General features: G+C 24.7%; 4 protein-coding genes across 4 annotated transcripts; 1 reads left to right on the forward strand and 3 right to left on the reverse strand.

Moving 5' to 3' along the window:
• Window positions 1-22459: 22459 nt before the first annotated feature.
• Window positions 22460-38354, forward strand: LOC145839412 (serine palmitoyltransferase 1-like). Its single transcript, XM_082946984.1, has 10 exons — window positions 22460-22555; window positions 24699-24901; window positions 25562-25728; window positions 28921-29053; window positions 32657-32786; window positions 33191-33388; window positions 33640-33832; window positions 35197-35251; window positions 36360-36477; window positions 36552-38354. Exons 1-10 carry the CDS (start codon window positions 22490-22492, stop codon window positions 36723-36725), a joined length of 1437 nt encoding a protein of 478 aa, XP_082803110.1. The 5' UTR covers window positions 22460-22489; the 3' UTR covers window positions 36726-38354.
• Window positions 38355-42815: 4461 nt separating this feature from the next.
• Window positions 42816-48913, reverse strand: LOC145839379 (uncharacterized). The gene is made up of 4 exons (XM_082946957.1): window positions 48707-48913; window positions 46620-46775; window positions 45423-45556; window positions 42816-43146 (listed from the first exon to the last, which is right to left on the reverse strand). Exons 1-4 carry the CDS (start codon window positions 48801-48803, stop codon window positions 43051-43053), a joined length of 483 nt encoding a protein of 160 aa, XP_082803083.1. The 5' UTR covers window positions 48804-48913; the 3' UTR covers window positions 42816-43050.
• A 7265-nt stretch (window positions 48914-56178) lies between these two features.
• On the reverse strand, window positions 56179-62036 carry LOC145837900 (isoamyl acetate-hydrolyzing esterase 1 homolog). Its single transcript, XM_082945386.1, has 4 exons — window positions 61415-62036; window positions 59259-59444; window positions 58178-58270; window positions 56179-57243 (listed from the first exon to the last, which is right to left on the reverse strand). The coding sequence occupies exons 1-4, from the start codon at window positions 61601-61603 to the stop codon at window positions 57034-57036; spliced, it is 678 nt and encodes a 225-aa protein (XP_082801512.1). The 5' UTR covers window positions 61604-62036; the 3' UTR covers window positions 56179-57033.
• Window positions 62037-69197: 7161 nt separating this feature from the next.
• LOC145837880 (sister chromatid cohesion protein PDS5 homolog B-like) lies at window positions 69198-107493 on the reverse strand. Its single transcript, XM_082945363.1, has 31 exons — window positions 107354-107493; window positions 106311-106520; window positions 101866-102059; window positions 101552-101759; window positions 101124-101264; window positions 100831-100968; window positions 100166-100411; window positions 98917-99086; window positions 97635-97748; window positions 97428-97509; window positions 96653-96844; window positions 95948-96066; window positions 94031-94151; window positions 91983-92143; window positions 91216-91330; window positions 89251-89403; window positions 88908-89018; window positions 88500-88640; window positions 88295-88414; window positions 84185-84292; window positions 83918-84011; window positions 81604-81718; window positions 79123-79255; window positions 78698-78829; window positions 78468-78595; window positions 74652-74823; window positions 74333-74373; window positions 73621-73698; window positions 73083-73211; window positions 72419-72515; window positions 69198-69588 (listed from the first exon to the last, which is right to left on the reverse strand). Exons 1-31 carry the CDS (start codon window positions 107450-107452, stop codon window positions 69562-69564), a joined length of 4089 nt encoding a protein of 1362 aa, XP_082801489.1. The 5' UTR covers window positions 107453-107493; the 3' UTR covers window positions 69198-69561.
• Between the last annotated feature and the right edge of the window lie 5602 nt (window positions 107494-113095).

A 113095-nucleotide genomic window follows, 5' to 3' on the forward strand; every position in this document is an offset into this window, starting at 1 on the left:
CTAGTTTGTGGAAGTTTGACCGACTGGTTGATTATCTCACATGAAAAGTGGTTTCATCAACAGCTTCAGTTAATGCATTAAAATTATTTATTTCAATGCTAAGATATATTACAAGCAAGTTAGTTGTAAAGTAAAAAACTTAATTTTAAACCTTGTAAACTATATGTTTCGTAGGAAGCTAACATGAAACAGTATATGACTTAGAATAACCTTTAGGAAACTAAACCTTAATTTTAACATTTTCTTTTTTCTTAATTTAAATTTAAAAAAAAAAGTTTTACAGTTAATTCTGTGAACAGAAAGTAATCGATTAAAAAATTCTTTTAATTAGGTTAAAATTTTGTTTTGTAATTTTTGTTTAGTCTTTTTGATGGCTTATTTAATACTTTTTAAATTTATTTTTTCTTTAGCTTTTAGCCTATAATAATTTACGAGAAGAAAATAGTGAAAAACTAAAAGCTAGTGTTGAACTATCAAAGTAAACAACACGTTCTAATTGCTAATATATCAAAAATTAAGATAAAACAAAAACAGTTGTATTAATAGTTCAAAATTCCTTAATATATAGATTTTTTAACAATAATAAATCAAGTTAGAAAATAAAATTGAGTTTAAGAATCTTTTAAATGAAAAATTTGAAGTCATTTCAAATAGAGACCTCAAATCTATACTCTTTTAAAACCAAAAAATAAATTGTTGAAATATAAACTTTAATGGTTATAAAGACTTTTTTATTTATACAGATTAAACAAGTTTAAACAAAAAAATGTCAAATAAGTTTCTTTCAAACAAATACTTTAATCACTATGCTTTAAAAACTTTTAGTGTAATGTAAAACAACAAATATAAACTAAAAAATTAATCAGGTCAAAGTAAAACTATTAACAGATTTAAAACATAAGCCATTTAATAAATACAGTAGACTTCCGCTTGAGTTCCCACTTTGAACAAAATCAAAAAGTTATTACCTTTTTTTTTTCACAAAATGATAAATTTAAATATGTTATATGCAATAACGTTATGCATAAAGATGAAATCAACTTAAACATAAACAAACATTCATTAAAAAAATAGATCTATATAAGCTAACATATATTATGTATTTTTTGTTTTATTAATACTTAGTTAGTAATAGACTTTATTTAAGTTAAGTTTTAGAAAATATAAATTTGCACTTATTTTGGGTAAAAAGTGGGAACTCAAGAGGAAGTCTACCGTAATTAATATTTATTAGGCATTATGCAAACCTGTTGTAAAATAAATAACTAAATAGTTATTATTATAAAAAGACTTCTTAAATACAATACAAACCAGGTTAAATAAGAAGTAATTTTAAAATGATCAAAAAAAAAAAAAACTTTCATAAAATAATGTCTGCTACTGAAGTCTAATATGATGTGAAGGATGAGGCTCATGACTGGTTGCAAGTTTTTCTAATCTGATTCTTAATCAGTAAAATAAAGCCTCCTTTACAAGTACCTAGATTAGATCTTTTGCTCAAGATGTTGATAACTGAACTAAAAGCTTTCTCAATACATAGCTAAAAGGAAAAACTATAAACATTAATCTAAATTCCTCTCAAATGATTGGATACTTTTGCCTTAGTTTTTGTTAAGTCCAAAAGCTTTCATATCGTTCTTTGGAAAAATTTACTTTAAGTTCAAGGTCAGTTTGTAAGTCTGAGAAGGTTTCCTGTAAGTCGTTTACTTCAAAAACATCTGCCTCAAAGGGATCCATATTTTTATCTATAAGATAGCTTTTTTGTGTCAAATCGAAATTTTACTACTTAATATGTTGAAATTGTAAAAAAAAAATCCAGAATTTTTAGGTTTTTTTTTGCCTAAAATGTCAAATTCGAGATTTTTCCAGGTTTCTAGGTAAATTGGCAACCCTGTATAGTTTTATTTCTTAGTCTAACTTAGTGACTTTTCAAAATACAATTGGAAATATCATGAGGTGATATAACTATCACTTCATGATATTTCCAATAAAAATAAAAGTATATAGGGTTGCCAGTTTACCTAGAAATTTAATAATATATAACATAGATTTTTACAAACCATTTATGACCCCAAATAACATATATTTCAGGTTATAAAATGGTGAGAGGGATTCCGATCGTCTATGATCTATGTAATTTTTAAATAAGAAAATATATGAATGAAAGTATGTATTTTACTTGAAAGTAGGAGTCATAAGTACTTGATTTTTTTTTCTATATTTTACATAAACAAAATAAACTATTTTTGTTTAAGTTTTACCTCAGGGTCAAATTTTTGTTAGCAAGCTAAAATTAGTAAAATAGCAATATAAAAAATAAAAGTTTCATGACAGCCCAAAATTTTTAAATTGCCCCCTTTTCGCCCCCTTACTAGTTATCGCCCACCCTTTCGCCCCCTTATTAGTTATTGCCACTTTGGGAAACCCTGGTCTAATCTTTATACAATAACAAAAAAACGTTACATCAGACTTAAAAAAAAAATTTGTAAAAGTATATTTTTTTGAAAATAAAAAAAAACTTTTTTTTTTTAACTTTTTACATAATTTTTTTTTTTTTTTAATTATTAAAATTAATAAGTAAGGTTTTTTCTTATAATATAAGGAACAGTTCCTGAAAATTTGATGAAGATTGCTTGAAAATGAAGGAGGAGATAGATTTTTAGTGATTTTTAAAATTCTGTGAAAATTGATCTCAAAAAGTTTGCGATTCTTACGTTTGTATCAGAAACTTTTTACAAAAATAAAATATGTCAAAAGTTAAATAACATTTTTTAATTCTATAAAAACTGGCTTGTAGTTTGTACTTTAAGCTTTCATATAAAACCAAAGTTTATTTTTGTAAAAAAAAGTGTTTTTATAATAAATCAAAATCAGAGTCTCAGTTTAACAAAAGCTTGTGGTCTTATAATCTAAGTGGTATGGTAAAAATTTTGTTACTTGAGCTTGTCCTACATCAGATGAAGTTGCTTAATTGATTTGATTTTATCACAATCGAACCTGCCAGTTGTCTTGCCACACTGTTGGCTGTCATTCAGTAATTGACTTTTCTGGTGACTGAAAAACTAAACTTATTGTTGAATAGAACTGTGTTTCCTCTTTTCAAAACATGCTTTGTTTCTTTCTGCTTTAAGTATTTCAGAAGTTGTGTAAATTTAAATGCAAAATATTTTTGTTAATTTTCTGTTCATAACTTACAAAAAATATTTCTTAATGTTACATCATAACTAAAGTTTGCAACAACAACTACATAAAAGCACCTAAAGTACTTATATAGATACACATTTATTTTTTTACCCTTTTTAACTGATATGGTATGTTTCCTATTTAAAATAACTCAAGTTTTCTAAAAACTTAAATTATTTAATTTTTTTATTGCATTTTTTTTTTGAAATAACAGGGGTGTTTTTAATGGGCAATTTTAGAGTAGATTGAAGGTAATTTGGCTCAAAAAACTTCGGATAAACCTTCCTTTTTTCTCATTCTAGAGTTGTAAAATAGAGAAGTTACAAAAAAATGTAAAAATTTTGGCTTGTAGGTACAAAACTTCTTTCAAAGGTTTTGTAAGCAAGATTTTGATGCCTACTTATGCCACTTTTGTTTGTATTTTTTGGAAAAAATACCCATTCTTAAAAACAAAAAAAAAATTATAAAATCTTGAGTTATAAACAACTTATCTTATTTTTGATGTACAATGTACTTGTAAAAAAAGTTTATACATTTACAAGTTGACACACACCCTTCAAAATCAACAAAGTACTTTCTTTCAATTAAGTATGTTTCTAACAACTCAAAAATTTTTCTTATAAATCACAATTAGGATTGCACCCCTGGAGTCAAAAAAAAAACAATCCTGATAGACCAACAACTGTCCTAAACTACCTTAAACTACCCTGAGATTTTTTTAAATCCTTGAAAAAATACTAGTCTATTCAATTTTAGTTTTGTTTACAGAAAACCAGTTATAACAACTTTTTCTATGAATTAAGGAGATATAAAACAAAATAATTCCACTAATATTTAAAAACAACTAAAGTTATTTAAATTAACTTAGTTAACAAGTTATTAAAACTATACTACATATTTTAACTTTTTAATCTCTTTATTGTTTCTGTTTAACATAAATTCAAATCATGAATTTGATTGATAAAAAAATTGAAGCAGAAGTAAAAGGTTTTTTTGTTATAGAAAATTTGTATGAAGAAACTGAAGAGAAGAAAGTCTTAAACTGGTGGAACTTGAATAAGACCAAATACCTACATCTTGTCAGTTTTGCAAGGAGATATCTTGCTGCACCATCACCTTTTGAGTATTCTGAAAGACTATTTTCTGAAGCTGGGAATTTGTACCAGCAAAAGCGTAATTGATTGCTTCAGACCAGCAAAAAGTTTTTATTTCTTGACCACCACTTGAAAAAACAAGAAAATTCTTTTGTAGTATAACAGAGACATCTTTTGCAGTAGTAGTTCTTTTATATTTTTATACAGCTGCTCAAGTTATTTTTCTTTTTTGTAATGGTAAAAGTATTATATTATGTGCAATTTAAAAACTTTTTATTACAATTGTAATACATTTTCTTTTTTAAGGCCTTTACTACAGTTGGTATTATATTTCAATTTGTTACAGCTCCATTTTATTTTCAATTGCACTTTATTTTATAAACATGAACACTTGCAAAAGTTTATGTTCTAATTTGTTTATGATCACAATAAAAACTAACTCTTAAGTTAAATGTGAAATGTTTTAACTTTTTTTTGTGATTTGTTTTCTGCTTAAAGCATTTATTAAAGTGGATAATTTATTTATTTTGCGTAAGAATAATAAAAATTAATTATTAATGTTGCATGCATGGATATAAAAATATTGAAACTAAGTTCTTGCGTATGTAGCTTGATTTTTTTCAGAAGATATTTGGTTTTTGTTTGCTTTTAAAATAAAATATTCTTAAACAAAAGTGTATTTATTTATGAACATGTTAAAAATATTGTTCAAACTTTTTTTTACTAAATAAGTAATAATAAAATACGTAATTTATATTTATAACCTTGTATTGTATTTAAATTACAAGCAGCTTAAATCTTTAGGATTGTAATTATTAAAATATTCGAATTTGGACTAAGATCGGGATTTAGCCAAACTCAAACTTGAAAATAAGGTTTGGACTTGGACCAGGCAGAAATGTGTATCAATGTAGCACGTAGTAAAAATGAAAATAGACCAATTTTAAATACTTTTTTTTTCTACTTGTACTTAAATATTTTTTTATAACTTTTTTTTATAGTGATCTACAAACATTTCTGCAGAATCCTAATTTGAAAATAAGACTCAAATTTAGATCCAGCCAAACTACTGAGTTTTTATATAAAAAGCTGTCTTGAGTCAGCCTGAGTTAAGAAAAAATTATAGCGTTTTAACATTTTCAAAAGTGTCAAACAATTTTAAGTTATTAAAATGTGTATGTCTATAAGTCTATATGCTTATGTGTGGAAACCTTGCATAATATTATAAATTGACTAACAAATTCCTAATTACATTAAATCAGATTCTGGCACATTTTCATTTAGATATTTTATTTTTACAACTAGAAACTGATGATATTATTTACTGTTTATTATGTAAAATCTTCAACAAACAATTTTTATTAACTAAATCAATAGTACAGCTGCATCTTAAAACCAAAAAATCTTTCTTATGACTGAAAATTAAAGTTGTTTCTATTTCTAAAGAAAATAAATATCACTACAATTGTATTAGAATAAAAAACAACAATTATTTTCAATTAAACAAACAATAACATTTAATTAACTATTGTGGGTGGGTGACACTTTTGAATATGATGACACTTTTGCAAAATGTTTATTTTGCACATAGGGTCACTTTTGTACAAGTTAACAATTTTGAACAGCAACTCTTTTACACGAGCTTTAAAGAGTTGCCTGCACACTCATGCAAAAGTGAGCCTGTGTTCAAAAGTGAGTTGTGCAAAAGTGAAACCTACCCACAATAGTTAATTCTATTTTTGTGTATGTTTACACTGGGAACACGGATAAACCTTAGCTTGAACAACATTTTTTTTCCATCTAAACTTCAAAAACTATTATTTCCAATTTTTTAAAAGTTAACTTAGAATTTTTTATAAATCTAAAAAACATTTTTTTTTAGGTAGAAATTTATTTGCTTTTAATCAAATTGGGAATTGAATTTTATAGTGAGGCCCCTTTAAAGTTTTTACATATATTGGCTTGTTTTTACCAAATAAAATTTTGCTGACAAAATTAAGATTTTTTTTTTATCACACTTGCTTTCTACCTAGTTCTTTTCCAATTTATTTTTTATTAATGAGATATGCATAAATGTGCTTCTTAGAAGAATACTTTTTTATTATTTTTTGATATTCAATGTTCAATTTTGAACAGATCCAAATACATTAGCAATATATGTATGGTTAATGAGATTAGCTTAAATATTTACGGCGTCAGTTTTTCTTAGTTGAATTTTGTTAATTTATAACAAAGTATGTGTCGTGAGTATTTGCCTTCTTTTATTATGTATCCGAAGAGCCTTACTGTCCCTCACGCCTGATATTTGCCAGCCTTGGAGTGAAGCTTTCAGTATAATCTAGCATTCACCATAAAGAAACGACTCCCAATACCAAAGAACCAGAGCCTAAACAATGTATCAGCGATGAGGAAACACAGCCGACTACAATCAGCCAACAACAGCAACCAAAAGAATTATACTCATACTTGTCAAAAATCTAATTTCACTAGTTGTAGCTGTTCGCAAAAGTATGTTGTATTTTGTTTGTTTTATTTCGTTCAAACATTTTTAGCTAAATATTCTCCTTAAAAATTTGAAGAAAAATTCATAACAAAATTGTTTTCTGGCAACTTTAGTCCAAAGTTACTTCCACTATTTGGCCGTTGTTACCGTGCAAAAAAATATCTTTCTGTTGTCCTCGACAAGGTATCCGTGGTATGCAACTCGATAACATAACCGAATGTTTCTTTGTGCAGCAGATCCAAAAACCAACTATTTTGAGCGTTTTTTTATCGTTAAATAAACCAAAGTTTCTCTAAAAAAGTCCAGTGCACTTTTGATTTGACTCCTACTTATATTAAATAGTAAAGTAGTCCATTTCATAGGATCCAGGCTAGATTTTTATTTTTGATAATTTTTTTTTACAACTAACAAAAACTATAGTTTTTTTGAAAAACTACTTTTTTTAAAACATTATTAATTGATTTTTTTACAAAAAATATTAGATACACCGTTTGTTTTTGATATAAAAATTTGTCTTAATCGTAAAAATGTTTTTTGATCTTTAAAACTATTATTATAAATTTTCAAACCCATTTGCTTTTTCAAAACAAAAGACCACGATATTGTATCATTTTTTTAAAGAAAATTATTTACAGCTAAAAAAAGTTCAAATTATTTTTTAAATTTTATAACAAAGTTATAAAACCTTAATTCATAATTTAAAAAATAGTTATAATTTAAGTAGTATCAAAAATAAATCTTTTTTTTTTTCAAGCTTAGATCTAACTGGAAAAAGTATCAAACTAATCATTCTATTTGTTACTAGGTTTCCGTGAAAAAAAATCCATTTTGTCAAAAATTAGTAAAAAAACAAACATTACTTATTACTTTTTACTTTTACTGTTTTATTCTTACAGTTCACTAATCTATTAATATTTGATAAGGCCAGAATTTTCCACTAAAACCTTGTAGCAAGTAATTTATTAAAAATATTATCATTATTATCATTTAAATAAGCTCCTTACTTATTAAATTGAACAACCTTTTATGGTCAAAACGAATAGTTATTTAGATTTTACATTCAAAACGAAGTTTCACTCAAACGAGATGTTCAGTTGTTAAGTTTTTTGATAAAGATTAAGGTAAACATGTAAGAAGATATTATGCATATCAAGAAGATCTTGTTTGAGTGAAACATCATTTGGATTAAAAAAAAATTTGTAATATTTTTCGTCATATACTCTAAGTTATATATTCTTGTCCTGGACAAGACGTTAAAAGGTATCCGTGGTGTATGACTCGATAACCAAAAAAACTTTGTGCACTAGGTCCTAGGACCAAATATTTTGAAAATTTCTTTTTATCGTTCAATAAACTAACCATAATTATAAGTTGAGAATTTTATTTCTGATCTTTAAAGTTAAATGTATACAATTGTAAGTATATATAAAAAATATATTTACGGGTCTTAAAAAGATATATATGTACTATAAGATACGTATACATGCACACATTTCTCCATAGAAAATTAAAACAAACAGAGATAGTAAGTACATTAGTGCACACTGCACAGTTTATATGAGGGCGATAAGCGGATGGACAAAAAATAATCAGGCAAACAAATGTTTCCTTCAGTGTTTTATATATTTTTTTATGCATCAGGGTTTCCAAAAGTAATTAATTTAACAAGTCTGTGGAGTGGACAACAAACAGTGAAAGGGCACATTAGGAAATGATTTTAAATTATACGGCAGCTTTTTATTTAATTTTAAGCTTACTAGTCCTTTTTGTTTCTAAAGGTAAAGTATAAAAACCGTGACTTTTTTATTTATTTAAAAATCATCAAAAATTTTTTATCAATTGATAAATTTTGTAACCTTTTTTTATTTAAATACTTAAACTAAACATTTCCTAATTGATTTTAATTTTTTTTCATAAAACTTGTATAAGCTAATTAAAACATTAAAAAAAGTATTTAATTATATTTTTCTCTATAACAAAAACTCAAAAAACATTTTTGTAGGTATTGTGTTCCTTCCTACTAAGTTTTTTTTTGTTTACTACTATTCTTTTTTCTTAAGAGATTATTAATATTTTAAGCTGTTATGTTAAACCAGTGCGTTCAGTATTAAAAATAGTTTAAACAAAGTCTAGTTTTCTGAGCTCAAAAAATTGTTTAACAAAAACAATAAAATAAGTTTTGTTTTTATTCTTCAACTTTTCAAACTTTATTTTTCTTCTTCTTCTTAATAGGGTTTTTAGTTTTTTGAATAATTTAAATTGCCTGTGTATCAAAGATATAATTTTTGCTTTGTTGATTATTAGTTTATTGAACGACAAAAATAGACGCTCAAAATGCTTGGTTCTAGGACCTGGTGCACGACAAGCCTTTCGGTTACCGAGTCGCACACCTCTTGGATACCTTTTAAGGTCATGCCCATTACATTGATCATTTAAATACATGTATGTTCAGGGCGATTTTTGTATTTCAACCTAAGTCAACAGTATAGTACGACTAGTATGTAGTGTACGACTCGATAACCGAAAGGTTCCTTTGTACACCAGGTCCTAAGGCTAAACATGTTTATCGCTTTTTTTATCGTTCAATAAACAATAAATAGTTAGCAAGTTTGAAAATCTGCTTTAATATATTGTACGACTGCAAACTGATCATGCAAATAGAAACCTAAAACAAGAACGGTTCTTAAACACCTGTATAATATAAGTCTTTGGGAACTAACTTTTATATAAAAATTAAGTGTTTAACTTATATTCATAGAAATTAAAAAAGATTTCTACAGTGTACGATTTAATTAAGCTTGCTAAAACGCAAGTTTAAGCCTAGTATTTTTGTAAAACATTCTAAATACGCAGAAATAGGTCACAAGCTTTTGTAAAGAAATAATTGGTATAATCGTCCTTAAAATAAAATCCAAAAAAACACCTGAATTATCAAATTAGTTTAAGCTATTTTAAACACAAATCTAAAACTAGTCATGTTGTAAAACAGTATTAAATTACGAAATTAGGTTTACGTTTTTTAAATAAAAAAAGATTAAGCCTACTAAAGTTGTCAAAAAACTTTAACACACGGATCTTGACACACATTTTTTATAATGAAATAAAAGGTAAGAACAACTTTAAGTCAGAATTTAAATAAAACTACTTTGTTATAAAACTGACAAAAAACTAACTTAAATGCGAGAAAGATTATATTCACAAAGCTTCCATTCTTGTATTTACATTCAAGTTACGTCAACTTTACAAAATATAAATCATAGAAAATTTACTACATTGTATAACTTGTTTGAGTTTTTAAAACTACCAGTATGTACATAAAGTTTTGTAAAACTATATTAAAACCAGTAAAAGGCAAAAATTTCATTTATATATAATCTAGTTTAAACATTTTGTTAATGCAAAAAACACCTTTAGCTAGAGTTGCCAGAAATCTAATAAAGAAGATTCGTTAGTATTGAATAAATGTGATAAATATTTGTTTGTTTTTACTTAAAATATCTTGCTAAATATTCGTATGGCTATTTTCTCAGAAAAATCTGACAACTTTTAGCTTTGTTTTATGAAATTTTACATATAAAACAATATAACAGAATTAAACTTATAAAACATATATCTATAGATATTTAAAAAAAGACCAATAATTAGAAAAAAATAAATTTATTTCTAATTAGTCTCTTACTTCTCCAAATCTTACAGTTAACAGTATAGCGCGAAAATGAAAACATGTGAAAAACAAACTAAAAGTTAAGAGCAAAACCAAAGTTTATCAACTAAAAATACTCAATCAAAACTCTTTATTTTAAGTTTGTGCTAGCTTAGCAGATAAAGCCACTTATTTATTTTTAAACTTTAAAAAAATAAACTTTTATACATAATTAAAGTATTTTTGTTTTCAAAATGTAAGTATTTGAACTGAAAAATAAATAAAATTCATTGTTATAGCAAAAAGAATAAAAAAGTATAGTAGAAAATTAACTCAAAATAGGACTTTTATAAAAATTGCAAAAAATCGTTTTCACAAACTTGTGCTTAGAATTAGTAAGCTGAAATTTCGCATCTATTTAAATTAGGTATTCGCGATTTTGAACACTTATTCGCAATAAACACGTTTTCGTAAAAACTTAATGGAGCTAACAATTCTTATTCAATTTAGACAAAAAACATATTAAACGATGCATCTTGCTTTATAGATTTGACCTTTTTTGTCTAGATTTAATAAAAACACCATAAAATAATCTTTTTTTAACTTAAAGTTTAAGTAATTTTCTATTTTGTTTCTTCTATATAAGAAAAACAAGCTTCTTAAAAGTTCAATGGCGCTTATAGTTATTATTTAATTTATAAAAAAAACATCTGAAACAATTCGTCTTGATTTGTATATATAAAATTTTATAGAATCTAGACTAACTAAAAACAAAAAAAAAAGTTTGACCTAAAGTTCCTAATAACTATTTTCTTATTTGTTCTATATAAAAAAATCAGTTTCATGATAGTTTAATGGAGCTTACAATTCTTATTCAATTTAGACAAAAATACCTCAAACGCTTTGTTTTGTAAATTAAAACAGAAAGACTGACTGTTCACGAGGTATCCCAAAAGTATTTAAACGAGTAATTTTTCTGTTATTTATAATAATCAAAAGTATATTTTTTTGACAAATTTTGTTAATTTTGAATTACATATATACATAAATATAAGCTTTATGATTATATTTATCCGTTTTTACAAAGAAAAACTCCATAAAGCAAATAAATGTGGGTATTAACAGCGGGTACATAAGTGAAGAGGTTATAACTAAAAATCGAAACAAAATATTTCATATCTACAAAGCAAGAAGAATTTTTTGAGATGTTTTTTGTCTAAATTGAATAAAAATTGTAAGCTGCATTAAAACTTTAAGAAACTTGTTAATTTTATATAGAATAAACAACTAAAAAATTTGAACTGTTAGATCAAAAAAAAATTTTTGATAATTTTGTTTAATCTAGACAAAAAATGTAATATCTATAAAGCAAAACTAATCGTTTGAGATGTTTTTTGCTAAATTAAATAAGAGTTGTAAGTTTCATTATGTTTCTACCAAAACGTGTTTATTGAAAATAAGTGTTCAAAATACTCAAGTATCTGATTTTGAATACCTGCAAAACTTCAGCTTCCCCTAAAAATTTAAATTAAAAAGTATTTTTGTTAATTTTGAAAAGATACATTTATCAAATAAATTTGTTTAAGTGTAAACAAATCAGTCTTTTATCAGAGGCATAAATGTAAATTTTTATTTATTTATTTACATATACATTTATTTTTCATATGTTAATTTATAAATTTTGAAAGTAAACTTCAACAAAATCATTTACAGTATGTACCCATTTTATTGAACTTACGCATGTTTCTCTGTGTTAAACTTATAACACTTTTGTACGAAGTTCTAAAAAATTTAAATATATCAACTATTTTACACTATAATTTTTAAAACAAATTGAATCTAAAATTTTAAGGCGTTTTGTATATTACAGTTTTAAATATTTTTACTTATTAAAAATAATTATTTAAAGTTATATTATATAAGAATTATTATTATACAATGTTCTATAGTACTATAGATGTACATTATTGATTAGTGTTTGTAAATTGATACTGTTTATAAATTATATGTTGATAATGTTAGTTATCAAGTTGTTTACCCATACCTACAGTTTATATATAAATATACGTTTATAAAAGTACAGTTTTTTCTCCTATTTGTTATTTATTCTTTTAATTATACGCGTATATTTTTTCAGAGCTTAATCGATAAAACTGTGTTATTAGTTAAGTACTAAAGAAGCATGCGTCAATTTAACGATTGAATACAGTGCAAATTGTTGTTATATATTAAACGAGTTAATTTTGTGTGAGTATATTTATTTTTTAAATTTTATGGTTAGTTTCGTCTTTTCCTATTTAACATGGCAAAATCAGTTTTCGATGTCATTATTTTATTCAAATATTTTTTTCAATAGATTTGTCCTTTTAATATTAGTTGGATTTTCAACTGTATTTTAAACCTTAAGTTTTAGCCTATGCACTTTTTTGAATTGGTTAATTTTATGGACTGTAAATCTCGTACATCATGAATTGACATAAAATTTTAATTACGAAATTATTTATTTTCGGCTTATAGTATCAATGGATTAAGTTAGAGCTAACAATAAAAATTACTTACATCATTTAAATTTATAGCACACTGTGTAATTTTAATGATATCAATCATTTAAAATTTACAGAACTTAAAAAAAATTGTTATATTAGTTTTTAAAAACTTGATAAGTAAACAGTATGTAAAATAAAGAATAATACCATTTTTTAACTCTTTGTTTTATATAAACTATATTATTGATTTATTATGAATGAAAATTACTTGTTTTCTAATTTTCCAAAACTGTTTATAAAATATAGTATAAGCACAAATATATATTGTTTATTGAACGATAAAAAAGCGCTCAAAAAGTTTGGTCTAAGGAACCTTTCAGTTATCAAGTCGTACACCACATGTTTATAAAATTTCTTAGACATAATTTATTTATGATCTAAATATTTAAATCTTTAGCAGTAAAACAATCAATCAATAAATAGTAAAATAAAGTTGAAAAAATTACTATAAAGACTAAATTGTAATTTTTTTTTTGCAAAATCAATGAAACATAAACTTTAAAGATTAAAACGAGAGTTTTTAAACTATAAAGTTTTAATAAAGTTTTTTAAATGTATATGTTAATTAAAATTCAATACCGATAAAATGCTGAAAGGTCATGATGGTAAAATATTTATTCAAAGTATTTATTAAAATGAATAATTAAGAGTAACTAATAATGATTAAAACTTGAATTGTCGGACTTTAAATTGTTAGAACTTGAAAAGTCGTGCCCCTCGCTAATATCTATCATTATAAAGTTTAGGAAAATATTATGTTTTTGTGTAGTTTAAATTCAATAAAATCAGTGTTGTAAGCCAGTGTTTTCACAATTTTTTTTTTACTGAGCAGAAGAGTTTATTGTTGCAAGATCGAAACCCAGTGGTAAACAAGAATAAAATATAAAATATAACAAGACAGTTTTAAACTAACTAAAAATTTACAAAGTCTAACTATTTAAATAGAACATAAGGACTAGTAAAACTTTTATTTGCTGTATTTTTTTTTAATGAGTAGCTTAGGTTGCATATGAAAATAAAGAATTATTTTTTGTTTAATAAATTTTGATTTTATCTTAGTTAATTGTGTGTATGTGAAAAAAACTACATATAAAATCAGATAAGCTAGTAATGTAAATGCATTTAAATGCAAAAAAAAATTACAAAAAATTTAAAGAAAAAGCTATAAGATAAAAAAGTTAAAAGAGTAGATATGGTATACATTGACACTACAAAATAGTTAACTTGTTTTAGTTTTATTTTTAGTTTCAAGTTATGCTTATAATTAAAAATATATATATTAGATAAATTTTAAAAGTTAAGCTATTTTAATAATAAAAATGGAATTTTTCTCTTAACTTACTATTCAATAATTAAACGTGTTAAAAATAGTTGACTTTAACGTGCTTTGTATTTAATTTAGATAAATTTATATCACAGCTGCAACAGTTTGTTTCGGACTTTTAAAAATAAAATGTGTATCTGCTCACTACTTCAGACAGTCTTGGCGTATTAGAAAAATAATTCAATTAAAGTAGTACATTAGACTGACTGTAGTTATACTAATTTTTAAAACGTTGTAAAAAACATTACTAGAAGCAAAAAAGTGTTATAGAAAAGTCTGACTTTAAACTTTACTGATAGCTTAAAACATATTTTCTGACAAGGTTATGACTTATGTGTAGACTAAATATTAGAAAAAGTCTTAATTAACAAATTATAACTATGTCTAAAAGTTTACAACAACTCTTAATTAATATTTTTGTGATTGTGAAAATGAACTAACTTCAGTTTTTAAAGAAAAAAAATTAAAAATGATTTAAGCCTTAATGAAATTTAGGTTACAAAATTCGTAAACAAACTTTTTCTATTTCAAATATTATTGTTAAATGTTAAGTTTGTAACAAAGGTTGGTATCTTAGCCTTTTGCAATTAGTTTATTATACACTGTTATTAAATCTATGATTTTAGGATTACCATTTGATAAAAAACTCTTTTCAATTTTAAATGAAGAACCTTACAAACACTTATTAACAATTATTAATTAATACTAACATTGTTTAAACTTATTTTAAAAACTGTATTTAGTTAAAACTTTTACTTTCTTGTTTTATATTGAAAAAAAAACAAAAACAAAAAACTTATTCTTTTAAATATGGCAAAATTTTTAAGATCGCTCTTACGATAGATAAAAAAGACTATATACTTTTTAAATAAAATAAAATTATCATATAAAATATTAATTTTATAAAAATTAAACGATAATTAGTATTGATCGCATAGTGTTTATAATTTAAAAGAATAACAAATCAAGTCCAATTTTTAAACATATTACAAAATTTTACCATTGCTTCTAAGAACTCCTACTTCCGTCTGACCGTCATGTCTTACCAAAAACTTGAACTGTCCATACTTTAATTGCATTGGAATTTCTTTGAAATCGTTCTTTTCGTAAACAAGTAATACTGAACCATTTTCAAGACCGTCTTCTTTATCTCGTAAACGAACCATTTTCTTAATTTTTCCGTACTTACTCATAAGTTCTATGACTTCTTGTTCCCTAACAGATGATGTCACCCACATCATAGAAACTTTTACTTCGTCGTTCCCATAATAGCTGGTTACATTTTCTATACAGCCGCCTCTGTTAGTTTTCAGTTTGTGTCTGAGTACAATTGCAAGATTAACGTTTTTACAGGTAAAGTCGACCCATCGACGCGGTCTGCTACAAATTCCAATTAAGTTATCAATCGGAAACTCAAGATGGTTTTTCAAAAACATTCTTACTTCTTTCCTTGTTTTTTGTTTTTGAAAACGAACTGAAACGTCGCAGCTTCTATCAGTTTTTTTTAACTTATTTTCAAGAAAACGTAACTGATCGTTATTACTATTTAAAGTATTGTTAACTTTGTCAAAACTAGTATCAAAACTATCCATGACTTTTTCTACTAACATTTTTGCAATATAAACTTACTTCAACTAACAAACTATTTAAAGAAAAAAGTTGTAGGGAAAACTTTTTGAAAATAATTAAGCTTTCAATTGCTCTAACGCACTAACTTTTTTTGTTCGATTGTTTATGTTTTCGACAAATTTTAATTTTCATATGTAGCACATATAAACATTTAACTTTTTAAGCTAATAAAAAATTCATGGTTTAGCTTATTATTGAGATAAAATGCTTAAGCTTTTCCACACTTTACTTCTTTAAATTAAATTACTTTAAAGTCTTTTACAACTTTAAAACTTTATCAACTCTTTTCATTAAAAATGTATGAATACTAACATTTAAGTGAAAGTAAAATCGTTTTAAAGCTAAATTTAAATAAGTTAACATTTTAACTAAGTTATTTTTACATAAATAATTTATGTTAAATCTAATTATTAAGTCTTTTTTACATTTAAAAAGCCTTCTATTCGAACTATAAAACGTTCCAGATGTACTGTTTTTTTTTACTAATAAAAATTTTAACACACCTATCAAAAGTTGTATTCAAGTTTTTAGACTTTATTTAAAAAATCTTTCAGAAAGTATTCATGTTGTTAAACAAAATTGTTAAATTCTTTTGAGACTTATTATGCAAACTAAGTTTCGGTCAAAGACTTCGCCAGTTTTTAAATAAAAAATCTAAAAAGATATGTAATAATAATATATAGTATTTAAACAAATAAATAAAAACAAAACAAATTAAATTTTAGTCCTAAGGTTGAATTTATGGTAAAATCTTAATTTTAGTTAAGTTTCGAAATCAATAAAATAAAAAATTAATAATAATAAGAACCTAAATGTAGGCTTCGTTTTTTTTCTTCTATGTAGTAAGTTTTCAAAGTAAACATTGCTTAAATAAAAATGTAGTTAATAGTAGTAAATGAGCTTTCAGTTAAGATCTAAGCAATGTTCATTTTGAAAACTCACTAGAAGAAAAAAAAGCCTACATATAGGTTCTTATTATTGTTTCATTTATTATTCTATTGACTTCAAAACTTAACTAAAATTTAAACTTTACCATAAATTTAACCTTTGAATTAAAATCTAGTTTGTTTTGTTTTTAAGTAAAAGTTTGTTTTTATCTAATTTTTTAAATACTATTTTCCATGACTATTACATATTTTTTTATATTTTTTATTTAAGCACTAACGAAATCTTTGACCGAAACTTAGTTTGCATAATAAAGTCTTGAAGAAAAAAAAAAATTATTTCTTCTCTAGTAGTTGAGATCTCTTTTTTTGTTTTCCAAAATCAAAACATATAATAACAAAGTTGTCATATGACAAAGCTTGAAATGTGTTGACTAGTTGTAGTAAAATTCAGACATTAAGATATATTTACGTGTAGATATTTAAAATTAGCACGCTAATGCTTTATACTTTTAAGTTTACTGACAACTACAAACTTTTGTATTTTCAATTACTTGACTGTATTCGAAGTACACATCCAGGGGCCGGCAGCCTTTTGAAAGTTGCGGGAAAATTTTTTTGAAAAAGTAGATCACCGGCCGCGTTGTTTAGAAAAAATTCTTCGCGGGGCGCAGTTTTTATAAACTACTGTAATAATCTATACAAAAATACTATTTTAAACCTAAAATTTTATTTAAAAATACCTGTAAAAAAGCACTTGTAATTGTTGAATTTTGTGATAGTATTGCTTAACTTAAAATATTATTTTGTAACAGAAGCAATTATATGCTTAAATTGTTTTTTTATACTGAAATCATAAGATTAGAAAACGAAACTAGTTAATTAATAAATACAACTTTGCAATGTTAAACAAACATTTACTTAAATTTATACAATTTATTTATAACATATTTATAAAATGGGCATTGAGAGGATGGCAATAAAGATAGTTTACAATTTTTAAACAAAGTTTTATTATATCTTTAGTATAGTATTTAATTACAACAAAATGATATTTAATAATAACATAAGTATTACACGGTTAGTTGTTTTTATTTTTATTGTATACAAAGTTTTACAATCTTAGTATCGTTATTGATTGATATACTGTAGTTAAAGTTATAATTACAGTTAAGCTAAAAATAAAATAAGCTACAGTTAAGAACTTATTAAAAGTGCGTAAGATATCAGGACGTATACAATCAAAAGTTAAAAAAAATCATGTTTAATGTATACAAGAGTAAATTAAAAAAAATAATTTAGTAATTTTTTTTTAAAGTTGCTTCTCAGTTTAACACTTTTTTTTTTATGATTTCTGTAAACTTAAAGTTTTAAAAACAATATCTGGATAAGTTTTTATTTATTTTAAGTAAAATAACATTATAAAACAGTTGTAGAGTTAGTTCTATGTTGTAATTTTCATAACTTTACAAAAGTTAATATTTAATTTTATTCATAAGTATTTACTGCACAAACATAATTGTTTCATCAAATTAATTCTTGCACAAGAAAACTTTGTAACAAGTTCAATGCTAAATATTACTAATAAAACAAATTAATGTTTAGTTCACATAAACTAGTAAACTAGAAACTTAAATAGAATAAATACCTTTTAATTTATAGTTTTAGCATTTATTAAAAAAAATTTTTTTTTGAGAATTGTTAAAAAATTAGAATTAAAATTAATTAGTAAAAAAAACTCTGGTTTGACGAAAAAAGAAATGCAATTAAGGCATTAGGCTAAACTGCACAAAGAAACTATTTACTATATAATTTATGGAAAGATAAAAAATACGCTCAAAAAGTTTGGTCTTAGGACCTGGTGCACGAAAAAATTTACATTTATCGAGTCATTAACCACGGATACCTTTAAATGTCTTGTCCAGGAGGACACTTATTGCTTAAACTATCATAAGTATTATTGTTAGGTTAAAGCTTAATTATAATTTATTTCAATATATATGTAAACAAATGCTCGATTAAGCACAATTTTTAAAACTTTAGACTAGTTGGTAAAATTTTTAAAGTTTGAAAACCAATGATGCCATAAAAAACACGAGCAGTAAATACTTAATACCAAAACTCTAAAAACGTTTAAATTGTACATGAACAGTTAACAAACTAAACTACAGTTAAGCGATATTTTATTGAATATTAGTATACCAGGTTATTTTAAAAAAAGTAATTAATAATTATATATACACTTGAAGTTTTATAACTAAGAATTTATTTTAAACTATAGATTAGATGAAAATTAAAAAAAAAACATTCATATTAAGTTTTGTACTAAACTTTAGATAATTTTAAAAATAGTAGCTTTTTTTTGTCTTTATCTATACAAACTGCGAATTGGTCAATGGTTTCCTACTTAAAAAGGGAAACCTAGGAGGTGCAAAATCATTCAAAAATAGTTTTTTTCTATACTTTTGATTAGATAATTTTATGTCTTTTTCTTTTATATAATTTTCTTAAAAAATCTGCTCGCTTTTGTAGTTTATTTTTATAGTATTTTTTTTTTCCAAAACTTTTATTTGACTTAATAGCAAAATATAACAGGTTTATTTGATTTTTTTAGTTAATTACTTTGAAAGAAAACCATAATCAATCGATTTTTTATTACGTTTATTCAAGTTTTTACAGGGGTCGCGCCGGAAGCAGCAAACCAGTCAAAATACGCCCTTGGTGCCCTGTCCTAGCTACTTAAATTTATTTAGATAAAGACAAGAGCTATTGTACAAAAAATTAATAAATTTAACAGATATCTAAGAATGTATAAGTAAGTATGTAAACTAAGAATGTATAAGATTCTGCACAGTGGGCTGAAAACGGGGATCAAGCTGCCATTGACATAAAACTGTCATAAAAAGCACTATAATACAATTTAAAGTTACACTTTAATTAGAATAATGTATGTTTTTATTTAAAAAATAGTTAAAGTTTTAATTTCTAATGAAACTTTAAAGAAAGAAACTTAAAAAAAGAGAATAATAATTGGCTACCTCAAGAGAGTTACATTTACTCCCATTTTAGTTTAAATATGAATGAATTTTCAATATCAAGCCGGGTGAAACTATACTCAAAATACAGTTTATTTTTAATTTAAGGCTGATTTTTGTATATCAAAGTTTGTATTATTAATACCATTACATTGTGCTAGTTTATCAAAAGAAAAAACCGTAAACATTATAAACAATAAAAACATTTATTCGTTGAAAAACAGTGCTAAAAACAAAATAGTTTAGCCCGGGTACAAAAAAAAACTTTAAATTTACTAGAAAAAATAAGTCAAACAGTAAGTTTTTAAAAAATTTTTGAAATTAAGTTTCTAAAATAAATAAAACACTTTATTCAGTAGCACAAAGCATATGTAACAACGTTTCCCATTCTGAACTACATGATGAAATTTTTTCATCTAGCTGCAAACAACTTCGCGCAGTATGTCCAACTTTTTTACAATAAGTGCAATTCAGTCTGTCTAAAGTGTTGTTAACATCGTAGTCACTCTTGTCCTATAATCGATTTAAACAGTCTGTTATTTTCATACTGAGAAGTTTTCCTTGAAAAGTTCATTCTGTACTGTCTTAGAAACTTTTTGTTAGCTTCCAATCCACTTTCGGTGTAATTTAGCAAACCTCTACCGTTGTTTTGGTCAATTAGTTCAGCACTATGTGCAAGAACAGTATGCGCAGTTGGTGTAAAGCGAATCCATTTAACCGACATGACCAGCATCATTGTTTTTTGAAATAAAACTAAGTAATTCTCATTAATCTAAGCTACATTAATCTTGCTGTTAGAACTTATGAGCATAAAATAATGGAAACATAAAAAATAATTTTGTCAATGATTTCTTTTAAACTAACATCAGAATTATGCTTCAACAGCAGAGTCCTATTATTGGTGTTTAGCAAAGTTTTGACTACGTTACCTGTTGTAGAAGTTCCACCATGGCCTGTGGGTTCCGGTTTTTCAAGAGCAACATTAATTTCTTCTTCTACACATTTCTGAATTTTTCTTTTTGACTCAATTAAGTTATTTACACCTTGACTTTTAGATATTCCTTCAAACTTCGATTCTGACCAATTAAAATGTCCAAACACAGCATGATAAAATATTTTATAGATCCATCCGAAAACTCTGAGGTAACTGTGAAGCGGATGTAAAGTCAAGTGCTCTTCATTTTTAATTGGTTGCTTAGTTACTTTCTGATTAACCTTATAGTCATTTGGTTTTCGATTTTCAAGCAAGTGCCAATTCTCTTCACATATTTGTTTTGTTTGTTTAAGAGAACGATCAACAGGAAATTCTGCTTTAACATAATCTAAAGTACTACATTGTTCCTTGCTATAATTACAAATGAACAGAAGGCACCTCCTAGACCAACTGTGTAGCTTACCATGCTCCATTGTCATTTCAGCATCATAAAATTGTCATTTCACCTTACTTGAAGCTTATATGATCTGTAAACAAAAGTAAGTGAATCTATACACATTAAGAACCTTCTAGAACATACAAAATGGTCTTTTTTGTCATATTGAAAAACCAGGGATAGGATATTATATCAATTTTTTAACAGAAATATCGCTTGTAAAAACCTAAAAAAATAGTTATATTCCTTATAATAGATTTGTCTGTAAATTTGTATATAGATTCCTTGTCATTTTTACTAAAGTATTAAAAAAAAAATTATGTTGGTTCTAAGGTGGCAAATTGAGAAAATTAACCCTAAAGAATACCCTAAATTGCCAGAGATCATCAATGAATTTTCTGCGAGAATAGAAAATTTTTTAAATGAGAAATAATATACTTTTACATTTAAATATTCAAAGAATTTTGACTTTTTTCAATTAACACTAAACCAAAGAAATGAAAAAAACTTAAAAAAAATTTTTTGTATAAAAGCTTTTAAGGTGTTTTTTAACAGTAAATGTAGACCTTAATTTTGACAAAAATTCAAGCATTTTTCGAGGTTTCAAAAAAGCAAACTTTGGCTACATTTAAGCTTACATAACTTTTAGTATACTTTAAGCAGAACAGAAACAAACCCAGTTTTTAAAAGACGAAACCCCGCTCTAAACAATTAAACAAAAATCTTGTTTTAACTGTTTAGTCGGGAAAATAGTCAATGGCCACTTGCCAGCGTACTGTGTACTGTTAGTTTTCAAATTATACTACTATTAGCTTATTTTAGATATAATATGTTAATTAGCCACTCCCACAAAAAACTGTTTCAGCCATAGGTGTCCTCGTTTATGTTGTTAGTTTAGTGATGCATAACTACAAATAAAAATTTAAAATTAAACAATAGAACATTATAAAACATTCCTGGTATTTTTGTACTTATAACTAGCTGAAGAAGTTCACTAGGCTCAAGTATTTGAAATTTTAAAGACACTACAACTCGTTTATTGCACACTAAAAATTTAGCTATGTGATTAAATTTAATTTATTATAAACAAAACTATTATTTTTTGTAAATAGCATTTTTAAAACAGTTCAATAGTTTAAAAAAAGTACTTGTAAAAACTTACTTTATCAGCCTAAAATTTACATTTTTAGTATAGGATTAAAGAAACTTATGTATTTTTTACAAGCAATTAGTCTAAATTAAATTTTCAGAAAAAATAAATTAAATTAAGTCTTTTAAATGTCTTGTACTGTTGATGAACAAAAACAATGGATTGTGGCAGAGGCTTTTCATGCTGCTTTTCAGGTTACTTTTGATTTTTTTGTTTAAATAAAGTACTTTTACAAATGTAAAAATAGGAAATTTATTATTTAAACTTGACATCTCATTTTGTTATAGAATTCAAGTTTTGAAATAGAACTAATAAGATAAAGAAGTCTTTTGTTTTTCTTACATTTTTTGTTTTGGTGAAAATAGATAATTAGTTTGATCACAAATTTAGACAATTTACTATGAATAAATACTCAAAAGTATTTTTACATAATTAAATTGAAGTTTTTTATAACCATAAGTTACAGGATGCCATGTCAGGGTCACTGTGTTTTTTTATAAATGTATTGGCCAGAGGGATGTCAATTTTTTTTTGCAAAATTTAAAATTGGTTTTTATATTAAAGCTAAAAGTATAAACTATGAGCCATTTTTTACAGAATATAAAATTTTTATGTAGTTTTTGATGTATAAATGTTTTTGTAAAAAGTTTGCAATACAAACCTATGGACCAAAACTTTTTTTATGTCAATTTTCTCAGTAGCTTAAAAATACACTAAAAATATATTTCCATTTTCAGTTTTGAGCTAAAGACCTCAAACTTTAAGAAATAATCCTAATACAGTTTTAAAGACTTTGAAAGTTAGGTTTAAAATAATAAAATGAAAATAAACTAACTGGCTTTTTTAAAATAAAATATTATTTTTTAAATTAAAAAAAATCCTGTATTGAATTGATTCATTAATTATTAATGGACTGACTGTAAAAATTTGAACAAGAATGGTAAAAAAATAAATGAGAAGATTTTTCTTTTAATAGTTTTTTTTTTTGACTTTTTGGTTTGCACTTTTTATTGAGAACCTTTTTAGGTCACTGACTTTGATAGCTACATCTCAAAAATTACTTTGAGTTTTTTTAAGTGGTTAAGTTTTTGATAGCTAAGATAAAACTTTACAATGTAAGTTCAACTTCTAAAAATCAAGGTGAATCAATGGCCTTAACTTAGACTTTTAAAACACCACAAGCCCTTGGTAGATTGAGACCAGAATTCATAGAAGGATAAACTGTTTGTAGATTAGTGATTGCTGGCTTCTTTCTTGCAGCTGGCTGAGAAGTATCAATAAAAACAGAACCTTTTTTATATAATTAGATAAAGTGGTGACAAGAGTTGATAAATAATGTAGTTAAGTTTTTTTAATAATCTTTTAATTGAACTCCATGGTAACTGTTCCATGCATCTTTACCAGTCTTGAATGTACCTTTTATATATGTTTTCCTCTAGTTTAAAGTGATTATCAGAAGTGCATGTTTCCTTCTTGTATTGTTTGTTAAAAAGTAAGAGATCAATTGTTCTTTTAGGTGACCCTTACTGTTTCCTAGTGACCACCATACAGTGACACCGGCTTACAGGTTTAAAAATGGGACATTCATCATCATATAGTTCATCAGAGATAACCTAGGTTAGATAATCTCAGCTTTAAATGATTTCTGTCTTTATGCCATCGTCTTTAACACCTGCAAGCATTACATATTTTATTGCTTCCTCTGTTTAGCTTAAAAATAAATTTGCTTACCACATTTGCATGCAACCACTGAGGAAGAAATTAAAGTTTCTGCTTTGCTTTGTACTCAAGTACTAAAAATTCTATATAAAGTTCATCATAGTCCTGGTATAAGTCATAAGCTTTGCTTTTTACGCTAATGGTAACTTTAATTACAGCAACCAACTTCATTATGTCAGCTACTTGATTTTCACATTTTATTAATAGTCAAGTATATTTGCAAGCATAAAATCATCTAGCACTCATTGCAGACATTAGAATTACTGAACTCTTGCAAATTTAGTGTGTATGTTTGACCCTAACTTAAACACCTCCTCAATCTTCTGATTTATTAAGTGATCAACATATAACTTTTCAAAGTACTTTAGTCTAAATTTATTAGTTAGTGTTTATAATTAACGTGTAAACAATATTGCTAGTGTGAAGTTAACTATTTTGATAATTGTTTGACAGTGTCAGATTTTTTCTCACTGAGACCGGTCACAAATGAATTAAGTAAATTAGTATATTATTATATTAGTGTTTTATTTAAAAAATATAATAAAAATAATGTTTGTTTTGTATTATACAGGTAGTGTATTTGTTCTTTTGTTTAACCTTCTGTTAAATTTTAAACAGGCACCTGGATACCATATAGCAATTGAAGTTATACTTTGCTTGTTTATAATTTATCTTGTGTTCTTTAAAAAGACTAAATCTGATTTTAAACCTTTGAGCAAGAAAGAAAAACAGCAACTATTAGATGAATGGCGTCCTGAACCACTAGTTCCACCATTTCAAGAAACTTTGAAAAATGCTGTAAAATATAGATCAGTTTCTGGGTTAGTGTTTTCTATCAACTAAATTAACACTGATATTAAAAATTGTGTACAAAGCTAGGAATTTCAAATTTTTTAAAATTAAAACATGTTTATAATTCAATATAAAATAGTTTGAAGTATATATTTAGTAAATTGATTCTAGATTGATGTTTTAATAATTAACATTTATAAAAGTTATAAATTCCTTAAAATAAGAGTTTTAAAAAATTCAAAATATTTTCGAATAAGTTGAATTAATAAACGATAATAAATAATAATGATTAATAAAAATTATATTAAATTTATTTAAAATGATGGTTTTATCTCAAAACTTTATTCTGTAATAAAAAAAAAATTACAAAGGTCATTGCAAATTGAAGCCAGATAAAAAATACCTTGTAGGTAAAAGATAAATTCTTAGTTAGAATAAATATTAAAAAGGTATTTTAAATACTTTTAGAAATTTAATTGATGAGTCTATGAGAAACATGTCTAATTTATAGGTTAAAAAATATGAACCATGTTAATTTAATATAATAAAAAAATGTTTGTATTTTTACAAAAAAAAAAAGAACTTTCTTACCATAATACAAAAACTATTTTACAATAATATTGCATACATTATAGTTACTTTGAAAACTACTTAATTTGATTAAATACTAAATACAACTTTACTTTCAGACCTGCTACTAAAACCATAACAATAGATGGCAATGAGTGTTTAAATTTTTCATCTACAAATTTTCTGAACCTACTTGGAGATAAGCGCATAAGCACAAAAGTAGAAGAATGCATAAGAAAGTATGGTGTTGGGTCTTGTGGACCAAGGGGATTTTATGGAACTATAGGTAGACAAGTTATTATTATAACAAGTATCCAAACAAGTAATAAGTTATAATACTATTTTATTTCATTGCTTGTAATAGATAATAGCATATCTTTCTTTTTTCTTTTTGTTAGTATTTGTACTTGGTTAAGCTGTTAGTTACTTGAAAATGTTTTTATACAAAACAAAAGTTCTACTTACTAGAATAGTGTAATACTATATATTAAAGACAGTTGAATCAAATTATATTACAAAATATTACTTGTTTAAATCTCTAAAAGTATCTTTCTTGTCTTTGAACACTTTATGACAATTGGTAAATAAAACATTTAGCACAAAAAGTGTTTAGCTATATTTATTATCTCAGTGTTTTTCAATGTTCACAGTAATAGACATATAACAAAAGTTTTTTATGAGTAAAATGATTTTAGGTATCTTATTTCCTTAGAACTTCTATACAAAAACGTATTTTTAAAATATTTTTATTAACAAGAGCGGGTCAGAAAAGCATGGCGTCACTTTAGCGCTGAGTGACACTTTAGTATGGAGTAAAACTTTATCACAAAGTGACATTTCAGCACGGAGTGACACTTTAGCATGAAAAGATACTTTATCACGGAATGACACCTTAGGACGGAGAGAAACTTAAGCACAGAGTGTCTGTTTAGCAGGGCATCACTTTAGCACAGAAGTTATTTTGCACGATTCTTTTTTTATGCTAATGTTGTATATAACAGAATGCATTTCATTATCTTTAAATTTATTTAAGTACTTTCAAGTAGGACTCGTCAGAAATTGTTTCCTACTGGATTGGAATGAATACAAATTGAAATAAAATTATACTGCAGTTTAAAGTTTTAAGATATAAAATGACGTAATAATCAAATGTTAAAAATTGAATAAGTGCTAATGCTAAACAAATTTGGTATACTAATAAAACTCGGTAGAATTAAAACAATCTAAATAAAGAAGCGATAAAAATTTTAAATTAAAAGTATGCTTAAAAATAAAGTTTAACAAGAAACTAATTACTTTAAAATTACTAATATAAGGATTTAAAAAGTCTAGTTTGGTAAACGAACTTTTTCTGCTTACATAAACTGGGCCTTAAAGATTGAATACATAAGGCTTCCAGAATATGCAATTGAAAAGAGTTCTCTGCTCTCACTAAGACTGAAAAATTGTCCTTTTTATAATTTTTAACACACTCAGGATTGTCCAACAAATGTTGCCCAATCGCCGAGAAGTATTTTTTAGTTGGTTTCTCAGAAATATGTTGCTTATATTGTACTATTATGTTTACTATTGTACGTTTGTACTATTATGTTTACAATATTAAATCAAATTCATGATCATGTAAACCAGGGTTTCCCAAACCTTTTTGCAAATGGCCCCCTTTATAGAAAATTAAAAAGCAATGGCCACCTTCAACAAGATTACTCATAAACTACGATAAAAAACACCAAAGACCTTTTTTTTTTTTTTTTTGCTCTTCATCTGCAACTCAAGAATATCTAGTGTAATTTTCATGTTATGGCCTCATGGCCCCCCTGTGGCTCCTTTACTGCTCATGGCCCCCCCTCTTCCCCCTTTGCTGCTCTTGGCCCCTGAGTATCTGTCACGGCCCCCTAGGGGGCCACTTGGCCCACTTTGGGAAACCCTGATGTAAACTAAGAGTAAACAAGCTTTAAATGTATTAATAGGTTATGCTTGAACTTAAATTTTGAGTTTGAATTGTACTACTAGTTATTTTATAACAAACTTCGACTTGTTACTAACAAGATAAAACAGTAAATTAAAAAAAAATTGTTAGCTAAATTTATTATAAGATTTTAGTAAAGATATTTTCATACTTTTACTTTTATATTTTCAACATAAAACTATTTTTTTAAGCCTAGCAATATATACAAGCTCTTGGTTTCTTGATTTTTTTAACAAGCTTAAATTAGTTTTAATAAGTTAAATATTTAAGCGTAATTTTTAAAAAAAATGTGTGGAATAAAAATATTAATTAAATAATTTACCTTTTTATTAAACCTCTCATAACTTGATAGACTTCTAAAAACCTAATTCTAACCTTATCAGCATAATTAAATTTCTAAATAAATTTTAGAAAATTTTTGCAACTTTTGTTATATGAATTTAAAGTATTTAAAGTTTAACAACATATACAAAAGTATTTAGTAGTTCAATTGAAATTAAATTTTCTAACTTTTTTGTTTCATAGTACTTGTTTTTGTTATTAAGTATAGTTTTTTTTTTTATAAAAGTAGAGCCTACAAAGGATCTTTTTTAAATTATTGCTACCTGCTAGCGATTTTTCTTAGTATAAATGGCAATTTATTTAAATAGGCTGCTGAGCTTTTCTTACATTTTCCTCATTACTTTAATATAATTTTTAATAAATATAGCTTTATATGTTTTGGTTTTAAGAAAACAAATTTTATTCTACTTTAATAAGATTTATTTAAGCACTGACGAGGTCTTTGACCGAAACTTAGTTTGTAAAATAAATTCTTAAAATAATAAATTCATAAATATAGCTTAGTAAGTATTATTTATTTTGATTTCAAACTTTAAAGTGCCTGAAAGGCGTACTCAACAGGATGCTGCTGTATAAAGTTCAATTTTAATCATTTTGTTTCAGCATTGTTCAAAATAATCTTGATTAATATTTAACTTTTTAATTGAAAAGTATAGATCGTGATTAAGTGAAGCTTCATGCAAAAGTTACACTCTGTGCTCAAGTATCACTCTGTGCTAAGGTGTCACTCTGTGCTAAAGTTTCATTCCGTGCTAAAGTTTCACTCCGTGCTAAAGTGTCACTCCGTGCTAAAATGACCTTTGCTTTTATGAAATCTACCCTTATTTAACAGGGTACTAACAACTAAATTTATATCCTAATAGTATTGTTTTTTACTATGAAAAAGTTTTTAATATATATTGTAGTTTTCATAGAACTGTTTCTTTACTGTGATCTGCTTTTAATGAGTTTGAGGATCACTGTTATTCTATAGAGCTACACACACAATTTCTGTTTAAAAAAAACTTTAGGTGTTGTGTTCAAGTTTATGTTATAAAAATTTTGTTTCATTAATAACTTTAATGAAATTTAGTCCATTTTATATAATTTAGTTCAGACCTTAAAGTAGTATGTAGCGTTTATTGAAAATATTTATTTGAAGACATTTTTAGATGTAAAATTTTAAAACAGATGTTCATCTGGAGCTTGAAAAACGACTTGCAGAAATGATGCAATGTGAAAAAGCCATTATTTATTCTTATGGTTTTGCAACTGTTGCAAGTGCTATTCCTGCTTATTCTAAACGTGGAGATATTTTGTTTGTGTAAGTACCTTTAACATAAAAAATATATAATTGAACATGCTTTAACCTTCAATAGATGAATTACAATATTACTTAGCTACTTTAACATAAACTTCTGCTAGCTTTCCAATTATAAGTTTGAAAAAATAGTTTGAGAAAACTTTTACAACGCCATTTTTTAAGTTTTTTTTTTGCTTGATCAATTAGTACATAATTTTAGATTTAAAACTACTTTGTTTGAAAAATATTTTATATCACTACTACTTAAATAATATAAATAGTTTAGAACTTATATTAATTAGTATTAATTAATTTGTAAAAAAATTAGTTAAAAATAATAGTTGGCTGTTTGTATTATACTGTTGAAAATGTTCTTAAATTTTGCTCAAAAAATACCTAATGAATTTTTATTTCAATATATTTAAAACCTTTGATAAAGGATATATTAAAGCTTTTTAAACAAAAACTTAAATGCAGAACTACTGTGGTTACATAACTAATCATTTTTCAACAACGTTGACAAAAAAATACAAGTCAGTTTGTGACAATATATACTTCTTTTTGATTATTGAAGTCATAGTTGTATTTGGTGAAGTTGAATAAACTAAAGTAAAAAAAAACTAAGTTATGGATTTCAACTTTGTGACATTTCAAATAGATTTTATTCAAGACATTATAGTTCTCTAATTTAAATTGGTGATGTTTTTACTCCTTTTAATTGCTAAAATTTTTCTTGTCAATGTTTATTACTTTTACAAACATTGTTAATTCTGTATTTAAGTAATTGGTGGTTAACAACTTGGTGAAGTTTTAGTTATATTTATTTTTAGACATGTTTGATTATGATTTTTAGAAAATGATGAAAATAATTGTATTGATTAATAAACTTAAATAAAAGAACTACAAACAAACAAAATAAATATAAAAATAAATAAAACTTAGATAGATATGCTGCATGATATCTGTTGAAATGAATCTAGTGATTTGAATTAATCAAAAACTTATTAAGGGCATAGGGGGGTTAACACCTTTTTTTTTGAAATTTGATCTTATTTTATATAGTTTTTACTAAGCTACAAGATGATTTTTACAGATTTCAAAAATTCAAAATAACTTTTGAGATATAGCCGGTCAAAGTTGGAGGCTACAATAGGTTCCTTAAGGGAGGCGCAAACTAAAACCGCAAAAATAGACTATTTCACTAAAAATCTGTCTTCTCCTACGTTTTTTGAGATAACTACTTCAAACTTTCAGGAAATGTTCCTTGATAAATTAAGAAAATTCTGTAGGAAAGAATTTTAAAAGAATTAAAAAATAAAAATTTTGTATTAAAAATAAACAAAAAAACTTTTTTTTTTGTTATAAAATTTTAATTTTTTAATTTTTTTAGTTTTGTTCCGACATAATTTTCTAAATATTGCAAGGAACACTTCCTGAAAACTTGAGGTAGTTATCTCAAAAAACGTAGGAAGAGATAGATTTTTAGTGATTTCTAGTTATTTGCTGTTTTAATTTGCGCCTCCCATAAGGATCCTATTGTTGCCTCCGACTTTGACCGGCTATATCTCAAAAGTTATTTTGAATTTTTAAAACCTGTAAAAAGCATCTTGTAGCTTAGTAAAAACTATATAAAATAAGATCAAATTTGAAAAAAAATGTTTACCCCCCCCCCCCCCCCCTATGCTCATAATTCGGTAAAAAAAATCAACGATATGTAGTAGACGTGGACAAATTTTCTAGTAGCCACATTTACCAGAAAAAGTTTTAGTGAGCAGCGTAAGTTTTATGATTTATTTTTTTTAGGTGATGTTTTTAAAAACTTTTTAGAAATTAATTTTTAAACAAATTTAAGTTTCAATTAAATAAGCAGTACTGTGTACTAAAAAGCAAGCTAAGAGCACATTTAAAACATTTGTTAAAAAAAACTCAACTTTATTTGATTTGAACAAGTTGTTCTCCATATTAAAAATACATCGCGGGCCGTATGTTGCTCACCCCTAATGTATAGTGCAAAAATTTAATTTTTTAGTTTGGCTTATTCAACAACTTTACTCTTGCATTTGAACTGTCGTTACTTTATTGATCTTAGTTTGATTTTTTTTTATACAAGTTGTTGCAAAGTTATATGTCTGAATTTAAATGTTTTGTAGTAAAAATATGGGTAGTTTTTTAATTTTTTGTCGGTAACTTAAAATTCACTTTTCATTATTTCATTTTAAATACTACTTTTTGTTTAGTGTTACAAGTTAAAACAGTTGTAATTTGGGTAGTCTAATTTTAACTTCTCAAATTCAAATTGTCTCAATTGGAATAGTCTTGTAACCAACAATTGTTATGCTTTGGTGGTTGTTTGCAAACTCTTAAATTCTAATTTTTATGTATATTTCTAAGTTTTTGCTTATATGTACGTATTTTAAATCAATTGTGCTGCGTGGATCAAAAATTTAGTTTCTTAAATTCATATCACTTTAAAGATCTTAGTACTTTTGTACTTGCTATTTTAATCTTAAACCTTCAAGATAAATTAGGATAAATACCAGTATCTCCTAATATTTTAACTTTTAGTTTTGAGAGATGTTAAGCTTAGTATTGAAGTGAAAGCTTATATTGGATAAATTCATTAAACGACATAAATAAATTTTTAGTAAATAAATTTATTATATTTTCTAAATATTTTTTAGTAATTACAAAGTTTGAAAAATGTTATAGCAAATAAATGTATTGTTTAAAATCTATAAATTTTCCAATGTGTTATTTAAGGTTTTGATCAGGGTTTTCTAAAAAAATAACATTCTTCGGGGCTATTCAGGTTGTCAGGGTTCAAAAAAGTAAATGGTTCGAAAAAATAGATACATCAAACTTTCAGAAAATGTTCCTTGCAATATTTAATAAGTTCTGTCGTAAGAAATTTTTTAAAAATTTGAAAAAAAAATTAACAAATAACTTTTTTTTTTGATTTTTGTCATAAAATTTCTATGTTTAATTTTTTCAAAAATTGCAAGGAATATTTCCTGAAAGTTTGAGGTATTTATCTCAAAAAACGTAGGAGAAGATAGATTTTTAGTGAAATAGTTTTTTTTTCACTGCTTTAGTTTGCGCCTTCCTTAATGAACCTATTGTTGCCTCCGACTTTGGCCTGCTTTATCTCAAAAGTTAGTTTGAACTTAAAAAATCCGTAAAAAGCGACTTGTAGCTTAGTTAAAACTCTATAAAATAAGATCAAATTGTAAAAAAAAGATTTACCCCCTATGTCCTTAGTAAAGAAAGCAATTTATTTTAAAGTTTCTGCTAGTTAGGCGACAATGAAAATAAGTTTGAGAAAACCTAGTATAGATTTTTTTTATAATAATACTATTCTTACAAATCTATTAGAAGTTTCTTTTGACAGTTAACGTAGTTAAGTATGAATGTTTTAATCTATCGATTTAACTTTGGATCAAATAAATATATTTAAACAATCAAATACATAGTCCTTCTTTATCGTATACATCAAAAGATTCTTTAATCTCATTTATCTTTCAATTTTTCCTTAATATATTTTTTTATTTTTAGTGTTTTGTGTTTTTGACATCAGTGATCTACGTATAAATTATTATACTATTATAATATGGTTATAATTTTTAGGGATGAAGCTGTAAACTTTTCTATACAAAAAGGCATTCAGGCATCTAGAAGTGAAGTACGATATTTTAGACATAATGATCTGAATGATTTAGAAGAGTTGTTGAAAGAACAAAATGAACTTGACAGAAGAGTAAGCTTTTTTATTTGTGCTAATTGTTTCTGCGTTTTCTAATTTTACTTTGTAAAAATGTTTAAAAATATTTTAAACCTTTTTCTAAACATGGTTATAACTTAGTTTGTAAAATGATTATATTTGCTGTTTCTTTCAAATAAATTATTATGGTTTGAAAAAGATTTAAACCAAAATTTTTTTTTACCATTGTGCACTAGTCACAAAAGCTTTAATTTCTATACTTTTATAGTCTTATTCTTTTTAGTAGTAATTTTTTTTTTTAGTTATAAGTGCTTTTGTCAGCATCAATTTGTCATAACTTTAAAAACAATACAATTATTGATATGACTAATGTTGTATTTTTAGGCTGATTAAAAGTGTGCTAAAAATTAATGAAGTTAAAAGCATAAACTAATTTTAAGGATGCAAAAAAGGCAGCAGTGACCCGAAAGTTCATGATAGTTGAAGGTATTTACGCAAATACTGGACAAATTTGCGACTTGCCACGTCTTGTAGAGTTAAAATATAAATATAAAGTTCGACTTTTTGTAGAAGAGTCGTTTTCATTCGGAGTTTTAGGAGATCATGGAAGAGGGGTTACAGAACACTTCAATGTTCCTGTTAGTGACTTAATTTTATAAATTGAAGTATAAATAATCTTTTTACACGAATTTTTTTAGATTTGTTTTTCACAGCCCTAAAGACCTTTATACTTTTCTATAACTTTTTAAAAGTCTCAAGAAAACTTTGTTTTATCTCTAAAGTTTCTTAAAAGTTGAAGTTTAATTTTGATAGTAAGTAATTCTGAAGTAGTATCTTTGTTTTAACTAGTAGATACAAATAAACATATAACCAACTCTAATATGTACAGATATCTAAAGTGGACATGATATGCGCTAATTTGGAAAACAGCGTGGCTTCAGTTGGCGGGTTTTCCTGCGGTTCTCAGTACGTGATAAATCACCAGGAGCTGAGTGGCCAGGGTTATGTTTTTAGTGCCTCCTTACCTCCTTTGGTTTCACAAGCAAGCATTGAAGCGTTGAACATCATGGAGGCTGAACCCGGTTAGAACTAGTAAATATTTTAATCGAAAATTGAATTTAATTAAACTTAAAGAGTTATGTATTTGAAATTAATTAAACTTAAAGATTTATGTGAGTTATTTCCTTTAGTAACTTATTTTATTGTTTTTGTTACTGTCGTATTTTTTATCAATAGGACTTTTATGTACATTCATTTTTCAAACTATAATTATTTTTTGAGGTATTGCTAAAATATACTTTAAACATACTTACTGATTTGGCTGACTTTAGCAATTGTTATCTTCTATTAGCAGAATTTTATTTTAAAATAATTAGTTTTTTCTTATTGTTATTATTATTCTTTTTAATTTTAACTTTATTTAAATTTTTATTGTTTTTGATTTCAAATTATTTTTTTTAAATATGACTTGGTTGCCATAAAAAATGGAATCCTGAAAGAAATATAAAATAACTGGTAAATCTAGGATTAAAAACAATTTTTACATGTCAAATAATGAAATTTTTATGAGATACAAAAATTTATCATATACATCAATTTTTTTTGGGTATCATTTATGGTTTCATTTAATATATATTATAAAACATTTTTAAGAAGCATTATGGTAATTTTTCAATATTTTTGATTTATATAGAACAGTTTTTTACCTTAAGTTTATCTTTTTACTAAAAGTAAACAAAAAAAAAAGTTTTTTAAAACCAAGAAGAAACTCAGAAAACTTGGGAAAAAAATTTAAAAAAAAACCTTTAGCAACCTTGGATTTAGACCCCTTAAAATTTTTTACAAGAATTTGAATTATCATGTAATAGTTTAAAATCGCTTATTTGATAAAGTTTTTAGTCTACAGTTGTTACATTAATAGCATCTATGTTTAGATTATCGAAATGAATTTTAAAGATTTTTTTAGGTATGAGTAGTAAATTTTATTCAATTTACAAACACTTTTTATATATACTTCTTTTTTTCCTTCACTTTTAAATGTTTAGTCTTAAAGTTATTGTTTTTAAAACAAGACTGGAAACCAACCAAAACTAAAATAAAAATTTTTAATTATAAGCTATTGTGCTGTTATGGATTGACTTATTTTTTCTAAATGTAAAAAAAGTTTATTTTAATTTAAGTTAATTCAAGGCTAACCTATAATGAAATACTATAATATTTTTAAGTTGATAAATTTTCTTAGAAACATAAAACATTTCTTTAATGTAATAAAAGACTAGTTTAGCCACAACTTAAATGGTAAAAAATATTTTAGCAACAAATTAACTTTACCAAAAATTGTTTCGCCCAGTGGGGCTCTTCAGTTATAAGTTAAGTTTTTCTACATGAGTTGAAAACTATTAGTTTTTAAATCCGACATAGAATAAAATAGCAATTTTTTTAACAGAAATTTTTGCTGAGCTGAGATCAAAAGCTGCAAAGTTTTATCATCTTATTTCAAGGTAAAGTTTATCTGAAGTTCTTACATTATAAATTTTAAGTTTATAATAGTTTATAAATAGTACAATTGTTTTGTTTACTTTCTAATATTTAAAAAATTTATGTATATTATTGTTAAAAAATGAATTACAAAACTTTACAACAAACAACTAACCTTAAAAGCTAAAATTCACCACGCAAAAAGTATTGGCTTCGAGTTTTAACTTTGGTAGTGTTCAAACTTTAATTTAGATATATATATACAGTTTAAACTGTTAGTAAATTTATATATATTTTTTAAACAATGAGTTGAACATTTAAGTTTATAAGCTAGTGTTCTCTTTTTATAACTATTTATTTTTAACGTACTATAAATCTGTGTAGTTTCACCTGGAGACAAGTCTTTAATTAGTAAACATTAATGTTTTTAAACTTTTTAATTATTTAATTTTTTAGTTTGAAAATCTTAAACTGAATATCTAAAAAATTAAAGAGTTTTTTTATCTCTAGCAATGTCTATTTATGTAAAATTCAAATTAAATCAAAATTCTATGAGAAATGTTCAAAGTTTGTGTTTCAAAGTTATAGCATGTAAGTAAATCAGTGTTTCTCAATTTTTTGTAAACAGAACTGGTAGATGCAATTCTTTCACAATAAATGAAAATAGTGAATCTCAATAGTATTTCTAATCAGTAACTTTAAAAGAACTTCTTTAAAAAGTCAATTGTTTACTGAGAAGAATATTGGTTGAGTTATTACCATGTAATTGGTATTACAAACTAAAACCTTAAACTCAATAAGTGAAATATTTAAGATTTGATCAAATGTGCATGATATTAATCATAGTTATTTAGTTTTGTTACAAGATGACAACATTTTCTAAGTAGTAGTTATAATTTCAATGTAGTTTTAATCTTTAGTATTACGATAAAAACTTAGAAATCTTTTATAGATACAAACTAAATTGTTATAATAACATTTAAATGAATAAAGCTATGTAAATGAAAATATAGTAAGAAATAAGTGTTTAAAATATGAAAGTATGTAAGGTATTTAGGTGTTAACCGCAAAAAGTTTATCTAAGTTTACTAGCTTTGCTATAAACAACTATGATATTTTTTTTAAAAACAGCATCGATGGTGTTGATGTTTCCGGTTATCCCGAATCTGCACTTTTTCATGTTCGACGTTCAAATTCCTTCGATGACTTTGATTGTGAGGAAAAAGTTCTAAATGATATCGTTTCGGAGGTTTTATTTTTATCTAGCATTAACAACTTAATAATTTTCTTTTTCTAATCAAAACATTTATTTTTATTATACAGTGTTGTAAAAATGGACTGTGTGTAGCTCTTGATCCAAGGTTGAAGAAAAATGAACTTCAATTAGATTGGCCTCCCAGTATTAGAATAACTGTTTCAGTGGCAATGACGGATGAAGATTTAAATATAGGTTTTAAAGTATTTAGGAATGCAATAAACGCCTATAGTAATCAGTAATATCTTTGTATCAAGAAATTTACTTTCAAATATTTCAACTTCGATAATTATCAGTTTTATGACAGTCATTAACATCAACTGTTATAACCTAATTTAATTCCTTATCATTCATGTTATTAATACGGTATTTTTTATAGATATTACGGCTCATTTATTATGTTCTAAAATTTTTGATTTAAAAGTAGGGTTTAATTACTTTTTTTTTTTGCTATTTTTATAATAAAAACTTAATTAGAAAGTTTAAAACTTTTTTTTTAGTTTTTAATATTTAAAAAAATCTTAAATTGTGCAGCGTTTTTTGTTTCAAATCAGTAGTGTTTAAATAATTACTTGAAAAAAAAACTTTTTTTTATTACACAAAAAGTTTTTTAGATTTTGCTTTAGCCTACATTATTTTTTAGCTATGCTGTTTTAAACATTTAGACTTTGTACATATATAAGGTCAGATTTATAGTTGTCACTAACAAGATCGCTACATTTTTCTTTAATCAAGTATTCCTGAAAAAAAACCATAGAATTTATGTTAGCATGAATACCTTTAATTTTCGTATATGATAAATCCTTGAAATTTCATAAAGATTAATTCTAGTTATAATACCCTTAATAACAATCTTTAATTATTTCAAATCCTTTTTAAATCAATGATTAAAAAAAACATTTAGCTAAAATTTATCCAAACAGTTGATTAAGTTTTTACTAAACTTTCTATTTATTTAGATTTTATTAGTATATTGCACATATATATACTTTTTTTCTATTAATTTGATTTAGTTTAAACATCTTAAGTCTGTAATGAACATACTCTAGGGCAGTTTTAGAAAAAATATTTTTTGTTTTCAAAGGGGATTGCTATTTAATACATGTATAATGCTGTTAGCACATATTCTAAATAAATTTTGTAACAAATAATAAAATAAGATGTAAATAGTGACATAATCTATGCTATGCACAAAAAGTGGTGCTCTTTACAGTTTTTAAATTTAAGTCTAAGAGATTATAGTTAATCTAGTTTTGATCCTGTATGCGATGACCAAAAATCTGAAGATCTTACTTGATAACCTCACTAAGTTTTTTGTTTTTATCAATTTTGTAACGTTATTATCTACTTTTCAACTTTGTCTTTTTTACGTAAGGGTACATAACTTTCAACTATTTTTTGTACTAAATGAAGTTAAGCATTTTTTAGAAGCATAGTATAAAGCTTTTAAAATTGAATAAAAAAATCTTTGTAAAGATATTTTAGTTATAATAACAGTCTTTCATTTTACTACACTGTAAAAAGCAAGGAGTTTTATAATTAAGATTAGTTTTATGAAAAAATATACTAAATTAGTGAATAAATATTTTTAAAGCCCTACTTGTTTAGGGTAATTTTTTTAATTTGCTCTTGGAAATCTGATTTTGTACAAACATATCTCACTAGTATTAACCTGTCTACAACATCTAGCGTATAACAAAAAAAAGATTAGTTTTATTTTTGGCATAGAGATAAACCTTATAAACTTAGAAATATTTTTAATGATATAGTCTTAGCAACTGTTAGTATGCGACAAGATACATACCAACAGATTTCAAATACTTTTTCATTTATCTGTTTATTTTGTGTAGTTTTACGCTATTTGTTATTGCAAAAACTTTTTATTGTTATTGCACATTAATGTACAATTAATAAATCAAAACTCATCTATTATAGTGTCTTACATTAATTTACTAATTGTATTGTCAATGTAAATAATATAAATACTACCAACAACTTAATTATTTATTGCAGGCAATTTTTAGCTAAAAATATTTAATAAGGAAACTTTTTTTTATAAGCGATTCTGATAGTCTTATCAAAGTATTTGATATTTACATATACTTTAAATTTTTTCACCATTAAAAGTATGTGCTATGGTTAGCTGATATTTACAGTAGTACTTAGAATATTTACGTTTAAACTTATTCTTTTAACAGCCCTTCCTAACATGTTTAGGTTATGTTTAAACATAAAACTTAGCTGTGATCAAATAGTCATTCCGCTTAAAAGTTGTTTGTAAATTATTTTAAGATGAGCAACATAAAAATAGTATATATCTAGTTGAATAAATGTTTTTGTAACTTTTATGTTGTTTAGAATTAAAAATGAAGTTTGTGGTTTATTTGGCAATTTATGTAGGCCATATTTGCTCGACCACTAATCCATAGTTAATATAAATATCATTTTTTATATTCTCATTTTTATCCCTCCAATTGGTTAGTTCTAAAATTTACTTTAGATAAAATTGTACTACAATTGCCAAATTTATTGCTTAGATGTTTTACACGTCTAGAGTTATCCTGGTGCATTGTTGACTATAAAAATTCGATGTATGATTTAATAGCTTCTTTGATGCATTCTTATAAACTGTAGTCTTCAACCTTTTTAAAAGCTAAACGAACTTAATACTGAAAAATAAATTCGTTAAACGGTAGACTATGATAAGGTTTAACATAATATATTTAAATGTCTTAAATCTGTCCAGAACACAGTCAAAGTGTTTTGAAAAATTTTCACTGGCATCAGATAGATAAACAACCGAATGATTCTTATTATTACGGGTCAATTACGCACGAAGACATTTTTCCACAAAGGGTCATTTTTGCACAAGACTAAAAAATAAAGCGTATTATTATTAATATATGTAGAGTATTTTGTTTTAGAATTTGCTTGTAATTGGTATCAGTAGCATCAAAAGAAAATTACCAATTACAAGCAAATTCAAAAACAAAACCTCTATTCTACACAAGGTATGTAGATGATATATTCGTAGTCACACAAAATAAAACTGATCTAACAAAAATCTATCATGAAATGAATACTCTACACCCAAACTTAAAATTCACTTTAGAAAGATCCGTTGACGGAAAACTGCCGTTTCTCGACACTGAAGTAAAACAAATATCAAACCAACTACACACAAATGTGTACAGAAAACCAACAGACACAGGTCTAATAATGCAACATACTAGTACTTGTCCTAAATCTTGGAAACTCGGTTTAATAAACTTTTATATAAACAGAGCGCTTAATATATGCACAAACTGTACCGCTTTTAAAGATGAACTAACAAAAATTAAAAACTTATTACTTAAGAATCAGTATCCAAAAAACCTCATAGAGTCCAAAATCAACAAATTTCTTAAAGCTCACAAAATCGACAAGTTAACATTTAAACAAAATGAAAATATTAACACAAAAAATGAAAAGAAAACAGAAACCGAAAACTACTCTTATTTCACAACAGTTTACGTAGGCAGTTGTTCAACAAGATTTAAAAAACGAATAGCATCAATATTTCAAAAACACAATATTAAAATTAAACCGGCCTACACCAGCGAAAATGCTTCCGACTATGTACTTCAGCAACAAAAGTAAATGCTTGGAATTATTTGACGCAAATAATATTTATAAATACACCTGCTCTGCAGATCAGAGCATCTCTTACATTGGAGAAACATCACGGCAAGTATTCCGACGAATTACAGACCACTGTGGAACAGATAAAAATAGCGCAGTATTTGAACATCTTTTTAATTGCACATCCTGTCAAAACTCTGACATTGTTCAAAACTTTAAAGTTTTGAAACGATGTAAGCAAAGCGAACTCTACAGCCTGGAATCAATATTGATTAAGGAAGAGCGACCTTATTTAAACACGCAAATAGCATTAAATGGAAAAGGAAAATTATTAACAATCTATTAATAAACATATCTTTACTTTAATTTTACCTCTAAATTTTGTATTTATTTAATATATTCATACGTCATAATTTAAAGTTATTTTTTAAGCTGTTCACTTACCAAAATTTTTTTCAAATTTCATTTATAATTTATCACTTGACAATGAAACTCGTATAGTTTTGAAAAGCTTAGTGTAATAAAATATAAAACAAAATGAATAATCTATTGATATTAAGTTGCAAATGGTATATAAACTATTTTAATTGTCGTAAATTTTACTTTTGTAGTTGAATTTTCACAGTTAAAATTGTCAGAATTTTAGTTTTCTTAACTAGAATTGAAAAAAATTAATTTGTTGGAACTTGAATGCCGTAATTTGAGTTGTTGAAATTTAAGTTGTCAGAGTTTGAATTGTCATGTAACCCTACTACCTCATCTAAATATTTCTCAGATTACAATATACTACTCAAAGTATAAATACTGAGGCTACTTCTTTTCGTCACAATAATTTTACAAGCAACAATTGACGGTACTTAAATACAATAAAAATATTTATTCTGTTACTTTTTCTTCACAAAATCAAGGAAAAATAGTTACGTAAAGCATAAATTTTTTTTATAGAATAAAGTACAGAAAGTATATTTTTAAATATTAGCTTAAAAGTGGTAAAATTACTTTTTAAATTTGTTTGTTCAAATTATGTTCTTAAGTTTTTACAACAAAATTAGACATCAGTTTTCAGGATAAAATAAATGGCCGGAATTTAGTAAATTTCACTACTGTTTTACGAAACAATGAAAACAACCAATAAAAACTAATCTTTCTTAGCTTTTATTAATTGTATTGTCAAACAGCTTAACTTAAGTTTTCAACTATTCCATGTTCAAACTTTTGAATAAATAAATTTAATTTAAACAGTAATACTTTTGAATACATTTTTAAACTACACGAACTGGAAGAACTTTAAAAAAAAGTTAATGAGATTCGGAAAACTTAAATCCGCAAAATTTACTTAATGACACTTTATTTATGATAGTTATACTTTTAATTACCTAATGAAGAGGTGGGAACTTTTCAAGTTGCTAGGCAAAACTTACCAAAAATATTTTTGCGTACCGGACATATCAACCAAACAAACCTTGTGCGGCCTTTGTATTTGAAATTTTTTGGTAGTTTTTTTTTTTATAAAAGAAATATTTTAGTAACCACTACTATTAAAAGTTACAAATTAAGAGCACACATAAACAACTTTTTTATATAAAATATTTGTACTTTTATTACTTTTCAAAATTGTTTTCAAACTAAAAAACAACGTTGAAAGCTAGAAAATTCTGCCTGGCGAGCTAGATGCTGCATACAGGCCGTACGATGCCAATTCTTATTTTGTTTTCGTTTATATTTAATTAAAATTATACAAGTAAGTTCTGGTCTATTGATTTCAAATTTAAACATTATACTGGTTTGAATATTATCTTCGGCTTGACGTGCTGGTAGGATGCGGCCCTTTTTGGTATGAATTTAATTTGTTTATTATTTAAAATAAAGTCGTTTCTTTTCGTACGAAATTAAATTTCTCTGATCTTTCAATTAATCAAGTTTGGCCGGATCTGTTTTTAAAACCAAGATTCAGCCGGATTCGGACTATTTTTTGAAAGCATGATCTTAGGGAAAGGTCTTGGATCTGGATAGCCGTAGATAACTACATTAAATGTATTTTGTGTTAATCTGTAATATAGCTAAATAAGCCAAAGAGTAACAAATCAAGATATTTATTTTGAATGTTTTTAGTTGTAACTAGTTTTCCAAGATACTAACAAAATTTACACATTTTTTTCAAACATTAGTTTTTGATATTTAAAGTGCCGGTAATTATCGAAAATAACATTAAAAAAAAACTATAAAAGACACACTAAAAAGTTAATTTTTTAAAATTTCATATCTTAATTTGCTCTTTTGTTACACTTGTAACTAAATTTCATAAATAAAATTATCACTAATAAAAACCTAACGTTTTTTGAATAAAGCTTGTAGGTTATTTTTATTCATCTTAGCCAATGCAACATTAACACATTTTAAAGTTATTATTTGTTAATATTAGAACTTAAATAGTAAACTAACTAAATATTACAAGACCTTACCTGGTGATAACATATCTAATGAAATCTTACTTTTCATTATAAAAACAAAACAATCTAAAAACTTTTGTTTTTAACTTAAGAAATTTATCGATAAATTAAAAGTTATTTTTTAATTTATAGTATACTGTGATAGTATATTAAAAGTCATTTTTTAATTTATGTAATAAAAAAAACTATAATTTTTTATATGCTTTATTAAACTTTTATGATAATTTTTTTTGTAAAATTAATAAAGGAATGTGTGGTAAAGATACATTTATAAAAATTACAAGCAAAAAAAAAATTCTAGTATACTGTGAAGCTATAACTAAATCTCAAATTTAAAGATACACAAAAATACTACTTTTTTTGATTAGAAATACCGTATAAAAAGTAAAATATCAAAAAAGTATTACTAAAAAATATGCTAACATTATTAATTGCAAATGGAGGCAAAATTGGAGGCAATTAAGACATGACAAAACTAAGCTTAAATTTCAAATGATTAAAGCTCGTCTTGATATGTATGAGCTATTTTGATCTTTTCCTTATTATTTTCCAAATGAAACTTAATGTAATCATCTATTTTGTCATTTTCTTTCTAAAAACGTATTATATTGAACTTTGGACGTGAGAAAGATATTACTTATAAGTAAGTTAAAAATTTTCATTATAAAAGATTGTTTTCATTATACTTTTAAACAGATAAACCTTAAAGTATACATTCCTACAAAAATTTACTCAATTTTTTTTGTTATATTTCTATATAAGCTTAATAAAAAAAAAACTATTACAGTATACGTACAGGTTGCCTTATAATATATACGCCTTTGACATATAAAGAACAAAAGAAAGTAGCATGTATTATTTTATGGTTGGGTAGTAAAATAGTTGACATTATATTCAAACTTTTAGTAAGTATAATATTTTATTTCATTAAAGCGTATTAACATTAATTTACTGAAGCGCTTCACTGCCCAAAACATACTCTACTATTTATAAACACCATGAAAAACTTGTATTAGCTAATGATTTTTTTACCAAACAAAATGCTTTACGATTTTCAAAAAAACATTTTCTAGACGAGTGTTTGTTGTCAATTTTTTACCAAAACTTTAACATCATAATCCAAACAAATTAATTTTAAATTTAATCGTAAAAACAAGTTTTATATTAAAAAAAAACTTCATTATAACAAATAAGAAAAGTATTTTTTATTCATGATAATTATTTTAGTTTTACAAATTGTTAAACATTGCAGTTTTAAATTCATAGCAACACACAAAACAATAAAATGTAATGATTCAAGAAACACTTCCGGCAATTATTTAAAATTAAGTATGGAAAAGAAAACCATCTCAAAAACTAAAGTTTACTTTTATATATAAGTAATAACGGCAGTAAATTTCGTTTATCTAAAATATATAAAACATTTTAAATAAAATATTTGTCAGCATCGTTTAAAATTTATTAAATTAACATTATTAATTAAAGAACTTCTTAAGTCACGACCAAAATAAACTGCTGACAAAATTAGAACATCAAAGTAAAATTTTATTTTATAATATCAGTTTCTTCAATAAACTTATAAAGTTAGAAAATCACGAGATAAAACATAAATTTTAAAAGCCATTACTTTTTACCCAAAGAGTAATAAACGGTAATTTAGTAGAACTTTAACTTGTAAAATTTTAATTCAACTTTTTTTATAATGTGGAGTATAACATAAAACTAACTGCCTAAAAGCACATTTTAAGCTTTTTATAAAATTTATCGTTAAACAGTAGTAGTAAATTGGTTGTTAAAACTTTAACAAGTTTTTTAATAGTTTTAGATGTAAAACTTAACTCTTAAACTACATTGGTTCTGTGTCTTTAAAATTTATTAGCTACTCTGAATGTGAATTATGAACTTAAATCAAAATAAATAATGGACTTATTGTTTTCATAATAATGAAAGATCACTAATTCAAAAATAATTTTTAAACCTTAGTATTAAAAATTTTACGTTAAACAATAATTAAATGTATCTATATTAAGCAAAAAAACACAAACACAAATATTTTCAACATCCTTTGGTAATATTCTAGTTTTTATTAGCTTTTATATCAGAAAGATCTAACATATACTAAATTCACCCAAGAACTTTTAAGTATTAGAAGTTTTAATAATCTAAATATAAAATCAAAAAAGTAAGGGCCTTCTTGCATAATATGTAACATTTTCAACTATTTAAGTATAAAAACACTACAATTTAGTATTAAATGTAGTTACAATAAACATTAATTATTGATATTTAAGAACCTAAAAACTCGAAGAAAAAATTCATTAAAGCTGGAGTTTAACATTGTAGAAAAATTATTAGAACAATATTATTATAAAAACTTATAAAATATGACTTTGTCCTTTATTAAAAAATGATTCTGTAGATTGAATTTGTCTTTTAACTTAAAACCACATTTTTTGTTCTTTATATAACTTATCAATACTAAATAATTATTACAAGTGAAACAAAAAAGTTGAATTCATATCGCATAAATTAAGTCTAGGTTTTGGCTGTAAATATGTTTGTCTTTCGGAGCATCAAAACATCAATTAAATGTTTATTTCTTTAAAATTAAAAGTTCTAGCACAAAAAAAAAAAGTTACTTTAACTAGAAAAAAATCAGTTAAGCAAAAATAATCTTTTTTAAACAATAGTTGTTATTTAATACCATTGTAACGAGAGATTTTGAATATTTGATGGATATGCATTTCAAGACCAATAGATAAAAAACAATAAAAAAATAAAGGTAACTTTACTTTAGTAAACTTACTAAATATTGTGTAAAAAAAATTTTGTAATTATATTTTATTAAATATTTTTTTTTAAACTAACAGAAAAATCTGGTTTTTCTTTAGGAATACTAAGTCCCATACATGCCATTGAAATTTCATTGCAGAGTTTTGACTGAAATACATTTGTTTTTTCTAAGTCATTCAAAATTTCTTGAACTTTATCATAATAGTTATCTGTTTGTCCAAACAACATGTAAATATATTTTTGTATAAGTAAAAACTTTTATTTCATTAAAATAATAGTAAAACTAGTTTTTTTTTATTCAAACAAGCCTGAGTTGGCCAGAGTGTGTGGCAATCCTGACATTATTGAACTCATTCGTATGAAATATAGAGTCATGTAAGTATTTTTCTTTAAAAAATTATGTTTTAAATAAAAAAATATACATACAACTTAAAAAAACATAGCTTTATTTGTTATGGTATTCTTTATACTAAATGTTATGAAAAAATGTACAACCTTTTTCTTTAAAGTCTAAGTTTGGCATATCTTTATGCCACTTTAGTTTAATGTATTTTGAACTATACTGGACAAATAATAGTTCCTAGTTTTACTTTTTATACTTCAAGTTTAAAATTGTATACTTTCAATTTAGGTATACAACTCTAAACAACATAAAAAGTTACACTAAACAAGGATACTATTAATTTGTATAAATTAAATATATGAACTTATCTTTGACACTAAAAACAAAACTGTCTTCAATCAATTTTATACATATTTAACAAAAATTTATAACTATTTCATGTATTATTTTTTATTTAATGATTAAAATTCATCAGTAACACTAGCTTTTTATGAAGTAAATAACATTTTTACAGATACTATGAATATTAAAAGTATTTTTTATCAAAACATTAACTATTTTTACTTCAAGTAACAGCTGTTCAGTCCCTACCAGTTCTAAACTGAACAGTAAATGAATTTAACTTTTTTTAGAATGAATTACTTTAAATAAACTGCATAAGCGTCTTTTGTACTTTAAAACTAACAAATCCTAAATATCATTTAATCTTTTTCAAAGGTAAAAGTACAGAAGTTAAAAGTATTAGTTATCAACAACATTTTTTATTTTCAAAAAATACATAAAAACAACACAAAAATATAAGTTTTGGTACTTATTAAAGAAATAAAACAAATGTCAGAAACATATTAAATTCATAACAAACATTCTTAATTAGTACTTATCATGTTTTTTATAATATTTAGTAATAATTTAAATGATAAAAAACTTACTCATTATAAAATTACAAGATCTTTTTAACTTAGGTGATTGTTGTGGTAAATATTTCTTTTGACAAGTTTTGTCAATATTAAATTCATCATACTCTGAACTTGATTTGAACATTTTAATTGCCTTGACAACTTTCTTACAGTCTTCACAAAATTGTTCTAAAAGATATACAGGAAATAAAGTCTAGTATAATGATAATGATAATAATAACATTTTTAATAAAAACACAAATTAAAATTTTTTAGCTGTTTTAAAATAACCAATTTTTTTTTAAATAACACAAGGTAATCAAAAACCTATCCTTATTTTACTTGTGCAAAACATTAGTAACTTTTTTATTGAGAAAGAAAATGTGAAAGCTTTAAAAGAATTTAAATTGAACTGGTTTGGAGAAAGATTGTTTATTATTCTTTGAAATATATATCTGATAAGATATAACTACTTTTATACAATATTGAAAAACAAAACAAATAATAATATATCTTTAACTACTTTACTATACTTAATTTTAGTTCCAGTCTCAAAAACTAATAGTTTGTTTAATATGCAAATGATAGACAGTATAAGACTTAAGATGCAAAACAGCAAAAAAATTTTTTTTTATTGCACACAAGTTTTAAAATACAAGTAAATAATGAGTAAGTTAAATTAACTGTTCAAAATATAGGTTTAATTGTTTGCTAACAAAAGATCCTAGTGAAATAACTTCACTGGAATATAAATAAAGATTGCTGTACAGTTTGTAAGTTAAATTAGTCATTTTCATATAAAATGGAACAATTCAAACAGGTATGCTTAAAGAACTTATTTATCGAAATAATAATAAAATTATGAACTAATGTCACTTGCTGAAGCATTAAGCAATTTTTGAACTTTAGGTCATTTTGATATATAATAATAGAACAACAATTCAAACATATATGCTTAAAGAACTTGTTTATCTAAATAATAAAAAAATTATGAACAATATTCACTTGCTGAAGAACTTAGAAATTTTTGACCTTTAAGTTAACCAAACAATTACTAGCTTTTTAAGTAAGCTTAAATGTATAGAACTAATTAAGACTACAGGGGGTAAATCACTTATTCTTAAAGTTAGTCTACCAATTTACAAACTAACCTACTAGTTGCTTTTACCACTTTTAAAAAATTAAAAATTCTTTTCAGATATTGCAATATTGAAGTTAGAGTTTAGTAGGTTCCTTATGAAAGGTGACATTAAAAAGGAGGCAAAAAGACTATTTCATTAATTTTTTTAATTTTTTTATTATTTAAAAATTATCTCAGTTTATTCTCTATAACACTATAAACAATTTAAACCAAAGGTTTTTTCATTTATAACTTATAACATATTTTTTTCAATCTATATTTAGAAAGTTGTTTTAAATTTAGTAAAAACAATTCCTAGAATTTGAGGTAAAATGCTTAGGAAGAGATAGATTTTTTTTTATGAGAAAGTTGTACTCCTTATGGTATAAAATATAATAACATTAACCATAAATTTCAAAAATTAATAACTATTAAGTCAAGTAGTAGTTTTAAAATTTGATGAAAAAATTAAACAGTTTTAAGTTAATGGACATTTTATTTATGATTTATAGACTACAGAAAACAAAAGTATACTAGATATAAATTGTTAAATTGTAGTAAAAAGTGTTAATCAAATAAACCATATTTATTTTTATTTTATAATTTAAACTTTCACTATAACTTAGAACAGAAAAAAAAACTGTTTTTAAATTAACTATAGACTTATTAAAAAAAAAGAATCGACATTACTAGGTAAAATTGAATAACAAACATAAACATTGTTACTGTAACTCAGTATTCCTAACTAAAAAATAACTTGACCAGGTAAAAAATACATATAATGTAACACACTCGCTTTGTTAAGAAAAAATATCCTTTTAAAAGGTAGAGTATAAGACTTATATTTTTTACCACTAGTAAAATAATCAAATTAAACAAATATACATACTGTCAAACAGACATGATAAACAATTAAAACTTTTTGAGAGTGAAAATTCTTTACTTAGAAATTGTAAGCAGCCTAACAAACAAATAATTGTACAACAACAACTTAAAATACCTTTGGAAACACTTTCTGGTAAAAGATCAGCAGCTTTAACTGACAACAGAACTTTAAGTAGTATACATATGAAAAATACTCTTTGGTAGTTGCACATCTTCAAAAAAATTATTTTTAAAAATATTTTTGTTATATTTTTGTAGACCCTTAACTTATTAATTATATGTAAAATTATTGTACCTTTTAATATCTATACCTTGTTTTAATACAAGTGTTCAAACTACACTATTATAAAATTAAAATTATAGCTGTTAAGTTACTCTGGAGATTATACACAGCTTTTGAATTGTGATTTTACACATTAAGTTTTCGCTACACAAAACTGTAGTTATAAGTATGAAGATCAGCGACGCTTTATTTTACTTATGAGTTAGGAGGTAGTATAACTGAAAAAATCAACTAATAAACAAACATTACAAAACCATTAGCATGAATAAATTAAAAAAAAAAGATTTATGATTTTGTTATCAATGCGTACACATTTAAATTAAAAATTCTTTGACAACTTTTTTTAGAAGTTTTAAATAAAACTAAGATAAAAAGTTGTAGAGAAGGAAAATTTTATGTTAACCTTATGTATTAACCTACCAACTGCACACAACTCGCCATCTTCATATGGAAAATGTATAATAAAGACGAAAAATACACAGTTAAATGGAAAATACTTAGACAGGCCAACAGCAGTTTTAAACCAAACTTTATGTTCTCATTATGAACCTAGGAAGACTGTACATAGCAAACGCTAACAAAAGAAAAATCCTAAATAAGAGAAATGAACTAGTTACACAGTGCCCTCATTACCCAGGTAATATTTTAGTTTATTTTAATTCGCATTAACTTAGTTTATTTTATTCTATCAAATCTATTATTTTGTTATATTTATGTTTGTGTATATATTATTGTTTTGAATTACAACTTTTTCATAAAAGATATTTTTTGTTTTCTTAAAATCCTCTATATATCTTAATATTTTTATTTTTTCTAAGCTTAATATAAAAAATTGTTTTCACGTTGTAAAAAACTAATTCTATTTTACTCTATCATAATAGATTTTAATATTGTATTGTTAACAAAGTACTTAAACTAAACTTACCTATACTTTATTTTTATAAAAATTTTATAAACAATATGTTAATGGTAAGTGATATTTTAAATTTAATTTTATTTTGTGTGCATTTTTATTTTCTAATTCATCGCTCTGTATTTATGTTTTTCAGCTTTTGCTTGCGTCTGGTGAGTTGCCCTGCAGGGAAACGGCGTAACACTATAAAAATTTAAACAATAAATTATTATGACCTTAAATATAAATTAAACAACATTTTTTTCACTCTATATTTTAAATTTGGTATTTATTAACTTCTTAGTAAACATTTACTTTAAATTTATTATTTCCTCGTTATAGTTTTGACTATAAAAGTTTTTTTTTTAATATTTTGTAAAAGATTACCGTGACTAAAGTTTATTTATTAAATTCTACCTGCGAAATAAACTTTGTAGTAAGTCAGACATTTTACTTAAAAATGGTCCAGAAGACACCGTAATTTACCATTTATGCACTTGTTCATATCGAATAAACAAGTGATTTTAAAGATTTTTTTAATTATTAGTAGCACTTTGTAAAAATGTAAAACTTAAATCACTTGTAAATAAAAGTATCAAGATTGTTGCTTTTTTACTAAAAAAAATTGGCCCGCGACTAACAAAAAGCTACCGACCCCAGCTTTATACTCTTATATGAGTTATTTTAAATTAAGATCTAGTATTTGCAGCTAGATATTGAACAAAAACGTTTACTTACTTCTACAAAACTGATCTTTAAAAAGATTTAAACAAACTAGTATAAACTTCATTTTTAACTCATAGTAATCAAATTAGGGTGACGATTTTGTCTTAATTTCATTTTAACTCATAAATAGTTAAAGTTTAGGGAAAAAACCTTAAGTTTGTTTATTTTTTAAAACTAGAAGTAACAAATTTAGCGTAACGCATGTCTTTTGGTACTTTACTTCTTTTTTAGTGTTTGCCTACAATGTCATGCAGGGGGCGTATTGAGCAGCATTTACAATAACAACGAAATATACCAATATGATGTCACTGTCTGGTGCATTTCAAACATTTATATCAGATGTAAACTTACCTAATTCTTTTATACATTTTTAGCGATCAAGATAAACAATAGTTGAAAGTTTTTTTAATAATATAATTTATAGTCAAAGAAGAAAGTTTTTTTTTTTTTTTAATATGCTAATTTATTACCCGGTTTTTGTTTTTAATACAGTATTTCACTTTTTTGAAAAAAATAGTTAGATTTAGGTATTATAAGAGTACATTTTTTGGAAGCTAATAGACTTTTACTACTTTAAACAAAATAACACGCCGAACTTATTAATATAGACAAAAAAAGGTACAATGAAATACCATCTAGTTTTTTATACTGATTATTTTAAGGTTTTCTTTGATGTATGTTATTTTGTTTTATTTTTCCTTTTCGAAAGATAAAGTTTTTAAAACAAAGGTATTTATGTACAACTAATTTACTTGAACCCTCAAAAAATTTTAATCCAAAACTAGCAAAATTATGTAAATTCCTGATCAAAAAACTTGCTATTTTACTTTAAAAAAGTTTTAACAGTGCAACCTTGCTCCAACAATGTCGGGCAGAATTTTTTTTTGTAAAATGTCCGAATTAGACTTTTGCCGGGTAAAGATAACTTTGTTTTTTTACTAGTTTACTCTTTTATGTTAATTATGTATTTAATAAAACGCGTTTTTTCAATCTATTTTCAACAAAGTAAACAGTTATAATACACATAAAGTATATGAAAAAAATTTTGATAAAATTTTATTCAAAAAAAACACTAATAAAACCATACACAGTGGGCTGGCAAGTGGCCATTGACTATTTTCGCGATTAAACAGTTAAAGCAAGATTTTTATTTAGTTTTTTAGCGGGGTTTCCTCTTTTAAAAACTGGGTTTGTTTCTGTTCTGCTTAAAGTATACTAAAAGTTATGTAAGCTTAAATGTATCCAAAGTTTCTTTTTTTAAGTTTAAAAAAGCCTCGAAAAATGCTTTAATTTTTGTCAAAATTAAGGTCTACATCTACTGTTAAAAAACACCTTATAAGCTTTTATACAAATACTTTTTTTCAAGTTTTTTCATTTTTTTGGTTTAATGTTAATTGAAAAAAGTCAAAACTCTTTGAATATTTAAATGTAAAAGTATACTACTTCTCATTTGAAAAATTTTCTATTCTCGCCGAAAATTCATTGATGATTTCTGGCAATTTAGGGTATTCTTCAGGGTTAATGTTATCAATTTGCCACCTTAGAACCAACATTATTATTTTTTATTTAGTAAACATGACAAAGAATCTATATACAAATTTACAGACAAATCTATTATAAGGAATATAACTATTTTTTTAGGTTTTTACAAGCGATATTTCTGTTAAAAAAATTGATATAATATCCTATCCCTGGTTTTTCACTATGACAAAAAAGACCATTTTGTATGTTCTAGAAGGTTCTTAATGTGTATAGATTCACTTAATTTGGTTTACAGATCATTTAAGCTCCAAGAATGATGAGAAAAGTTAGTATTGGTCAAAACATGGTAGCTTAGTATATGTTTTAGTTATTGAAATAGTTTTTTTTTTACTATTTTAGCAAATTTAAGGTTTTGTAGTACTGTTGTTGAAGTAATTATAGTAGTTTTTGTAAAAGTAGTGTTTCTATTTATGATACAAGATAGCCAGAGTATTGCATCTGATTAAAACTAATATATTTTTTGTAGACTTATCACTATAACTTATTTAAACCTAGCAGTAATATGGATAGTTTAACTAACATCGAAATATACGAACTGTTCAAAAACCACAAACCACCATTTCAAACTAAGCCTAACTTTGACGCTGTTGCTGATGAAATGGTAGACCAGCTTGAACTTTCAAAATCTAGCAAATCTAAAGTTAAAGAAGATCTTGATAAGCTATTCAATGAATACAAAACTACACAAAACTATAGCAAACCAACGGTAGAGGTTTGCTAAATTACACCGAAAGTGGATTGTAAGCTAACAACAAGTTTCTAAGACATTACAAAATGAACTTTTCAAGGAAAACTTCTCAGTATGAAAATTTAAGAGACTGTTTAAATCGATTTGGGAAAAGAGTGACTACGATGTTAACAACACTTTAGACAGATTGAATTGCACTTGTTGTCAAGAAGTTGGACATACTGCGCAAAGTTGTTTGCAGCTAAATGAAAAAATTTCATCATGTAGTTCAGAATGGAAAACGTTGTTACATATGCTTTGTGCTACTGAATAAAGTGTTTTATTTATTTTAGAAACTTATTTTCAAAGATGTTTTAAAAACTTAGTGTTTGACTTATATTTTCTAGTAAATTTAAAGTTTTTTTTTGTACCCGGGCTAAATTATTTTGTTTTTAGCACTGTTTTGCAACGAATAAATGTTTTTATTGTTTATAATGTTTACGGTTTTTTCTTTTGATAAACTAGTACAAATGTAATGGTATTAATAATACAAACTTTGATATACAAAAATCAGCCTTAAATTAAAAATAAACTGTATTTAGAGTATAGTTTCACCCGGCTTGATATTGAAAATTTATTCATATTTAAACTAAAATGGGAGTAAATGTAACTCTCTTGAGGTAGCCAATTATTATTTCCTTTTTTTTTAAGTTTCTTTCTTTAAAGTTTCATTAGAAATTAAAACTTAAACTATTTTTTAAATAAAAACGAACATTATTCTTATTGTAACACTAAGTGTAACTTTAAATTGTATTATAGTGTTTTTTATGACAGTTTTATGTCAATGGCCGCTTGATCCCCGTTTTCAGCCCACTGTGCAATATATAAAAAAGCTTGTATCGGACTTGATATTTAAGATGAATACATTGATTTTAACTGAACTAATTAAATATACTTTTTGACTAAAACCGACCATATCAGCAAGAAATCACTGTATTTGTGTACTAAATCAGTGGTCTTCAAGGTGTACACTGGTGCACACGAAAATTTTTTTGGGGTACACGAAACTTATTTAGGGGTGCACGAAACTTTTAGATTACATATAAAAAAAATAGTCTTGTTATTTTATTTATATAGTTTATGCGACATGATTCTATATTAAAGTTAAATCTAACCCTGGTGTTTAATTTAGCTTTTAGTTAATTTGCAATTTTACTCTCATGATCTATTTTGGTATTAAATGTCACATATCATTCTTTATATAAATAATCAGGGTTGCCACTTTTTTTTTCAAAATTTTTTCCAGGTTTGCCAAATTTCTTCAAGGTTTTTATAAGTACATATTTTTGTTTTAAAGTTAAGTTTAAGGTAAAAAACTGTGTTAAATAGTATAAAAACATTGAAAAGATACTGTAAAGCTACTTTAGTTATGTTTCTAATAAAAAAAATTTTTGATGTTGACCAAAAGTTTTTATTTATATGATAGATTTTTAAGTCAAATCGAAATTTTACTACTGAACATGTGAAAATTGTTAAAATTCCAGGTTTTTTTGTGTTTTTTGTTCAAAATTCCAGGTTTTTTTCAAAATTTCTCAAATTCCAAGTTTTTCCAGTTTTTATTTTGCCTAAACTGTCAAATTCCAGGTTTTTCCAGGTAAAGTAGCAATCATGACAATGTCATAAAGTAACAACCTGAATGGTAATCCTCAAAGCTCTTGTAATGTTCAATGACTGACGTGGAGGAAGCTGTCATCCAGCTACTATCAAGATTAAGCGACCAAATAAAAAGGTTAATTATTTCTTATTTACTACTAAACTACAATATTTTTATTAGTAAAGAAAGTTCTTTTTTTAACTAAAATTATTAATTTTACCTACTTTTTAAATTAAACAATTATACTTCAAATATATTCACATGATAATGATGTTATTAGTTCAGTAATGATTAAAATTTAAAGCTAGTTTTTCTTATACAGGAAAATTTAAGAATTTAGGTTTGATTTAAACACTTTAATTAAAATAACTAAAGTATTTTAACAATTCTCTTTAAATAGATGCATGGTATGAGTAATGATATAATTTTAAGTAACAGTTTTAACTTTCAAATAATACAAACTAAATTGTTATAGATTTTTCCCATAACTGAATAGTACATACAAAATCTACAGAATTTGTAGGCTTAAACTGGCATATAGTTGCCACACACTGAAGATAGTTTTTTAGTTAAAATAGTGACGAAATGTAAATTAAATACTAAGCTTAATTAAAAATTTAAAATACAGTAGTTATATGTAATAAATTTCATAACAAAACATAGTTAAATTACCAGTTTTAATTTTTTTTTACCAGAAAGAAGTGACAATCAGTTACAACCCTGAACTTCTTGAAGTGCGAAAATCCAGTCTATGAAAGAAACAATGTCTACATCAACTGTACGGAGACCGACAAGATATACATCATTTTAAATTTAGCTGTTTATAACTCGTTTTTTTGTTAGAATATCATTTGTAAATATAGATAATACTTACAAGTAAAAGACATTAGTTTAAGTATGTAGTTAATGTTAAATTAAATACTTTTAGAGTACTGTACTGGGGACTTGTAGTGTTTGCGAAGATATGTCTAATTAATATGTAAAAAGCCATATAACTAAAATGACATTGTGAAAATAAGGTAAACCAAATAGAAACGTTCACTAAGATTATGATCAAATAATAAGTTTCAGCTTAAGTTATTCAAAGGTTTCCATGTAAAAATTAACTAAGTTCTGATATATAAGCGCCACTAGTAGGTTTCATGAAAACATATCTCATTAACATAAACATCACAAGAATATCGCTTTAAGGAGAAACATGTTACTAAAAGTGCTTACGTAGTCCCAACACTAGCAGTGCTTTTTAATATTACATCTTGGAGTGCACCGATTTTATTTTTTGCAGTTTTCAAATAACAAAAATAAATTTAAACAAATTTTTTAACAGTACAACTACTTTTAACTGTTTGCTAATAAGTTATAAAAAGTAAAGTTTTTCTACATATTAAAACAATTAATATTTCAAAATAATTTGTAGATTTGAAAATTATAAAAGAAATATTTCAAAAGTTACTAGCTAATGTTAAAAGTAGATGATAATGAAACTTTTTAAACAAACATTATTAAATAGTAAACATGATTCTAAGATGAAGTAATTGTTGAAGATTTTTTTTTAAATCAATATAATATTACTTTAACTAAACATTTTTGTATTAATTGCCAATTTTTTTTACTAGTGCTACGTAACCTTGTATACTAATTGGTGCTTATTAGAAAATTATGCTTGTGTTTTAATGAAGATAAAAAAATAATTACATGCAAAATTGTCTTAATTCTACCAGATAAAGTAGAGGCTTAAAATATACTCTTTTGTCTTTTATGAGTACTAAAAATTGTTTGCACGCTAAGTATTTTATCAAATCCACATAATAAACTTATAGCAATTTAAAATTTAATTCTTAATGAGTACGAAGTCTAGATGTTTAATTTAAAAAACACGAAAATGTAAAAATTAAATTTTCGAACACATTGAAATTAGATGTATATCATAAGAATGTAAAGCTTGATTTTTGATAAATATTTAAATCAAACAAGTTTTAAGTTATTTTTTATAATTAGATTTGAATAGTATTCAAAGGTCAATACTAAAAATTTTATGTTCACAATTTTCACACTTTATATTAAAAAATACTTAAAAAAGAAATAATCCCCTCAAAGAAATTACCACAGTTCAATTACAAGTAAATAAAATTAAACGATTATACAATAAAAGTTTAAAGAGCTGAGAGTAAATGAATGTTAACGAAGCAAGTAATCAAATTATTTTTATTTTTTATTGCACTTAATAAAAGCTCATAGTAATAAAATGACCAATCTAAAAGCATAAACTTGTAAATCAGATATTTAAAAAAATTCAACAGTACTCTTTACTTATTAAACTAACATATGTTTCTGTGTGTTAACAAGTTAACACACTTCAACGGAGCTCTGTAAAAAATAAATACTGTAAGTAAAGAGTAGAAGTTAAAGTAGTTATATAGTATATATGTATTTACTATAAATAAGCATAATTACTATTAATAAATGGCTAATAACACATATGAAAAATATGTTCGTTTAATAAATAAAGAGTACTGTAGAAATTTGTTAGTATATTCCAGTGAACTTGCAAATGACTAACTTTAAATGTTGAGTATAAATATGATATTGTAATGTTTGCGCACTATGAGATACTACAAAAAATATTATCTTTTCTTCGAAATAATAAAACAATACTTAAGACTTAAAGTAAAATAATTTTAAGAGTTATAAGTAAAATCCCGCCAATAAGGTAGAACTATAGGCAAGGAAGAGGTTAGTTCATTCAAATGTGGTGTCAGCAAATCTGCTACTCTTTTGTTTCCTTTTTCAGATAAATGCAAACCATCACACAGAAAAGATTTCATGTCTTCATCAGAATTTATGCTATTCCATAAATCTATGTTACGACAACCGCTTTCTCTAGCTACCTACAATTTATATTAAAATATATATTATAAAAAAAAAATATATATAAAATATAGTTTTAATCATGTTAAACTTAGTTGTTTTGGACTTTCTTTAATAAAAACAATCTAAAGGCTTGTTTAACCATATTTAGTTAGCTTTATTTTTATTATAAAAAAATAAGCAATTTTAGTTTGAACAGCTTTTTTCCGGCGCATAACTTATTAAAAATATATAACAGAATACATTTCATTTTCTTTAAATTTATTTAAGTACTTTCGTAGTAAGGCTCATCAGAAATAGTTTCTTACTGAATTGGAATGAATACAAATTGAAATAAAATCATACTGAAGTTTAAAGTTTTAAGATATAAAATGACGTAATAATCAAATGTTAAAAATTAAATAACTGCTAATGCTATACAAATTTGGTATACTAATAAAATTACTAATATAAGGATTTAAAAAGTCTAGTGTAAATTTTAAATCCTTATAATAGTAATTTAAAAGTAATTAGTTTCTTGTTAAATTTTAATTTTAAGTATAGTTTTAATTTAAATTTTTATCGCTTGTTTATTTAGATTGTTTTAATTCTAACGATTTTTATTAGTATACCAAATTTGTTTAGCATTAGCAGTTATTTAATTTTTAACATTTGATTATTACGTCATTTTATATCTTAAACCTTTAAACTTCAGTATGATTTTATTTCAATTTGTATTTATTCCAATTCAGTAAGAAACTATTTCTGATGAGCCTTACTACGAAAGTACTTAAATAAATTTAAAGAAAATGAAATGTATTCTGTCATATATTTTTAACAGTTTTAGTTTGTAGGTTAATCTCAAAAGTAGTTAAATTTGATTGTTTGGACTCAATTTATTATATAAAAGTCTGCAAAATAAAAAAATCTTACTTTGTTAGACAAAAGAGTACTAGAAACAATAAACAAACGTACTTTTAAACATGCTCTAGAGTATATCTCTGCATTTTTGTTAGTTCTTGTACACTTAGTTCCTTCTCCTTTTAAAATCATATCTTCAAGCAAACACTTTAATTAGTAAAAATTTTTAAAACTTCATTAAAACAAGTAGATTATTTTACTATTTAAAACCAAAAACCTTTTTATTTTTATAAAACAGGATTGAAAAAGACTTATGAGTTTACATTTAAAACACTTTTATGGTAAAAGCAACTTTTGCTGGAGTTAATTACTATTTACAAAAACAATATAAGGCCTAAACAAGATATTTTTCCTTATGAGGTATTTTTATAGTTTTCACTAAATTAATACTATTGAAGAGGGTTCAATTTGTTTTTACAATTATTTGTTTCTGTAGAATTTTATACTAACTGTAGTAATCTAAATATAAGCACTGTTTACCAATTACTCAATTTTTTTATAAGTTTTATAAATGCTTAGCTTAACTTTAAGACTTTTTATAAAAGATATTAAGTAAGGTTAACACTCATTTTATTTATTGACTTAAAATCAAACATATAAAGAAATAAAATTATTTAAACTTTATCATCTACATTTGTTTTTTCTTCATTATTAAAGATGAATAACTGTTTAAAAAGTTCTATTAATTACTGTTAAATTTTTTGAAGATTCAGAAAATATTTTGATTGCTTTAAAAAGTGGCAAAACTGATTTGGAATAAAAAATTGATAGGCTTTTTATGAAGATACAAAAAAAAGTATATCTTTCACTGTTCATAAATTTTTTAATTAATTTCACAATAAACTGTAAAAATCAAATCAAATACTCTTAGTTGTTTTACCATAGTTTTTAATCACCTTAGATCCTCTCAACTTGAAAACTTTAACCCTAAACATTAACTAGTAAAGCGACCAGATTATAGTTAATAACTGTATAATAAAAGCATTTAGTAATTACAACAAATTTAGTACCAATTAAATTAGAAAAGCCAGCTCTAAAATTCTTTAAAATTTTAGGTTTTTTTTTTATTTAATTGAGTATAAAATACATTTTTAGTAAAATTTAAAATCAATAAGTACAGTAAAAAATAACTTACAGCTTCAGAGATAGGTGGTGGAGTAATGACAATTATTTGATTCTCTTTTATTCCTAAAACTTTTATCTTTTCTATTAGTTGCAATAAATTTTCTTGATAGTCTTTTACTGGCACATGTTGAGTTGGTTTTTCTTCTGGCAGAGCAGCATCATTTGCCCCAAGAAACAATGTAACTGCAACTGTATCCTATGTAAAAAAATAAATAGCTTTAAATGTTACTATATTTAAACTTCTTATCTAAGCTTTATTCTAGTGATTTGTTTATTTTGGATGTATAATTTGATCATTTAAAAACTTTAGTCTTTAGATTAGACTTATACTTGTAAATCAAAATGTGAACTTTGAAAAAAGTTAGATAACTTTTGTTATTTTAAAATTTAAAGTTAAGTTATGGTAAAATGTTTTAACATGTAGAAATGCATGGTTCCCAAAAAATTTAAAAAGAGTTCTTAATTTAAAAAATAAAACTACGTCATTTAAAAAGTCTATTTAAAAAAGTTTAAATTAATTAGTTTAAACTTACTGCTAAAAACTTTCAATATTTTGATGTCTAAATACACCTTATACATACTTAGTCCAAAGTATTTACTATGAATTATTTGAAGGGAAAAGTTATGAATTTAAATAAAAATGGTTAGACTATGAGTAAAACATAAGAAAACTGTGCAGAAACTTTTTTATAAAACTTTAAAGTACCTTTTCAATCAAACAAAATATCATTAAAATGTATCTAAATCAAGTTATTAACAAAAAAATTTTCTAATCTGAATTTATAATTCATAGGTATAAAAGATCACCCCCAAAAAAACACAATTGTGGTCGTTGAAGCAGCAACATAGTTCTTGTCAAAGTTTCAATTACACTTAATAGTCAATTTATTTGTTCCAATAATATTATTTTTTTAATCAGATAAAACATTTTTTGATACAAATAACCTTATAAAGGTAAAATAATACCAAGCTGTCAATAGAAGTACTAGTAAAAAGTACTAAAATGCAAGTTATCACTTTTTTTTTTAGTTTATAGAAAGACCAAGGTTTCATTTTTGCAAAATATTCTTTAGTTTAGCTTTAAACATTTTTTATTAGTATACATTATTATTTTATTTATTATTAGTATTAGTCATTTTTTAAAGAATACCATAATTTAAGTTAGTTTTTAGATATAGTCAATTTTACAAAAAGTGTCTGATATAAACATATGGCCACATATAGACAATATTGCTTTTTCATTGTCAGTTTTTGAGGAAATTTAAAAATTTACTATAAAATATATACACTTTTTTATTTTCCTGCTAGACTTTAAATTTTCAGAAAATAATTTTTAAATAAATTGAACATTAGAGTTAACAAATTATAAAGTTTTTTATTATTTTTTCTTTTAAACTTTTTGTTTAAGATTTCAAAATAATCTTTAATTGATTACTTTAACTTTTTGAAATAACTGTGACCCACAGAAGACCTTTTGTTAAACAGCTTCACTACAAGCAAAAATTTGGCTAGTTACTTAAAATCCCTTTTTTAAGACTTCAAAAAAGAAATAGCAACAAAAAAAAACTTAAGATTGCTTTAGGTTGAAATTGACTAATTTTTTTTTTCAAGTATGATATTCACACAAAAAATTGTTCAAAACTACTTGATTCATCTTATAATTTCAGCTAGATTGAATTACATAAAACTTAAAAATTAAAAATATTATTTTATAAAACTAGCACCCTACAAAACAAAGTTTAATAAAATACATTAATAAAAACAATTGCTAACAATACAAAATTAAAGTTTAGAAAGGTTGGAATATTTACAAAATTAAATCCAAGTTAGAGATTGTTTTAGTTAGTCAATTCATTATTAATTACCAGACTTTTTCTGAAATGACACTATAAACTATTTACTGATGTAATGGCATACAAGAAAAAATACAAATTTTAAAACTTAAAATAAACGCATTTCCAGGAAAACAACTTAAAATATTATTTAGAGCCGAGTAAAATCTAAATAAAAATTAATACATTTGATAAATAAACTATATCTTAAAACAAATAATAACTTAATTCTAAAAATACTTTTGGTAAAAGGTAAAAACAATTTTACAACTAAAATATTTGGTTAGATATATAACAGTTAGTTAAAATTTTAATAAAAACTATTAGTAAATACTTGAAATAGTTCTTTGGTTATAATTTCTTCAGCACAGTGGAGTATCATTTTTGTGTTGTAACCTGAAAAACCTCGATTAAACACATCACATTTTCGAAAGAGCAAGTCTTGCACTAAACTACCCCAACCACCTAATTGGAAGGAATACTGCGTAATAGAATCACCAAGTAAAATTACCCGAGGCCACATAAGTAGGTTTTTAATTTTAATTTTATTAATGGAATAAGAGGGTATCAGTCAGAAATACAGTGCTTTAGCTGCTTTGGTAAGCACAAAAAGTATGCTTTAAAATGACAAAACAGCCCTTTCGTTACCGCTCCCAGGACATCTGGGATTAGTGGAGGAAATCGTGAGTCAACGGGTATAAACTTATTAAGTGATAGGATTAATTTTAACACTAACAAGTTTTCCTATATAAATTGTAACAACAACTTTTTAAAAGTTTGTTACACTAATATAAGATCTGTTTTAAATAAATTTTATATTTTAGAGAACTATATAAATTTGAATAACATTGATTTATTTTTTTTGACTGAAACATGGTTGACTAATAAGGTCAACGATGCCACAGTGTGTCCTTTTAACTATAACATTTACCGAAGTGATAGGTCTAGTAGGGGTGGAGGTGTTGCTATCCTTTTCAAAAATTCGCTTAAAGTTATTAAAGTTAAAAACGATTCTATCTCTACTAGCAACATCAATTTTGAATACCTATGTGTAGATGTAATTTTTAAAAAGATGAAATTAAGATTTTGTTGTGTCTACCTTCCTCCACTGTCTGCTAGATGCGCACTGACTGTTCAAAATGTAATCAAAATGATTAAAATGGTTTTTCCAAAAGAGTGTTCTTTTTATGTTCTTGGTGATTTTAATATGCCAAATATAGATTGGAGGATTCCTAGCACAGATTTCAATAAACCCCATGAGTGTTTTCTTAATTTTTGTACAGACAATTTTTTAACCCAAGTAATTGAAAATCCAACCCATAAGAATGGTAACATTCTTGATCTCATAATTTGCAATCATTTTGGTCTAGATAGAATCATATCACACTCAACTAATTTTCCATTAACAAACACTTGTGACCATAACTTGCTTTCACTAAAAATTAAAATTGAAAATAAAATAGTACCTATTGCTAAAGAAGTCTCATATGACTATAAAAAAGCAGATTTTGAAAGCATCAATGATTTCCTGTCAAAAATTAATTGGACCTCTTTATTTAAAAATTCAGAAAATCTCCAGCATTTCTACGATCAATTCATCAGCTCAATCCAAATCTCAATCAAACGTTTTGTTCCAATTTTTTCTAAAAATAACAAAAGTAAAAAATATCCATCTCATATTAAAAAGTTATTAAAAGAAAAAGCGAATCTATACAAAAAAAGTAAGACAAATAAATCACTTTTGATAAAATACAAAAACAAGTCTAAAGAATATCAATTAGCTGTTAAAAAATACAACTTTGAATATGAAAACAAATTCTGCAAAAACCCAAATTTAAAAAAGTTTTATAGCTACGTGAAATCTAAACTTAAGTTAAATAATTCCATACATCTCTTATATGATAATGATAAAAACAAAACAGTAACCTCAGATTTTGAAATAGCAACACTTTTTAACATAAATTTTCAAAAAGTTTTTAAAAAAGACGAGAGTTACCAGTCTTTTAAGCTACCCCAAAAGAATTGTAGTAAGATGCAAAATTTTTTCATAACCTATGAAGACATTATAAGTTCAATTAACCACTTAAAAGATAAAATCATAAGAACGCCAGAAAACATTCCACCCTATTATATCAAGCATGTTATACAATCAATAATATTTCCACTTTCATTAATATTTAATTGCTCTCTAGAACTATCTGATGTTCCTAAACAATGGAAAACATCTTTTATTATTCCTGTGCACAAGAAAGGTAATATACACGATGCATTAAATTACAGACCAATATCTCTAACAAGTGGCTTTTCAAGAATTTATGAACATATTGTATCTGTAAAAATTCTCAATCACCTCTTTGATAACAAATTATTAACTAACAAACAGTTTGGTTTTGTTCCAAACCGCTCATCAACCATTCAACTGTTAACATGCTTACATTCTTGGTTAGTTCCTTATCTCAAAAATGAATTTACTAAAGTAGTTTATACGGATATTCAAAAAGCCTTTGATTCGGTATCACACAAAAGATTATTAAAAATTTTAAATCAGTATGGGCTACATGAAAGCTTAATTGATTGGTTTGATAACTTTTTAAATAATAGATCACAAAGAGTACTCATCAATAATACGCTTTCTGACTCTTTAACAATCTACAGTGGAGTACCACAAGGTGGTGTAGTTGGTCCCCTTCTCTTTTTAATTTATATTAATGATATTTGTTCAAACATTGATATTAAAAGTGAGTTAAGCTTATTTGCAGATGATGCCAAAATCTTTAGTCAGTCAAATACTTCATTACAACTATCTTTAGATAATATTTACATATGGTTAAAAACAAGAAAATTAAACTTAAATCCTAGCAAATGTAAAATTCTAACCATTAACAAAAAAGAATCTTCTCCAACTGACCTCTTAATCAATAACATCAAGTTACCAGAAATTAAAGTTTTTAAAGATTTAGGAATTTATATTTCCAAAGATTTGAAATGGAATGAACACATCAACTATTTATATAAGATTGCAAAAACTACATGTTATCAAATATTGAAAAGTTTTAAAACTAATTCTGCTTCAATTCTGACAAAACTATTTAAAACATACGTTCGCCCTAAACTTGAGTTTAGTACCCAAATTTGGTCACCCCATTTAAAAAAGGATATTAACAAAATTGAATCTGTGCAAAGGAGTTTTACCCGTCATATTTGTAATCGTTGCAACATATCTTACACGTCATATAATGATAGAATGATTAAATTTGGATTGAAATCACTGGAATATAGAAGATGGGAATTTGATTTATTAATTCTTTACAAAATTATCAATGGCAAATATAAAAGTTTTTTTGACCAGTTTTTTAATTTTTCCAAAAATAAATATCAACTAAGAGGAAATAATTTGAAAATAAAATGTAAACATGATTTTCAAAACAGTCAGTGGCAAGGCGCATTTTTTCACAGAGCAAAAGCTATGTGGAACAGATTACCTCAGGATATAGTATCTTGTGAGAGGGTAGAACAATTTCGTTTAAAGCTAAAAAGATTTGACTTAAATACGATAAATACCAGTAAAATTAACTAATTTTCCACTGTAACAAAAGGAAAAATATTCGTTTCCCTACGCCTCCCCCCTACAAACTATTAGTTTACTTATATATTTTGTAGTTATGAATATTGTTTTATAAGCCATGATTTTAGACAAACTTCTTTACTGTGTGTACTAAGTAATATATAAATTTGAATTTTTTGAACTGAATTTTCAATTTAGTTCATTTGTTTATCATATTATGTTTAACTTTGTGTTTCCATTTAAATTATGTTTGTATATATATATATGTATAATTTATCTTAAAGTTTTGAATATAAGTTTATTTTCTTTTTCTCTTTTTGTGTGTCCTGTTTAAGTGGCTCAGGTTTTGATGCCTGAGTCCAACATTGCACAATAAACAATATAATAATAATAATAAAAAAAGGCGACACTTTTTTAAAACTTACTGTTCAAAATTCAATAAAAGAAGACTAAAGATAAAACTGTAAGCTCAAAAATTAATTAAGCATTAAAAACAGTTTAACAATTTAGAACCAATCCATATTTTGTTGATTTCAATACACTTATTTGAGCCTTTAAATAAACAAAAAAAATATTTTAATTTATGCATAAATGAAATATTTGTATACTTTCAATTTCTAAATTTGATAAAGTTATTAGAGAGTCCTCCCTCAACTTAGCTTCTGCTTTTATCAAAGAAAAAATTACCAATTGAATTGGCTAAAATTTTATAAAAACAAACAATAAAATGTATATTTAATGGGATTTTTGTTATTTTCTTTTTAAATAGACTCATTAAAGTATGTTGTATTACTTACTTATACTCTACTAAATAACAAGCATTATAATATAACTGACAATTACAATAGAAAGAAAAACCTGTTTTAATAAATTTCCAATCTATTGATTTGAAAAATATTATGCAATATTTCTATAGCTTTGTTGTTTAAAAGTTACTTTCGAAATATATGAAAGTGCGAAACTTATTTTAAGATTTTTGTCTAAAAATGTATAAAGAAAACTGCTATAGTACATGAAAAGATTTTAGCTTATAATATATTCGGCCGAAATTGAGTATGGTGTACAACTTAGAATTGGAAATGAAAAAGTTTTTTAAAAGAATTAAGATCGTCTAGATTTAGTGAATTTATGACTAAAATGTAGAAGTCTTTAAAAAAGCTAAATTTTATAAACCTTAATTTACAACGAAAATTTACAATTAAAAAAAGAATTGAAAGAAATTGCCAATACAAGCTAAATTCTTTTAGCCAACTCTGGCTCAAAAGTTAAAACTTTCTTTTCTTGTAATGGATGTAAAGTTTACTACCTAATAGCTGTTAAAATTACTGTCAGAAATAAGAATTTATGAACATTAAAAAATTTTGCAAAGTTTACTTAAAATTTTCTGCTCGAGCATTTATCCAAACAGTTTTTACTTAGAAATATGTCAACTATCAACTTGAGTATACTAAAAAACATCCTGAGTAGCTTTATATGTAAATCGTTGGTTGCTTTAAATAGTCTAGGTATAAGTCTTTAAAATATTGTTTTAAACTCTTTAATTAAAATATTTTCAAAGCTTTGATGTACTTTAATTTGTATAACTATGTTAAAGGGGTTTAAAATATAGAAAATATTTAAATAAAGTAAGTGAACTTAAAATGATACTTTTTAGCTTTTCAATCTAGAATGCTAATCAAGTAGTTTAGTATTAAAACTAGTGTACAAAAGATTGTTTTCCTGTGCAGAAAATATAATGTTAACATAATAGATATTTTTCTTTGATTTAAATTTTTTTAAAGTAAATTTATATAGTTTTAAAGTTTTCACGTATTTCACTGTTTTACGGTTTCTTATATATAAAACTATTAATTTCAAAAAAAAAAAAAAACTAATACAAATATAAATTTAACACAATATAATTGCCTCTGAAATTTTTTTTGTGAAGGTACATTTGATCAAAAGGGCAATTTTAATCATTTTACTTCATTAATAGAACATATAGTATTCGCGGGCGAAGTTTTGAAAATTAAAAATCTAGTAAAAAAATACAACTATGGGTTGTATTTACAATGTGATCTTTTTTGACTTTTCGTTACACTTTATAAGTTTACTATGTTCCGTCAGTTAAACCTAAGAGTAAAAAAGTTTATTGAACGTTTTCTATTTTTCATTATAAAATTTAGAATATATGTTCTAGGTTTTAATTTTTTTTTGTTTTAGCGAGCTAGATTAACATACTCGTTGGCCAGAGGTTGCCGACCACTGAAATAAATCTTATTTAATAAAACTAGAACTATAAATGAAGATCCTAACAAAACAAAGCATCGTTTTGTAATTAAAAAGCTGTTATAATAAAATCTTGATAATTTGTCTCCCTAAGTTTTTCTATGATTAGAACTATTATGGTTCGATTTTGATTCAGAATTGTTTATTGAACGATAAAAAAGCGCTCAAAAAGTTTGGTCTAAGGACCTTGTGTACAAAGGAAACCTTCGGTTATCGAGTCTAAACACACAAAACTAAGTTTAATACTAAATAAAGCTAACAAAACAAGTATGTTCCAAATTTTAAGAATCTAGTATTTTCAAAAGTAAGAGTTTCAAATTTAATTATTTTTGCAAAAACTAAGGGTTTGGCATTATAAGGACTTAATCTACTGTGACCTATAGGTATAAATGCTAACAATCATTTGAATCGGTTCGTCAGCAGCCGTCTACGATTGAAAAAAATTGAAGAGTTGTTTGGTATTACGAAAGACTAAAAATAGTAACAATTAGGCATATGTTTGTACTTTCTGGATAATAACATTGAAATGATTTAAAGTAAATAGGATATATCTTACAATAGTGAAGTTCAAAAGTTAAGTATATGGTTCAAACAGATTTACCAAAAGAATCAATTCAAGGTGAAGATTATTATACTGAAAATATGTATTACAAGTTAAAATAGTTATTAAGTTTAACAGCTGAACGGATTTTAAATAAAAACTTTTATTGACCAATTATGCAAAAATTGATAAAAATATAATTTAACTTCTTAAAATAGAAGTATATAGAAAGATCTTTAGTAAAAATTACTAATACTATGTAAAGGTTAATTAGGATTTTGTACAAAACATTTATAGAGTGTAGTTTCAATTTTTATAAATTGTAAAAATAAAGCAACATCAATTTTATGTTGTTCATTCATATTAAGTTGCTATTGTTCAGCTTTAAATTTCACGTTAAATTGGACAAGCATTCTAATGAAGTCAGCATATACTAAAAAAATAGTAGAAATTGTTTAAAAATATCATATTTCTTCACATCAAGTATTATGGTCCTCAAAAAACAGACATAACAAAGCAAGTAATGAAACGAATTTATGTAACTGTAAATCAAAATTATTTACAATTTTGTGATTAACCATAAAAACTCAATTTGTAAACAATATAAAACAAATTTTGTTTTATTTTATAAAAAATTCTAACCTAACATTATTTTGTACAGAATCCTAGTTACTCCTTATATAGTAAGAAATTTATACAACATTTTTTCCATCTATAATTAAACCACTTTTATTATTATTTGCTTAGTTTATTACGAATTAATGTTTAATAGTCCGTTCAGCGGTAAAATGCTCAGGTAATTATTTATCGATTATTACGTTAAACTTAGAATAATGATGGTTTAAATAAATTACTATTTGTATTAAAAAAGGTTTTTTTAAGTTTTTTTACTTTTAATTTATTTAATATCAAGTTCTTTACTCTTTTCCGAAAATAAAGTTTTAATGGTTTACTCTACTAAAACCAATGGTTTTAGTTCTAAAAATAGTAAAAAGTATAAGGAGTTATTTGCTAGTAGAAACTTTGTAACTTATTATTTTAGAAAAAAGTACGTATATAAAAAATGTTTTATACCGCAAGTCTTACTAGTTAAGGTGACAAAAAGAAAAATTTTATTTGTAGTGTACAACTCAAATAACCGAGAGGTCTTTTCTTACGCCCAGGTCCTTAGACCAAAATTTATTTGAGCAGCTTATTTTTGATCATAAACTTACGGTGTAAACTTAAATAAAGTGCTTCCTAAATATCCGGCCGGTTTTAGTCTAAAAATAGATTTATTTACTTCAGCTAAAATCAAATATTTACTAAAATACATGTCTAATTTGATTCCAATAACTAAAATACATTTTTACATCTTATTTTTTAAGAGTTTAAAAAAATAAAGTTAAATATTTAATGATTTATTGTCTATACTAGATTAGTATTATTAGAATTTTTTTATCGCTAGTTTATTTTTTAATTCATAATTTGTTCACTTTATTAAAATGTTGTTTTTCAATTATTAGCCTTCTATATACGTATTATTACCCAGCTACTTGGATAATTTAATTAAGTTTAGTAAAGAACATAAAATGGATTAAAAACTATTTAAGCTATACTAAACAGATAATTTTGTTATAACACAAACATAATAGTCACCTTTAAACGAAATTTCACAACAATAAAAATAAAATTTCAATTTTTTTCAAACGATAAGAAAGACTTTTCAAAAGTAAAACAAAACAGTTTTTATATGCAGCTATCTGTATAGTAATCATGCAAGTAGAAACTTTCAAAAATTCGAACTACGAATTTAAAGGCATAATTAATAAAAAAAATACTGAAAGAATACTTTTGAATGGAAATAAAAGAGCTTTGCTTTAAAAAAGAAAAATAACTTGAATTGCAAAACTAAATTTATTTCCTAAACTAACGAGAAAAAAAAATATCATAAACTAATAATTTACTTAAGAAGTGATGCTGACCTTAATTAAAAATCAAAAGCATAATATACCAAACAGTAAATTATCTACGTTGCTAACATTCATAAAAAAACCGAAAACCATGATCGCTCATGCCATCACATATCTCCTCTTCATTTATTTTCTCCAACATATTGCTCGTTCTTTTATCTTTCTCTTTTAGCTGTTGACTCCTATAATAAGATAAAAGTTAGGTGTTGCAGTTGCTGAAAAATTTCGTATACTATACTGAATACTATGGAGCTTAGAAAAAATGCCTTTTGAAGTTTTAGCTTAAGTTAATTCTAGACGTGAAAATATTATATAACTATTTTATATTTTATTGGTTGTTTTGAAAAAAAAAAAGTTTTCTAAAAACACTTAAAATAAATAATAATAAAAAAAAACTAGATATCACAAAAAAAACCAAACAAACTCTTCTTTATTTTAAGGCAGATTCATGTTTACGTACATTTTAGAAATTATCAAGGTCGCAGATAAATGTTTCGGTGTATTTTTATTAGCTTAATTTTTACCTCTCAATGTTGCTATCAGCTACCATAGTTTACAAAAATTTAATTTTTTTTTTCTACAGATTTTTTTTCTCTAAAGCTTCGAAATTGTTGTGATAATTTTCTCATACACGATTATTTTTAGTATAGTATGATAGCAACATATATAACAACAAGAATAATAAACATATTGATTTTGGAAGAAAAAAAAAACATTTTGAACTGCCTTATTATTTTGAACTGCCATTGATATTATTAATTCAAAAATTTAAATTCTATTAACAAAACTCGCTTGAACCAAATCAAACGAGATCATCAGTTAAATAAAATCTTATTCAAATTGAATCTAATAAATAGAAATAACTTAAAATTAACGAAAAAAATAAAAAACTACATAAAATCATAAAATTCCTCCACCAAACTTATTTCAAATCGTCATAAAATGCTTAGAATGTGTTTTTGTGATAATAGCTAGATGTAGACAATTTTCCTATTTAATACTTGAAGATCGAAATTTTAAGGCCCTATACAGTTAACTAGGGGATATTTCAGAAAAATGTCAAAAGTGTTGAATGTTAGTTAAAGCTATAAAGCTAATTTTTGTGTTTTTGGCAGAATAAAAATTTCATCCGGAAACTCGAGGGTTGAGGCAACAGATGTACCCTATTGTTTGTGTTTCTTGATTAAAAAGTTAGTTTGTTGAAAATTTGTATATATTTTCAGTTATACAGTGTAAAAGATTTTTTAAGGAATATTTCAATTAATAATTAATTGGATGCACTTTATTTATATATATTTTTTTGTAAATGTAATTATTTTTTTAAAGAATACAACATTGGTGTGATTTAAAGTTGCTTTAAACTTTTATTATATTGTGTCTTTATGACGTCAAAATTACAACGAAAAAGTACAAGTATATCAAATGTTATTTTGATTTTATATAATTTCAAAATGACTCAGAACAGGAGTCTGATTAAAAAAAGGTCATTCAGTTTGTGATATCTTGTGCAATTTTTTTTACCAAGGGTGGCATTTAAAAGTTATCAAAAAAGAAACGAAGATAGCATTCGTAAAAGTTTCTTCAAAACATCTAATACTTTACACAGGGTGTTTTATCATATTTCCCACATGAAAACGTTTTACTTAGCAAGAAGTTCGAAAACACCATAATTGCCATGACCTAATTTTTTGTAAATCTGGTTGTAGTTACTATGGTTTGGTCGTCATACTTTTTTTCAGCTTTACCAAGGTTTTTTGATTTTTTTTTTCAGTTTTTATTACAACAATTTTTTTGGTCCATTTTAGTATAAAATTAAATTTAAGAAAATACTGTTTAAATAGTATGTTAACAATGAAAACATACTGTAAAGCTAATTTTTAAGTGTTTTTTAATAACAAAAATACTGATGATAAAATTCAATTCTATATCAATGTGATATATATTTCGTATCTAATAAAAATTTCATTACTTTACATTTAAAATTCTTTCAATTACAGGTTTTTTAGTGATTTTTGCTCGAAATTACAAGTTTTCCTTTTTTTTTTAATTCCAGTTTTTTTAGAATTTTGATAACCCTGATTTTTACAAATCTAGAGCGAAAAATATAAAAACTAAAACTGCTAGATTTAACGAAGTTTCATTTGTTTTTAAAGAAAGTCACAGCAAACGTCCAATGGATACTCTTTGGCAGCCATACTTGAGATTATATAAGTTAAACCAATAATTGATAGATGTTTAAAAAACTTTAAATAATATTTACTTTTTTATTAATTACTTTTTTCTTTTGAAAATGGAAAAGCTTCACACAGTGTTTGATTGCTTGCGGCTTATAAAAAATAGTTAAAAACCTCTTTAGTTTTAATAATACTCATTTCTTGATATTACTAGAAAATTAATACGACAAAAATTTTATTTGTATATTAATGTTTCGTTTAATAGACATTTTCGAACACGGATCAACCAGGTAAAATACACTTTTATGGAGTTTATTGTTTGAAAAGTCCATTGAATGAACTATTATTAAACGAAATTACTTTTTATCGTGATGATATTAGACCTGTATTCAAAACTGCATAAATTGTTTCAGTGTTATCTGAACTAAATGTGAAAGCAAAATAAAGGTTTTTTGAGTGAAATAACAAACAGTGAAACATACACATTATGAACTATTGTAAAAATATTACTTCATTGAAAACAATATAAATGTACTAATTATTTTATTTTTGAGTTCAATTTTAATTTGTTTAATACGTCATAACGTGTATCTTTGTAAAACTTATGAGATTTCACTCAATAAACCTAACTTTATTTTGTGTAAATATATATGTATATTAAATGAAAAATTTTAGACAGACTCTAGTAACATTTAAGATTAATTGATTAAGTTTAATAAGATATGTAGAAAATACTTTTGTACAAATTACAAACTTAAGTAAATTATATAAAAAAAAACGTAAAACTAAACCGTATTAAGGTACTAGTTTTTTAAATAAAAACAGATATAAGCTTTACCTTTGTCGATTTTACAGAACTGTTGGATTGCTTTAATGCGTCTGTTATTTTCATTTGTTTTAAATTTGAAATCGACTTTATTGGTTGCTTAATTCTTCTAAAAAATATATATAACTAAATAGAAAATCAATAAATATATTTTAAAGTTGAAAAAACGAAACCAAACATAACTAAAATATTCAAGAAAATTTAAGCAAGTAAAAAGTGGTCTATAGTTTATAATTATTTTTTGATGAAATACAAATTCAATCAATCATTCTAAATACTTACTATGTTTCAGCTATTAAATTAAATAAACAGACTTAAAAACCAAATAGTTATTTTCCCATACATTATAACAACAAAAAATTAATCATTAGTAATAAAATTTAATCGTACAAGCGTTATATAACGTTTTCAAAAAAATTGAAAATTTTTCTTATGTTTATATTTAATTAGAACAATCTTTTAATTTAAAGAACTCGTTCAGTATAAACTGAACTATTTTAGGATTGTTAAAAAAAAATTACTTAACCTTAAACTTTTAAAATGTTTAAACAGACAAAACAACTCAATTCGTAGCCTCATTCCTACATATTAGCTAACTCATTGCAATTAAATTAGTTGTGTTATAAAATTCAAACATTAAAAAAAACAAATATTTTACGTTAACTTTCTTAAAAACCTCTTCCGTTTTGTGGATTTTGTGCTGCTAGCAGAGGACGATTGTGATTTAATTGTTGACAGCGGCATATCATCCTCACTACTGCTTTCCACGGACGTAACACTCTTGTTAGAAATTGTTTTTTCCTTTCTGTCAACAGGTTTATTGTAAATTTATAAGTTTAGTACAGTATTGTTTATTAAATTTTGTTGATAAAACTCGTTAGTACTGTTGTAGTTGCATTTTAAGCTGAAAGAAACAAATAGAAAAATCCTATTAAGTTATTTAGGTTTTTAGAGAGTCCACTAAAACGTAACAAACAATCTTTTTTATAATGCCTTTGTTTGAAAGTTGTCTATTGTAATAATAATTAAATACAAATTATTCTCAATATTAAATGACTTAAGTAACTATGTCTCATTTTTAAATAAGAATAAACTACAACTATACTTTAATTTTGCGTTACTTATATCATATCTTTGACTGTACATAATTTAATAGTTTTTCTGTTTAACAATTTTATAAAATCTCAAAAAAAACATAAACAAGTAAAATTTACTTTTTTGTAGGCGAGCTTGTTATATTAGAAATTTCTTTGACGTATTTTGCCGGCAATCTTCGTTTTCTCCCCGAAGTTCTGTTGCAAAAACAAATAAAAATGTTTTGTTTAACTGTGTAACCTTCTAACTTAACTAAAAATATAAAACTTTGAGTAGCATATTTCATTAATCAATTAAACGTTAACAATGAAATTAAAATAAATAAAAAAAAACCAAAAAACGCACACTTAAATACTTAAACACCACGTTTTTTATTCAAAATATTGATTAAAATTCAAATAAAAGTTTTAAGAACTAATCAATAATTACAGCTCTTCAAGAAAATTCAAATACAATCAGACAGAAAAGAACATGATCTAATAACGTACAAATAAAACTACTTGGTAACCAAAAGTCGCATAAGCTTCTACACTGGTTTATATAAACTAGTTTTCATTTATTTAACTTAAAAAAAACACTGTTTAAGATTTATATTTGTATCTTATAGCAATATTATTTATTGCATTACTTAGTTTTTGATTTTGATACTTTATGTATTACTTAATTTATACAAGACATTTCTTTTCAGTGCCAAAAACTAAGTAAACTGGTACAAACACATATTTTATATTGTTACTTCGGTGTATATTAATTACTTAACATTTAAGTATAATATACTTACACAAAGTAAACTTTATTGGTGTTAAAACGTAGTTTTTATTTTAAAATTACCTTGGAGTTGAACTGATTATTTCTTTTGCAGTCGTGTTGTCCTGATGAAAATTACAACACTAATTATTTATTTTTTCGCTATCAAGTTTATATGTTTTAAAACAATTGAAAGTTAAATAAACAAACATTTCATTAAATTTCCTAGGTAAATAATGGTTTTATTGTTATGCGTCTTAAAAAAAATCAATATATTAAAAGTAACACCATACCTGAAATAAACATAAAAACTTATTTAATTGAAACATTTAAATAATATTTATGCTTTAACTTATTAAACTATTTGTTTACGTAAATACCGAAAATTTAAAATATATTTTACCTTAAGAGTTTCTTCACTTTGAACCAATATATCAGTGGAATTTTCTTTAGATTTTTGATTAGTTAATGGCGATTTCAAGTTTTGTTGAATTGAATTTGTGTTATTATTCACTATAAAATGTGAACTGGAAGCGTTTGATGTTTGGACTTTCACAGGGGGAGAAATAAGTTTACTGCATATTTTAGAATAAATAGTTAATATGCTTACTTATAGAAATTGTTTTTTTTTACACATAAACAGGGTTGCCACTCTTTGAGCCAAAAAATCTTCCCTGAGTGACCAAAAATTTCCCTGAGTAACCTTAAAATTCCCTGAGTTTCCCTGAGTATTTTTCAAATCTTAAAAAAAAAATTTCTTCTAACACAAATTATTAATACCTCATTCTCATTTTCTTCTTTAATAATAAAAGGAAGGTTGTATGTGTATGCTTCTGCATTAAATTTATGAAAAAAAACTGTTTTCAAAAACTCAATCTTAAAATGTTTAAACCAATTAAAAATTAAAAACTAAATTTTTGCACAACTTTGTGTAAACTTGTTAGTTAACTTTCTACATAAAAGAATAAAGTTTAATTTGTTTGACATTTTAATTGACAAAATTTAATTATACTACAGTAATAATTTCACATGAAGAACTCACTTAAATGCATACATAATAACTTCATTATTTTACTTAAGTAAATATAAATTTAAAACTTAAAAAAACTACAATGTTAATACTAAGAATATTGAAGAGCTAGCCGCAAGGCTAAAAAAATTCTAAATAACCACTTAAATAATAAAAATTACTACTTTTGAACAAAATATTGAAACTGGATTAACTAAACCTCATTCTAGATCTAGAAAAAAATTTCCCTGAGATTTTCAAAAACTTCCCTGAAATTTAGAGAACAAATCAAAACTTCCCTGAGTTTCCCTGAGTTAAAAGAAAAATGCCAAAATTCCCTGAGTTTCCCTGAGATTTTCTACAGTTTGAAAATTCCCTGAGATTCCCTGAGTTCCCTGAGAGTGTGGCAACCCTGCATAAAGCTCTAATCATTTTTTAAATTTAATTTTAAGTCATGAGATACTTTTGATGAGGCATAAAATAAAAAAATAAAAACAAAATGTGTAGAAACAATTTTTACTTAACAAACTATAACATTTTAATTTTTAAACTATGCAGGGTTGCCACTCTTTGAGTCAAAAAATCTTCCCTGAGTGACCAGAAACTTCCCTGAGTTTTTTCAAGTTCTTAATTTTTTTTTAGCTTCTAGCGCAAGTTACTAATGCCTCATGCTAATCTTTCTTCTTTAAAAATAAAAGGTAGGTTGTATGTGTACGCTTCTGCATTAGATGCTTACTAAACTTATGAAAAAAACTGTTTTCAAAAAAACTTTTTTTTGAGGAGCAATGTTCACATTTGGTCCATTCATTGAAATTTGGATCAAATTTTTTGGGTTTAAGTCTTGAATCTCGCTCAATAGGGCTTTTTTCAAATTATCGGGGCCCTAAAAATGCTTAAGTAAAATATTGGCAGTGTACTTTTTCTTTTCTTCATGCATCGTACTACAAGATCTAATTGAGTTTTTTGCAAAACTTTATTAAAACACTCATCAAATGATATTGAATAAAAAGATGAGCTAAAAAAAAATTTCAAAACATCTTTAAAAAAAGGGGCTATGTCAAAGTTTGTTATGTATGAATACTTGATTCTATTCATACAAAACTTTTTGGTAACTTCACTGTCAGGAAACATGGTAGTGAATAAGATGTTATTATTTTCACAAGAGTTTCCTGACCAGTTTTCTTTAGTACACTTCAGAACCCAATAAATTTCAGCAGCTATCGAAGAAGCTGTAGCTGATAAACTTGTCGAACTATTAGCCCCTCCATAGTATGAAGAGATTGCACGATTTTAGCACTTAGAGTCTTTTAACTTAAGATGTTTTTTGATACACTGTAAGACTTTAATGCTCTGATACCCTTGTTTGATAATCCAATTACTGTATTATCACCACATCACCTACATTTAAATTTTTCTTTATCAACATCCTCTAGTAATCAATCCTTAAAACCTTCATGGTGCAGCCAACTTTAAGAAAAAGGTTTTATACTGTTTTTTACTCATAGTTTAGAAAGTTTTTAAATTAAATCTGCAAAAAAAAAAACTGTAAAATAAACTAAAATATTAATATTCAAAAATAAATTACCATTACAGCTAATTTTGTAATTAATTACAAATAAAGGTTTAAACTCTAATGTAAAAGTAAGACAACACTAATTTACACTCATTTTTAATTTTGTTTACTTAAAACAAGTAGTTTAAAACAAACAACAAATAATTTTATCTTAAAAACAAGTACTTATAGTACAACATATTTGATTAAATTACATAAGTAACTAAAAATAAAAAGCTTATCAAAACTTTTCAATGCATAGTTAACCACAACTTTGATTTCTCTAAACTGTTTGCTTTAGTTTAACTTTAGTCATGATGAATATAAATTTAAAACTAAAAAAAAAAAAAACTACAATGTTAATTCTAAAAATATTGAAGAACTAGCCACAAGGCTAAAAAAGTTCTATATAAGCACTTAAAAATAAATAAAACTGGATTAACTAAATTTCGTTCTAGATCTAGAAAAAATATTTACTGAAATTTTTTTTTAATGTTAAAACTTCCCTGAAGTTTTTAGAAAAAATAAAAACTGCCCTGAGTTAAAAAATAATCAAAATTCCCTGAGTGTGTGGCAACCCTGACAATGACTTAACTATATAAATCGTACAAAGGCTAAATATACGGCTGAACTGATAGTATCTGCGTAGTTGTATTTTACTGAGAACAGAACTTAGATAAAAAAAATAGTACGAAACTTGACTTTTTATAGTTATTAAAACAATTTAGATAAACCTTATCAATGGATTAAAAATATTGTTACGTTAAGAAATAAACTTTAATGAGATAAAGCATGTTTATAATGCTTATCAAGGATTTAAAAAAAAAAAAAACACTGCCTATTGTACTGGAAGTTTTTGAAATAATTCTATTTTAAAATAAAAAGTATTTTAATAATAACTATAGTTAAATTGACATGAAACTGCTGTAGCTAACAAAAATTAGTTGAATCTAATCGGTAGTTAAAAAACCTATATTTTCTTTTGGACCAAATAAATTCTTAGAATTTTTAAAGTACTTAAAAATACTTACTTTAATACTTTCCTCTAACTAAATCTAACTGTACAAAGTATTTAAGATTTTTCTTACTTAAATTTCAAAAGTTTATGATCTCTTATATCTAGCTCTTGTTTTATCATGGCCAGAGGCTTACTGAACACTGTTTCCAAACTATCACAATCATCTGTATTGCTAGGATAAATAATAAAAATTGTTCACTACTAAACTATTTAAAAATAAAAATAAAGCTGTAATACTGTCGTTTACTGTTACCAAAATTTGTCAAAAAAAAGGAAATATAAAATTAGACAACAATAATAATAAGTTAAAGGAATTTTTAGATAACTATATTGTTTAACTAGCTGCAAAGCTAGGGAGTTAATTTTCTTAACTAAAATTAATTCATTAAAGTTTTTTATATTATAGATTAAAAACTTTGTACGTATTAAAATGAAGAAATTTTGTTTCTGTATTTGAGTTTTTCGTTTTAATTTTTTCAAATATTTTTATTAAATAACTATAAGTAAAACAAATAACTCTTATAATTCATAATATTATTATAATTTACTAATAATGAAACCAAATTACAAGAAAACAACTTTTTTTTCTTACAATGAGTTAAACTTAAGATAAGAAGAGCATAAAAAAGTATAAACAAACCGCATTTTGCTTGGGGATTTGTTTATGCTAGCGCTTGTAGGTTTGTTGGGAGGTGGTGGAAATACCTTCTTTTGGTTTATATAAAACTCATCTGGAAGATACCTCTTGTTGTTTTCTTCGTTAGTAATCTAATTAAAAAGTTTATCTGTACCCTTTTTTTTTTTTTTTCAACCATTATTCAACATTAAAAAGTATTCTTTTCAAAGTAAAACACAAAACCAAAAACTAACATTACAATAAAGCCTACTCGCTTGCACATACTTAACGACAAATTTATCTTCAGGTTCAATAACACCAATCGCGAACTGAGCAGACCTCTGAATAACGTACAGGACTACCAAGTCACACACAGCGTATATACACTAAATCGTTGTTGAAATTTGTTTTAGTTTTGTAAGTTTTGTTTATTGATAAACAAAGAATAGAATGAAAATAATGAAAAAAATGTATTATATTTTAAATTATTATTTTATAATCATAACATAAAGTTTGCTATTTGTTTTTATTTTTTAATTTTTTTTAAATAAGGTAAATAGTGTTGTTTAAATAATAAAAAAACTTTTATTTTAAATTTTCCTTATCTTAACTTAAAAAAGATTCCATTTTAATTGCACCAAATTTTTTACCTAGCTAATAAAAAAAAAACATAACTAACTTCGTTTAATTCTTTATTTGTAGGATTTATTTTACTGCTAGTCCTTTTAATTGTTTCTGCAAGTCTTTTAATGCATCCAAAACTTTGTGGTTGATCTTTAAGTAAAATCGGTTCAAGAGCAAATTGCACACAACTGTAGAAAAACTTATTTCAAAACCAATTAATAAAACTAAAAATATCTGAACTAAATTTTGTTGAAAAGTTTAATAAACCATAAAATAGTAGGTATAAATCAGGGGTGCACGACTATTCAAATTCAAACAAATCTAATTCAAAAAAAATTAAGTATTACAACTAAAAAAATAATACATATTAATAAAAAAAAGCATGTAGTATCTAATCTAAAGTATCTAATCAATACCTACAAACCATTTTATTCAATAGTAAAACTTTAAATATTTTTTTTTGATATGGCTTTAAGAAGTTTTAGAATATAGTAATTTGAAAAATTACCATTTAATAAAAAAAATCTTTTCTTTACTATATTTATCTTTTTAGTTAGATCTACAACCGTTTTTTTTATTTTTTCAAATATATATTACTTTTTGAGATATAGTCTCTTAAAATCTTTTTTAAACAATTTGAACTTTCGGTATTTTAATTGTTACGTAACCAGAAATCAGTAACTTATTTATTTTTAATCAAAAGTCTCAAAACAAAAAGCAAAAATGTTTCTAGCTATTTAAAATTTTTAATATACTAAATATCATTAAGTTATAATTTATACTAGTCTGTTGGTCATGTATATATTAGTTGTAATAAACTAAATAATATGCTATACAAAACTAAAGAACAATATTTACAACTTATAAAATATTTGTTTTATCGTTATTTTTTTTTATTATTCACTTTTTTGTGTGAATACTTTGAGGAAAACTACAATAAATAAAGTATGTATAGTAAAAAAAATGGTGTTGTATTAAAAAAATTATTGTAAATTAGTCTGCTGTCTTAAACAAAATTTAAATACTTAAAACTTGTTTTATAATGTGTGTTCTCTTTATTTATTACATTGGTTCTTATAATTATGACAATTCGTGTACCATTTGATCACTGAGCGAAGTTGTGAATATATTATGTATTATGCCATAATAAATCAACTTTAATTTTGATGTATATGTTTTGAACATAAACCTAATATTTTTTCTAAGAAAACATTATATACATTTTTAAACTGCTAATACACTTGTTAAAGAAATTTAAAACTGCAGTTTTTTTTTTGCAATAGTAAACACACACAAAAAACTCAAGACTGTTATAATCTTCTGAAATTGTTGCAAATAATCTAACTTACATAAAGGGATTTTTTGTCATATGCAACAAGGTAGTATAAATAACAGGGTAATACAAAGTCAACATTTTATTCAGTAGATAAAATATTTCACTAATGTTTATTAACAAGCTTTACTTACCTTGTTAAATTGCTAGCTTATTTCTTTCATACTTTTATTTAAAGTAGCCTTAAGCTTTTTTACCAGTTTTCATTAGTTTTTTGTTTGAAACTTAAGTAGTTTTATTCAGAGTAACTTTTTTAGCAATTTATAATAGTTTTTTGTCAGTGTTTAAAGTTGTTTGGTTTGTAAACTGAAACTAAACCTTACTGTCTCCATAAATGTTTATTTTTGAGTTTTAGACATTTATTTTAAATGAGGATCTAATTGAAACTATTTTTTATTGAAACAAACATTGTTTTATAAACATATTCGTCAATCATTACTTTTAAAAGGTAACATGAGTAAAAAAAATAATTTATTTTTACTACCTACATGGTTATTAAAGGTTTTTGAGAAACTTCCTCGAGGTTTTCTGAATTTATTTCATGTTTTTGAAAGTAGAACTATTTTTGCCATTTTAGTATAAATTTAAGCTTTATGTATAAAAACTGTTATATACAGTATAAAAGTATTAAAAACATACTGAAATGATTATTTAAAATTCCAATATGTTTAGTGATTTTGTTCAAAATTCCCGTTTTTTTTTTCAAAATCCAGGTTTTTTTTGCCTAGTTTGTCGAATTCTAGGTTTTTCCTGTTTTTTTGGCAACCTTCTTATTAATTTTTGATTATTATTGTTACTTTTATATTATACTATACCAGAGATCGGCTAACAAGCATGTTTTTTTATATATGGAATGCGGCCCGTGAAAAGTAAAACTGCGGCCGGCATGCATGTAAATTTTTGAACATACACTAGGTGTTCTAGGGTTTGAAAAAAAGAGTGAATAAAGGTCTCAGGTATAATTGACAGAAAGTTTGAAAAAAGGTGACGCAACGTTGTAACTAAAAAAATTCAACTGCTGTTCGCAAACATTTTTACTTTCAAAATTTGGCCTGCGACTACCAAATGCCTGCCGACACCCATATTATAGAAACTGATTAACAAAGTTGTAAAAAACGTGCAAGTTTTATAAATTGAAACATAATTTAAAAGAAAAAAAAAGTTTTAAACAAAAAAATCTGTAAAAATTTAAAAATTACTAACTCTTTGATTCTTGCAAGTACTCTCTTAGTCAATCCATCTTTGAAATCAGGATCTAAGGCTAAAACATAAATGAGGAATGGAATAAAATATTCTATTTGATAGGCACTGAGAGTTCCTGTTGAATAATTACTAATTTAAATTTTATCAAGTTATCAAATTTACAAGGATTGTATTCAACTAAAAAACTTATCATACTTTAATTTTAAACACTAGTTACTTATCACAATACATATTGAACTATATTAAATAAACAGCTACCATTTATATCATCATGCTTGAATTAAAATTATCTTAGCTTATTATCTTATATAAGCTTATATTAGCTTATTATCTTAATTTATATTAATTCTAAAAATTAAATATTTTGTATAATTTGGGATTACTTAATTAACACATTGGCAAAAACGAGATCAAGCATTACAGTATTTTGCTGTGTCAGTGGTAACCACTTAAAGTATTTAAGCTTATATTTTATACTTATTGTAAAACAAAAAACAACAGGTAACATATGTTTCAAACTCAAAGTATCAAGCTTTAGGCGATCTTCAGAAATGTGTTTATATACTGTTAAACTAAAGTCGAAAGTTATACAAAAAATTTGATGATATGTCGTAATAATTCATATATTTTTTATCTATTAAAAATGTAAAGTTAATCTTTTGCTAATAAAGATCCTAGCGAAACAAGTTTACTGAAATGTATAATAATAACAAAATTTTAAGGTACTCTTTTTGTATTAAACTAAGACGTGTTTCTGTGTGTTAAAAAGTTAACACACTTTAACGGAGCTCTGTAAAAAAATCTGTAAGCTAAAGTAGATGTTAAATGTGTTTATTAAAAAATAAGAATTACTATAGATTATAGTATATTTATGGTTAATTATAGATATAATTTATAATGTTAAATTCGTCTGTTATTAAACTAAATAATATTTGTAATTGTTAAATCTAATTTTTGATAAACTAAAGTGAAATACAAAATAAAATAACAAATCTAAATATAAACCACTTACATTTAAGTTAAAAAGATACTAATTCATAAGACTAAACGGTTGTTAAGTATTCGAAAAAATTTTATGTGAGTGGTTTATATTTAGATTTGTTATTATATTTTCTATTTTACTTTTTTTTTCAGATATAAAGAATAAATCATCTGTCTTGCAATGCAAGGTAAAGGAATTTTTTAAATGTTAATGTATTAAAACATAATAATATAGTGATATAATAATTAAATATTTATTCGAACACTTAACGACCGTTAAGTCTTATAAATTAGTATTTCTTCAACTTTCATGTTAGTGGTTTATATTTTGAATTGTTTTTTTTCTGTATTTTACTTTAGTTTATCATAATTTTGATTTAATAATTACAAATATTATATAGTTTTATAACAGAAGGATTTAACTTTATATATTGTACCTATTTTTAACCATTAATCTACAATAAATAGTAATTATTTTTTTTTATTAACACATTTAACACCTGCTTTAGTTTCTATTTTTTTCTTTACAGAGCCCCGTTGAAGTGAGTTAACTTGTTAACAAACAGAAACATGTGTTAGTTTAATAAAGAAAGAGTACTGTTAAATTATTTCATTATTAAATTGTTTAGCCTAATTGAAAAATGATTGAACACTGAAAAAGTTAGTAATTTTGGAGATAATATTATACAAAGGCTATTTTTTGATTAAGAGATTAAACTTGGGGATATTAGTGAAAATTGTTAGTGTTTTGATAAAAATTTCGAAAAGATATCAAAGAAAAACTTTACAACACGAGTTTAAGCTGAAATTTTTGTTCAAGAAAACTATCTTACACTTACTGTTTGTTCAACAAAAACTGTTTTGTATCATCTACGTATAATAAGTAGTTTTAATATGAACTTTTAATTAATATTTGTTTGTTCTTAGTTGATATTTAACTAAAAGTAGTTTGGGTTCAACATATTTTAATTTAAGAGCTGTAAGAATTTGTTTTAAATTTACTTTTCTAGATAATCATTGACTTTTGCGAGGTCAAAATAATAATATTTAGAGGCGGTGATATATAAAAGCGATCTACTTTCGGCGCACTACAATTCAAATTCTGACATTTCAGTTCGGATGATTCTGAAGAATTATACAAAAACTGACATTAATAAAATTTCAACCATTTGAACTGATAAAAATTAATATTTTGCCAATTTTACCAAAAAAAAAGACTGATTTAATCTGTTGCAAACGATCTCTTCTGTTGATATTTAATAAAATAAATTGGTTTGTTAATATTAAGTGAAATTAAAAATTAATTGCTACCACAAAACTTGATTCAAACTACCAGTAGAAGTTGCATCTTGGTTAATATTTCTAAGCCTTCTAATCATTTGCTGGTACAAAAGCGTGCCTCTACTACGTTGTACTTTATTCGTTTCCTATATTTAAAATTTCTAGTTATAAAACGTCCCAAATTACAACGTAAATTCAAAATTTTATACATACTATAACTTTTAACTAATTAAAGTACTTATGTCAAAATAGATAAGTTTTAAAAATAGAATTTGATTTTGATCAAATAATGTATACAATAAAAATTATTTTAGCCTACCTGAGAGACAGTAGTGAACAAAGACAGAAAAGCTATTGGAACTTTAAGGGTGAATAGAGAGGTGTACACCTTGTTAACAAAAGTACTTCTTACTTCTAACACAGGATCCTGGAAAAGTAGGCAAGTTAGGAACTAAACTAATGAAAAATTGTTTACAAGGATATATTGCAAGTGTAAATTTTATTAAATGTTCAAACTACTGTAATTTAATGTTTATATGGTTTTATTGAAAACATTTATTTTTAATTGATGTGCTTTAATTGTCAAAAATGTACGAAGGGAAACTTTTCAACTAAGACACTTTAACACGGGTTGAAACATTGTTTTTTTACTATCACTGTTACTTGTTCGGTAAGTTTTTTTCTTTCATCTTTCTTTTTATTTATATCCTTTTTTTTACTATCACTATTACCCCTTAACCTTGGTCGAGAACTTTTTTTTTTTCTTCATATCATTTTTCCGCCTTGTTTTACTATCACTGAAAACCCTAACCTTGATCAGTTTTTATTTGTTTTTACTTAGGCGCAAAATTGGCTTTTCGTGCAAAAATGTCTTCGTGCCTTTTTGAGTTATCCCTGCTTTAATTTGCATACAATAAGCTTTTTAAAATTAAGTAATTAAGCTTAGAGTAATTAATTAATATTAAACTGAGTGTTGCAAACTAGTTACCAAGTGCCTTTTTTGTTTGACATAAACGTGAGTAAAATATAGTATTAATAAGTAAGATATAAGTTATTTCTACCTTAATTAATTGAGAACGGGTCTAAATTGAACTAAGACAAAATTGCACGAGGTTACTAAATTGCATGAGTGCACAGAGTCAATTTGCACGAGGGCACAAAATTGCACGAAGACTATTTTGCACCAAGGGTCAATTTTGCACGAGTTACACTTTTGCTCGAAAGTAAAAAATATATAAATAAACAGTAAAAAAATGTTTAAAAAAAGTTACTGACCGAGGGTAAGGGTTAGGGGTAACAGTGATAGTAAAAATAAAAAACAACTAATAAAAATTATAAAAAAAAGCAACCGACCGAGGGTAAGGGTTAGGGGAAACAGTAATAGAAAAGAAAAAGTAAAAAATAAAAACAACTTACCGACCGAGGGTAAGGGGTTAAAGTGATAGTGAAAAAAAACTATAAAAAAAATTTAAAAAATTTAACTTGTGCAAAATTGTCTGCTCGTGCAAAAGTGTCTTCGTGTAAAAGCGACCCTTCGTGAAACTTTATCCCCTTGTGCAAAAGTATCTTCGTGCAATTTTGTGCACTCGTGCGATTTTTTACGCTTATGCAATTTAGACAGCTACCCTAATTAATTATCATAGTCCTATAATCACAAATTGTATATTCATTAAGCAAAACTTGAATTAGTTATCAATAGTTTAGTAAAATTTAGTGCATACAACGTTGTTTTAACAAACTCAACATCCAAATTAAACTAAATTTTGCTTGAAGATAACACTAACAATATCAGGGTTGTCACTCTTTAAAGCAACAAATCCAGCCTGTGTGGCGAGAAACTAGCCTGAGTTTATTACAGGATTTGTGCGCAATTTTTTAAAATTTAGCCTGATATTTCCCAATTTACAAAATACTTGAAAATTACCTCAAATCTATTCCTTCCTGCACAATCTTTTTTATATTGGATTGCTTTTTCTTATTCGGAATAAATTATTTTCTAGGTTATACTTCCAAAATTACAAAAGAAATCTGCAATACTTTTATTTTGCTTAAAATTCTACAACTAGTTTCGATTAAAAATAATCATTTTCAAGTAGATATTATAATTATGAACAGGAAATTTTAAGGTAGTACAAAAAGTGAAAACATATAATATAGTGACGTAACATTCATCTTTAGTTTTATGATTTTTAAGTAAAAAAATAACATTTTATAGCATTTGTATTAGTTTTCTTGAGATAAAGCAACTTTTGCACGTACTAATTTAAATTTTTAAAGTAAGTTTTAAATAAAAAAGAGAGAACTCAAATTAATATAAAAAAATTTAGGCACAAAAATTTAAACATATTAAAATTAGTTTAAGTAACGTTTTTTTATTTTTTTTTTAGTATAATTAAACTAATTCACAATTTGGACTAACATTTTTACTATTCTTTATCAGTTGGTTGCAAGTTGGGCTTATAACCAGATGAAACAACATAACCTATTAGATTGGTTTTAACTGCGTAACCTATTAATAATAGAACTTTTTGGCATACTTTTCTAAATTTTTAAATATGTTTTTAACTAGATATGGCCCCTAGAAAATATCATAATAATTTTAGTTTTAGGAACTTGAACTGTTTTTTAAGCGCAACAGACACGTTTGACATTTTATTTTTAGAGTGATACTCACCCGTTTTTAACTTCTATTAACAACTAAAACTACAGCAAAACTGACACTTTCACTTTATGATATCACCCTCGTTCAACTAATGCATTCAAGAATTTCTTGCAAAGAGGTGAGTATTTTTATCAGAAAAGTACATTTCTGGTAAGGAAGTTATAATATCTACTCAAAAAAAAAACAATCTAAATTTTCTTTTTGAAATTCCGAAGTTTTCAAACATTTAAACTAATAAATACTATCATTTTGCTAATATTGAATTAATTAAAGTAAAACTAAGGCTTCAAACACAAAATGTTTATTCTAAATAAATTAGAACTTAAATTTACTCAAAAAAAAAGTCTCATTTTTTTCAGCATTTGAACTGACAATAACTGATATTAAGCCAATTTTTCAACTGATTTAGCCTGACGCGCACAAACCCTGGAATTAAATGCTGAAAAAAAAACACTGATAATCAAGTTTCAAAACATACAAAGTCATAATACTAAAAATGGATTTAATTTCTGGACAAGTAAAAATATTTTTTTAAGAAAAGTAATTTTTAAAAATTCATAAAAACTAGTTTGAGATTTAGAAAAAATCGAAACTAATCTGACTCAGAATGAGTAATTCAAACTAGTAGAATTGTGTGACAACCGTTTAACATAGGTAGTAAAAAATGAACATTTAAAAGAATATTGTAATGTTTTTAAGTTTATTTATAAAGTCGTGATCTCGTAATCGAACTAAGAATTTTTTCAAACTTCAGCAACCTTTATATTATTTAAATATTCACTAAATATAAATATAAGTAAACTTAAAATGTTAATGTAAGAAATATTATGCTGATTCTAAAAGTGTTAAATTTTTTTAAACAAATGAATTCAAAATGTCATAAAACTCAAAAAACTTAATCTGGAAAATCTGGCTAGCAGATCAGAAAAGCTGTTCAACTCTAATGTAAATCAATAAAATCATTAATAATTTATTTTAAGTTAATATTATGCAGCTTAAAATTCATAATAGTCTTTAAACTTGTAAACTGGAGAAGATAAATAAATTAATTAAATAGCACTATTTAGCAACATAACCATAATCTAAATCAGTGGTTCCCAACGTTTCAAATGCTGTGCAGTACACAGTGTATCACTTAAAAAAAAAGGTAAAACAAAATTATCAAGTGTACGACTTTTAAAATTTGGAATATTCAAATTTTTATAACTCTGTGATATTTTTTTTATCTTTTTTAATAAATAATAACAAACGAATTACTTAACTATGATAATCTTATCAATTAGACCTACTTGCGCATTTCTTGTTACAAAAAATTTAAATATTTTTTAAAATATGACTAAAATAAATTTTTAAGCATAGTAAATTTTAAATCTCTTTTTATATTTTTGTTTAATTCTTTTGTATCACTATTATACTATTATTAATAACATTTACAGGAGTTTTTTTAATTCTTAAATAAACATTACTTTTCGAGATGTGGCCCCTTGTAGAATTTTTAAAGAACTTAAATTGTCGGAATTTGAATTATCATGTTATCCAAAACTACTATTCTTATAATTTAAACGTATTTGGTATATTATGTAGTACTAACTTATTACAATTATCCCAAAAGAGGGTTTTAAGACAACATAAAATATAATACAAAAGTTTTTTATAAACATTTTACAACTCGAAAAAGGCTATGTTCAAGTAAAAAAGTGTACTATGCTTATATGCTCACTTTGAGGAACTCTAAAATTAAAAACAATATTTTATATAAGCACTCACATTAACTATCATCATTAGCTCTTGATAAAGTCCTGGTGTAAATAAATCTTTGAATTCACGAACTTGGGCAATTTTAAGGATACATTTTGTTGCTTGCAGTTTCAAATGGCACAAATCACCCTTTGAAAATAAATTTTGTTATAGCGTTTATAAAAAAACAATGAAATATTTATTTTTTGTAATCAATATCTTTTTAAGAAACAACCTTGGAAATTCCACCCTTACTCAAAATATCACCATCATTGTGCAGTATGTGTTCGAGCATATTCAATGTGTTAATGCAAATATTTGAATCGTTGCTTTTCAACCCTTGCAGCCATCTCACCATGCATTTCATTCCCGCAATCTAATTATAACTTTTCAGTTATCTGACTACAAACAAAACTTATATGCTTCTATACTAAATCATAACTAAAAAAATCTTTATTAAAACCCTTGGTAAAAAAACGTAAAAAAAAGCTACTTTAAAAAAAAATTCTGCAAAAATTAAGTAGTCTTAATCGATAACTTAATTAAACTAAAGACCAGTGTTTGTTTTAAGAAATTGAAATCAAAACTGTAATTATGTTTAAGTAAAAATTTACTAAACAATTTAAAAACTTTAATAAAATACCTTAGCTTTAGTTTGTAAACTTATAATAGACTTATCACACCAAGAGTTTGTCGCATTTTTTTTACTAGAGGTTTTTGTAGTTTTCGGTTCTTGTTCAGTAGATAAAATTATCTGTAATAAAAATAGTAAAAAACATACAATCAACTTTAGAAATTTCGTAAGATTTAACCCCAAATTCATATATTTAATTAAATTTATTCCAAGCCATATGATTTTTTTTAAACCCTAATACGCAAAACGAACTTTTAAAATACTTATTAAGTTGCATTTTTAAACTATAAGTTTATAACATTTATTTCTTATTTTTGTGTAGTTAAAAATATTTAAACTTAAAAAAACCAACTTTCTTGACAATGATCGATGCGATAAGGGGTCGTACTTGAGTAGCTACTAGTTCTGGAATGCAAAATGTTATGCAGCCGATTGTAGTAAATATTGTTTCATACTGCTGCATGCTGCAAGTTGATTGCAGCTTTTTTTCACAATAATTGAAAATCTGTGAAATTTATAATATATTTTTGTCTGCTCATAAAAAACTACTGCTAGTTTGATCTATAATAAACTAGTTATATAACAGTTGATAGAAATTAAGCATAATCAAAATAGCTGGATTAAAAACATCTCAAAAAATAATAATTGTTTGTTTTTTTTAACTTATTGAAATATACTTTTTCTTTGAAAAAAATTATCATATAATTTTTTTACTTATTTTTTAGCATTTACTACATTGTTTAACGAAATAAATTGTTTTTATGAGTAAAAACTTGTTTAATGAATAAAATCCTAGATTAATAAATTCGCATTTATAATACAAAAAACTAAGGTTTGGCCATCAGTTGCTAAAACTCTAATAATACACCTATTACAAAACTATCAGTTTAAAATTAAATAGTTTTTAATTATATTTATCTATTTTACTATTTTTAAATTTCATTAACTTTTCTGAACGTTTTAATTAAATAAAAACAAAGAGACAACTGATGTAAACGCCTTTTATTAGATTGTTATAAATATCCTTGTAAAAAATTAACTAAAGCCTATCTATAGAACATATTTTTTTAATAAAAAGCATTAAAATGTTTTATGTTTAAAGCTATTGTAATAAAACAAATCACGTACTTGGTTTATGAACATATTAACATGTAAATTAGTTTAATGAATATTAAAAAGAAACATAGAAATCGTAATAAAACTCAGAAAAAATTTATATCTCTTTGCGACGAGAGAAATAAGGAAAAAGTTTTCGTTAGGTAAAAGTTATTGGGATTTAGTATTACTTGCTACTAGCTCTTTTACACTTGCTTTGACTAATAATTTTATTTTATATTTGTTTTATATCATAGATTTTGTTATTGCAATTTGTTTCTAAATTGAACAATAAAAAGTTTTTATCTTACGTACATATAAAGAAACAAATTAACAAAGATTTTATTGAAAATATTATTGAAAAAAAATTTTTTTGTCTCTAGGTATTCATTATTTTTTAGTATATTTTCAGATTATATCAGCTTTATCGTATACAAAAAGATTATAGATATTTATATATATTAGTTTGAAACTAATTCAAGTGATTCTTAGTTTGTTTTACCTCAACGATTTATAGCCTATTAGTTTATTTGTTAAACTTTTTTATACAAAATATTCCAATTATTTGTTTGAACACTATTTTTAAATTTAATCAACAACTGACGATCAATAAAACACCTAGAGTGATACATTGTACTATTTTTATAATCTGTTAAAAAAAAATGTTTGAAATATACTTTGTGTTAACTTTATTAGTACAGTTATTTTTAAACAACCTTATATCAATAAAAATTCTACTGTACTTAGTATTGACAGTTTTTATACTGGGTGCTGTACAAGTTTAAAGTAGCTCATTATTAAAGGTTAAGATTTTATAGATAATTAAAACCTGTATACTATAAAAATTAACGAAATTATTGTATAAAGCTTCTGATATAAAGTTTATAAGTTCAGGAAATTTAGTATACCTGCAAAACTAATTAAGATATTATAGTTTTTTTTACTAAGATATATTTAAAGAAAAACTATACTGTATGTTATTTTGTTAAAAAAAACTATCACTTTTACAAAAACTCCAGACTATACTCTTTAGCTTTATCTTGAGTGTAACACTTTATATTACAATTAATATTAATTAAAGGTAATAAATGATTGACCTACTTTATTTTTTGAAAACTGTAATAGAAAAAGTTTTATGATAATCTTAATTAAAGTTTTACAAACTTATTAATTGTAATAATTTTAAGTAATAAACTTTAATTTATTTAGTTTTAAAAAACACCTCAGAAAGACATGACTTAGATACGGATGTGAATTCATTGATACAGAATACTGCTCTTTTAGCTTGTTTTTGAGTACCTTCTTTCGCTTTGTTTTTCAAAATTGGTAGTAAATTACTGTTTAAAAGAGAACTGAGAGTAAAATTAACATTACTTAAACAATTATACTCGGCTCATTTCTTCAGTAACATGATAATTTAAACAACTTCCACTTAAATAAAACATTATCAAAAATAAAACTTCAGGCTACAAAAATTCAAGTTACTATAATTTTATACTGTTAAATTATAAGTATTTTTTTTTTATTATTAATAAAACAATATATAATCCAAACGATTTATTTGATAAACATCTTATATACTTATTTACGACTTGAAATACTTTTTATCTTACTTAACCACAAATTCATATAGATGTACCAGAGTAACTATAAATTTACACAAATTACATTAAAAGTAATTAAAAACCACTAACTTATCAAAAAAAAACTAAATATTAATATTTTTCTTTATCGTACACTTAAAATTATGTACCCGAATTTTAATATTAATACAGGATAAAATAATTTTTGTATGTAACAGATTACATTTTTTTTAGATTCTAACTACTAATTATCAGGTTATACGAAACAAGATAAATTTTAAAAAACTTTCACGGCTCTTTTTGAGAAACTAAAAACTGTTTTGTTTAGCTTTTAAAATTTTTACTAATATTATTTATCTAAAACACTACAAAATTATACATGGAAATGCTACAAATAATAAACAACCTTTTAAATTCTGGGTAGTACTCCTCTATGTAGCAAGAAGTTTTTTGCAAGATAAATAAGGTGCTTTGTACGACTTCTTCTCGTTGGTTTTCTAGCATAGTCATTAAGTAGGCAAAACATTTTTTAGAATTGAAAATGTGAGTTGTCATTTGAGCTAGTGACTGTAATTAATCTTTGGTTTAGTGAAAAATAAGTTTATAATATGATAAAATTTTTACTTTTTTTTTTGAAAATAGTAAGTTATATATAGCCTTATTAATTTAAAGATGGGTTAGAGCTGACTTAGCACTATCTCTGTAAAGCACTTGTTTGTGACAATTGTTTTGTGGATGCTTTTGTTTATTCGGGATTAAAAACCTTGATGATAAAACCAGACAAGGACAAGTCTTTAACACCCGGATACTTCAACCCTTCTTTAAGATACAAACTATAATAAAAGTTGTAATTGGAACCGCTTTATCGGTATTAAATGTTTCTGCAAAAGCTGCTTCTGCAGAAACATTTAATACCTAAATAGAAACATTGTTGGCAGCTTCTGCAAAAATAACGAATTTTAGATGTATCAGTTTTAATGTTCCATTAAGGCACTTCACATCATGGAAAGTGGAGTTCTACTGCATTTGCAATAACTAGAATCTCAACTTTAAACAAACTCGGCTTTGCGCTAGCAAATTACGACAAACTAAATATCTCAAATACGACATTTAAAGTTATAAAAGATTCTAATTACAACATTTTCAATTCAAACATTTCAAATAACAACCACTCAAAATCCGATACTTAAAATAACAATAATAATATATTAAAAATATTAGAAACTCACGACGTATTCATTTAGAACTTCAAAAAAAATGCTTAGAAGTTTCAACACATTAAATTTAAAATGTAGTTAACAAATCAAGGTGGTGCTTATACATTTTAAAGAAAAAAAAATCATTATTTTAAAAAAATTAAAAAACAGCATGGTTGAATACCAACTTAAATGCTATTGCTAAAATAGCTATATTGGGTTAACTTAAAGAAAAAAATTTAAAAGATTTTAAAAACATGTTCTCAAATATTTACAGAAGTTTCAATTCACAAAAATAAGAAAAAATCAACGTTCATCAATAGCAGAGCACTTTGTTAACAGTTATAAAAACTACAATAGTTAGTTTAAAAGAATTTTAAATTCATTAAAAATTCTACCAACATCACTGAGTTGGTTTGAAGCTTTTTTTTTTTACTATGAAAACCAGAACTGTGCTGAAATACACACAGTTTTGTTATACAGTTTTCTATTATGTTTATATATTCATTATTTGTTTTTAATTATCTTAATTGTGTTTTAAATACGTGTCATTGTATAGTATTTTGTTATTATGTAAGTTATATTTTGCTTATTTAATCTATGTAATTAGTGGGTTATTCTAAAATATACTTAGTTGTTTAGTTTGAGTGTCCTTTATATCTTGGTACAATAACTTAATTAAAAAATTACTAATTTAAGTCAAATTTTAATTAGAACAACTAAATAGATAACTAAATTTAAATGAACTAATTTTGAAATTTCGAAATTTGAACAGGTTAGTTAGAGTTGTCTTAATTTGTTAATTATTCGAATTTTTTTTTGTAGTTTGAGTGGTCGTTATACAGTTTGTCGGAATTCGAATTATCATGTAAACTATTTTTTTTTTGTGTTAAATATTTTTTATGTTACTGATTAAAAAACTTATATTCATACTCTTAATCTATTTTTTGGTAAACAGTTGGTGTTCATATTAGTAAAAAACTGGTTATAAACATTTTATATACTTTTCGCGAAAATATTTAATTCTTAAAAATATATTTAATATAGGACGTTTACCCTGCTTTAAACTTTCTCAAGTTTATAAAATAAAACAATGCACACAAATATTTTTATATATATCTACATCAATAGATTAATAGACAAATAGTTTTTGATAAAATAATTATACTTAACATAACTTATATGTAATATCTTATAACTAACTTATAAATTTTATAACTTATATATAAATAATTATACTTAACTAAACTTTACATACCTCTAAAAGTCTTAAACACCGTCCTTGTGCTTTTAATCCATTTAAATTTGGTCCATCTAAACTTTTAAAGTCTATATCACAGTTTCCATCAAACAATTCTATAACTAGCTCAAGTAAACTCCTTTAAATTTTAAAAAAAATACTAATTTAATAAACAAATTTTTTTCACTGATAGCTAATAAAATGATCAGATAAGTTTAGAAAAAGTCAAACAAACTTTCATTAGTACATAAAACAAGGAGAGACTTAATATTAATGACACATACGAAATTGCTTTTTTGGAACAACCTAGTTTTAAGAATTTAGATTATAGAGAACATTTTTGGATAAATAAACTTAAATCAAATATTAGTATAGCTAAAACACAATACAGTGATTTATAGGGGTATAATAGTAATAAAACATTTTGTAAGATGATGGATTTTTTGTAGTTTTTCACTTATATGTAAATTTTATTGTATGTAAATTTATACTTTTATTAATTTTTATAAGCTAAGTTTTATTTTTTTTAAGTATGAAGTAAAAATTTTTTGTTGTTTAATATAAAAAAATTATTTTTGTTTGTGTTGATAAGTAAAGCTGAATTAATCTAAATTTTGTATATTAAGTAGTTTTTGCCTATATTTTTCTAAAAACCTTGTGTTTATATTTAAAATTTGTTTGTGTTTTTTATAGCCGTTTATTTTATTACATTGAAAATGTTTAATAAACAGATGAAAGCTTTGTAAATGATAATTCGGTTTGTATTTCACTTGACAGATTGTTTATGAGCTATATTATAGCCTTTTTGATTTGATACATAAAACAACTATCTTAATATTTTAAACAGTCATAAATCTTCTTTAAAAATTGATATAAAGTACTATTATTAAATTGATATTCTACTAAAAAAATAGTTGATTTTTTTGTATATTTGGTAAAAAGTTTTTTGTTCTTTATATTTATTTAATATATTGAAAGGTTATATTTAGAATAATTAATTCAAATGTATATAAAACACTCAATGTTTTTGAAAAATATGGATTTTATATAAGTATTATAGAAATAAACCTATTATAAACTACAAAAATTCTGAGGCACATCATTAAAAAAGTTTTAACTATAAAATTAGTAGAACTTATTGCATATATCAATTTAAGTAAATGTTATACAATTAAAAAATTTCAATAATCAGCTTTATGTTTTATATAACATTTTTTAAACCTATATCAAATATCTATAGCTTGATGAAAGTTTAAAATCATTCCTTGTTTTATAACTTAAACTTATTAGTAATATGTTTGATGTTTTACAGTCATCAGAATTTAAAATATAATTTTGCAGTTCAATTTGGATGGGTGTCACTTTTGCACGAGGGGACTCTTATGCACGGCGTCACTTTTGCACAAAGACAATTTTGCACAGGTTGATAAAATTTTAGTTTTTTTTTTGATAAATTTTTGTTTTTTTTTCCTATCACTATTATCCTCGGTTAGAAATCTTTTTACTTTATGGTTTTGATTTTTATAATTTTTTTCTTTTTCTGTTTTTTTTTAATTAATAATTCCTATTAGGCTTATTTATTTTTTTATCACTGTTACCCCTAACCTTTACCCTTGATCGGTAACTTTTTTTTTATGTACTTTAATTAGTTTTTATTTTGTAATTTTATTTCTTTTGTTTTTACTATCCTTGTTACCACTAATCCTTACTCTTGGTCGGTGACTTTTTTTTATTTTATATATTTCTTTATTCTTGTGAAAAAATGACCCTTCGTGCAAAAGTGACGCTGTGCAAAAATTACCCATTCCCGTTCAACTTATTGTTAACCTAAATTTGAAATCATTTAAATAAGTTACAATTTAAAACTTCAAAGAAACAGATTTTTTTCAATTAAGCCTTTAACTTTTGAAAAATGACGAGTAAACGTAAACAAACTCAAGAGCTTCAGTGTCCAGCACAATAGGAATAATAACAGCACGTTCAAGCATTTGTTGAGTGATTGAACGAACTTGCTTGGGCACTTTGTCGATTTCCAATTTTTTCAACAAGCTTTCCTTAAACATACAGTTTTAAAAATACGTTAAATGAAACGTTAAAAATATTACAACATTAACTAAATTAACAGTGATACAGTTTTTGAAATACAGCTTTTGAAATTAATAAAATATATCAACATTTTAAATTTGAGTCAAACAAACTATTTAACTCAAAAAAATTCTTAGGGTTACTAAAACTTTAGAAAAATATAGCGAACTAAAACTTAAACTAGCACCTTAGTAGATTGTTGAAAATTTTTTTAAATAAATATTACTTGTTATATTTATTTAATAAATTTATATAAATACTTTATCAACATCCACTTTCATTAGAGAATTTGGATGATCTTCTTAATTTTAAAAATTGTATACAAAATAACTTTTATCTAACTAAATTCAAAAAACACTTTTTTTTTAATTTACTCAAAAAATACACTACTTATTTTTTATTTCCAACTGTATTTTATCATACAGCAGAAACATAGAAGTGTATAAAATTGATAATTTATTCAGGCTTTAGTGAACTTATTTTGCTAAGCTTTAAATGACAAAATTTTGGTCGCAAACTTATTTTCAAAAAAACAAGCCAAAACTTCAAACCCACCACTGAGTATTTTATTTTAGCGCAAGTGTACTCTCCTCCGACGACGTACTGCAGCAGTTGCTTGACGCGCGCGTCTTCGTAGCAAATTTTGAAGAATTTTTTCACGTTTTCACGCACTACATGTGTGCTTCCGGGTATCAGCGACGCAACAGCGATCACTCGCGGCCAAATAGTTTCCATTCGCTTCTTATCCTGGGAATAAATTGTTCATTATAATCCATAAATAAATTATGTTCTATTGTTTTAAGTTTGAAGTTGGGAAAAAGTCTTAACGTTTCGTTTAAGTTGATTATAGTAAAAAATGGATGATGTTACTAAAACTTTATTTTTTGAAATTTGTAAAGGGAATAAAAATTAATAATAGTAATAATAGAGATTGCTAAAAAGTACGCTCTACAAAAACTTACAAACTGGTTAATATTTAGCTTAGTTGAACAAATTACTTTTTGATAATAATATAATTTTTAATAATAAACTTTTAAAAAACGAATTAAGACGTCTTATAAATTTAAAACACTTAAAAATAACTTTAATAATTTTATTTCTGGTTTTTTTATTTAACTAAAATATAAGAAAAATAATTATCTCTAAAATAATTAACTAAGTTTTTGAACATTGAATGTACCTAAAAGATATAAACCAAATGATCAAAAATGACCATGATGTTTTTACGATCTTTACTTAAGATATTCCTTTACAAAAATAGAAACATGAACGCATTTAAAAAAATTTAAACTAAATATAGAAAAGTAAACATTTATATATTAAAACATACATCCTCTATTTTGAAACTTTGTAAAACATTGTTTAAAGCCAACTGCATTCTACGCTGATTTTTCACGATTTCAGTTACAGCCCTGTAAAAGTTTAGGTATAAAAAAATTAAAATCTACTGAATTTCTATATATACTAAATTGTTTTAAAACATATGACAGTTTATAATAAAAAAAATATATAATATAAAAGAAAGACTAAAGCAAACTTAGCAGCATTTTCATCAACTGAGCAATAAAGTTCAAGAAGCAATTTCATCCTTTGTTGAAGTGGTAACTTGTATGGTATGATGCTGATTATGAGCAATCGTTCCAACAGTACTCTAAAAGTATATTTCTAAAATCAAAACTGAGCTTGTATTGATTATTGTACAATAAACTTAACTAATATCGTATGTTGAAAACATATTGATTTTTTTTCAGCCGTCAGATGAAAAATAGTACTTAAAACTATTTTGATAGTCTGAAAGCAAAAAAAAAAGCATTTAACTCTTCGAGATAGTGTATAACCTTTTAATAGGCCAGAAAACTTTAGTTCATTTTGCGTATTTTTATGTTTACCTAGAAACCAGATAAACTACTTTTTTTTTCTAATCAAAACATCAGTAGAAAAATACAAACTATTGTACATTATACTTTTGCTTAAAACTGAAACTTTTTGTTTAAAACTCATAGCACGTGTAAGCGAAATGGAATTTCTATTTTTCATACTTTGATAATAAAATCACAGCATTAAGTCAATTAAACATAAAACTTGCTCTAAAAATATTAGATTAAAAAATGGTTATTTTTCTATTAGTAGCAGAGGGTTAAAAAAAATCACTCGCAATTCAGCTTCATACTACAAAATACACAAAAATTAATTGATAAAAAAATTATCAAAATATCAAAACATTTTATCATTTTTGACTTAAGCCTAACTTTTTTTTATCATTTTTATAAAATTTAAATTATCATAATTTTTTCTAAATTAATAAACTAGCCTGAGTTAAGTGAAAATTCTGATACAAACAACCTAGGATGACCTATAAAACAGAAGATTCTGAAAAGTAAAAATTATAAATATGAGTATTTGTATTTTAACTCAAAATATCAAGAGTTCCACTTAAGCTGTTAATAAAAACTTTATTGAAACCAAATACATTTAGTAACAATCAACAAATTTGCTAACAAGTTTACCGGCCAAGTTTCAAAAATTTCACCGCATGTTATTCTTAGACTGACTATTTTAAAGATACAAAATAGGTATGTTCAAAACATTTAAAGAATAAATTATTAAATACAAGTTTATTTTCTACTGTTTTAAAAGTCGTATAATTGTTTTATAGTGTTTTAAATTAATACTTTCAATAACTTTAAAATTTCAAAAGTTTTTTAGCTAAACGGTACGACGTATGTACATTGGTGATAAAAAAGACAAAAAGAGCTTAGGCTATCCAAGTTAAACAGATTTGTAAAAAAACATTAAATTAAATTGAAATGAAAACTTACACATCTTCAGTATTTTGGTGATAATAAACATGGAGCAGGTTGTCACGAAATTTCGAAAGTCGTGCTAAATTTTTAACTCTGCTGTGAGTTGTAAAGCTATCTGAAGTCATAGACACATATTTCTTCACTATATCTGACATTGCGCGAATCGCTCCTTCGCGTACTTTCCACTAAAAATTACATGTAATTCGACCAGTTCAATAATTAAAATTCAAGTAATAGATTATTTTACTTTGATCAGTGTTACCATATCTGTTCAGCTTAAAATTAAAAAAATACTAAATATAAACCATTTCTATAATAAAACAATTTCTATAGTACTTATACTACATTATTAAGTTAAGGCCGTAGGGGGGTTAGCCATGTTTTTTACAAGTTGATCTTATTTTATAGAATTTTTTCTAAGATTTAAGATGCTCTAGATGGTTTTAAAAAATTCGACTTACGTTTTGAGATATAACCGATCAAAGTCGAGCCGCATAATAGGTTCCCTATGGGAAGGGAAAACTAAAACAGCGAAAAAAGGCTATTTTGTCTAAAATCCATCTCCTCCAACATTTTTCAAGCAATTTTCTTCAAACTTTCAGTCTAATCTTTATACAATAACAAAAAAAGTTACATGTGATTTCAAAAAATTTTAAGTAAAAATATTTTTTTTTGAAAAAAAAAACTTTTTTTTTTAGTTTTTGTCATAAAATTTTAATTTCTTTAAAATAACCAAATTCTTAAGTAACGTTTTTTTCTTATAATTTAAGAAACATTTCCTGAAAATTTAAAGAAGATTGCTTGAAAAATGAAGGAGGAGATAAATTTTTAGTGATTTTTAAAATTTCCAAAAAAATTGACCCTAAAAAATTTTTGGTCCATACATTTGTATCGGAAACTTTTTATAAATAATAAAATATCTCAAAAGTTAAATGATATTTTTGAATTTTATAAAAACTGGCTTATAATTTGTAACTAAATCTTTCATATAAAAGCCAAAGTTAATTTTTGTAAAAAAAAAGTGTTATAAAAAATTATATGTTTTATTAGTAGTTGCAATTGGAAAAGTCAAAATTTATTAACGACAGGATTGGAAACGTAAGTATTTGAAATTTATATGCACCAGGAAAATTATTATATCAAATTCTCTAGTATGCACAGATTGGTTTCTTCAGTAGTAAAAAATGCTCGGTTTTTGGAAGATTTTGATAGTTTTTAAAAATAAAAATGGTACGATGTTTAGCTAACCAAAAAACCTACTCACTTTTTTGTCTTTAGTCCGGTCCTTTAAGCTATCCAACATTTCATCAGAGACAAGTTTGATATCGTGCAAACAAACAGCTCGGATCGATTTAACCACCTCCAATCTCACATTTTCCTCAGTGTCATGCCTCCGAGGAGTGAAATACTGTTCGCACTCAGTAAGTATCTCCTTGTTGTTAGAATTCGGCGAACCTTTATTCCAGCTTATCACCAGATCTTTGTAAAAGCTTACACACGCACAACGTACCTTCAGTTAAAAAGATTAACATTTATCTTCATGTAGTTTAAATGAAATTATTGAAACTGTTCAAAAGAAACGTGTAACTAAGATATCATTAAGTTAGTATCATATTTAACATTATGTGTTTTGATTTTTCGAAAACTAATAAAAAGATCTGAACTTCTAAAGAAGAAATCATGTTTATTAAATTCTTTCAAGATATTTTAAAGCAGACTCAGTTTCGGTCAAAGACCTCTTCAGTGCTTATTTTTAAAAATACTATTCAAATGAAAACTATAATATAACTTTAAATCATTGAAAACCAAGTTTAAACATAAAATGTTCAACAGTCAAATTAAACTAATATATAAATACTTAGGTTTTATAAACCTTGAATACAAATTAATTATAGAGTATTAATTACAAAAATACATAAGAAATCTAACATCAGGATCAATGTCATTAAAACGTCCAAGAAAACTTTTCCATAACTTGTTGCAGTTGCGTATAAGATCAGACTCTCTGGATAAAAACATTCCTGAAAATAGCTTGACAGTTTGCAACCTTTCCTTAGGGTTGTCAACCTAAAATCATTAAATTTTACAATATTTAAATGTACAATTCCGTTTTTTAGAAACTAAATATTTTCATAGTATAAAATGAAATCCAGTTTATTCATTACGATTTAAAATATAGAACATGTACACCATGTTAATCTTAAAACAATTCAAAAACTAGCTTTTAGCTTATGTTCAAGCTGTGGCAGTGTGTTTTTGAGCAAACTTGGGCAAATATCATACATAACTTTGACAAGTTTGTCCCAGCTTTCAGTTACTCGATTAGCATTAGTTTTGTTTTCAAATGCAATTGCTTGGAAATACTGTTAAAAAAAGTATTTGTAAAAATCAATAAAAAAATAATTTTTCTATAGTTTATTCGTTATTTTTTTTAATGAACAGAAATTTATGCGTTTACTTTTAAAATGAAAAAATGCAAAAAAAGTCAGATTTTTTCACACTGAATTCTGGTAATAAATAAAACAATTAGTTTGCACAATTATTATTGTATTTATATTTAACTTAAAAAAAAACCATTAATTTGCAAGATAATGAAATACTAGCTGAAATAAACAAATATAGTTGTAATAAAAAATAAAATTCAAAATACCATCATTATAGGCTGTTCAAGAGCACCAGCAGTTTCCATTAAAAGTTGTTTAGATAACTCAAAAGCAGAAGGGTTCATCTTTTGTGATTTCTCCAACAAACTTTCAAGTACAATTTCTAGTATTTTTTCATGGATTTTTGTAGACTCAGTAATAACTGACTTCATTATACTCAACATTTGGGCTTTTACTTCTTTATCATGTTGTGAGCTGTGTAATACAAAACAAAAAAAATATTTTAAAAATTTAAACTATTTTCTACTTAAGTTAAGTTTAAAAAATGCAACAAATAAATATTATATACAAATGAACTTACTTAACTGTACTTAGAAGTGTGAGAAAAAGATAGGAAAAAACATCAGAGTATGACTCAGTGTCAAGGTTAGAAAGGCAAACAAGATAGCTGTTTGTTAGAGCTAAGTTGTTTAATATATGGAATGCATGATGATATGAGCTATCTTTTATATTTTTCAAACTTTTTAGTTGTTTTGTAATTAGCATGAACAAACCCTGAAAATCAATTGTAAGATTTGGTTTATAGACAGTTTATAATTATAAATATCTTTATATTTAGTTAAAAAACCAGAATGCATATAATAATTAATTATCATTATATTTAAAAACTTAGTTAAATTTTTTAATACTTAAAACATTTTAAAAATATCATTACAATGTAAATTTTAAACTTTGATATAATCTTAAAAAAGCTGACTGACTTTTTTTGTTTAAAACCAAAAATAAACCTTATTATTTTTATGAAACTTTTAAGAGTAAGCTTATTTTATTAGAACGACAACTAGCTATAAATATTCTTAAAAATTCTAAGAACATTATACTTGACAAATAACTTTAAATATACTGTTATTGGTAAGAAATTACAACTTTTGCTAACAGCTTAAATAAGCTTTTGTAGAAGAATATAATTAAACCTACGTTATAAAATGTAAAAAAAATCATTAATAATTCTGTACTATAATAGACTTTTTTAAGGAGCGAGTCAGAGTTGCATGGCGTCAATATGGCCGGTCCGTCACTTTTGAACGGCCGCCAATTTAACATTGAGGGTCACTTTTGCACGGGTTATTTTAGCATGGTGGGTCACCTTAGCATAGAGAGTCACTTTTGCACGTCGTCAGTTTAGCATGGACTGTCATTTTAGCACAACGCGACACTTTGCACATCGTCATTTTAGCTTGTGCGTCACTTGTGCACGGTGTCAGGTTAGCACAAAGAGTCATTTTTACACCATATTTTCTTTGTTCTTCTGTATTTGCTCGTAGCGCCTTTTTTTAATTTTTTTTTGCACTGAGCGTTATTTTTGCTCAAACCAAACTTTTTTAAACCTTCATTTGAAAATGTTTTGACAATACATTTGATTTATAAATATACAGAACTCTTTAATATATAAAACACTATAAAAAAAAATTGAAAAATTAAAAGCAAACGTGCATTGGATTTGTAGAAAATTGTATTTTAAAATAAAACTTATTTTGGAATTTTTTAATAATTTTTAAGCAGTACTAAATAGTTTTGACAAAAGTGTTAAAATATATATATCACAGTTAATAAACAAACATAACTAAAAAGATTAAACAAACACTAAACTTTTTTATTGAACATGTAACTAGTTTTACTGGTAAGGATATTGAAACTAATAAATATAATTCATGCTTTTATTCAGTTTTATTAAATAAAAATATTACAAACTTAACAGCAAAGTTAAATCTACTTCTATTATAAAATTTAAAATATAGAACTTTAAGTTTTGAACAGGCTTTGACTCAGGGTTGCCAATTATTTTTTGCAAATTTTCTCAAGGATTTTAAATAAACTCATTATAGGGTCTATTTTCAGTTTAAAACTAAGTATAAGGTAAAAAACTGTGGTAAATAGTATAACAACATTGAAATGATACCGTAAAGCTACTTTATAGTGACTGTTAAAAAAAAAAACTTGATGATGACAAATTTATTTTATCTATACGATAGATTTGCTGTGTCAAATCGAATTTTTACTACTTAACATATAAAAGTTGCTTAAAATTCCAGATTTTTTAGTGATTTTGTTCAAGATTCCAGGTTTTTTCATAATTTATCAAATTCCAGGTTTTTCCAGGTTTATTTAGCCTAAATTGTCAAATTCCAGAAATTCCAAAAAAAAATACAATATAACTTTACTGGGAACGGGTCTAAATTGCACAAGGGGATAAAATTTCACAAAGACAAATTTGCACCAAGGATCAATTTTGCACTAGAGTAAAAAAACAAAAAGAGTATATATAAAAAAAAACTAAAAATAAGTTAATATAACAACAAAAAGAAAAATAAATAAATAAAATTAATTAAAATGCTAAAAAAGCTACCGAACGAAGGTAAGGGGTAATGGTGATAGTAAAAATAATTATATAGTTTAAAAAAATATATATTAAAAATGAAATTAATAAAAAAATAATAAGTTACAACTGAGGTAAATTTTTTTGTCTTGTGCAAAAGTGTCTTCGTACAAAAGTATCTTCGTGCAGTTTTGTGCCTTCGTGCAAATTTGACAGCTACCCAACTTTACTATACTACAGTAACCTGCCAACTAGGAACGCAACTCTTAAGTACGAACTGCCAGTATGGTACACACTTTTTAGCCAAAAAATGCTGAGTTCAAAATACAATTATATTTTTATAAATTCTAAAATGTTTTATACTACATAATTAATATTATAATATAATAGCACAATAAGAATGATTATTTTGCAAAATTTCTTTAAATCAACACATTTGTTTATGAAGTAACTTAAAAATATAAGTTTAAACATTTATTTTCACATTGAAAAACACAGACTACATCTAATCTAAAACAAGTTTATGTTGTATAAAGTTAAATTCAATATCTGAAAAAATATAAATGTTTAAATAAAATATAGTATAAAAATTTCAAGTTTTTTTGTCAATTTGATTAAATTTATAAGGTATAATGTAATTAAATAAGGTTAATACTTAAAGGCTTTTCTTAGTTTTAATAAATTTTTTTGCCTGAAAAAATAAAAAGAAAACTTTAGAATATTGAAAATATTATATTACCATATGGTACAAAGAGTAAAAACATTATACATTGGATACAAAATCAGTAAATAATAATACAGTAAAAGTTGCTAAAAGAAGACATGACTTAGTTTTTGTAACAATTTTGCTACCTTGTATTCTTGAGTTTTATTACAAAATTTTGAAAAATCTCAACTTTGTTTTTTTTTTATATATTATTGTATTTATTTGTTATTATCTTCATTATCTTATCGCATTACAGTAACCTGCCACTTAGGTACACGTTTTAACACAGCATATAAGTGTGTAGCATACCGGCAGTGCATACCTAAGAAACTTTGGTCTTTAATTACATACTTTTAATTACATGTATTTATCATGGTGTATGTCAATTGCAATGTTCTATCAAACAAACATTGTTCATTATTTTTGTTAATATTGCTTTTTTATACACCTTTAAAATTTATATTTCAATCATGGAGTAATGTTTACACTTTTCATTATTTCCATTTTTCTAAATTATGTATGATTATTTTAGTATTTCTGATTCCTATGTTTTAATCATGGGGTATTCAAACTTAAATTGCACTGTAGGTTTTTTTCATTAAATAAGCAAACTGTAATATGATTGTTTTAAATATTGGATTTGAAACACAATTTGCAAGTTCTTATCTTTTTTAGTGGTTACTTTAGTTGCAATTTATTTAAATTTAATACTTTATAAATTATTTTAATATATATTACTTGTGCATTGATGATTTTAAGTTTGTTTTTTTAATTAAATAAAAAATCTGAACACATAGTTTTTGGCTTAAAAGTGCGTACCAAGAAGTTCGTACATAGGTGACAGGTCAATGTATTTAATTAATTTAAAATGTATATGATTATTATGTACTAACTATAACATTTTTAGGTTTGATATAAAACAGTTTTAAAAAGAGTGCTATTACAACTACAAAGTGCTAAAAAATAAAAATAAAATAGTTTTCCTTAAAAATCGAATAAGCAAATTTAAAAAAATGTTTTTATTTAAGCTTAAACTTCCTACAAATTTAGAATATTAATATTTATTTATAATCAGTTGAATAAACAGTTTTATAAATTCTCTGACCTTAAAACACTTTAAAAAAATTTTGTTTGTGCAAAAATAACGCTCTATGCAAAAAATAAATTGACCCACCGTGCTAAAATGACACTCTGTGCTAGAGTAACGCTTGCAAAAAAGATCCCAATGCTAAACTAGCACCATGAAAAAGTGACCCAATGCTAGAGTGACACTGTACAAAAATGACCCTCCGTTCTAAAGTAATGGCGTGAAAAAGTGACCCAGCGTGCTAAAGTATTGCATCGTGCAAAAGTGACCCACTGTGCTAAAGTAACACAGCATGAAAGAATAATGCCATGCTGGAGTGTTGTTGTACTGTTCTGACACCCATTCACTTTTTTAAGCGTTGTAAAAAATTTAATTTTTTTATAAAAACACAGCAAAAAAAAATTTTTATTAACAAATTAAATCAATTTAAGCATTGTCTCTAAAACCACTGGAACACACTCAGTTTAGTTAAAACATTTACATCCACTGTTAAAAACATCTGATAAATATAACTTAAAAGGTATTTTAGTCAATAAAATAGCGAGAATTGATTAATAATTTTATATAAATCAACACATTTATAGTCAAAATTAAAACCAGATCTAAAACTAAACATATTTTAAAAACTACTCTAACCTTCACATTGTCACTAGATTCAAAGGGGTTAGCAGGTGCAAACACTCTGAGCATTTCAGTTACTAAGCAAACATACAAAGTTGAACACTTTTTCCTATCATTCATTTCCTCAATAAACTCATCTGTAGCAATATGCTTGGCAAATTTCAAATACTTTTTTTTACTTGCCTCGTCATTTTGTTCAATTTTTTCAAAAAATCGACAGCATCTCTGAAAATTATTTTGCTTATTATTAGTTATACTAAATAAAAATTATATAAAATTTATGTGTATTAAAAAAACCAAGTAAAAACAGTTATTATTAATAAAATCAATTATCAAAAAAATTAACATTAACTTTAGCTTAGAAATCTAAAATAACTCCAAATTTATTGTTTATAAATTTTTATACAAAGTGCAAGAAACTTCTTTTGCTGCGTAATAAATTGTAACTAATTAAAAAAGTATTTACTTATTAATAAATTGTACAGAATTTTAAAGTATTTAGTTCTAGCATAACTTTTTGAAAATTACTAATAAATTTGGCAAACTAAAATCACTCGAACTGATGATAACTATAAATTATATCTTATATACTTATTGCCAATCTTTGATGCAAAAAAACAGCTTTAGTGACCAAAATCTAGTTTAAGAAAAATCAAGGTAGCTTGAGTTTATTTTTTTAATTTAAAAAATATAAATATGGCCAAAAAAACAAATAAGAACTATTATTAATAGAGCTTATACACCTAAAAAATTTAATATAATAACATAAGAATTTGATAAAAACATACTTTTTATTAAGAAAAAAAAAATCAGTCATAAAAACTAGCCTAATACAAAAAAACTTCCAAACTAGCTTGATTTTGCAAAAACAAGCCAAAGTTTTTCAATAAAAAAAAGTTTAAACTAGTTTAAATTAGCAAGATCTGAATTAAAGGCTATAAAATTGCAACTGAATGTAACTTTCTGATCAAGAAGCAAACAGGTAAACATTATACTTGGAAAGTTATTACTATTACAAAAACTTAATTAAGAAAATAACTGTTTAAAGAATAACTTACTCTCAAGACTTTAAATAACTCATTTGTGTTCATATCAAAAGAAACATCTTTGACGTCTGGAGGAAAAACAATACCTTCATCAACAGATGTATGAGACATTTGATAATTGGTAACTTATTTAATATATATCTGTACTAATTTCTGTTTAAAAATAGTATCTTTTGTTATTAAAAAAAAAACTTTATCTTTGATTTCAAACAATTAAAAAATGTTTTTTTTTTTTTTTTTTTTATTACTTATGTGTCAAATATTTGACAAAAAATTATACAAAATATTTCTAACATAATATTAAAATACTTCTTCAAAAGATATCTGAATAATGGTACATTTTACAATATTTTGAGCCATATAACATTAAACACATTTTTTAATTAAATATCTAGTACTTATTTATAACGTTTGAATGCAAAAGTTATAATGTAATAAGTTTTAATGATTTTAAAAGTAAAAGTTTACAGACAATAGCAAATCTTATCATAACTTATACATAATAATCAACTTATCTTAGTAGAATTAGTTTGCAAAATAAATTTTTGAAAAAATAAATATATTAGTAGAATAAAGGTAATTGACATTTTATGGAGTTGGTAAAATCTTCATATATAAAAGATAAATACTATTCTTAAAGTGATTACAGCAAAATACTAAAAATTAATTTAATGTGAAAGTATTTAATCAAGTGTTTATTATTTTTGACTTGTGACTAACACTTTTTTTAGTGCTTTGCGTTCTACTGCTTGGCTTATATCTACCTACTGATTTAATGTTCTAAAGAAAAAAAATGTTAACAATAAAATCTTAATTAAATTGTAATGAACTGCTGCAACTACTTGCATTATTCATAGTTGAACTCTGAGTATTAAGAGAATAATTAGAGTTTGCTGCTGTTAGTAGAAATTAGGCTTAAAATCATTATGCAACATTTCATAAAATAAAACTTGATAAAAAATAACAGTCATTAAAAATTAAATGAAAAACTTTTTATTTTTGAGTTTTCTAGTAAGATCTAACTTTTAGATAAACTCTGTACAATATTTCAGAAACATCTCAAAGTTTAAAGTTGTGGCTAAGTTTTTTGGTACTTATTTGTATTTTGTTTGCCAGCTATACTTTTTAGTTGGCAGTAACCACACTGTTGGATAGTTGATATAGTTTTTGTTGTAGCGTTGGCAGATACTTGCTTGGGGATTTGTGCTTCATGATTTTCCCACACTTTGTGGTTTTTAATGTTAACATTTTAACCTTGTGAGCGTTTGCCAAAAGATGTGTCACCAAGACATATTTTTGATAACTTTTTTTTTGTTTAATGTTAATTTTAAAGGGTAGGAAGAAATTTTCTACCTTTAAAAATAAAACAATAAAAAATTACAGGTTATGTCAACTTGCTTGCACAACCTTCAAAAAACTGTGATTGCTGTAGAAAGAATAGTAAGACTGATATTTTCTACCAAGGAAAAATAAAATTTTTTAAGCACTTTGATTAAATTTTTTCCTAAAATGGCAAAAATCTAAAAAAAAATTAAATTTAAAAAACTTTTTTACTAGCTTAAGTATTAAAAAATCAAAAACAGTTTAGAGGACAACAAATCAAGTTCTATACAACTTTGTCTAACAATTAATTTAGTTTTCTACTTAACAAAAATTTAACGGCTGCTTGACCTTACATTTTGATCTATTGTGTACAGTTAACAAATAATTAAGCCTTGATCAAGTGTTCATACATTTAAGATTTCTCAAAAAATCAATTCCTTCAGAAAAACTAAATAAATAAAAAGCTTAATGATAAAATAAAAACAATATCAGTTATAGAAAGAAAAATGTGAATGCTCACAACTATAGATTGGTGTGGAAAAAGACCTTTCTGTCATCAAGCCTCACATGCCTCGCTACTGTCATGTGTAAATAACTGTGTTAAGTTTTATTTTAAACTTTGATAACATTTAATTTTAAGGTAAAAGTAAATGATTTTTTTTTCTTTTTAACTTAAACTAATTAATGAAATTAATTCTTAAAAAAATGGCTGTGTTTTTAAATCAATTACTGCAAATATTAACCATGAAAATCATAGTCTACCATGCGCACCACACAGTCTCCTCCCAAAGATTTTAAGTTTTATGATCATGAACCTTCACATTTTTCTTGTTGCCCTCTCTATAAGAGCAACCCTGAAAAATGCAATAAAAAGGTCAACAACAAAACAAAAAGGGAGAAGTGGTGAAAATGTTATATATATAAGAGATGGCCAAAAAAATTGAATATCAAAGTGTCATATTGAATTGAATAACTAAAAAATTCATATTTTATTAAATTTACTTAAGCAATTATATTGGATGTTTGCTTACATATTTAGGCGCGTTTTTGATCACTTAGAGGTAAAAATAGTTTTGAAATAAAAAATTGTGACCAGGGAACATTTATAACTTAATAGAAATTAAAAGTTTATAAAGTTGTTTATTGAACGACAAGAAAAGGCGCTCAAAATGTTTGATCCTAAGAATTGGTGCACGAAAAACATTTCGGTCATCGAGCCACACACTACGTATACCTTTTAATGTCTTGTCCAGGACGTATAAAGACTATTTAGACTCATTTATTTATTTATAAATATACTGACATCAGTTTTAATACGGACAATTAACTAGTAAAGAGGTGATACCTAAAAAAAAAATTTTAATATTTTCTAAATTTTCTACAATGGCGCATTTATGATATGAGTTTGGAAAACCCTAATTTAAAGCGCTTGTTTGTATTGCAAGTTCAAGTTAGTTGAAAAAAATGAGGCAACTTTGTAAACTTTACAGCCCAAGTTTATGCCATTGTCAGCTTTAATGAATGAGGGATAATACAAATTACACACTAAGTAGTACGTATACTTATTCGAATAGAAGTTTACTTCTGGTCTAGTTTTATTTCTTGTTTAGTTAGAGTGAATAAGAAATTTATCTCAATTTTATCTGATTGATATGTTCTGTAAAGACAAAATTAAGTTTTGCGTTTTTATTAAAAGCCGTAATATTCAGTTTAATGCTTACTGTAGTTGGTTACTTTTATATTTATAGTTTTTAAAAACAATAAAATTTTAAGTAATTGTTTTATTTTATACTTAATTTCAGTTTTATTTTTAATGCTTTTTTGTCTTTAACTTTACTATGTTGTTTTATTTTAGACTAAAAATACATTCTTTATTAGTTTATTAAATTTAGATGAAAAATTCGACGCTGAAAAATTTTCAAAAGAAATAATATACTGATAAATCAATGATGTAAATTTAAAGTATTGTATTTGATTCATCATTCACATCTAAGATAGTTTATTACTTCATCGTACGTTGTACTTAAAATAAGTATGTATACATTAATTTATCACTTTAGAATAAAAGCAGTTTATTTTTTTCAGTAAACCTTAGAGACTGTGTAAATAAATAAATGTTTCGGCAAAGTTTTTCCAAGGAAATAGTAACAATTCTTTTTTTAAAACTTAAAGTGTATAAAATCTAAACTACTTAGTGTAAGTAGATGTGTTTTACTGTACTTTGGTTAAGTGTGCCAGAAAAATAAAGTTTAAGATTATATGTTTATGCATTAAATAACACACAAATTTTATTTTCATTATTTTTTTTTAAAATGTTTTACTACGTTTTACAAAACTTAAAATTTATTTTTTGAGTTTTCTTTGTTTTTGTAAAAAAAAATTATCCATAACTTCTTAACTTAAAAACAGATCTCTTAAAGATATGAACTATTAACGTAAATATATGTATTTAAAAAGATTTATATTATAATTATTAATTTAAGTAAACATACACAGCAATGAAAACTTTTATTTTGCTTCGTAGGATATAACAGAATATCATAAATATGTCTTATTATAGCTTTTTTTTGTGCCACACAAGATAAAATTAAGTCTAGAACTCTAGATTAGCTCTGGGATTTAACTTTAAGATGGTTTATTAGTTTTTTAGTGGTCATATTTTGAAAAAGTCAACACAGATACATTAAAAATATATTAAAAAGATGCCTATAACGTAAAAGTAAACACAATTGTAGTTATACACCAAATAAGTAAAATAAATTAAAAATAGTTCATAAACTACTTGACGTAAAAGCAAAAGAGTACAATTTATTGTAGGTTTTTAGCTCAACTAGAATAATTCTTTAGTTTTTGTGTGATATTTTATAGAAATTAATTTTTTAATGTCTGTGTTTTATTCTTTGAAATTTTAAACTATTAGAAAATATTATTTACTTTCTACCAGAATTTTGAAGCTTAGTTAATTTTTTTACTAATAAAAAAACAATTGAAGTATTTTCTTAAAGCAAAATAAACTTTATATAAAGTTTCATAAGACAAAAAAGCGTATTAGAAATTATTTTTCTTGAAAATAAGCTATAATTATACGTAGGACACAGCAAACTGCGTCCTGCCAAGTATACATGTATGTCCTGTGACGTTTATTTTAGTTTAATTTTTAAGTTTTTATTAAGTAGTAAGTAAACAATAATACCTATTTCATTGTTTTAAATTATATTTATGCCAAAAAAGAATTTTAAAATATCTAAATACCACTTTATAAGCTGCTTAGGTCTGCAAAGACTTTTTTTAATAAGTTTGGTCTGTCACATGTAAAAGGCTACCGACCCTTAGTGTAACATTTTATTTAACGATTTTTCACTAACATTACTATCAACGACTAGAAAAGCGAGATTTATTTTTAAATAAGCATATATAGTTTCAATAATATGTATTAAATGCTAAATGAAATGTTAAGTGCTATAATTAGACAATTGAGTTATAAAGAGACTATTTAAAGATTACGGTTCTAACAAAACCTACAATATGATTTTATACTCTTTTACAAAATGGTTATTTAAGCTTTTACAATTCATTGTAGTAGTAATATAGTTTATTGAACGACAAAAAAGTGCTAAAAAAGTTTGGTACTCGGACCTAGTGCACGAAGAACGTTTTGGTTATCGAGTTGCACTTTGGTTCTCGAGTTCGATTATCGAGTAATATAATATCTACACAAGGCTTTCCCTTAACCCATTATTCCAATGCTTTAGTTGTTAATCAAAACCTTTACCTTAATTATATTTAATAAGATTTTAAATAATAGAAATTAATACTTAAAAAACTTTTTTATATAGAATTGTTAAATTCATTTAGATAGTAAAAATAAGGCTGAATCGCAGTATATTAGAAGAGTTACTAAAGCTTTAAATTGATATAACAGCTATACTTTCTTTTAACTTATTTCCTTAAAAGTTTAGTTCTATTATGTTGAATTAAGTAAGACACTTTTTTATAGCAAAACTCCATTTTAAGTTTGGAATTAGTTTTGTAGTTTAAAAAGAAAATGTTGCAAAACTACATTCTTTTTAGTTTGATAATATTACATGCATGCATTTATAGTTTAGATACTTTTCGATGTTGTATTAATTCATATCGTTAAGTTATATACAATTTGAAAGTAGAAAACATTTGTGTTAAAACATTTTTGGAAAAAAAAACCTTTATTTTAATGCAGATACGAATGTTTTTAATGATAATTCAAATAGTTTTAGTCAAATAATATATTTTAATTATTTTTTTATAAATTTTAATTCATAAGATTACTTAAACGTAATCTTAACTTTTAGTTGTTGTTTTTTCATCAAATTATGAGGCAAAAAATATTGATAGTAGTTTAGTCTTTTGATAGCTAAATAAAAGTTTGGCTCTAAAAATCAAATTTTAGAAATC

This window comes from Thalia democratica, chromosome 6, assembly GCF_965202585.1.
Source record: "Thalia democratica chromosome 6, ktThaDemo2.hap1.1, whole genome shotgun sequence".
NCBI classification, from domain to species: Eukaryota; Metazoa; Chordata; class Thaliacea; order Salpida; family Salpidae; genus Thalia; species Thalia democratica.

What these genes read in the sequence shown, in the direction of transcription:
- LOC145839412 (XM_082946984.1), top strand. Translation starts at nt 22,490, where the DNA reads ATGTCTTGTACTGTTGATGAACAAAAACAATGGATTGTGGCAGAGGCT. An exon ending in AAATATAGATCAGTTTCTGG is followed by an intron (nt 24,902 to 25,561) that starts GTTAGTGTTTTC and finishes CTTTACTTTCAG; the next exon opens with ACCTGCTACTAAAACCATAA. An exon ending in CATCATGGAGGCTGAACCCG is followed by an intron (nt 33,833 to 35,196) that starts GTTAGAACTAGT and finishes TTTTTTTAACAG; the next exon opens with AAATTTTTGCTGAGCTGAGA.
- LOC145837900 (XM_082945386.1), bottom strand. Translation starts at nt 61,603, where the DNA reads ATGTGGCCTCGGGTAATTTTACTTGGTGATTCTATTACGCAGTATTCC. An exon ending in TAACCAAAGAACTATTTCAA is followed by an intron (nt 59,445 to 61,414) that starts GTATTTACTAAT and finishes TTTTTTACATAG; the next exon opens with GATACAGTTGCAGTTACATT. An exon ending in ACTCTAGAGCATGTTTAAAA is followed by an intron (nt 57,244 to 58,177) that starts GTACGTTTGTTT and finishes TATAAATTGTAG; the next exon opens with GTAGCTAGAGAAAGCGGTTG.
- LOC145839379 (XM_082946957.1), bottom strand. Translation starts at nt 48,803, where the DNA reads ATGTGCAACTACCAAAGAGTATTTTTCATATGTATACTACTTAAAGTT. An exon ending in ATCTTGTAATTTTATAATGA is followed by an intron (nt 45,557 to 46,619) that starts GTAAGTTTTTTA and finishes TTGGACAAACAG; the next exon opens with ATAACTATTATGATAAAGTT. An exon ending in AAGAAAAACCAGATTTTTCT is followed by an intron (nt 43,147 to 45,422) that starts GTTAGTTTAAAA and finishes ATACGTTTTTAG; the next exon opens with AAAGAAAATGACAAAATAGA.
- LOC145837880 (XM_082945363.1), bottom strand. Translation starts at nt 107,452, where the DNA reads ATGTCTCATACATCTGTTGATGAAGGTATTGTTTTTCCTCCAGACGTC. An exon ending in ACACTTCTAAGTACAGTTAA is followed by an intron (nt 101,760 to 101,865) that starts GTAAGTTCATTT and finishes TGTATTACACAG; the next exon opens with CTCACAACATGATAAAGAAG. An exon ending in GTTTACAAACTAAAGCTAAG is followed by an intron (nt 88,641 to 88,907) that starts GTATTTTATTAA and finishes AGTTATAATTAG; the next exon opens with ATTGCGGGAATGAAATGCAT.